Genomic DNA, 116,006 nt, shown 5'->3' on the forward strand with positions numbered 1-116,006 from the left:
ATTATAAATTATTAATGATATAAGCTATTGATCAGAAACATACGCACAGCCTTATTCTATGAAAACAATTTGTTACGACATTACAACGTCAACCAAGTGTGACATATAATAATAATATGTTTGACAGATAATAATACGTCAGTCTGTACTCTGTAGATTGAATGAGTCACCACGAGTGAAGGATGAGTCGGAAGGACCGAATATTTGGCTATAAAGACATCCCGTCTTTATACATGATCGCTATTATATTATATTGATATATTTTTGTTCTCGCAATGTGTTGTATAAAATGTTTATTTATTATCGTAGTCAGTTGTAGTATGTAGTATAAAACATGTTTTCAAAAACAATTGTTTTTTTATGGTAAAAAGACCTATGTAGAAGAACTCATTAAATATTAATATTTCCAAATAAAATATGTATTTTAACCTTAATTGGAGGAGGTTCATTACAATATAAGATTTATTAAAGTAAATAGTTAAAAAAAAATCTTGTTTTTATCGATGCTAGAGGAACTTACTATATCAATCAAATCAAGTCAAAATATACTTTATTCAAGTAGGCTTTTACAAGTACTTTTGAATCGTCATTTAAGAAACTATTTAAAGTAAAGCTACCACCGGTTCGGAATGTAGTAACTTGTAATATGACACATAATTTTAAAGAACTAGTGGTAGTAAAACCAAATACTTAGCTTATATCTAGATTTATTCTATTTTTGTAATATTCGTAAGAATTTCTTCTTGTGAGTTCTAGTACCGGTTACAAATATTATAAATTTATTCAAAATTATAATATTAGTTTTTCATTATCTTTATCTTCTTAAGTTAATATCAATAGTAATGTTTTATTTATTAATATATTTTATAACTACTTTACCCGTTGCCTGAGTTGTAGTTATATTAACAACTAGTTTTCGACTTCGACTTCACTCGCGTGTTACTGATTGTCGTAGGTTTTACCTATTAAAAGTAGTCTTTGTGTTTCCTTGGAGTTCAAGTTTGCTTCATAGCAAATTTCATAAAATTCTGTTTAGCGGTATATCAGTATTTACTTTCGCATAGACAATATTAATATAGATAAACCATTTCAGATCACTGTCTGTGCAATAGTCTGTTTTAAAAGCGATATAATTTTTCAACTTGTCACTGATATTGTAACGATTTAAACCACACAATCCTTTCATGTATTCAACGCGCATTCGATTTTAAATTCGAATCATTCACCGATGAATGTATTTACTACAATCCGTCGGTTTATGACCGAATCAGGAATTCTCAATACTATAACCCTAACTTATGTATCGGTTCACTCACATCTGAGTTTAAGAACGCCGATTATAAATTAATATATTTTTAAATCGGTAATAGATTATTTTCAATAGGGCCCTAAACCTTCGTTTATTGAGTATTAAGTAAAACAGAGATTAATTACAGTTTTAACTTAGATTAGAGTTGGGAAGTTGCTAAAGGAGACGCAGGAATCTGCGCATGAGTTGAAAAACCTCAGAGCGTGAAGGAATTCGGTAGCTTTTTTTTGTTTCGAGTTGACCGTCGACCGACAGCGAAATCGTGCTTGTTATCGTTTTGGACACTCTGACGTATTCTTGTAAACACAATTTTTTTCTGTATTTTTTTTTCTATAGGTAATCTTAAAGAAATATATTTTACTATAATGTTTTGTAATGTTATGAAAAAGCTAGTTCTAGTAATAATGTATTCGCAATTGGCATTCAAAAGTATAATTTTAGGGTTATTTTAATAAGTTTTTTCTGTGTACGTTAATTCTGAAAAATTATAAGTTATTGCCCTTTTTTCTTGTGTAATCCATAATTCTACGATAGTCAAGAATGGTAGACGTTATGGTGCTATCGGTGACAACTTAACGTTTTCTTTAAAACAATATTTGATCTCAGACATAACTGAGGTGTTAATTATGAAACGAGTATTCTAATACTCGATCATATAAATCGGTGTCTGTAACGGTGGTATCAGGTGTGGGCGTTTGTACAAATAAAACATCATTAGTTGTAACCTACTTTGAAATACCAGGTTAAATAATGCTTAATAAATCCACTTCAAAAATCTACAAGTATTTTTCATTGAACAACTGTTTTTAAATTTTATCAGTTATACGTATCTTTAGCGTCGAATTTATTATAATCGTAGAACCTATAATTAATTCACCTATGGCCTTAGACAACCTCTAATTTTTTTTTACATCAGTGCTTGATCCTAATGCAGTAACAAACAGTCAGGCAGAGTTATTTATATATTTTGGTTCTTTATTTCGAAAGGGCCTAGATCTGTCAATGATACAGAGTCTAAAAAAAGATTTTTAAAAAAAGGAATACATATTTTTTTTAACTGTAAACATTGAGGGTGACAGACAAGTTTTTGTTTTTAAATAAACCGTTAGGCACGTACCGCACTGTTGAATCATAAATGTAAAAAATGTTATAAGGTATAAATTTTATCGCGTGTCACTTCTACATATAACAATGTTATCTTCGATTAAGTACTTTCTTATATCATTTATTAACTTTTGATTGGTGAATAATAGAAATAAAGTATTTAATTGGAAAATATTACTAGATTAAAAAATAAATAAGTAAGCGGACTTTCAAATGGCCCATCTGAAGTATGATCCTTGTGCCTGTGCTCACACTGGCTCACCCTCCCTTCAAACTGGAACACACAAACACTAAGTATTGCAGATTGACTGTAGAATGTGTGTCGAGTGAGTGGGACTTTTTTTTGAAATAATCTTAATATCTATATGAATACTATAAAATACTGTAAAATTTTGTTTGTAAGTTTGTCTATAGATATATAGTTGATCTAATTTCTATTTTTTTTCACTGGTAGAAAGCTACGTTATTTCTGAGTACTATTACTATATATAATTGTTCCACTGCAAGAGCAGTTTTGGAGCTTTTTCCACTTTATCCGACAATTGCGGATTTCCTAGAGATGTTTTCTTTCACCTACCGAGCACAGTGTGAACTATAAACTCAAGCCGAGATAGCTCAGTGGCCTCTGACCACAAGTGAAAACTTCTCATTCCTAAATGTTTGTTAATAAATTACGAATAATCCCGAGAGATCTCAAATTATCCATGCTCATATTCTGTAGCTTCTTCAAGTTTTGTATAATGTTTAAAAATATTGATTGATGATAATATATTTACTTATTATATAAGAAGTATAACCGGTATTATTTTATCATTAGGTAGGTATAGTAATTATAATGAAAGATTCATTATAAAGCAAAGACTTGTAAATAACATATTAATTATTGTCTTGAGTTTCTATATCTTTGATTTAATTTTATAAACGTACTAGCTAATAACCAGCATGCTTTGTAAGACCTGTTTAATTTGTTTAGTACATCACGTCATTCGCAAAATTTTATTAAAACTACTATAGTTGGTATTTAAAGGATGTCTGGAAATAAAAACATGGCGGCAAATCACACTACTGAACACATTCAAAATACGGCGTCTTTAGACGGCGTCTGTAGATATTGGTAATTATAAAAAGATATCAACAAATATCTCAAATAAAGTGTTTGTTTAAATAAATGTTATGGCTTTGGAAGCTTTCTTACAAAAGTATACTTACGACTAATATCGACCAAGAAACTATAATAATTATCATAATATCAAACTCATAATTTGAAACTAATCGGATTGAATCCAGACATATACAAAATTCTTACTATTAAACCTCTTCATATTATTAATATGGCTAATAAAATACATTTTAATGTCTATTTGATTTTTTTACAGCTGCGCTCAATGTATTTTAGCATTGTGCTAATATAAGTTATAAATATAGATATACAACTTCTGTAACTTTTAGTCGATTTTAGTTTTTATTTTACACATATAATACAAGGCATTTATGTCAGATGGAACTGTTCTTCTTATATTGTTTTTATTAAATGTTATCCCGTGTTATATTTAAACCTAAAAATAAAATTTTAAAAACAATAATATATATTATTTTTAACATACATAGTTCAATTTTTTTTTTAATAAGCTATGTTTATTGTCACCAATTTGATGACAATGATCATGGCAACATTTTTAAGCTTTTTTCAAATTTAAAAACAGATAATACAACAGCTCATATAATTAACGAGTTAATGAAATAGACGAATAAGTTGTCCTAATAATAAAATTAACGATAGAACAAAATTTAGCGACATGACGACTCGTTACTGAGCTATTGCAATTAGCACTTTGTAACAACACGACAATAAACGTACGTCTTATATTACGACTATGACACATTAATGCGAATCATATTATTTATACTTCTTATGGTAAATATTATTTACTTCAAACGAAGGTTTATTTGTTTAGGAGTTTTGTAGTCAAAATTAAATCTTGACTAGTTGAAAAAATATTTATGTATCACACTGTTCGTCCGAGTACAGAGTGATCCATATTTCGCTGCGTTGAGAGATATAATATTTATTTATAATAATTTGAGCAGTTTATTTAAATAGTTTAGGTTTTCGTTAACGGAAAAAATATATAAAAGTAGCGTCTTCCGATAATGTTTTCTGTAGAAATGTTTCGTGTTGAATTATTTTGCGTTTTAGACCTAAGACCAAATAAGCAGACGGTCTCCCTGATAATAAGTATGTGTGTATATTCCGAACGCTCACAGATTTCAGTCTGCTTTATGATATTTCTACAAATAACTTTGAATTCTTATAAGCTTTTCTTAATAAGACGGTATAGCGAGTGTTTCACGTAAGTATTAACCTCAGTTACATACAAAGGCCACGGTATTCAAGGATAGATTAAAATGTTTGAAGAATACAGTCCTTGAGATCAACATCAAAGATGATCGTAAGTTTATGTTAATTTTTACAAAATTCAAGTACAAATGTGTACTCAGTTCGAAGGTAACTTTTTTATTCTTATCCAGATATAATACATATAATGTAGATAACGAGAGAGATCCTTTAAAGTTTTCTTTTACAATATTTTATTTATCTTCCCTGTTAGAATGTTGGAGTGAAATCTTGCAGCTGAATTTTAAACCAGTCTTTTTAACACAACTGATTAAGACGCATTGCGTACTTAATGCCAGTGACTACACATTCTAAAATAATGAATATTTTTAAAATGTTTTTAAAAATAAAAGTATGTTTTTTTTAATCAAATTAAAACTAATATTTTGACATTTAGTTTTATAAACAAACAAAATAAAATAATTTATGTAAAGTATGTAAGTAATCTCATTTAAAATATTACATTGGAAAACTTTATTACGTTGACTATATTTTCTATTTAGAGATCAAGAGTTTATTGTGGCCACAATTAGCATTTAACTATTTCCGAATAGAACAATGTTTATTGTATATTTAATTAATAAATGACTTCATAGACCGTAGGAAAATTTTATTTCACGGTATATTACTATATAGAATAACAATAATTAAATTAATATATTGACATATTAAACATAAATGATTGTATGAATAGGTTATGTATTATGTACAATAATTACAATAAAAGTTTTCGACTCAAGTCCAACATTAACCATTTTCCGCGAAACGTAATAACCCTTGGGTATTTTGTATCAATGCAAAAACTGAATCTAACTCATAATAACGGCAATGCACTTGTTTCTGGTTAAGGTCGGGTTAAAATTCGAAAAAGCACTATGTATGAATTGATATAGTAATTTTTACGTGTAATTAAAGTCTTTATCGATTATTACTTGGCAATGTATGAGAATGTTGTCAGAAAACTGTTGGTAACTGAAGTGAACAGGAGAATATAACGAAGTGCGTTCAACTATCGAAGCGTTATGGAACTGCGGTTTCGTCCAAATATATCGTCTGTCAAATATAAGCTATTATCGACGTCATGTTTCTATTCAATAATTATTTCTTATATATACGATGATACGAATATGAATACATTCCAATTACATTTCCATTTTGGTCTTTTCTACAAACGAAATCGTCAAACTGTAGGATTATTGTATCTAGGCTCACTAGACGATAATCAGGCCGAATACTACCAATTAATTACTGTATTGCTATAGCTTTAAGTTCCAAGCTTGAAGCACAAACCCCGTGTTTTGTGTAATTTAAGTATTCGTCGTCTTTGCGACTGGCGTTTAGTTTATGGTTTGATGAATTCTTATTACTTTGATTGTCATCGACTATGGTGCAATAGTATTTGTTGGGTTACATTAAACGCCCTTGAACTCGGTCACCGGTGACTTCATGCCTCCACCAGTGTTCAGGGAAGCCACCCTGGCTTACTCATTGTAGACAATGGCTTCGTCACGCGGAACGGCCCTTTGAAGGTCATGGCACATACCACCAACAATATTACACTCCGATTCTTTGTTACGATAAACATTACTGATATCGTACTTGGAAACCGGTACGGTTCGTATATTAGTTTCATAGAATATTTGAATTGTTAATGATTTCAAAATTATTAGGAAACGGAACGTATGACGAAGTTTTGAAGTAAATAAAAAAGTTCTGTTTAATCTCATGGAGTTTATTTAACAATTGCTTTGTTTTATGTATAATCAATATTGATTTGTTATATTCTTAAAATCGATTATTTTTATGTCTTTTAAAGAGGATGGTTATCAGCATTTAATGGATTTATGCTTTGAAATGACCTTAGCTAATTACAACGAAATACACTTAATTTTAAACAAATCCTAGGTGACCTCACTAAAACATTTCCTTTGAAAGCCTATGAAGGAAACCTAGCTCCTACCAAAAGGAAAAAAACCGTTTGTTTTATTTTATTTTTTTAATTTGTACCTTACTTGTCCTCAAAATGTAAGGTTTTATGGTATTGTTTTTACTAATATGATAAAGTATCTACTTTTAACCAGTGGGATTCATAAGGTTGTGGACGACCAAAAAATAAATAATAACTATGTACATTTAAGTATAAAAAAATTATGTAACTATTTGAAATATTCTTGGAAAATTTAATGGAAATTGTTTTAATTTCCAACCTAATATTGGTGATACTTAATACTGGGACCAGTTATAAGAAAACCTTGTTACTTCTCATATTTGCGTTTCTATACACGCCATTATAATTATGATACATTAACCTTTGACCTTGAATTTGCAATAGATTGTAAAATATTGTGTTTGTCTAAAATATTATTTTTTCATGTATATTTTGGTGCTAGGGCTTTGTGTAAGCTCGTATGGGTTAATACCATATATTCTACCGCCAAGCAGCAATACCTACTTAGCACGGTTCTGTTCCGGTTTGAAAGGTGAGTGAGTCAGTGTAACTACGGGTACATTTACGAAAGCATCTCACGTCTATAAATTGTGTTTATAATATAGCTTCGAGGTGACAGATACCAGCATTTGTCGGATGAAAATCTACCAAATATTTATCCACCAATTCTCATTAGAGCAGCGAACCGAGGCCGTATCTTCGCTATGGAAAATATAGAAGCTGTTTCTTTTTCATTACTTTTAAATTTAATTTGAGTAATCGAGCAGAATAAAATATCAGTACCATAAAAGTATTCCAAATAATAATTTTGAAAGATTTCATTAAATACTAAGTTACTATATGTTAGGGGTTGTAGATTTTAGAGTAAAATAAATAGTCAATATAGTATAACCACTAAAATTTCTTTTAAATCTGCTTCTATTTAGTTTAATATAAAAAGAAAATACGGAATGATATTTTCGACTATCGTGCAGCAGTGCTGTTGTAAATTTGTACTGAGTACTGTACACAGAGATGTGTTTGTCCTCAGTATAATTTGATTTATTTCTCTATCGATTTATTTAAGTTAACTTAGGCATACTTAAAATATTCTTTACATATGTTTTTATCTTAATTAAGTTTCATATGATTATGAAATACACAAGACTAATGAAATATCTATTTGAAGTGATTTTTCGTGAACTTTGTAAATTTTTAGGAAGATTTTTTAAGATTTTATTTATATTTATTTACTCGACTTGCCATTATCTATATCCGGGCTTTAAGATTAATTTCAATCCACATATTAAGGAAAATGTTACATAACAATGTCGTATTTAATTTCTTTTTTTGACAATAATCTATCTAAAAATTTTTTTTTTTCTTATTTAATGAAATTATATTATCATAATGGAGACAATGCCACTGGACTATATTTTGGACGGCGAGTGTTGTGTAATCTTATTCTTAATATTTATGTCTTTATTGAATTGCACCTTATAATTACTAAAGTTAATAATTGAAATAAAAAATATGATTTTAATAAAAATTGTTAAAGTGTTAAATTGAAAAATATAAATATTTATAATACAATTAAGACAGTGTTTGTACGCGTCTCAAGTGCCATATTTTTTCTATATCGCATGCAGATCGATGTTAATGGCGTGATATTTTTACACCTTACATTGTATTAGTAATTTAGCTCATTGTTAATAAGTTGATTTATTTATTTTTGTCATCACATATAAATTATGCACTTTGAATTTAATTTGTATCAGAATCCATGTAACAAATTATTGATTTTTTTTTTAAATATATCATAATTAATGTAACGTCCTTACAAAAACTACGATTTAATTTTTTTTTCTTTTTTTCGTTACTTTTACTAAGGAGTCAGTAAAAAGCGAAAATAATATAACCTATTATGGCGGTAATAATAACTAGGAATTCAACTTTAATAGTTTTATATTTAAAAGGCACTTAATTAGGTACTAACTCTTAATTAAATTATTTTATGTACTCAAAATAGTACTTAACAGACCTAGCCTATAGATTTTAACTTCAGTATTTTTAATGAATTTATTACCTTAACGAAATTTAATAGTAATTAAATTTATTAGTACAGTAGATTTTTTTTAATTCATAAACTTATTTCTCAAAGTTCTCACTCCTGTAAATATTTTTTAAATTGAAAAATAAAAGGTTTTTAATATATTTATCACGTCATGATTATAAAACCAATAATAATAATAATAATTTCACGAATTTTAAAGAATGTTTGAACATTGCACTAATAGAGTCCACATTTCACTCGCGAGCTTTTCTGTAAAATAAGTTCAGTTGGGCAAAGGGGCGGGCGGAGGCCTCACCGTGAGCGAGCCGTTTATAAGAGGCGAGCGGTTCGCGCGCTGCACACTCGCCCCAACTCGCGAATAGCGATAGGTCGTGCCTCACAAGGGCACAACGATCGCTCGTGCAGACGAGACACTCATTTTCTTTGAAAATTCGTGTAATTGCAAAGAAAAAAGTGAACCCGCGGGACTTTGTGACTGAAGTGCCCTGTGAATGTTGACTTCATTTTTGACGAACGTGATCGCACTAGTGAAACAAGCAACCGATGTTTCATATAGTAAGGATTGCGTGAACTCAGGATCTGACTTAAAGGCAAGTAGATAACATTCCATCCATATCATATCACTTTCAGCTGAAGTGTCCGTCCTTTAGATAGATCTGAAATATTAACACAATGTCACAAAAAAGAGGAATTTAGTTGTATTGTGATATCTACTGATTCGCATAAAAACTGTCTTTCGTCGCAGTAATAAAAACTTAATTACGACATCCATTTACTATTTTTTTGAAGTCGAGCTGTTTACATTACTTTGATTATTTTTCTGTAATAACTACAAGTTAATAACTAGATAGTTATATTGAATAGGATTACATGAGTACATGTTTAGATTTAATATGAAATTATTGTTTGAATGTGTTTGTAGTTGCTAAAGTATTCTGTATTGCCGATATTGTTAATGCTAGATGCGCTGGTCAGTCCCCTTGATGACATGTATCGAATAACTAATACGGACACGATATATTATAGTTGTCAGATGAATTATTAAAGAGTAAACATTAATAGACACGAGTCTGACCACTGTTTGCCGTCAAAGCGAACAAATTGTGACCAGCAAACCGGTTATAATGTATTTATATATGTTTAATCTTCGCTCGTATACTAATCTACGAGATATTTATTGGACAAGTTATCTGACATATTTTTTTTATAATTTAATTAATGTTTTGGATAATTTAAAAATGATGTTTAAGTGTACTGAAGTAAGAAAAGAATAGGTCTGTTTCTATATCATAAAGATAATTTGGCGGATAAGATTGTTAGCCGTTATCTTACTGATAACAGTGGATCTCATGTACTTACTGTACAACGTGTGATTTCAGTGATGTATATTTTATGATCAATAGAAACATTTTAAATCATAGATTAAAACTAAATAAGATGAGCAACTTAGTTTAAATGATAATTTGACAGGGATTTATTTCGAAATGTTCATTTTCAAAGTTCCTTAATTATATTTTTTTTACATAAACAATTTAATCATCACCGTACCTTTGTACTTCTTAAGTTCTTATTCGAGCTAAATTGACTCACTGTACAAATGTCATTGACGCAAAATTTATAGTACGTATGTAAATAACAGGAAACAAGTTATGTTTTATTTTTCTAAACGAATATCATTAAGCTGCTAAAATGTATGAATATACGATATTTCCAGGAAGCATTTTTTTATATAAGTCCATAATTATACTTATTACAAAAAGATAGATTCAGTTCTTATAACAACAGCAGGAGGACTCAAATATCTTAATAACTACTACTTTTTTACCGCCTTTGTGTTTAGATTTCCGACGATTGAATTTTATTTGAGTATCGTAATTAAATAAGTTAATGATTGCTAATATATAGGACACGATGCATTTTTATTACGACTATTCGTAAAACAAAACAAAAATAGAAAATAAAACTTTACTAAATGTCCGATTAAAAATGTATACAAATTACAAAGTAACCGTAATCGGTAAAATATAACTATATTTAACGATCAGCACATCAAGATGGTGTCATTGAAAAAACATATAAAACGTGAAGAGGCTATTTTTCTTTGAATTAATTAACCAGTTACATGTTGGCATTGCTAGATAAATGCATGAATTTTGTTCATAAGACGATTAATATGACATTAGTATTGTCGCGAATCCACGGAAGTAGGAAAGTATGTGTGAGGGTCACGAGATGTGACTCCGCATGCGAACATGCGACATGTCATCCCCGAGAGAGTCGGTCCTGCCTCATTGTTATGCTTCATAGGTCTCCTTTGTAAATACTGAGTAACGTATTCAAAATTAACGTTAAATAAATATACAAGCGGAAACATTATTCTATATGGTTTTAAATCCCATTAAATATGCACTAATGTTTTACAATATTCATGCAGTTACACACTTAGGATTGCATTAATGCAATTTTAAAAATGGCAATATTAAGTTGATATTGAGCTTGTTTTTTGTCTTTACTTTCAACAAAGTTGATGCTCATTACTTCTTTAGTTTAATATTATGAATTAATTGCAAATGAATCGAGATGTTATCAGATGTTAAACGAAAATCGTTGTTCCGAGTCTGGGCAAGCATGACTAAGTTATTACATCCTTAATTTGTGATTATAATTTATCTCTCATCATCACAATCACCTCACATCTCGGTGGTTATTTCCATTGAGAAGAAACCTACATAGTATCAATGTTTTTAGTGGAATGATTTACAAACCTTCTTAAATTAAAAACTTCCGGAAAGGACATTACACTTTACAAGCGGTTGCAAACCATTTTTGTCAACAATTTTCCTTAACAAGTATCAAATTTAGTCGACAAAATGTTTTCATAAGTATCCGATTTTCCGAATACTTCGCGTGACTGATTCCAATTATAGGATGACCTTACTGACATCAATCCATCATAATCTAGATTTCGCAGCGGCGGTGCAGATAGAATACGGCATGTCAACCAACATCTATACTGTCTGTCTGTCTGTTGCTCTTTCACGGTCAAACCACTGAACTGAATTAATTTCATGAAATTTGGTATGAAGCAAGTTTTATCTCCAAGGAAGGACATAGGGATCTTCTTTATAAGCTATTATAACCTGACGACTAATCCCTAGATCGCAAGCGTGAAATCTAGCTTGAATATCATTGGTGTTTTCAATTTGCATTGGAGAGCGAGCAGTTTGGGCTGTTGATTTTTTTTTTGAGAATAGTAATTGTTTCTTATAAAGATGCTGTAGATGACTCAGGCTTGGGTTATATTCTTTTAATATACACGCCCACGTTAAATGCAAATGTTGTGGTTACATGTTACTTTCCTATTTAATGTGTAACCAACATTATGAATCATTTACTTATTATAAAATTATTTTGAGAAATACTTTATTTAAAATATACTTACTCCTTATTTATAAATAGTATTTTACTATTAGATTACGTTTCAATTCATTGAAACATAGGAATATATAAAACACTACAATATAAATATATATAGTCAAAAATCGATATGACAATGCATTTGTAATCAATTTGAAATTTTAATTTTTTCCAGTACAATTTAAAAATGTAAATAATTATTATATTGCCATTTACCATCGGTCTACCCATGCCAAAAAATATACATACAAATATAAATTAGAGAGAAGTTTAATATTATATAAAGATAAATTGATCGATTGTAAAATAATATTACAATTACATAAGGAAATCATTTATTGAATATAATATAACTTATTATGAAAGAAATCCCACAAACCGCAATGTACAGATTTAAATCAATGAGCCTTGGATTGAATCTCAGATCAAATCTATCATAAAATAAATAAGAGAAAACATTTAAATTGAGTTATTATTTCACGCCCGTTTAAGTTCAATGCTACGTTGCTTAACATCGATCAAGTCAATACGGTCAAACAAATTAGATAGAGATTATTAAATTTCGCAAAATAATTAGGCATGAGTTTAATTTGGAGTCAAAATTTACATTGCAATTTTAAATCTACAAGAGTAAAGAAAAAAGTTTCGATAAATACGGTTAGGTAATGAATCCAATGTCGGTGAAACCTCCATCGTCACGCTCTGGTGAGCGGGAAATCGCTGGCGACACTTTATTTATTGATCTACGCTTTCATTTTTTGACACCATGTAGGATACGATGGACGAAAGTAAACTCTCCGACTTCAATATCTTTCTTATGAATCAAAATCTATACAGGCAACGACCAGACTGCCGGACAAAGTCATATGACGTTGGTAGAAAAGGCCAAACTGTATGGTAATTACATAATAAGTAATCGATTACCACAATTAACGTTTTCAATATTATAATTTATACAAAAACAAAGTTTTAAATCGCCGAGACAATTGTCCAATACAGTTTGTCTAAACTTTTAGATTTAAGACAGAGACAAAGAATTTAACGAAATTGAGAGTTAAGGTTTAAAGTGTTAAATTTTTAAAGATTACAAGTTCAAATAAATATTACGTTTTTTAAGATCAGATAAATATGTTGCGTTGGAAGCGCAAACACATTTCGAATTACGATGATAATAATATTCACTTTGGGTTTGTAATTTTATCTAAATGCATACTAGGATATTAAGCAATACGCTATTACGGGGCTATCTTTATTACTTCACACTCATAGCCCTATGAAATGGTAATCAAATGGTGGAAACGACTGGAGAGATATGAGGCAGGCACTTCTGTGCCCTACTGTTACCCTTCTGGGTAACAGTGATATCCATCGCCATGTTTTTACTGTAAATTTATTAACAGAAAATAACTTTTTTCGATTCTGGATTTTACCCATAACTACAAGCTGACCAATATATAACAACGAATATCCAATAGAATAACTAGGGTTAGGTAGTTAGTCTTCGTATACATTAACAAACATACGCGGGATATACATATATATTGATAAAATAATAATGTACTTTTAATTGTTATGAGTTTTAAATTGTACTAAAAGTTATTCTAAACCAATATCAATTTATTGACTGATTTTAAGACATTTAAGACAACTCCTCTTAACATAGACATAGTTATCTAGTGTAATAAACTAATCATAACTGCTATATATTATTACAAAACGCTTATCCCGCCTTACAAATCATATAACACAACGAGAATGTAATCAAGAAATGTGTTTATACAGCAATTGAATGAATAAATACTTCCCAATACTACGATTTGCGATTAGGTTGAAGTTATCTTGCGTTTTGATAACAATGTTTGACGAGCCCGTACCTCGTGCGTATCTAGGTCAAAAGTGTTAGGAAAAATAGTGTTGCTTACATTACTAATCTATAAAATTGCTTTGAAAAAATGCGGCTTACACGCGTTTAGCGTAAATAAAACAAACTTAGTAACTGAATGATTCATCACGGATATGACGAGTCAACTACGATTATGACCCCTGAAATTATCATCTCAGAGCGTAACTTTATTATTTATTGGACATCAACAATGACACACGAATACTAATTGCATCGTTTTTGTTTCAGATATCAGACATCACCGACTTAGCATATCGAACAAAAATACCATTTTTATAGCAATAATTTTAACTTTTACTGTTAAAATAATATTTTATATATAAGAATGACATATCGCCTATATATTATATAGAAAAAGAATATTTTTATAAATAATTTTAAGAACAAATGAGCTTATCAAGTATTAATAGAGAAAGACTACCGTCAAGAAGCATGGCGTTCCTAAGTATGAGAAGTAGTTTGAGGATATTATGGGCTGCGGCGTCAGCGCTGGTCTTCCTGACGAGGAGTAGTGCGGCACCGGCTTTTGGAGAAACTAATAAGGCAATGGTGAGTCCTCCCATTCGATTATATCAAACAGCAGTATCAGCCATTTCATACCTGCTTATATTATTTTACCATTTTATTCATATGAAACATTTTCTACGTCGATTAATAAACAAACATTTCAATAGTTAATACAAATAAAATGATTGTTACTATGATGTTAAAATTGTTACAATAAACCGTACTACAAAACCCGTATGAAACAAAATCAATTCATTCAGAACTTTATAATATTTTAAAGAAAAAATAATGGTCGTTTGTGTTATAGCTATAATCTGCACTACTCGTAATATTATACAAACGAATATAACAGTCTATCTGTTGCTTTTTCACGACCAAAATACTCAACCGAATTCGATGAAAGCTATGTAGCAAGCTGGCATCCTATGGACGGATATAGGCTACTTTTCAACACATGACAGCTAAAAAACTAGAGTAGGCTTGGGCGATAACTACATATTATATGTATATATTAAATATATATTATACATTAGTAATTATTTTTCACTGCCTGATAGTAATTTAATAGAAGGAAACTAAATTAATCCGAATGAGTAATGTTTATGTAAGTTCCGTTAAGTTAATGTGTATACTACATCATCCATAAATCGATTGAATCGAAATCGGAAATGATCTCGCTATGGGTCGACAAATCTGAGTCATGATTCTCAGAATCTTTCGCACTATACCTTCAAATTGTGTGAAGTGGAATCTGGCTTTATTTATAGTAACTCCTTGATAGTAACATTCATTCATAACGAATATTACCCTAACAAGATAAAGATCTTAAATTGTACCATATAACACACGTATGTGTTTCGTTTTGAAATCGGCTTCGTAATACCTACATGACTCATGTTTAAACATATGAATGTTTACATCGCTTGTATTGGTCATTATACTTTTTAAAAGTCTGCGTCATTAATAAGTTAAGTTTTACATTCTATTACACTTTATAATCAAAGGAACATTTAAAATTAAACAAGTCCAGTAATTTTCTTACTGTATATAAAATATTAATAAATTATTAATATGGAATATAATATTTAAAAGAAAAAACTAATTTTATTTGTCTAAACGTCAAAATAAAATATTTAAATTTACGTATATATGCTTATAATATATTATTTGACAGAAATTGACAGATATAAATATTACCAGTTTCCGAATAGGCTAGTTATCCGGAACAGATTACATAAAGTGGTTCCGCCGGTCATGGTGAGTCAGGTAGGAATGCCTAGGGTTCAGTAGGAAATCGTGCTAAACGGCTTCTGAGAAATTGTACAATATGACTCACAATAACCAGTCTCGGGACTTGTTCGACAAGTTCGAGGTCATAAGAAAGATAGAGTTAGGTTAGCGGTATGTTTATAAATATGAATTCGGTTTTTTATGATACTATGATATTAGGGTAGATTTGTTTATCGAGCAGAATCAAAATTGTGATTTAAAGGGGAAATGCTTAAATCTTTGTCACATTCAACATATGGTTGTAGATATTTAATATATTTATAAATTAACTTTCATCTTGATAAAATAGATTTTAGATTTGAATTTAGAATATCATTATTCTCTTTCGTTTGTTTATTCATTAATTTAATAACTGTTGCGTTATGACGAATATATAGATTAAATTTAAAATAAAATTCCCAATAATGCCCTTAAATTCGATTGTGTAAGTTTTAGTCGTAGTTGTAAAAAACAGTTCCGTTTATTCGATCGAGGTTAAAACAGCTATAACAATTGTTCTTTATTTGAGAAATTTTTACTCGAATCTGATAAGCTAGCGATGTCAAGGTAAGCCCGCGCTCTAATAACCTTTTTCATATTTTACAAATATTAAAATTTAATTGTAGGTAAGTACAATTTCAAAACGGATCATATTCTCTTTATAATGTATACTCGTAAAAACATCGGCAGCACCAGTATAGATATGTCGGTCATATACTGTATACATTTTTGGCCATTTTTTTAAATTTTTTTGTAAGACGGAATAAGTGATGTAAAATATCGACGATATTTTATAGTTTTTTAAATAATTTGTATATACAATGTAATTATATATAGTTTGTTAATTGAGTCGAAGTGATATTGATTCGCCTATTCTATTTTGTACGTTTAATTTGGTAATTGTTGTTCTCAATAACATCGAATGGTTCATAAGTCTTTACGTCCTTTTTATTTTTTAGTTTGATTAAATGGAAAATGGGAGGAGGCATGAGAGGCGCAGGGCGTGTAGCTTCTTATATTTGCTCGTATCTTTATTGAAAATTATCGCTGAAAACATTGGTAATTGAAAGTAAACCTATAGATAACCCAAGCACCTAATTATTATTATTGTCGTGCTTAGTGAGTAAGAAAACGACTTAAAGGAGGATTTTGTTTCGTAAGTGCCTTTAATTGTAACAAATTACAGATCGTGATGTGGAAAAACCATTATATTTTATGAATGTAGTTTTTCCTGTTCCATATACAGGTTACTATAATGTATAAAAATATTACCATGAAAATGTATAATGACAAGTTTTCTTGTAACTGATAAAATTACTATTCCGAAACAAAACACATTCGGATTACCTGTCAATCTTAAAAGTATTGAATTGCTGAAACGGTTACTAGGATACCGGCGATTGAAGAAGAGCTTTTCATATAATCGAGTCACGAAATGTGTTGACTACGAACAATGTTATGCGCGATAGGGATTTAAGGTTCAAATATAATAGGTCGTTGCACTTTAAAGTCACGTGAGTGAGTTGCTTGTTGTTTTACCGCAAGCCAGGCATTTCCTGTCATTTTCAATAGGAACTGTTATGAATAACTTACCCTTTTATAGGGGGTCATTCTCCTATCAAATACCTGATCGTAGAAACAATGGGCGTAAGATATTGCGAGGAACTAGTGTTGTTCTTTGTTTTTATCACGCTGGCACATGCACGATTAATGCGGTATAAAAATTCGACGCGTGTCCCTTCCAGCGGACATCTCTCGTAAAATTTCCTACGCCGTAGCATAGAACAATGAACTCTTGGGACATAGCACAGCGTATAAATGTCTTGCACTTACAATTTTTATGGGTGGAATGCGTAAACGTTAAAGTTTCCTCAATATATTAGATTTATCATTTGTAATATCCATTGTCTTTAGTAGTTTTTAAAGCCCAACGACGAGCTTTAGGATTGGATACGCGATGAGCATACCTAACTGTAATCTAGTTGACGGTCACCTTTTTGTTATGCGCTTGTTACACAGTCTCGGTATCTCGCGATCGCTCCGTGCCGTACCCACCGTTCCGAGAGATAAACGAGCAAAAATATACTATTTAAAATACGTTACACCGCCAAAGAAGTTAGTTAAACCCTAGTCACGACTTCGACTCCTGGGAAATTTATGCATGTCAAATTTCGCAGAAATGAAGATAGGAGCTTTGATTAAATATATTTTTAGTATTTGTATGTATTTGTATTTTTAGAATTGCAAACATCTTGAGATAGACAGTTACTTGTTTATGATTAACATAACAAACTGGCTGACTTCAGTGTTTATAGTATCTAAAACTGAAAATTAGGCGTTCTCAATATCGAGGCGCCGTTATCCAGATCAGAGGACAATAGCATCAACCGCGTACAAAAAGCGACCGGGTCACCTCGATGGTAGCAAAATTTAAACATTGTTCTTTAACAATATTTTCGTGCGTGCTTTTGTAAATGATGAGTTTGCTTTTAGCGAGACATGCCGCAGACGAAATGACTCAAGCATTTTTTTGCGGTTTAAGGCAATGCAGATTGATTAGTAGTGGCATATTAATATGAGGTTTGTGTTGGATTGTGGTGTCGCAGTGCGCATGCTCGTCACGCACGCAGGAAGCACTCGACGACCTTCAACACGCGTCCCACGGCCACCGTCCTCTGATGATCACTTCTCATTGTTCGCATCGACGCTCTGTCATTACTACAACTAGTCATTTTTATCGTAATTCCATGATGTAGTTTTCTCTACATGGTCGTTGTCAATTGTTCAAATATGATGTACTAGAAATACTTACAAAAATCAACCGTTGATATTTATAACGTTTTTTTGAAAATTGGCGCAATTTAGTTACAAATGCAACGAGTGTTATATTTGGAAATATAATACTGCGATATATATTTACGTGTTGATTGTTAGTAAAATAGTATAATTGTTTATTACACGTATAATATCAGATGATTGGTCGGTCAATTATGAAAAGTCACAGTTCGCTTATTCACGTGACAAAACATGAGTGTATCGGACAAAAGGCGACTTGAGCGGTAAAAAATATCTATACTCTACGGAAAATGCTACTTTACACGCAACGTATTCTATTTTAATGTTTTGTCAATCGTCTCATAATTGTTATTAATTGCACCATTAATTATATACCTACGTTGCATGTGTATTTCATGGGCAGACGAATTATTTAATGGTTTAGTCTCAAGTAGTCTGCGAACTACATTATCAATCAAATAAAATACTGTGCCTTTTTATACAAAACTTTGTTCAATAATATTTGATTTAATTTGTAATATTGCATAATTAGTTGGTAATAAAAGACGTTTCCGACTTCAGGAGTGCTATCCTGTAAGAGCTCACTTCGTATCTCACGCGTAAATAATACTTTTTGGAAATTCGACGTTAATATGTGCAGTGATACAATATTTTACTTGTATTCTAAAGTTATAATTATAATAATAGTCATATCAATTTATAACTTTCATGATCGTATTCTTCAGTGAGTTTCTAGTTTGTTCTTACAGAATAGCTTTACAGCTGGAAAATTATATATTCAGGAATGTAATGTGCAAATAATTAAACTTTACGTAGAACATGAATAGTTCAATTACTATACTAGTACACTGTTTATTTTCAAAATTCTAAAACAGCAAGAATCGTGAATTGAAAATATATGTGCTTACAATGGATTACCTTTAACAAAAAAATATCCTCACTGTTATTTTGCATAAACAAGCAATAAATATTAAAAAACTCGCCAGCTTCATGTCAAATAGCTTATTTCTATTGCGTACGGTATCTATATACTAGTAATTTTAAATCCCATGATATTCATCCTTTGTTTACTTAAATGTTACAAATGCTTGTAACACCTCTCATGTCTCTATAAATAACAAGCATTGTAATTATAAACAATAATAATTGGAATTTATTGATTCTATAACAATTAAATGGTATAAATTAAAAAAATATATATGAATAAATATCCTTTAAAGGTAATACATTTTAGTGCTTATGTAATGAATGAAAGATTGTTTAATATGAACTATGATATATAGCTATATATTTCCCTAAAAACGTGTTTTATCTGTGGAGGCAAAGTTATTTTATTTTATTTGACATAATATCTATATTAATTATTAATTATGGTGGAAAAAAGTACCTACTGAGTTTCATGTCCGTTCTTCTCGGTAGAATCTATTTTCCGAGCCGGTGGTAGCTTTACATTTACATTTAATTGTACATAGTATCATGACGATTCAAAAGAGGTTTTATGGACTTACTTGAATAAAAAATATCTTGATTTTAATTAGATTTTTAAACATGACCAATAAATTAAATTGTGGCTGCATAAATTATACGTACTACACATGAACGAATAACCATACAATATAATTTATCTCAATTTAAAATCAACGTGCATATTTCTAACACATTTCATTGTTTATTAGACAATTACAGAGCAAATTATCAATTAAATTACTTAAATGATCCAATTATACCACGAATATTATAGAGTCCACGAGTTTTGCGATGGCGTTGCAAAATCTCACTCATCTGTATTCTACGTAATATCGAAAGACACGTGCAGGTAATACGCGAATGCCACTTACCCCATTAACACATACGAATAACATATTTTGAACAATAATAGCAAGTAATTTATGGAATCTCATTAACATTGATTTTAATTGTTTTTCGTTATTTTATAAAACGTGGGCGTATAAATAAATATTATCCATACATAACGCACAATGTAATTTAAAGTATGTGGGAAGTTGATTTCAATCGGAATTTAAAAAAAAAATTGTAAACGGAGGGAATACTGACGTTGGCTAAGCAAATTGCTCGTCAAATATTGTACAGCAATAATTTAATTGTGTAGGCGGAATATATGATATGTACATATATTTTTATTATATATGTTGTATTTTATTATTTAGAACTATTTAAATTAATCATAAAAGGCCACATAGCAATTTAATAAAACATTGCCATTTTTATTAAAGAATTTCGATGTTTAAAACGTAACTAAAGTCAGGAGGAAGTATTTATAAGTTCTTGCACGTGTTGCACTCCGCCAAAAAGCATATCAGCATTGCCTAGAACAGATGCATACTTCCTAGAACATGAGGTGGCAGCACCTTAGTATTTTGTCATTCCTAATATAGTATCGCTGCAACAGTAGCTATCAGCTGATAACGGGGGAATTCAATTGATCATGACATAATTGTATTATTAAACTATAGCGTTACTATGGTAAATACTATGAACAAATCAAAACAGAGTACTTAAAAAATATTATTGTTCCGTATTTAAATGATAATTTTATGTTTTCTGCGTATACGTTTATCAATAGATTCACATTTTCTGTTTTTATTTAATCGGTTATACCTAGACAGTGGTCCCATGTTAAATAATTAAAAAAAAAGAACTACTAAAGGTAGATAGCTAACCTCCAAACGACGCTCTATATCAATTATTTTCCGTTAAAACATAAATTAATTAAAAATATATGAAGGTCCAATATTGTTTATTAATATAAGTTATTCTATATTTAAAATTGAGATAAATTATATTGTGTTTATTTGTTGTATAATGAACTGCGATTACTATAACATGAAAAGCCCGCATGGAGTAATTTGTACTATGTGTAATCGGCGTGTAACTATTGTATTATGTTATTTTACACGTGTTTATTGTAACACACCTTGCATAATATTTTTACAAATTATGTAAATAAGAAACTGTTTTGTATTTAAGTTATATTTTTATTTAAATAATGAGTTTATTACTGTAGAGTAAGACAAAATCTTACAGACAGCAGACACTTTTCAAAAGAAAAACTTTTTGTCATATATGAATTATCGTAAGTATTCATTTGATTACCCTTTTAAATTTAAATAACTCTTTTTTCTTCGGTGTTATATATAAGTCGTTTTTTTCTCGTATATACGCAGTCTGAGTTTCAAATGACACTTAATGAGAATATAAGATTGTCTATAGTTTAAAGCCATTGATTATTTGGTATAAATATGAAAGTCTTCTTAATTTAAGACTCCATTAGAATATAATACTAAATATTAAATATTTAACGAATTATTGTTATGTATATATTATAGACGAGTATCGGTTCCTTTGTACATTAGTTGTTATACTATTATTTTTTAAACTGGCAACAAAAATAATTGTTACGGCGGCAAAATTGATTCATTTGGGTATATTTTTCAGAGAATCGAGTAAACATTAATTATAAAATTATATAAGAATACTAAATAAATATCGTTATTTCTGAGTTAAGTTCTTTCAATAACGGCTACATTATCATTACAGAAGTGGGTGTGAAAAAATACAATGACTATATGATAAAATATGTTTGCCATAGTATCGATAGAGGCGCGTGATTAAGGTAAGCCATGATTCAACGTCTTACGCACTGTGCAAACAAAAGGGTTCAGGCGGAAGTACTTTCCGCAACTATATCCTTTTATTTTAAATATTATAATTTACAAGAAAAAGAAACACCAAGTTTATTATAGTGTTTCTTTATGGAACAAAGACCTTAGTATACTAGTTTACTAATTTACATAAATTAAACATTTATAAGATAGCCATCGCATAGTTTTGTTGTATTACGTATTAAAACGTGATTGATCAGTTATGACTAATTTTATAAATAATAATTCTCATCAGTTCAAAAGGTCATCCATAAACGGGTTTTTTAAAAATATTTCGAAAAAAATACTCGATAAAAACACAGCATCTCTTTCGGCCAACGTACTTAAAACATAAACATAATCAGCCTGTATATTTCCCACTGCTGGGCTAAGGCCTCCTCTCCCGTTGAGGAGAAGGTATGGAGCATATTCCACCACGCTGCTCCAATGCGGGTTGGTGGAATACACATGTGGTGAATTTCGTTGAAATTAGACACATGCAGGTTTCCTCACGATGTTTTCCTTCACCGCCGAGCACGAGATGAATTATAAACACAAATTAAGCACATGAAAATTCAGTGGTGCCTGCCTGGGTTTGAACCCGAAATCATCGGTTAAGATGCACGCGTTCTAACCACTGGGCCATCTCGGCTCGGCCAACGTAGGCCAACTCAAATATATTGAGTAATTATATTGTTAATGATTGATTTGTGATGAAATAAAATAAAATTATTATACTAAATTGACCCACACCTGGGCAAAGTTACTATCCTCTTGATGAGTTTGGAGTTTATTCAACCATGGTGTTTATTGACTTATTTTATATAAAATACAAATATTTATATTAAGCAATATATGTTATTCAATTTAAATATAATATATATGAATATACGACATATTTCGCAATAAATATTTCATAGTAGGTAACACAAGTTTGCAATAAATAATGTATCAATTATCCTGGAACATAAATGAATATTAATAAAATTTCAATTTGTTTTTATAAAATAAACATTTAAAGGTCGCCTGAATATATTACCATTAATTGATCTAATACACTTGAACCTCCGCTTATTTATGATCTTGTATAAGCCGGTTAGTTTTTTCGACATGTGTACCTTGAATAAAGTATTTGATCATACATAAGTTTGTTTAGATTATTATCTATCAAAAAGACTTAACAACTGGACGGATTATAATGAACGAGACGATACGTCATAGGTTTTTTAATATTTATTTAAAATAATTATAAATAAATAAAATGACAACATTTTAATTCACGCTTAACTAGGTGTCTTTTATCAACTAGTATAGGTACTAGTATAGGTACTTTTGTTTTATTAATCGAAGACCACACTAGGATATATCTACGTAAAGCGAAAAAACTTCAACGTCAAACCATTCTCATTAAAATAAATTACATAGTTTGAAGAAAGTAACGATCGATGCCGAAGCCTTTTACTTAAATACATGATCGTCAGAGGCTGCGCCTGCGACCGTTACGAGGGCATACTGACCTCGATACGCTTGTGCCAAATTTTTGCCCCACCTTGACATTATCCTCAAAGTTCGTGTTATTATGATGTCTTGTTACGGTTCTTTACTAATTACTTACGGCCTCTGCGAACAAGTGGTCATATAGAATTAATAAATAATTTGCATTTTTATAAGTTACTATAAGATATCGGGTATTCACTTCCGACTGTTGAGGAATATTCCTTGAATAACGATACTCAAATAAAGTTAAGTTGTAGGAAATGTCGTAATTTTCGTGTAGTTTTTACAACAATCAATTTACAATCAAGGCGATTTTTTATATTTGATATTGAAAATAAAGCTTTAGTGATTTTTGTTTGATCACATTAATCATTTATTGTACATCGTGCACATTATTATTAATGTGGCCTTTGGATGGCTACTTCGGTGATATAAAAATAGCTTCAGCAAAAAGTTTGATAAAATAAGTATTAGTTTAATCTGCGATGCAATAGGATGTATACCTTTAAATCTAAAGATATCTTCACATAAGAAAATGCTGAATACAAATGTGTAATGTAGGTACTGTTAAAAGTTGTCACAATTTTAACAGTTATTCAAGTGCAGTACGTGAATGTATAGAGAACAATGCATGTGTCAACGCCCCTAGTATTGTCCAAAGTACACAACGCACCTGATTCCTTAGTCGTTCTTCTTTGTCATTGACAGTTATTTTAAGATTTTTTTTTCTTTATATACACAAATAAATATACGAGGTTACAATCATAAAATAATATGTGACCTTTTTATATATTTATAATCATAGTTTTGTGTTCAATTGTAACGTTCGTTTTTCAAATTTGAATTATTTAATAATACTTCAATGTATTATTTTTTCTAGAGAAAATTTAAGTTTTGCCTCTTCATATCGGATATAATTATTATTATCTGTTCTAATGTTATTAAAGTTAATATTTTATTGTTATTAAAATCAAAACGTCATTTTTAAATACAGAAGCATATTTATGCATATTTATTGAATACAACAAAACCAGATTGTTTTGTCAGTATTTTCAAGGGTTATTTCACGCGGCTTGTAGATATGGATGAGACAAAGAACGTTGTTACCAGACTGAATGCCCCATTGACATGCTGCGCACGCACATTCAAGGACGGCACCGACTTGAACTTCCATCTCCTATAAGGAGCCGGTGTTAACGATCGGAAAATGACGCCCGTGTTTATAATTTTTATAATGTAAAGATCTCTACAAATGTATTGCTAAGGAAAAAGGCATATAAATTTTAAAATATATAGAACAATGACTGATTTTACAGATATTTATTCTTAGTTAACAATGTATTAAATTAACTAGATTTTTTATAAATAATTTTATTACTTAGATAAACAAAGCTCAAATTGGCTTATCTACTTTATTTATATTTGAAAGTAAATGTAAATGCAGTAGGCATTAAGACACCTAAAGATAAAATGACATAGGTGCGATGCATTTTTCTGGTATCTGCATTTCTAAAGAAAAATGGAAACGATTATTGAAACAAGAAATTTTAGATGAATATTTTTCATGCTTTATTATCTTTATCAAATTCTTTAATAAACAGTGGTGAGTTAACCTTGCGCTTTGTACGATAGTGTTTGGTGACTGGCGCGATAGGAGTATGCCGTAAAGTCTTATGCCAACACCTCATTTCACGTAGCTCATTCGCTTATTTGTATTAAGGTAGGTACCACCCACTCATCAGATATTCTTCCAAACAGCAGTACTCAGTATTGTTGTGTTCCGGCTTGAAGGGTGAGCGAGCCAGTGTAACTATAGGCACAAGGGATATCACATTTTAGTTCCCGATGAAAGGAATGGTTAATGTTTCTTACAGCGTCATTGTCTATGAGCAGTGGTTACTTACCATCCGATGGCCCATTTGCTCGTCCGCCAACCTATATCATAAGAAATTGGTAGTCTGTACACTCTCGTGCCTCGGAAAGTACGTAAAGGGTAAAACGTAAACGTTGGTCCTGCGGTCCTGCTATCTTCCCGGTCGGGTCAGATTTGCCATCCCATCGGAGTATGAGAGTGAAGGAATCTGTATTCCTGCAATGCACCTGTGTTTGCATACACACTTGTGTTGTAGTTGGCTGAATCCTTGAGTTCAGCTACCATGACCGGAATCGGTCGGGATGACATATTGTATTGATGTTTTTTTGTCACACATGAAAAGTTAAATATTTGCGTTGACTATTTTAGTTCGCTCAGTTGCATTGCATATTAGATATTTTGGCATCCTTGAGTTATTTGTAGGTTCAGTCTATGTGTGGACCACGTTTGCGAAAGCCATATCACTATGCAAACACGCTAAGCCAAGTGATGTGTCGCCTTAAAAATTTCATTCTTGCCTTTTTAGCAGAATAGTCGCCGTGGGTTGATTAATATTTTTTCACTTTTTTACTACCCTACTGACTGACTTACTTTTTTGATCACCTTGATTTGCAACTTGATTGATAAACTATATTGATTGATTTTCTTACTTTGATTTATTAATTTTAGTTAAAAATCTAACACAATACAGCGTTTTGTAAATATAAAACATCACAAAATACAAAATTTTGTTATATTTGAAAATGTTCGTATATAATAAAATAAAGTAGAACAAAATATTATAAGTAAACTATGTTTAGAATTCGCTTAAGATTTTATCGTCGGAAAAAGGTTAATTACTTTTTGAATAAATATGTTACGGGTTGAAATATAATTTTACTAAATTCATTGAGCTCTTGATACCGACAGTGACGGTTAGTAGGTTAATCTATGAATGTTGATAATCTCGTAGCGTGAGGCTTACTCTTTTGTCATTCTATTGTTCCCGCTGTCGGAACATTTCTTGTCTCCATCTATAACTACTTTTATTTTCAAACGATGACAAAGTGGTTGCATAATATACATACATTGAATATTATAGAGATTGCCTGCCAGGACTAGTGGTAAATTTATACGACTGCAGCTAATGAGATTCCGGGTTCAAATAATCGGTCCAATAAGTAGGTTTTTCTTTTAAGAAATTTGCAGTAGTAATGACTATGACAGGCGAATATAGAGTGCCACTCTGTGTTTGCACTCTACTCACTACTTCCTGTCTTTTTGACTACTATGGTCGAAAAATCGATCAGAAAATAATTATTAAATTATACAGGAAAATCTAATAAATAAATATACCTATATATATTTGCTTTTATGTTATATTTCCTGTTATCCTGTTATAAAATTTATAAGTCATTGACTTGATTGAAAAATTCATACTAATAATTTGTGATTTGTGATTAAAACTCCGTAGCTAGGTTAAAGTTGCGTGTTCTTACATTTACTGTTGTGTGTTTTAAATATAATTTTTAAATGCACAAGTCTTTTGTTACAATAAATACTTTATTAATGAAAACGTTATTAGATACTGTCACAGATAACGTATTACGTTTTTATTATTCTCTATAATAATTTAAAAATAAATTTAAATCAGTAAATGCATGTTCCGAATTACTTCACGACGCGGCAGTACGGTCATTCATTAAAATTACTCATATGTTGGTATTATTCATCGTTAGTCTGTTATGTGGTTATGTAGTACGGGTTCCGTAATTAAAGGAAATTCCGCCATGAATATATTATTATTATTTTCCATAGTGAGCGATTCAACAAGGCCATGAAGATTTATTAAAAAAAAACAATCAAGTACAATGTTTATCTAAACAATTGCAACTAGTAATCATCCATGGCTTACAGCTAGACAGTTTTACTGCAATTTACTTTATTATATCATGGTTTTATGGTAGTTTTCTAATATAAGTGGTAGAGTGTTTGGTTAGGTACGACCCAGATGGCAAACTGCAATACATTATATTGTTGGGCCGGTTTGAAGGGTGAGCAATCCACAATGCCAATTTATATGGGCGGTGTTGTCCACTTAATATCAAGTGGACCATTTTTCGGCCTGCCTTAGTTTTTCAATAAATAAAAAATATAAATATGATTTTCTAGCAATGACCTAAAATCACCTAATATTTCGCTTATTTGCACCATCACTAATACCCATCATCATGACAAAGGTCCATATCCAATATTGGATGCGGCAGTCTGATTATGACATGAACTTTCAGATGTATTTGGCGCAATATGGTTACCTCAGTCCGTCTGTACGGAATCCCTCCAGCGGTCACATCATGGACGAGAGTTCATGGAGACGAGCTATATCGGAGTTCCAAAGCTTTGCTGGATTGAACAATACTGGTATGTATAAAGTTTTTACATTTTATTATACATGTAAGCTGTTTGGATTTATCAGGATTTAACAGTTCTCATTTGATAAATTATTTTTATGTTAAACAGCACATTTATTGAGAAAGGTAATAGTAGCCCGTTATGATCTACGGGGGCGGAACAGTAACACTTATCGAAAGTTAAACACCGCGAAGTGGCTTTAATTTATAAATTTTAACGTTGTCAAATTGCGATAAATGTTGACATTCAAGAGGAAAATGCACGATTTGTATGCGTGACAGTGCATTTGTTGAATTGCTGGTTGACGTAATTAACCCAATGGTAACCCATATCTGAGCACCATGGCCTTGTCGCTTCGTGAACTTCCTCGACAGAAATTGTATTGTGGTTAAATAATATAACGTCATTGAAATAACAGGCTTAATCTATTGAGCAGACCCGTAAGGACAAAATTGTTTCTTATATAAAAGAACGCGTACAATTTAGTACATTTGACAGATCTGCTTTGATGGTCTTGTGGCTAATTAATAAGTCCGTGAACCTCGATATCCAGATTTTGTTCGGTTGCGCCACGGAAAGTTATTGGGTTTTCCTGTAGAGAAATTCTCAATAGCATCTGGAGCTAGCAAGTTGATTAGTCCTGCTCATTTGTCTACGACAACGACATTGGCGTCGATTTTGTCGTCGTTTTATTCTAATGTTAATGCAGGGAGACATTATTATTCAATATTTAAGTTTTGACGACACATGTTAAAAGTTATATTATTTTTTTACGTATCAGAAAAATATAAATGGATGTGCACATTTATGTATAGTGTGTCATTTTAATTCGCGCTGTCACGAGTTACAAACGACATTGCCAATGCAATTACAGTCTGCAAAATCACTGTTGGCATCCAACTATTCAAATACCATACCATTACGTGGGCTGAACTTGAATCTTCATTATAGCGTACGTGATTTGACACGAAAAGTAGTTTATTGGTCCCTCTACACGGGGCAGTTATTATGTAACCAAATAACGAAGTACACACACATAAATTATTCATTTAGGATACTCGCGCCAGTTCCTAAACATTGGTAAAGTATAAAATATTCGCGGTATTACAGTTATACATAATAACTGGAAAACGAATATTAGTTTGGCGCACAAATATATTGTATTAATTTACTTTGAATAATGGCATACATTTATTGCAATCTATATTAAATGTTATGACTTTTCGAATTAAACGACATAATAAAAGAAAATATTTTTGATGAAATTATTCCCTTTGTCAAATTAAATGTAGTCGAATATTTTTATCGTTATTCAAATGCTATTCACCGTATTTGTCCTCTCAACGAAATAATAATTTTATTAAATAGTTATTCTAGTTTTTCGGATAATGTCAACAATATAAATAAAACTTTAGTCGATCTGTTATATAGATGAATTTGAATTATTATTATACTATAGAACACTTTTAAACCATTGTTTCTGATTGTTCACGTTTTCCTCTTGAAGTTTTTGTTGCTATGATTGTTTAATTACTTCCTTGACATCTGTTAAGTATATAAATGTATTTAACTCATAAAAAATAGATTTTATTTAATTATAAGACAATTTTGAAACACATACATTGATCTTTTCAAGGAATTCAGTTGTAATTGAGAACGAATCTACATGTTTCAAATTACCTTTCGAAAAAACTGAAAGTCGTTTTTGTTTTCTAATAGTAAATTTACTAATATATTTAGTACCAATAAGAGATGTCATATCATGATGGATGGCACGTCGGTCATAATCGATTAGCCTAGGCTTAAATCCGTGGAAACAACATTGTGTTTTCATCGGGATATGTCGAATGATATTCTGCCACATCTCACACCAAAAACCTGTACTGAGGCAGCGTGGTGGAAAAAGCTATTAATCTTCTCCCACATAATGTTCAGACTGCTGTTACTTTATTATTAAATATGTTTTCATTTTCAGGTGAACTCGACGAAGAAACGAAAAAGTTAATGTCGTTGCCACGATGTGGGGTTAAAGATAAAGTGGGCTTTGGGGAAAGTCGTGCCAAGAGATACGCGTTGCAAGGTGAATACCTACTTCGTATAAAACATAAACTATATCATTAACATAATAGTATTCAGTGATTTATTGATAAATAGAAAAAAAAAGATAATAAGATTTACATTACGCGCTTAACGTTCACGGAAAATATTGTGAGGAAATCGAGTTTTCTAAGAAGAAATAATTAGATCGTGTTCACATGCCAACTTATGTATATATGTATAAGTTCTTATGGCAGTTATCGTACTTTGAATAAAAAATGTATAAATTCTTCAACGCGTTAGTCACAGCCTATCAATTCCTTACATTTAGACCAAGGATTCTTGTTCAGGAGATTAATCGAATCTTAACCGTTTGAATAAATTTAAACAATATCTTATTTGATTCATATAACACTCCATTAACTTAATACATACGTTTATTATTAAAAAATCTAAGCTATGAAACATACCGACCGAGGTAAATAGAATGGAAACATTGTGGACACAATTGCGACTTTTACTATGTTTTTACGCTATTATTTATATTCTATAATTTATGATATAATTCGTGATAAGGTTCGAGGTGGCGTGTAAAGAACCTGACGTACAAGATCTCGAAATATCCATCTCGTCTGAACCGCGCTGAAGTCGACACTGAACTCGCGAAAGCCTTCTCCGTATGGTCCGACTACACAGACCTTACCTTTACACAGAAACGCTCCGGACAAGTTCATATTGAAATCAGGTAATTAGAAATTTATTATATAAATATTTATTTACATTGAGGACTTTAATAAGAATGTACAGATCAAAATTAAATAGCTACAGCATTTTCCTATTGAATTGCAATTTTCTATTCTCATGGGGAAAAGTTATCCACTCTAGTCACCAGGGTAATAAACTAGGGTGTTAATGTATTTTAGAGAAGTTTTTGTACTTTTAATTGGCAAAGATGTAAAAAAAGTTATCCGGATTTTCGACAAATCAATCTTCATACTGTTTAATATTCACACTTAATAATACAGTTCGGATGTAAAAAAGAAAGTTGTAAATTATTATAATTGCAAAATCATATTTTATAAAGTCGAAGTCGAAAATCTTTTAAGAGTTTACTGTATGATTAGTTAAACCGTACAATATACTTAATTAAGATCGTATTATTTTTAGTGCGATTGAGGCTGCTATTAACTTCAATTTAAAGCAACGAAGACCATAATTTAACTTTAATGTTTAAATTTAATAAGATTAAATATTTAAATTTTGTTACTGTATTTTTCATTGAATACTATATAATTTTTTTCGAAATTATAATACACTTTCAAATTTCCTACATGTTATAATAAAATTCAAACGGGATGTTACCAATATGTCTAACGTAAATGACCATTTTAAACGTACCATTTGTTAAATATCTGACATGGCTGATAACAATGACAACCTTTAAAATGCCCAATCCTGTTGAATCCAATGTCCGATTTCGTCACACAATGGTAATCTGCCTTGCGTAACTATCGTTGCTCACTGCTTTAATAGTTTTTATAAAATCTTTTAATGCTGGTACCACACATTTGTCGGTTATTCTATCGCTGAACAGCAATTCTTTAAACTGTTTTTGTTTTATGGAGTGAGATGTAAATTTTTATATTGAAAATTTGTTATTAAATGCTAAAATATCTTAAAAGTATTATCTTACAAGGGCTTTGGACAGCTCGGTAGCCTATTATGGTAAGCAGGTAACCTGCCTTCCTTTTTGAATACCAAAGAATATAATAAAATAATGTAAAGTTAATAATAATCTGATCAGTCTCTGAGATTAATTTAGGATTCCCTTATTGTAATTCATAATATTCCCAGACAATATTTTTGAAATTATCAAACAAATCATAGTTTTTTCTTAAGCTTTAATTTCTATGTATGTATTAAAGAATATATTTGTTCACAAAGATTCGAAAAAGGCGAGCACGGTGACGGCGACCCCTTCGACGGTCCCGGTGGTACCCTCGCCCACGCCTATTTTCCGGTAAGTTGCTACAGATATACACTTAAATAACTAATGTTACATTTGTGCCGTGATCCTACAATAGACTTTTCATCACACAATTGAAGTAAAAGGAATTCAATCGTTTAGATTTTTTAGCTTTTATGACAGAATTTTAATGATTAATCGTGTATTAGTTAGTAAAAACAAATAATAAATAAAGCATGATATGATCTCGCGCGATAATAATTCATTCATTATTGCATTCGTTTTATCTTAGCGTCGTTTAATGTCATTCTGATTCGACATTTATAACAATAATTACCACAACGTGTGGTAAAAAGGAATAAATTATTTATTTCCATAGCAGCGCAACGCAAACATTACAATAGAGCGTGAAGACGATTTGATGGACAATGGAACATTTACGTTAAATAAAGTCGGATGTGACATTGTTCAGGAGAAAGTAAATTACGATACAAATGTTATTATAATAAAGTAGAACAAATTTTTAATCTTACATAATATGCTGTTAATGGGAAAGCTTGTATGTTTGAATGTATCTTACCAAATCGCGCTCGAACGAAGAAGTCTTGAAACGGGACGTCTTGAAACGGATAATAATACACATGATTAATTAATTAATTTTTTTTTTTTTATTTCCCTCTCGTCAACAATTTTTGTTATAAAGATAGACTTTTAATAAACAAAGTCTCTCTCTTTTATATTTTAAACAATATTTTATATATTTTTGCACAGAAACATAAAATTATATTTGATTAATTAAAAATTTAATCATTTTATAACATTTATATTTGTTTTCTCACAACAGGTCTATGGTGGAGATGCTCACTTTGACGACGCTGAAGTGTGGTCAATTAATTCCAGAAGGGGAACCAATCTTTTCCAAGTAAGGGTCGAGTGCATTTAGAAGAGTCATTTTTGGCTTAAAACCACCAAATATCATACCAATATTCTCCTTTTTTACAATATACGTAATCGTAGAAAGTTATATATTTCACATAACTGTTTGACCAATTTTTTTATTTCTCCTATAAGGTTAAGTTGGGTTGTATGCAATCTTCGCCATTCATCGAATTGAGTTGAACAGATGCTACTGAAATAATACATGAAGTTTTCTATCGTTATTCTGGAGCTATATCGGACAAATACTGTTTATTTTAACAGCATTTAAGTAATATTAATAGCTTTCATTTATTTGCAGGTAGCAGCTCACGAGTTCGGTCATTCCCTTGGTCTATCTCACAGTGACGTACGCTCAGCTTTAATGGCACCCTTCTACCGTGGATTTGACCCCTCTTTCCAGCTTGACCAGGATGACATACAAGGAATACAGGTAAAGATAAATAATAATACAGATAAAAAAAACGTAGATCATCATATCAATAAATGAATTCATGTCTATAGCTGGTGATGAAGCCGAGATGGCCCAGTGGTTAGAACGCGTGCATCTTAACCGATGATTTCGGGTTCAAACCCAGGCAGGCACCACTGAATTTTCATGTGCTTAATTTGTGTTTATAATTCATCTCGTGCTCGGCGGTGAAGGAAAACATCGTGAGGAAACCTGCATGTGTCTAATTTCAACGAAATTCTGCCACATGTGTATTCCACCAACCCGCATTGGAGCAGCGTGGTGGAATACGCTCCATACCTTCTCCTCAAACGGAGAGGAGGCCTTAGCCCAGCAGTGGGAAATTTACAGGCTGTTTATGTATGTTATGTTTATGTTATGTAGCTGGTGATGATTAATTATCAGTTAACTCACTTCCAAGTCTGCTTTCCTTATTTAACCAATACCAATATATTAAAAAATCTGAAAATTGACTTAAGAACAAGTGGTTGACTTTGATTTATTTTCGTATAATATTACATATATTTTACCTTAACACTATTTTTTTCAGGCACTTTACGGACACAAGACACAAATCGATATTGGTGGTGCTGCTGCACCGAACCCATCGATTCCTCGAATCACAACTCCACAGCCATCCTCAGAAGACCCCGCTCTGTGCGCTGATCCTAATATCGACACCATATTTAACTCTGCCGATGGTTCTACATTTATTTTCAAAGGTAAGAAAGAAGCAGTTACTGAAATGTTTTAATATTTTAAAGATGCAATGAAATTGTAATTGCAAACTTATAATTTATCTTTTCTTATTACTATTTTTTTCTACCAAACGATAAAATGAATATTATGGAATACAGCGCCAATGGCTATGGGTATTGGTGACCACTTACCCTCAGGTGGCCTATTTGCCCGTCCGCCTACCTACATAAGAAAGGTTTTTAGAATAGAATAATTCTGGTCCAGGTGACTATTACTGGCGGCTGACGGAGAGCGGCGTGGCCGCGGGCTACCCGCGCGCCATCAGCCGCGCGTGGCCCGGCCTGCCCGGCAACATCGACGCTGCGTTCACTTACAAGAACGGGAAAACCTACTTCTTCAAGGGATCCAAATACTGGAGGTACAACGGCCAGAAGATGGACGGGGAGTACCCAAAAGATATAAGCGAAGGTAAGAATTTCAAGTGCGTTCATGGACTTTTACGGTTTAAACGGATCCTATACAAATGATAGAAGAACTCAAACTTTTTGACAAATCAATTAATAAAGAAGTAATTATGTAAAAAAAATTAACGTAATCCTTCCTGTAAATATCCCACTGCTGGGCTAAGATCTCCACTCAATTTGAGGAGAAGATGCTGCTCCAATACGGGTTGGTGGATACAGATGTGTCAGAATTTCCTTGAAATTAGAAACATGCAGGTTTTCTTACGATGTTTTCATTCATTACCGAGCAAGAAATGAATTTATAACACAAATTAAGCTCATGAAAATTCAGTAGTGCCTGGGTTTTGAACTCGCAATCATATGTTAAGTTGCACACGTTCTTGCCTCTGGGCCATCTCGGTTTTATAGTCATTATTAAGCTCGGCTCTTAAGTACATTAATTAGTATTATTTTTAATTAGAGTCTGTTGCTGTTTTTAGGATTTACTGGTATTCCTGATAACTTGGATGCAGCTCTTGTGTGGTCAGGCAATGGCAAAATTTACTTCTATAAGGGTTCCAAGTTCTGGAGGTTCGACCCAGCTCAACGTCCTCCTGTCAAGTCAACCTACCCCAAGCCTTTATCGAACTGGGAGGGTATCCCTGATAACATAGATGCAGCACTACAGTACACTAATGGCTACACATACTTCTTCAAGGGTGGATCCTATTGGCGATTCAATGACAGAACTTTCAGTGTAAGTGCGACCAATAATATGTAATAAGTCCGCTAAGAAGATAAGTTTGATGAAAGAAAAATATGACTTAATATCCAAAAAGTTTAGATTGAATTGATCACATTCGATTGTTTTTAATAATTTCCATATAATTGAATTATAATTATCTCAATAGTTTTTTATAGTTTAATTGGGTTAAGTTTAATTTTTTCTTATGCATTGTATAAAATTATTCAAGTTTATGGTAGTGGAATTTGAAATATTATTTATGTATTTTTGAAAGTTCTTGTAAAATTGAAATAAAATAGACCAATATTATGAATCAGGTGGACACAGACAACCCCTCGTTCCCGCGTTCCACTGCGTACTGGTGGCTCGGCTGCAGCAGCGCGCCGCGAGGGACCGTCGGAGGTAACGCGCGCCTCTCCGCACCTTCGCCTTCTGAGGAGGACGATGTCGGCGACATACAATTCGACGCAGGTAGGTTCGGGCACCCAGCCGGGGGACTTCGAGATCCAAGGGGATATTGGTGGCTCTTGATCTGACACGAGAAGACTGCAATACTGAATTGGCTGAAGATATTATTGGACTTAGACTGAAACAATATGGAAGTTGATAAACGACTGTTGACGATGAGATTTGAGACTGAATCGAGACTGAAAAGTTTTTTGTAGACGAATTTAGGAGGTAATGGAGATACTTAATCGTGATGTATGTATAAATTAAAATGATTATTATTGAATACTTGGTAGTAGGGCTTTGTGCAAGCCCGTCTGGGTAGGTTTACATCTCATTACATATTCTACCGCCACACAGCAATACTGAAGGATGAATGAGTCAGTATCCTACAAGCATAGGAGATAATATATCTGAGTTCCCAACGTTGGTGGAACATTGGCGATTTAAGTTTTCACTTACAGTCAGAACCATTTGCCAGATAACCTACCTACTGTTGATATTGAATTTGATAAATGAGTTTTTAAATATTACATAACATGAATTGTAGATTTTTTTATATGACTGAAAGATTGTTTAAAGTTGTATATATATTTTACAATATTAGTACATAAAGTGGTCGACTCGTAAGAATTATTTTTTGTTGTTTTTTTTCGTAGTTTGACTGTATGACACTACTTGATTTGGACTATTTCAAAAGCTACCTTTTCAATTCAATTATAAAAAAAATATAAGTTCTAAATTCAGATTTACATCAGTGACTACAATTTTACCGTCTTCCACTGTATAATTTTGTGTATGTTAGCTTTGTGTTTGTTGTATGTGTATGTTTTAAAATTCCATTCTTGAATCTTCTTTCTCGAAATGTATGTTAAAATACTGTATTAGAATAGTTTCTACGTTTTAATCTTTCTCTTTGTTTTTTTTTAAGATCTTTCTATGTTGAACTTTCAATTCTACTTTTCTTGATTTTTTAGATACTTGTGTACATTATTTGCTTGATCCTTCGTTTAACTATACCATACTATCTAAGACAATCTCATAACTATTATCTGGATGTACTAAACTTCATATTACTAACATTAAAAATACTAACAATTTACTTTCGTCGCTGATCTAAAATAACATACGTCACTAATATGCTTAATTTAATATTTTTAACCAATAAATAAAGTGATGCTTTGAATTAAGCTAACGAAAAAAAGCTTGAAGCTTTGCTGTACGCAGTGGTCGACGGTGGATGGTCACGATTGTCATGGTTGAGAAGACAACGGCTTCTGGGCGCCTGAACCTACTTATATTGATGTATTGAAATTTAATGGCGATGAATCTTCTAAAGGATTGGTTTCATATCTTAATATTCAAATTAAAATCAATCATAAAATGCCATTTTATGTTCAATACATTAAGACAAAACACACATTCTTTTATTTATAACAAAAAATCTTTAAAAAAAAGTATTTTTAAAAGATTACACAGCAAATTATTTGCACTTATTACACCCAGCAATTATAGTTTTGTGTTGCATCGAAACAAGTATTTATGTTAAACACTTTAAGTGACGTTTTGGTGGAAGGTGCGTACAATGCTGAATTTAATTTATCAATTTTAATATACGAAAGTGTTTTTATTTCGGTTAATTCTTGTTTGGATACGTATTTGTTTACATGTTGAAAGTATTTATTGAATAGCACATTATTATTGTATTTGTTTTATGTCTCAGTCACCGTCAAAACTTAACACTAAGTGTTAAACCGTGGTGGTCGGGATGTTCGCATTACGACGTGTGTGTTTGTCTTTGTCTTCTAGGTGTAAAATCATCCGCTCCCAGATCATTCTTCTGGTTCAGGAAATAGCCTCGGTGGAGAGTTCCTGAACATTTGTACATAGACAAATAATATAAAGAACAAAGACTAAATTAGTAAAATAGGGGATTATATGAATACCAGTGAGATTATAGAAATAAGCGGTGATTTTAATACCGGCGAGTTTCTCACGCGATGCCTGTACGTTTTACTTTATATCACATATGCATGATTTGATAGTTTTAATTTGCAATGCTTGCTAGTTGGTGTTTGATGGCGCTTTTGTACTGCATGCGGCTTTAATTTCATCATTTATCAGTCATTTGCTACTCTGATTTCTGATTGGTTGATGGTATTTCACTATCTTTAATTTATTGAAATTTGTATCTGTTTCAGCGTCTTTTGATCTTACATTTTTTATAAATACATACACTTTTGTTATATTCGTATGTAATAGACGCAGTGAAACAGTATACAATAGAAATAAAATTATATTGTTCTATGCGACAAGCTACAAAAATAATTGATTTATTTAATTTTGTTTGAATGCAATATAATTTTAATCTAGTTGTTTTATATGATTGTTCATTATATTGACGAGTACTAACTTAGATAAATCTTAGATCTTTAATAATAGTAACGTAGAAGAGTTTGGTTGCAAAGGTTTTGGTAAAGGCACTAGCTACATTTAAGTAACAAAGAAAAGTTTCAATTTTAGTTTACGAAAGAGTAGACACGAATGAATATGGCTTGAATACATCTTTAATGGTTGTGTTCACATACTTACCACAGGCAACCCTTCCTTGTTAGTAAAAACAGACGCAAGCTATCCCATGCAGCGAAAAGAGTCTGAAATCCTATTCCTATTAAACGCGGACATTAACCTACCTAAGGACGCGCGTTTCGCATATATTAGGAGAAAAGTCCTAGACCTTTCGTTGGTCCCAATGAGTCCTACCTGGTGAAGCTGTCGATACCACTAAACAGGTGTGTGTATCTGACACAATAAAAAAATCTTTTCTTCATATTTCCTTTAATATTTATGAAAACATATTTTATATGGTAAAGTAAAGTAGGGCAATACATTATGTTATTGAATTAACACGAGTAAAAAGCAAAATTTAGTTTTTTCATTGTTTAGAGTGTGACTAACATCCCCCTAGGTGTATGATGGACTCACAGGTACCGTTGTTTTAGTCTACCGTGGTTTGAGAGCCATAATAATAACAATTTAGTCATCGTAGATCTTAAATTATAACCTACGTAGTTTTTATAGTATGATGCATGGATGTTTAGAGAGTGTATATACATAAATATATTCAGTAGTGTAGTTGCACACCCGGGTATCGGTAACTTAAAAGAAAATATTTCTTGCTAAACGCAAGTTCATTTTTCAGTGATCAGCGTTCAGTCAGGCGGAGCTAGACTGTAGTAATGACTCGGGGCTCCGATATATTAGGAGGGCACGAAACGTCCTCCGCCGCGTCATCACTCACCCGCATCGTAGGTTACAGTTCATTTCTTTTGCTTTGCTGCGAAATTCGTACTCGCTATGAGATGACGGATTTCGCGGTCTGTTTCGATTGCATCTTTTTCCACCGTCATCACTCCATTTGTGTTTATCGAGTTCGTGGCATGTTATAGAGTAAAGCACTAAACTCTCGCTTGCACTCTGGAATAGCCGCTGAGTCGTTAATGTAGCTCTTGGCGCTGGCGTTGTACAGATTCGGGGGAGCCGACGGGTGGCAGCGGCGCGGCGCACTCGTGGCGCTCCTCTGGCGTGCTACTGGCGGCGGTGCTGACTCTGCTGAATCTGATCCACGCGCGCATTTAGCGCCTCCACCGCGTCTCCACTGTGATCGTGCGTTGTATGCCTGTTCGCGTTCGGTATATTGTGTATAGCGAACGCCCTGCTGTGATTAAAGCGTCCTTTTATACTGTTGCGAGAACGATAATTTAATTCGAAGTCATAGTTTTTATACTTAATATAAATAGATGATGTAAGTTCGAGTGTGATATTGACGTAAGCGATGATTTTTGTAATAAAATATTTAATGATATAACGACTTTTATTCAAATCTCCGTGTAAAGTCGGGGGAAATGAGAGACATGGTTGTATTTTAATTGGTTTATTTAACGTTTTCTGTTTCTCCAATAATTCTTCTTAAGTTAGTAATTACAAGTTTATATGACAATATTTTTTGTTTTTATTTCATTTTCATAAACGTATTTTTTTAATAAACATCTCCACAATTCATCATAACACGGTCGTGCGACCTACTGTCTCAATCGTTCTAACTCTTAGGAAAATGCAAATAATATTAAACTTCAAAATCTGTCTACGATTATTCGAACAATATTAATCTTAGTTCGAGTGCTGAACGACGTCTACACGAGCGTAGCAGGCGCAGGGCGGGCGCGGTGCGTGTAGGCCGAGAACGGCAGGTCGCGCGCCGCCGCCGCCCGCGGCCGCCCCACGCCCACCCGTTCCCTCCGCGCGCTTATATCACTTAGAAGGCGAAACATAAGAGTTTACGTAACATTAGTACACGATCACTACTCGAGAAATATCTACGACACATCCTAGATCATATCAATATATAGCCTTCGTATTGTGGCAGTGTTCGCCGGCGCCGCTCGCCGAGTTTGCTTAATGGTGTAATTTAAAGTTTATATCTACACTACCTCTCTCACTATATCCCGGCAATTTCAAGGATAACATTACGAAGATTAAAGTTAAGTAATTTTCGCCCTGTGGACATTTTTATATAATATATGAAACCATCACAAAACTAAACGATAGACTGAAATTTTAGAAATAATGCTTTTTCAAACATAGATAGTTACATATATTTATATGATCTAGAACTTATTAGTAACAACTGATAAATAATATGACTGTTCATAATGGAACGTACGAACGAACTCAGGACACATAAATGAGTATATATATATATATATTGATATATTTAAAACAAAATATAACAAAGAATAGAAATAACGCGAAACATATAAATGAAATGTATTAAAATACTTCTAAATTATAATTTAAAACAAAAAAATCTAATGAACTGTATACAAAATGACTCATATATAATCACATGCTGGTACGAACATCTACACTTTGAATAACGCTCGACTGGGGCTTAGAAATAGTGCACTGCACTTATTAAAATGTCTCTTGTTGTAAATTCGTTAGTGTGTTTTAATTTCGCGAGACAGCAGCACATATTTTGTTTATTCTCGTTAGTGTTGTTCAAAGTATTGCAAAATGTCATTAAACGAACCGAAGTTTGACGCAGTACCCTCGAAAATATCTAAAACGGTTAAGAGGTTGTTTACCAGCTAAAGCACATCAAACAGATAAGCTTAACATAAGTGTTGTTTGCGCATTTATTTATATACCAATACGTAATTTACATTTTCGCCTGTCCCTTTAATTTAAAATTTATTTCGATTTTGTTTCGACATTCAAAACCGATATGACACCTCTTTTTTTTAAACCTTTTTTTAACCTTTTTCCGGCCTTCGAAATTGCAAATTATACCAAGGCGTCAAATAAGACAGTTGTGATTTATAACAATCATTCAGGGCTTACAAATTCTCATAATAACTAATTATCCATATAACTGTATCTGTCGCGTACAAATGATTATGAAAAATAAGTAAAATTCTTATTTTATGACTATTCATCATAAGATTTTAACGTTGTTATATAATACTATCACCTTCATATAAATATTGTTCCATTAGAATGCTAAGCTATTGTATTATTAACAAGTACACTTAGACCACGGTTTGTTCAAATAGGGACTATTATTGAAATATATAGGAGACAAGAATCTACATAAAATAACTTATAACTTATAGTTATTCACTGAAATGTCCTCTTGCCTAATAAGTTTTTTTTTGTCATATAGTTGGAAATTATGTAAGTTGATTCGATCGAGATTTTTTTATTGTTCATAATAGACAAAATATAAAAGCCACATAAAATAATATCGACAGATTTATGTTGTAATATTATTGATATCTACTAAATTAATAGATAAAATAAAATTATAATTAAAATACATGAAACGCAAGACTATCAACTTTTAGCAAGCGTTTACAACTAACGTAAAGTAACCCGCTAGCTATTGTTAACTGTTACGGTTTTTTTGCTTTTTCATATTTATTAAAGTTTTCGATCTCACTAAGGTGAAAATACGCTTTAAATGTGTGCATAGTCTCTGACTCTAGGCGGCCTTTTGTAATACCACACCACAAGGTGAAGTGGTTAGCACTTGCAGTGGTTAGGCAGTGATTATATATATTAGCTACTTAGAGAAACCAATCTTCTAGAATCGTTAGTCAACCGCTAAGTTTACGCATAAATACAACGAAAAATACAGTTTTCCTCTAAGTTCGCACCAGGGCGAAAGTAAGCCTGTAACAATCGGTGGCTGACTTTACGTTAGGTATGAAGGCTCGATTAACATTCAATAATTCATGGAGGTGGTACAATAATATCAAAATTATACAAAATATTAAATGAATGGCAATGAAATCAAGAAAAAAGTTAGTTTTCTTTTGTTTTATTCTCATTACTTTATAGTTGCATTCCTCGCAGGTTACACACGTTTACAACACATAACATTCGGCACGCTGCCGTGGCCTAAACACACTTTTAACTTTTTTCGATTGCATTAAAATAATAATGACTTTGTATAAAATATTTGCTCATCAACATGACCGATCACGACTATTTGTACTCATATCTATATATATATTTTATGTAAAAGGCTACAATTTGGTGTTTTCCTTACATTAATTATAACAGAACGGGCACTGTATCTAACGCTGTCTGAAGTAACCTATATTATACCGATGCATTGACGGTGAGCCCCGAAAGAACATGACTGGATGTTTGTGCGCGTGTGTAACAGTCAACATTGTTGATGCGTTAACCTAACGTGAACTTTACTTATAATAAACCTAATTAATTCCATCCAGATTGGATTCAATAATTTACATCGAGGTGGGTTTCGTGACTACGTGCTGCCAAAACGAACGCGATTCACATTGCCTCTACCAAACTTCGATTCACTCATCTGTGAAATAAGAAACGATAAAATGATACAGCTTGGCAGCAGACGCACGAAAAAACCTATATCCGTATTCCTAATCATAAACGTTGAGTTATAGTTTACAGCTAAATACATAATAATTTTCGTAAAATGCTTTATCTTTGTATTTGTGCGTTAAACATTTACACTTTATTTATGTACATCAAAACATACGTATATTATTCAAAAACATAATGTACACGCTATCATCCAACGCTCAACATAACATCAAACCGTTAGACTAATCCTACGTAGAAGAGCACGTGTCGCACTCGCACACCGCGTCCCGCCCTAAGAACTGTTATGTCACTCGAATGACTCGTGGCGTTGAAGTCTACATGATTAATCCGTAACCACTACGAATTATTGCTAAATTTGTGTCCCTACAAATCAATTAGAATTGGAATAGCTGGTCTCGTAATAAAATCTATAATAGCCTATTTAAAATCCTATTTCTAGTTTGGTTAATATTCATGTTTTAGTATAAAATTTACGTTGACGTGACGCTGCGTTAAAGATCTACTGGCTGATGAAAGGCCGACATAAAACGAGACGCGTTTTTAGTATTAACAACATTCGAACCGATCTCCTCTCTTTTGGTCTTTATTTATCTACTCTAAATAGAATAGTGGCCAAGTGAAGATTAATTAGAGTGAGAGTAGAAATATCCAAAAAGAAGGAATATACGGTCAATGTGTGAGTTTAACGAGTGCTCGAAATTGTTTCAATTAATTATGTTCTAGTAATTCATTGTCTAATTCTAAATTTTGATAATTTATACATAGATACAAGTAGATATCCTGAAAGAGACCAAGACTCCAAGACAAGGAGGTAAAGAGGGTACCTAATTAGTTATTCGGGATATTACTAAGTATAGTTATTAGTCTAAGCTGAAATGCTTTTAATTAGTAAAATTAAAACATTACGATTGTTTCTGTTTGTGAGTCTAGCATAATGATACTTAAGTTATCTCCTTGAAAACATGTTATATTGTGTCGAGCAAATATAAAATATATTGTGTGCTTAAACATTTTAAATTTATATCTGATTATTAAAAACAAACATCATTTCAAAACAAAAATCGTCTTACAATAATAGCATTTGGTTTAATTGATTTAAAGGAATTAATTTAAACATTGTTGTTGTATGATTTTTTAAGTATTGTAATTTGATTCGAGGTCTATATAATTTTCAATAATTTATATATATAGATAGACATATTTGGTTACATCTAGATTTCTCTCTATATACGATTTCTGCTTGGCAAAACTCATACCGTTTCTCATAATGTTACTAACATTGTTTTTGTACTCTGAACTTTACAAATATAGAATCAATATCTGTTGGTATATTATTGTTAATAGTCGCGGGTACGCCGGTTTTTCTTCAAGACTAAGCAAATATTCTCAAAATTTCATTCACACAAAAGTTTACCGGCTCGATCATCGTCACTAAATAATAACTATTTTAATCTTACATCTATAAAACGAATTTGAAGTATTTTCTATCACCATTACAGATATTCATCGGCAAGCTTAAAAAAATATGTCCATATTCAAATTAATTCATTGCTTTCTCGGATGGAATAGTGCCAGACAATTTCTTAATTGGTAAGAGGACACATCATTAGCGTTCACTTGGTGAAGGCACTAGGCATCACTTGCGAATTAGATACTCGATTGAAACAATACGACCCACTGTCTTGTCACAAACTTCCTCAGACCGGATAAAATTTATGAATGCTTTAGAGTTGATTGTATCGATCAAAATGTTAAGAAAATAATCGTATCTGACGTGCTTAGTGTATAGAACTTGAAGTGATATGGCTTAGACATTCAGAGAGGCTCTGTGCGCCCCGAGTGGGTACGGGATTGCTTCAAATTCTTCTGTCCAATTTATATCTGTAACATCCATCCTCACGCAGACCGACAAACAGAACGTTATTAGTTTGAAGTCGAGAGAAATAAAACAAATCTCTAAGAAGCGTTAATAGACATTTAGCACCTTTGGTGGCGTTCATTTAAGTATGGGAGTGGAAACAACAAACCGTTTTTGATATATTTACACAATAAAAACGTAAAAAATAACTTATTTAATATTATTATCTTTCGAATACAACAACTACATCCCCGATCGAGGACAATATTCTCAACAAATGTTCATTCAATAAAGTCTTAATAACCATTAATTTTAATCAATTACCCGATCACAAAATCTTCAACGACACCACTATTAATTTAATACTTTTAAAAAAATAAAACAAATCAATAACAAATAGTGTTACCTATTTAAATATGACAACGACTGTACCCGTTTTAAGGGCTCGTCGTTATCATTAAACACGATAATGTATACAATAATATATATATTAATTAGTCAATTCATATAAAAACATTTTTAACCATGTTTAGTTATAGTGGTAATTCATCATTCAATGGTATATCAAATTATTTCATAAGACGGATATACTATTACATATAAATTTCATTATATGTTTATCTCATATTTTCTTACAAAACAACAACTACTTTTAATTAATTAATCCTAATACAAGTTTCAGCAATATGTATACAATATCGTCAAAACTCAGGCATACAAAGACGGTCAAGCAGCAAAACAACGTGTCTGGTATTTACACCAATAATTATAATTATAACAATACAATTTAGGTAGAATAATAACAGCTTCAATATAAGAAATTAAATAATTTAAAAATCGAATTCGGTTAAAAAATGAAATAATTCCAATATTTCTGATATATTTTCGAATGTATAAAATATATAAATAAAAATATTTTTTATTCGGTTCAAATAGTGTTTTAGTTACCAAGTACGTTGTCTCAATGCCTCCGTCTCTTTACCAATGTTCCTAAAAATTAACACTACGTATTCAATATACTATTGTTGCCAAAGTGATTTTAATATAAGGGAAACATCGATTGCAATTCGTGCCAATTTTTAAGACTGTTCTCTTGTATGACGATTATTGTGCCAACTGAATTGACTTGGGTCACCGACGGGCCAGCTTCTGCACGTGCATCACATTGAACTGCGTTTGGGTGATAAATCTTTAAAATTGCGACGTATTTAGTATTAGAGCAACTATCACCACGTTTGTAGCCTTTAAAGGAATGTGATAATTTGTTCATTAGTTGTAGTCATACACGACACGAGCTACAAACAGTTTCACACTGAGCGACTTTATATAAACTATTTTAGCAAAAATAAGTGAAATAATTGTAATATGGGTTTTAAATTCACACGAACATCAAACTGTAGTTCTATTTAAAATCTACATCTCACTTAACGCAAATATATTTAGTCGTTTACAATTCGTGTCAAAAACATTATTATACTGGCCGGAACGGCGGCTATATATATTCGTGAAAACGACGCATAAGTAACGTTTAAAAAACATTATTTTGGTGTTTCTGTGACAGACGTGTATCAAACAAACGGACACAGACATGAACTTATAGTCTATAGAGACGACATAGACGCCTCTCGCTCGCGGCGACGACTCGGCGTTCCGGCGCCGCGACTCGTAGGCGTCGCTGAACGCATTATCGCCATTTATTATCATAAGTACGCCACTAATAGAAGGTTCGATCATAGTCCGGCGATCGCGGGACGTGGGAGTGCGACGCACGTTAACGTAAAACTATAACCTCGAATCGCGCACATTCACTAGAGGTATGGTTGGTGTCCAGTGAGTCCGAATCAGCGTGGCGATAGTGTTGACGAGAGAGGCTAGAAGGAGCACGGGGTGCGGTGGTGCTGTGGCAGCGGCGGCGGGCGCCTGGTAGGGCACCGAGCAGGTGGCTGTGCGCTCCTCGACAGGCGAGCAGCGCTCCGCCTCGGGCCGAGGCGGCTCGCTCAGCCGTGCCTCGCAGCGATAACAGAGCCGTCCCTCGCAATACCAGTAACAGCACTCGTCGGCTCCGTAATTGGATTTATTCGACTGTGCACCTGTTTCTGGTATGCGCGGGTCTGAAATTAATTACATTTTTTTTAACTCTGATAAAATATTATGAAAGTACTTAAATAATATACAGATAAATAGACATCTTGCGGACATGCAGACAGACGTGCATCTTAACCGATGATTTCAAGTTCAAACCCAGGCAAGCACCACTGAATTTTCATGTGCTTAATTTGTGTTTATAATTCAACTTGTGCTCGGCGGTGAAGGAAAACATCTTGAGGAAATCTGCATGTGTCTAATTTCAACGGAATTCTGCCACATGTGTATTCCACCAACCCGCTTTGGAGCAGTGTGGTGGAATATGCTCCAAACCTTCTCCTCAAAGGGAGAGGAGACTTTAGCCCAGCAGTGGGAAATTTACAGGCTGCTAATGTAATGTAAATAGAGATGAAATATAATTATTGATATCACTAATATTGATTAGTAGATAAAGTAATCTAACAGAAAATTGTGGGTGGAAGAGAAAAAATAATTGAGAGTGGAAGCAAGAAGCAACAATTGGTCAAAGTGATATGAAAGGGAAACAATGGCGCGTGCAGCTCGCAGAAGGTGCCATTTGTTTCGAGCTCTCTCGTTTTGAACGGAGGCCAAGCGGCGGAGGCTAATCGAGCTAATACTCCGCCTTCCGTCGCTGTCGGCTACATACACGCACACATTTGCCAAGAATTACGCTAATACTTCGCACTTTATATCATGCTTCTAAACACATTTAGTGTAATAAAACACATTTATTGTTCTGTAATGTCTGTTTCTAAGATAAATAATATGTGCTGGGAAACTGCATGTTTAAACTCTTGTGATTATAATTTAACAGATACTACGTTTAAATAAATCTTATAAATATAAAAATGTTAACTGGATATTAGTTATGAAAAATGCATTACCAAGGCATAGGAAGGTGGGTTCGCCGGCGTATTGAGTGGGATATGCAGGTGCTCGGTCCGCAGGCAGGAAATAGGGGCAGTGTTGCTCCACGAGCTGGCAAACGGAGAGGCATGGCTTGAGACGAACGATAGGCCGCCCGGGACCCGCGGCGGCGGCCCGCACCCAGCGGCCTACAACTCCTCCGCCGCGCCGCCGGTCCAAGTGACCCACGCGCTCAAGATGTCGTGCACGCCACCGTGCCGCATGCTCAGCGGGCGCACGTCGCGATCGCCCGCCCTCTTCGCCGTCCTCAGATCCCTCTTCCACCCAAAGTGGCACCATTGTGCTACACGCCCACCGTCGGTACGTCTCCTGTAACAGAACATTAGTCATTTAAATTTTCTCCCGTTGAAAAACATTACATATGAAGAATTTAAGTTCTGGAGGAACAGTTACGGTTTTACCAAAATGGTGTTTTGGGGATATATTCTTCTTTTGAATGTCATCAGTCATTAGACAATGGTGACAATCAGAGAGAAATCAGTGTTTAATTAAACACCCTCAAAACAACGTTTATAAGGCTGTAAGTATTTATGTGGGTAATATCTATTTAAGCCGTTGTAAAAACAGTTATATATACTTAATATTATATTTGATTTATTTTGCAGAAGTCGTAGTCGAATTTAATAACTATTATCTTAAATATGGATCAGTACGTAACAATCGGACACTGCTTAAATATGCTAACTTCTAACTGTTAAAACAAAAGATTCAGAGATCAAATGGGTTGATGTTAAAATTTCTTCCGGAACATACATTTTTGTTCACAGTGTTTTGTTTCAAGGCGGAGCACGAGATAAATTATGAACACAGATTTATTTGTAAAGCTACAAAACAATAACTCTTGCAAAATTGCTTTCTTCTTACAATTGTCTGATTAAATATAAAATATTGACAGAATGTATGGGAATTAATCATAGTTCTACTAAAACCTTCCATTGAGCGAGACACATATTTACTCTGTTCATATCACAAGATAGCCTTTGTGTTACAAGATTTACGAGTTGTACCGACATTACAGGGCTTGAGAGGCTCGCGGTGACAGCTGGCGAGTGGGCCCTTCCCACATTTATCGTTATTCAGCATTTATCCATCCCGCAGGAAATCACGTCGCTTACCGAGTCGGTGATTAATTAGGTATCAAGCGACCGCGAGCGCCATGCACACGTCGCCTTTATGATGTAATAAATGGACATCGGGTGTTCTACGTGTGCAAACATGGCCTATTATGACGTTAATCGCAGGTAAACAAGAGTTGACTCAATTTAATTAAAAAATATCCGTTTAATATCCAGCAGCTCTTAACTTAAAATAAGTCGATAAAAGCCACTACGGAACTATATATGTAGGATTCGGGTGATACTCTTGATCTGATACGGGTTGTTTAGGTTTGTTTGGTTAAGTTATCATTGTGCGTTTTTGAATTACGATATGCATATGAAATCTGTGTTTATATAAGTATGAAGATTTGGGAAAAGTATTAAAAAATCATATACAAACGAAATATGTTCGACTTATTGAAATATGTTATTTGTGAATCCATAAGGTAAAGTTGGATTCTTTAACCTAAACTTGTTACATTTTAGAGAGTGATTTGTACAAAATTATTTCTAGTAAATCTTAGCATTTGAAAGAGATATGAAATATGTTAAACAGGGTCAAAAGCTTAACCTGCTTCCAAAATGTTAGGAAGGCCAATGCTAATATAAATACTACTATGAGAATCAAAAGAATTTAAAATTTGTTACTCACTCATCAAACACTGGAGTGAACGATCATTACACAAAAAATAAATATCGATACATCTATGGAAATATATTAAAATTAGAAGTGAACAATTAATTGCTAATTCATTAAACAAACGGTGTTACGAATAAAGTAATAACGTCCCTAAAATGAAGTCATACGAGTATACCGAAACGAGGAGTGCACACAAGATATTTCAATTAATGTCCTCTATTACCGTAATAGCTAATACAATGTCCCTTTTATGACCATTCCTTTATCTTATGACCCATTGACACGTGCTCCTAGTAATTATGTCTGCAATTATCTTGTAGGAACTAACCGCAATGATGATATTATTATTTATTTAAATTTAACATTTGATTTTTAACGAATAACTATAAATAGTTGCACTGGAATAAGTGATACAATATATAAGTTTATTGTGGTACTTTTGTATTGTAGTGGTGAAAATAAATCTTCGATAAATATACGGCTCGCTTAATAGGACTTTTAATATAGGAGTCCATCTGGTTAGGTATCACTCATCGGATACTTAAATATGAAAACTTTTTACATGCTTTTAATTCGAGTCGTTCTGTCACTCCGTTACTTTGTTTATTTCTCAGTTAGAGAAGATTTAATTCCGAAATTAATCCTTTTATACCTTACATTGTGTTTCATATTTCTTGTTATTAGTTATTGTTTTCTAAAATACTTATTCATAACCTCAAAGCGAAAATTTCATTGTTTCAGTTAGTATTCATTAATATTTAAAAATATAAAAGAATTTAATCATAATGGTCTACGGAGTTATACTCATGAGCATAAACGGGGCGAATAAAAAATCTAGAAGAATCTCATGTAGGTTCAAGAAGAATGGGTTTTCTTTAAGAAAAATTTATATGAAAACAAAATACAAAACGTTGCTTGCCCGAAGCATTTAATTTCTCTCATGGTAAGGTCAAGTCGCTGGAGATCGAGACTATTGTTCTTTAAAGTTGTGGAATAAAAGAGTAGTTATTTTAGATTACTTCTGTGAATTTTTTATTGCTTATATTAATAAGAAAAACTTAGTACATTAAGAGTAACACAATTGTGATATATGTGTAATTTTTGTCAGTATTGACATTGATAAAAACTTTAGTTAGCAGTATTTGTTTTTTAATAAATTGTAATGCTTGTATTTTTTTTTTTAATTTATTATACTGCTTTGCATTAATTACAGGGTATTATAATAAATGATGTTCTTCACAAGTATACTGGTGTGGTTGGGTACCTCCTTTCCAGTAACTATTTATTTTTATTACTATGAAAACTATATACTATAATTTCTGAGACTAATTTTTGTAATTATACTAACTAACTTATAGTTCGAACCATGATATACGTGGTAAAATAAAAGGCGAGAGGGAAATGACTGTGAGACTAATTGGGTCCCAGACTTTTTCCGACTACCGCTTCTGGGACGCGAATGGCTTAGCATTGATCGAATTTTTATAATTAATTACGTAATTTACATCTTAAAACTGTGTCACGTATAAAACGTAGCGTATACCAAACAAATTAAAAGGAAAAGTAAGATATTCAGTTCTAAGGATATTCTTTTCTTTTATTAAAATGAAAATTCCTTACAATCTCGTATAAATAATGTGCAGAGCAATAAAAGGTACTAGTATTATACCTATGTATATCATAATGATATAAATACTTGGTGGTAGGACTTTGTGCAAGCCCGTATCCCTATCATCAGATATTCTACCGGCAAACAGCAATACTTAGTATTTTTGTTTTCCGATTTGAAGGGTCAGGTAGTCAGTCTAACAGCAGGCACAAGGAATATATAGTTAATATCTTAGTTCCCAAGGTTAATGGCGATGCAAGGATTTGTTAATATATCCTACAACGGCAATTACCACGAGCTGTGGAGACTACTTAGCACCAGGTGGCCCGTTCGCTGTGCTCTTTAGCAAGATGAATAAATACGAAGTGAGATATTGGAATAAAATTATAAAAAAATAAAGTAAACGTAACGGAGAAATCCAAACTAAATAACCTTGTACTCATTAGTGTGCAGCGGGGTTTAAAAAATCAGAACAAATGAGCACTATGTCAGACATTGTCTCACAGTTCGCGAGTGGAGTGGGACACCAATCAATCATAGCATGATTTGCTCGATATATTCGCCTATCTGCTGTCTGTGATATGACGTGTATATAGCTATCTATCGCAGTGTGCGTTAACCTCTATCTACGTGTGAGTAAACGTAAGTAACCGCCACACAACCAATATCTACCTAATAGTTTCTGATAATGGAATACCCATTACTAAGGTTTTCTTTACCCCACCTTCATCGTCGGGTTTAGGTTTGGAATTCATATAAAATAGTTTATTTGATATATGAAAGTGTTTCCGTGAACTATTCCTAGCCAGAAATATACGAATAGATAAAATCCTTTATTTTGTTTCTTCGAGAGAGAATGAACGTTAATTGTTAGATCCGTCCTTGGAGGTTTGTTGTACTAACGTTCAATCGAATGGAAACTATATAATACGTTTCTTTAAAGTATTCAAATTCAAATAAAAACAATTATACTAGTAATATTTGACAAAACTTTTTATATTATTTCCAGAGTGATATTTATATTTTTCTATAAACGGCGTAGTTGCTTCTGAACAATTGATGAATCTATCGGTGAATCTAGAAATGGTTCTAAATTTACCCGAGTTCACAATAGTATTTTAATAATATTTAAGTATGTAAAAATGTTTTGATAGATTATAATCGTATCCACCTCATTGAAATAGTGTAGATCCTGATTGCCCAGACTCAAAGAAATGGATTGGACGATTTAAAGTTTCTGGTATGTGTTGTTAAGGATGTCTTATCATCAGCTTGAAGTAAGGAATTTATCAGTAATAGAATCCTTTGCTTCTGAAAACATTTGGCTCTACGCCTCATAATTTTGATAAAGCCCCCACCTAACTCGATGACTAAAAAGGCCATTGTTTTGTCTACTAAAGTACAATAATCAGCCAATAACTATCGAACTGTTAGGATATGGCCTCTCGATTTGAGGAGAAGGTATAGAAATACCACCGTACTGCTCGAATGAATTTTGGTGGATACACATGTGTGAAGGTTACCTCACGACGTTTTCCTTCACCAACGAGTACGAGATGAATTATAAACACATATTGAACACATGAAAAATCAGTGACTTTCCCGGGTTTAAATCCGCAATCATTTGGTAAGATTGACGTATTTTAACCACGAATGAAAGACTCAATTAATTTCCGAATATTTGACTTAAGATATAACTATTATTCTATCAATATGCAAAATCTCTCACTATATATATTATATTTATGTATATGTCGACGGATACACAATTAATATTATTATTTTTAGTCTAATAGTTCTATAGCCGTCTTCTATTGAAGATTGATAACCATTAAGGTAAACTGTATTTTGATCAATGCTGCATGTAGTTTTAATTCTATATAACTAAGTCTTTTAAGATTCCCTTTTTTGTGTTACAGGTAGGTGGACGAGCAAATGAGCTGCCTGATGGTAAGTATGCCCACCGCCCGTAGACATTGTCCCTATAAGAAATATTAACCATTCCATACATCGCCAATGCCACCCAACTATCTATCACCGATCTAAGATGTTATGTTCCTTGTGCTTTTAATTATACTGGCTCAATCCTCCTTGCAACCGGAACACAGCAATACTAAGTATTATTGTTTTCTGAATATCTGATGAGTGGGTGGTACCTACATATGCTTAGATTGATGATACTTTCCTTAAAGGATGAACACATGTTTTAAACATAAATAATACAGTTATTAATAGACAAGAACATAAAATTATCACATCAATAAATGATGACGATTTCATTCGTCTAAATTTAAAGTAGGAAAGTACAAAGCTTTATATAATACTTTATACTAACAAACCCGGCCACGCGTTGCTGTGGCTACTTTATACGGTGAATTGTATGATAATGTTCAGCTAAAAACCTCTGAAACATACTGAATATATGGCATAATATTTTATTTCAAAATATTCAGTGGTTTTTCCATGACGTGCGATGAAAAAGAAGATTATATTTATATTAAAACCTTCTTCGAAACGTCGTCTTCTTTTATACCTAAGATTTATTTATATTGTTTTGTAATTTTTTAGTTAGGCATTACAACGTCTTGCTTATCCAATTAAACTTAAACAATCCAATTAATATAATTATTTAATAATTTTTAAACAAAGTTAGATGTAAGATTGTATGTTTAATTTAAAAGTATAACCAGTAAGGAAATCGAGGTAGGTTAAGTATAATGAAATATTTCCAGCATTATGACCGCGCTCGTTGCTACAAATATGTTAACTATCTCTTAATACGCCCACAATTTGAAGTCGAATAATCTTTTTAGTCCTACACTTTCTTAATTTATTTTAATATCTCTTCCTAGCCATTTTGCTTGGGTACTTTTTTATAATTTCCACATCTGCGTTTAGCATATTTCATTTTCTAGCACTAAAAATACCTGCTCTTTTATCAAAAGCATTTTTTAAGTTCATGGTTATTTTGTATTTTTTATTTTATTGAAAGGAATTTTAAACGAACATGATCCTTCTTTAATAAGTTTAAATATATATTTAGTAATATAGTAAATAGTAGGGAAACCAGTTATTAGAGTAATAAATAGAAATAAATAAAATGTTTTCCTTTATTTGTTTTTTAAATTAAATTTGTAATTACATGCTATAAATACGCTTTTTATTTATTACTCTAAGAGATTATATTTAATATATATATGAATGATTTTCTTTGGGTGTTTAAATTGTATTACATTTTTTTTTATTTATAGATTATATTAAAAAATATAAAAAAAATGTTTAAGACATTCAAAGAATGTTTTTTTCGCCTAGCAACAAATTCATTTTAAGCTATTATTCATTAAAACTAAAATTTATATTGGTTCACAGGAACGGTCTAATACTTGGGTTATTGTCCCGCTGACCTCGTGAGCCAGATTAATAGCTACATCGGACAGCTAATGCAGATCTGAGTCATTTTGACGCTAGTCAGAATGACTCATTTTTATTGGGCGATAAATTTTAATACTTTAGTCTGTCAATGCCATATGTAGCTCACATAAGCGTAAAACCAGGAAGTAAATTTATTAATCCTGTATACGTACAGATGAATATTGAATATATCTGTGAAAGGATTCAATAAATGTCATAATAAAGTTAATAGTATGACGGTAAAATTATTTATCAACGTTTAGTTTTTTTTTTTAAATATACTTTGCCACAGGCGTAGTCAGTTCTTCCTATTACATTATTTTCGTCCATCATTTAAAAAATAAATAAATGACTGTATAAAATAAAGTAACTTCCCGTAAATGTTAAAGTTTTAACAATAGTTACGGAAAAGCATCGACCGGATTAATCATTCTTCAAAGAATATCAAGCCCAATTGATGTGTTCCTTTACCCTATTTTAGAGATTGTAATTATAATAGATAATAAATAAAAGAGTTTTTTTAATTCTCGATCTTATAGGTACGGAACCCAAGTGGAACCCTATCAGAACCCTATCAATTAAATGGGACATAATAGAAGAATGACTTACACATAAAAACGATATCCATTTGATATCTTTGATGGATGAGGGACGGTCAGAGAGGGAAATGCGACGTCACGCTGAATGAATCATGCCAGAAGCTACTCTAATATCATTGCTTTATTATAAAAACAACAGTAAATTATGAATAAACAAAAATATAATATATTACGCGTACATTGAAAATTCACGTATATTCCCTGAATAGGTATAAAGTGGAAATGAATTAAACAGTACAATAAAACATACGAAATTAATCGAATTTCAAACAAAAATCAATTTCGAATATATAAACATGTATATAATTGAAGTTCCTTAGTAGTACCTAAGTTTTTTTGGTACTAGGCTATTCCTTTATCGTCTATTAATATATAAATTATAAACATAAACTAAGCAAACTAAAATGTACTTAGTAGTAGTTCTTTAAGTTTTCACTTGAAAACTAAATACGAATAAAACCAACCATGAAATATCAACTCGTCAAAAGGAAAAACTAGAATAAGCGACGAATATTAAATTGTCAAGTCAACCTAAACCTGCGGTCATATATTAGATGGTTAAGAACACATATAGTAAGATATAGTGTTTGGCATTTACAAGGGGTCGAATACTCAGACCGGCCTGTGCTCCATGTGCGCTATCCACTGAGCCGGCTCAGTTCTTGTCTATGATCAAAACATAAAAGACATCGTCGTTAAGTTCTACTTAGAATTAGGAGTGTGAATTAATGACATTTCATAACATATAACATAACATACATAATCAGCCTGTAAATTTCCCACTGCTGGGCTAAGGCCTCCTCTCCCGTTGAGGAGAAGGTATGGAGCATATTCCACCACGCTGCTCCAATCCGGGTTGGTGGAATACACATGTGGCAGAATTTCGTTGAAATTAGACACATGCAGGTTTCCTCACGATGTTTTCCTTCACCGCCGAGCACGAGATGAATTATAAACACAAATTAAGCACATGAAAATTCAGTGGTGCCTGCCTGGGTTTGAACCCGAAATCATCGGTTAAGATGCACGCGTTCTAACCACTGGGCCATCTCGGGTCTATATATGACATTTCATCTATAAATAATAAGTGAAATATCAAAAGATAAAGAAGCGCCTAATAAACGAAAGTCTATGTTTAAAACATTGAGAATAAAAACGAACGACGAGTCCTTAGCAGCGGGTAACGAAATTAACAAAATAAACAGAGGCTTACAGGGCGCGTTAGGCTGATAATCCTCTTATCTGGATACCCGCGCTCTGATCAGGCGTTCTACTGCCAGCCACGCCCGGAACTGATAAGGCATTTGAAATTTATATCTGGTCGCTACTTTATATTCCAGCTGTTCTTATTGATGCTTAATTTTTTTTAAACCTTCCGATTTAATTTCCATTTAATCGCTTAATTATTTATTGATAGGTATTAACAAAAAAAGGTTTTACGTTTTTTAATTATTATGATCTGAAATATGATAGTTCCGTTTTGTAGGATGAGTTAGCAAGTGAAATTACAGGTATAAGGGACGTTCTTAATTCCGAAGGTTGGTGGCGCCTGGCGATGTATGGAATAACATATATAGGTTTTCCCATTAGTCCCATAAATTAAGATTAATCTCATAATTTTTATTATAAAATCCTACATACATAAATATAACGTAGTTATTTTGATCGAAATGTAAGCATTACAAGAATATTGTTTTCAACAATTTCTACTGGATATTATATTTCTTATAATTTAAAATAATTAAGCAACATGTATTTATAACTGTCATAGTTCCTACAATTTACAAAATAAAGTATTAATCAGTCGTTTAAAGAAGTCAAGATGAAAAATAAAACAATATAGAAACGAAACAAAAGGTTTTGACATATTTTAATTTAAAAAACATTTCCTTTTAAGATGCAGAACACGATTCACTGCAGTCGTCAAAACACCGTAATGACGCGATACAATTATGAACTACATTTTTTATTTCGGTAGAATGACCTTAAAAACCTTAAAATTCTCAGTAATTCTACGGGAAAAGAGATTGAATTATGAACTCTGTTTAGTTTGATAAAATATTTATTGTTTTAATTAATTAATTACATTTATTTTAATAATTATTATAAAAAGTTTTGAATATGTGCATATTCATATAATTTTCGCTAAAATGTTAATTATATTATATTGACAAATATTATGTATAATTTTTACAAAAAAATGTGGCATAAAGGTAATATTAAATGTTTGTCTCTATTTTTTAAATTGATTAAAAATTATTTCAAAATTTGAGTAGGAATTTCTTATTAAAAAATCATTTAAATAAATATTACGCAAGTTGTAGAAAATTAAGTGTTTATTTTAACCGAGAGTACGAATACTAAGGAGTTTTATAGTAAAAAATTAAGTCTAATCTACATTTATGGGATTAATGGTATATGCTCATATATGCTATTCCATACATCGCCAAGTGCCACTAACTTTCGGAACTAAGAAGTTACGTCCTCTATGCCTGTAATTTGCTAACTGGCTAACTCTAGCCAACCCGTACTATTTAGCAGTTGAATAAATGATGCGTAGATAGGTACCAGACCTATCTAGAGAGATTTATCGCTTCCATCACGTAAAACATCACCAGAGTTGGTTTATAAAATGTATATTTTTAAAGAATTGTATCGATAATTTGTTTTCATATCAAATCAAAATATACTTTATTCAAGTAGGCTTTTACAAGCACTTTTGAATCGCCATTTAACAAACTATTTAAAGTAAAGCTACCACCTTATGCAATTCATTGTGTATCTTCTGCCATTTTCTTCTTTTTATCTTAACCTGTTAGTATCTGTGGGTCCAATGTCGTGAAAGCTAGATTAGTTCCGTTCTAGAATTTGAGCCTAGAAGAGCGTCTAAATTATTGAATATGTTAATTTGTTCATTAGTAAATATTTTGCACCAATAGAATTGAATATTTCCCAATTATTATCGTCAATGCAATTTATATTTTTAAAAAAATGCAATTTCAGTCAATGATAGCAATCTTAAACGATACGACTCTATGATCGCCGCCTTCTAAATAATATCCATTTAGATAATAAGTCCATTTCATTAGTTATGAGACTATAAACTTTATTATAATCAACATTTTTTAAGAAATAGGGCAAATGGGCCACCTAATGGTAAGTGGTTACCACTGCCTAAGAAATTGCGCTGTAAGAACTTTTACTCATACATCCAATGCGCCACCAACCTTGGGGACTAAGTTATTATGTGCCTTGTGCCTCTACTTACACTGGCTCACCCACCCTTGAAATTGGAACACAACAATACAAGTTATTGCTGCTTGGCGGTAGAATATATGATGAGTGGGTGGTACCTGCACATTCTTGCACAAAGCCATTCCATGAAGTAAACTTTTAACTATTGTAACTCTTACGGATTAAACGTGCTTCTATGGCCTTCTTTTATATATTATAGCCAGCAATACTCAGCTGGCTTAATTCAGTTTACCAAACAACCTTAGACGTGAAATTTAAATTGTCATTGCTTGTTTAGTGTTTCTAATTAATTAAAAAAATAGAATTTAAATTGTACGTTAAAAAAAGTGGTAATATTAATTTTCCATATTTTTAAATGTCTATTTATTCGAAAATCGAAGAACTAATTAAAGAATTGAAAAGTTATTGTTTACAACTCGATTTTCAAAAATTGAGTTCTCATCGGATCTTCACGTTTTGAAGTTAGCTTCCTTGGAAGTCATTCTGAATACATTTTTGTCGTTATCTCTAGAACGAATCACACAAATGAGATCCGTGTTCGTTAGAGTTCACCGAGACTTAAATCTGATTAGATTTTGGAGTCAATCGCTTGAACTGTTTCTAGGATATAAAAAAATTATAAATGTAAATAATATGGATTGTCAAACACATGTTTACAATTAATAAAACTTGGCAAGAAAAATTATATTATCTAAACACAGCGCATTTAATAGTAATATTGATCGTCAGAATGGGGGTAAGAATGACAGTTTAATGTGAACAAATTGTTACAAATAGCAGCACGGCCTTCGACAGGTAGATCCGGTGTACAATGAGTGCGGCGCTCTATTCAGCTCCCCAACGCTACGGAAATTTCCTCTTCGTTGCATTTTTCTTATTTTAAAAGCATTCAAAACTCAAGCTTATTTTAATGAGTGGTGTTTAGATTGAAATTCATAGTGATATATATTAAAAAGTTTTTGAATACATATTTTGTGTGAGGTGATGTCATTACAGTTCATTATCATTTTGCATTAATTTTACAAAAAATATATTAATTTAGATGTCGTCAAATAAATTACAAAATAGTATTTGTAAATCTAAGCTTTATATGTTATTTATGAAGCTTAGTTTACGGTTTTATAAAATTCGATCGACTTGATTTGAAAACTAGAGATTCTTTACTAACGGTTAATATAGATTAACCGAAGTTATTAACCCCAAGTGCGATTTCTTTTAAATATATGCATTTTTTAATTTAATCCTACGATCATAATAATATATTATAATATGATTATTATATTTATAATATATAATAAACTATAACAGTAATAATTAATAAAACTATTGTTATTACTAATGTTCTTTTAACTTTGATTATTATTATCGACGTCGGCTAATTCACTTATTTTTTATCGTAATTTTTTGTCATCTCTTCTACACGTGACATTGGCAGAATATTTTGTGCTCAACTAGCGTAGATATGTTCTGGAAAAGGTAAAAAAGAAACTAAAATACGCAACAAGTGTTTCCAAATTTAATCAACTGTCTCATTTGAATTATTTTGAATGGGTGAATAACTATAATCCGTCAAAACGAATTTACGTTTAATATGATTACGTAAAATTAACCGCAAATTTTTATTACATATGTTTTGAACTTTACTCCAAACACTGGTTCGACTGTGTGTAACATATATGTACATATAATAAGTAATATATAAACTTGAAAGTTTGTGTGCTAGAACTTAGATTAGAAAGAATATATTAGCTCGATTTTAATATTTCTTTTTGTTGTTAGATATACATTTTATTAAGAAAGGCTATACGATTACAACATATGGGGCTAAGCTGTAACGTTTATAGCCTGTGAATTCTGCGGAGCACGTCGCCTAGATTACGAGTTAGGCGTTTACATAATACCTCGGTGAAAATCTCATAAGTGCAAGAAAGTAGTCTTAAGGTAGTTATAAAGTTTTGAGTAATGATTAATTAAAATTCCATATCTTAAATTTAAGTAAATGTATATATACACAGGAACAACAGTACTCATTTAAAATTAAATAATTTAAAAAAGCTAACCTCAAACTAAAGGTTGCTGTGTGTGTATGTTTAAAGTTATATAAATATAAATATTTTTTTATAATAAACGGCATAGCCACATAATTACGTTTCAATAATCATAGCCTATCTCAGCTTACACTCAAGCACAACGATAAAAAATTGGGTCAAGTCCTCGAGAGTGAATGGAGCCACCCTCCGCCATACAGCCACCCATCCATTGAAGGTAATGGCGAAATTCAAAGGTAATTTTAGTCTAATAGAAATTCGACTTTCACAAATTTTAAATAGAAGTGGTTGCAATAATTTTATATATGTTTTAATTAATTAAATATTTTAATTAATAAAATTGACTAACTGCTTAGTATAAAGACCTACTACTACTACTACTACAACTACTATATTACTACCTAGTATGGGTTCATATAAGGACAAGCAACACTGACAATTTTTCTCGTGTTTAATTTCGTGATCTTTGCTCTAATTAATTTGCATAAATTGCACCGACTAATGTAACCTTAGCTTTACAACAAAAAGGCTACGAGACCTCTCACACCGTTAAGTAAGCAACAAGGGAACTGTAATACTGTAGTAATGTTGTTTGCTTAGTGGATAACGTATTGGACACATGTCGCACCAATAAAAACTTAGATCTTTCTGTTAAGGAACACTCAGTAACAGTCGAGAGTTATGAAATTGACAGCGTTACTCTACCGTGTCTCGAAAATGATGTAGACTTGCGTCTGAACCTGTACCTGAACTTTTTCCGTTCGTCTCGTATTTCGTCCCCTCCCAAGAGTGGTCGTGAGAGTCAGGGAATATAATGTGCACGTTGCGTCCTACGTTTCTACTATATAATGTGTCATGTGATCTCGACTTTAGTAATAGTATTTTATGATGCCGTGTTTAAAATTTTGCGAGAAAGATATTATTTTATAATATTGTTATTTCAATAAGTAATAATATGCTGAATACATTTCACGACCACTTTTTAGGGTAGACCAGAATATGGTACTTGATAATTTAGGTAGAATAGGATTTTGATGCCATTTTTTAATCAAAGCACGAAAGCAACTGGAGAAAATGTCTATACCGAAAAAAAACAATATCAAAATATAAATCCTCCTGTAATATATACATTGAATAAATACTTTATACAAAGAGGCTCTTACGAGAACTTTTGAGTCTTCATTTTACAAGATTAAATTGAATTAAAAGTTGCCATCGTTTCGGAATGTAGATTCTACCGAGAAAATACGACAAGATACTACAAGATAAGACAAGATAATACAAAGTAATACATTTCTTCGGCTATAAAAAATCAAATATATATTGTTATTATATTAAATTAAATTTTAAATTATACGACATTAAATCAACGTAGAGTAAAATTGCACTCATATTTTATCCTATAAAAATCTCTTGTCCACATGATTATAACCTTAAATTTAGCTTTGTCCCATTAAAAGTCATCCCAACCGTATGTTTGTCGTTATAACCCTTGTATGTGTAATTGTTGTGTTCTAGTGTGTACACTGCTATTACAAAATATTGCCGTTTTAAGGCAGAATAGCTGATGACATGGTGACATATACCTAAATGTACAAAGCTTTACTGCTCGAATTTACTATGTTCGAAAATATAAAAAAAAAAAAACCTTTTTTATTTTAATTACCGATTACTTACATTTTTACTATAATTTTATGTTGCTTTAAATTGAGATACATTGATGAATAAATCTTTCAAAATAAAGATTATAACATCATTGTTTGATACTTATTAGACAGCACTTCTTTGTCAGTACAATAAAAAAAATATATTTGAAGAGGAAGATTTTTTCATTACATACTTTGATTATAATAGATTGTTTCAACAGAAACTCGTTTTATTACATTTAAAAGCAACATTAATCACCATGGAAAAAAATAAATAATAATAATAAAAACCATAGACACCTAGAATATTGATATTTTTTTCCACTCATAAATAAATTACTCCACACAAACGTTCCTCGATTCTCGTAATAGGATTACAGTTAATATTTAGAACCGGCTGAAATTCACCACTTTGCACCATCCATAAGTTACGAATCCGTTGAATAGATTATGAACTGTGAACGTAGCATCTACAGCCGTGTGCATGTGTGCTCCAAACTTGTATATTGCCTACAATACAACTCGGAGCTATATTAAAATTGCTCAACGATGTATAACACCAACGCAATTTAATAATGCACGCCGTAAAAATACTTCTACCCACTTACATGCAATGTCAATAGAAATGAAAATGACATTAGCTCGTAGATACGGTTTTTTTATATCTTTGGAACGTACTTCATTACCTTTGTTTTACATACGCATGTCATTATTAAATGCTTGATTTCTAACTTGTAACTTGAATTATTTGCATCATCTCGTTTCAACCCCCAGTAGCGCAATGCTTAATTGTCTTTATAATATTATCATTCGTTTATTACTAAAAGTTCGACACCATTTTAATGTTTAAGCTTTTAAAGACGCGAATGCAAATATATTGATACAATTTAATATGAAAGCCTGTATTAGTGAGATTAGTCTTCTAGGCTGTTCAAATGCAAGTTGGTGGATACACACGTGGCAGATAGTTTCGTAAGAAATCGTTTGTAAGAACAAATTAAACACGCGGTGATTGAGTTGTGTTAAGGTTTTCCTGTCCTAACCACTAAGCCACACCAAACATCTAATTATCTTGATACAATGATTAATATATTAATATTTTTTCCAAGGAATATCCAAAAACACGCCCGATTTTTTTCTAGACATATAATTCACGTCTCAAAAAAACACCCGCATAAACATTTTGTATAGCCTATTTTATTTTAATACAAAGCAGGAAGGTTTCAGTGGTATATGACTGTCACCGCCCACCACCACCATTTTATTCCATAAACAATGCAGTAAAAATAATCAAATCAACCCTCATCGTCAATTTGCTGACATATCTGAGAGAAGGAATAGGTACTAACTATTTTACGATTCCTAATACCTGGCACATCCACTCACTAACTCTTTAACCGGATCAAACTAGTACAAAGTATCGATATTTGATTGTAAAATAACTAACGAGTTAGTGGTGTATCGCCGACGAGCTTGCACAAAGTTCCTGTGTGGAGTTTTATTTTCATTAGATTGCCCAGTAGTTTTTCATGCAAGCAAAAGCAAACAAATAATCCTCGATTTCAAATTATTTTTCAAACTCATTCTCCTATTTATTTTAAATGTTAGACGATTCTGACAATTAATAGACGACATAAAATCATAGACAAAAACCTACTTAAATAAAAATCTTTAGGTCGAATTCGTTGCAGATATCTTCACGAGATTCAAAATAATTCAATAAAAGTCACTTATATTAAGGGTCCCTGTTTTACTTATCATCACGTAAGTTTGTAGGCGTAAACAATGTTACAGTTTCTCACAATCCATCAAGCCGAGCAATTGTGATGCGGACGGCGTCCCTGCCGTCGGCTGCGACATCTCATAATAACGCGAACTTCTCGCAAACCTCACTCATCCACTCCCATTGCCTGACTTTTTATACAGACCCTTCAAATAGCTTTTGCAAAATATTAAATCAGTGCCACTATACAAGATTACAAGGGTAACCGGCGAACATACAATATACTCGTATAAAACATATACTTTAAATTGCTTTCATTAATTATGTTTAATAATAATTGATTATTACTTTAAGAGATTACGTTAAACTCCTTTCAACCCAATCCAATAAAATTAATGCAACTGCTATCGTGTCATTGACATGCGTTTTAGGTTTACAGTGTCGCCAAGTGGTCAATATCAGACCATTCATTATTATACTCTATCTCTCAATATTTTAATTGATAACACTGAAGCTCGTCTATAGCTACTAAACAAAAATAAACCGAAAATCAAAACAAAAGAGAATAAGATTCGTTTTGTCCCTGTCTACTTATATATAAATTATCTCGGTAATAAATTTAAGTAATCAAACCTATCTATGAAATATATATCTAAATATCTAATCCTCCTTAAATAACTAGCAACATATCGTGTCGTATCTAATGATCTATGCAAATGAAGCAGAGGTAACAAATTAAGATATTGCACCCTCCGGAGTCCGCTGAAACAACTATCCTCAGACAATAGAAGCGCTTCATCAACTCGGTATAGTTCCGATTTAAACGGTAACGTTGATCGACATCTTATTCGATAAACAACTCCAACTGTTATTCACCATAATTGAACACATGTAACCCTACGGTGAAAACCTTGACTTAAAATAAAATGTAATAAAATAATGCAATGTTTTACATTCCGCTAAAATATTTGTTTAAATATGTATTTAATTTGGAAAAAAAAATAGAAAAACTAAGTTTTTGTCCTGGATAACTAGATATTAGTAGATACATATATTTGATTTGATTTGATGGAAAAGTATACCTAGTATTTTCTTTTCTTGTTGGCATCTACATTCCGAACCAACGTTAACCTTAAAATCTCGTCCTATATCGACGACTCAAATAGCTTGTAAGTATTTGTGTTTGCTGGAATAAAGTATATTTCGATATTTTTTGCCCTCAATTAGCACTAAAACAATATGAGATATCAAACTGTTGTTAACTTATTTTACCAACTCTTGAAATATTTTGGCTCTGAAATAAATCCTAAGGCGTATTTACTATTTGTACACATCACCTATAAAGCCGTGAGAGAACGGAGCTTAACTCACGCCTGGGGCTCGTTTACGTAAGCGTCAAGTAATTGTCGATGCGCGCTCACATCAAATATGCAGTACTTCTCGCCTTGAGCGAAACTGCCTTCTCGAACAACTAAAATGGAACTTAGAAGTCGCATTTCGAACCTGCCCGAAACAAACAAACATATACATGACAGCAAGTTGTATCAGATTCTATTTGTAGTTCTGAACGAATTGGAGCAACATATAAATTCTCCAAATCGGTTAGGTATCAGAATATATAAAATTTAGGGCGTAGTATTTAGTATAGATCCTCCTTTATTTGATATAAAAGCTAAACTTACTTACTTATTGATTGTCAAATTACCGATTGGGAAAAATGCTCTTAAATAGCCAAAATAACTCAGCGGGTAAATATGTCTAATTTTGTGATTGCTTATAACTTTCAATTAAACGAAGCAATAGAGGAATCTCATAATATTTATGGCAAGAAAAATAAACTGCGGTTTGGCGACAACATCCGAAAATATATATTACTTTCAACTAATTTATTCTAACTAAATCCAAAATAAGTAACATACACAATTATCCTATAAGACCGTCAGTCGTCACCATACAAGGATATTACTTCAGAAAAATTCACGCAAGTGCCAAAAACAAATGTACCATAAAATTTCAACTCAATCTAATAAACGATGCATGAATTCATAGAATAAGAACAAACCCAAACATTAATTTTTATATGCACTTTTCTTTCCTATGCTACTATCAATATTTTTAAATGAAAATATATTTTCAAGTAGTCTCCTTTACAAGTCTATCATATCAATTAAGCGGCTACCAGTCCGAAACGACGAGGAGTACCGGCGAGGTACTCAGCAGTTACTCTTTCGTAGTAATTTCTGTGCATATATTTTATTACACACAATTAAATTTGAAGCATCCTCGACCAAATTCATTAAATAGCGTTTCCATGTTTTATCGTTTAGTTAGTTTTGTATGAACTATTAAAACTTGTCGATGCCATAGTTTAATCTTACTTTTAATCGCTAAGTCGTAATTCATTATTATTATTGTAAATTTGAGGAAAACCTCTTTCCAACATTTTTTTTCTACTATAACTTAATATATAAAAAAAATGTCGTCAGACAAACAGAAGAGAAAAAGGTACTGCACCTCAGTATCTTTTTCTGTATCTTTTGCCTTTTTATATATAATAATTGAAACAATTAAGGCAAAATTAAATTTTGTATGTTTTTACTTAAAGGTATTATTTACCGGGTTTAAATACATCCCCATTAAGAAGTCAGGCCTCGAAGTCTAATGATTTACCTCTCTCGATTGACACTTCTTAGGAAATATTTTGCCTAATGAAGTTTAACATCTCCAACTTGTTTATTCGAGGGAAAACTTTGCCACAATAAGGTTTCTGTAATCGAATCACTGAGATGTACCGAGAACACTTTACAAAATAAGTATTTTCTATGATATTAAATTTTATTATTATTTTTGTTTTATCATCGTCTAAGCTCCGTTGCCTACTGCTACTCTGCAGTAGTCTACATGCAGTAGTCCCGCAACCTTCTTGAGATAATTTTTACCCGGCTACGGATTTACCTGGCTGGAGCTTGACCAATCCTTGGACTACGATCTGACTCAACAGCTGTTATATATAGTGCTTCGGTCCTTTGTCATACATGGACCTGTCCACTGCCACTTCAGTGTTTTTTTATTCATATTTAATTTAATAAGTAGGTATAGTTTTGATACAAATATTGTAATATTTAATTTGAAGATTATTGTTAAAGGTATATTTGACAGATCACGTTTTGAGATCTACGCTGTTCAGATCCACTTTTTTTATAGAACGGATATCGACGTATGTATTTTTGTATGTGTATATGTTTGTTAGTTGTTAAGCAAATATTTTGAAAGTAAATTATGATACACATAGATACGAAATCGAGTTACGACCTGGTTATTTTTTTGAACGTATGTGTTCAGCCATTTGTTGTTCAAAAATTGTTTGATAAATATTTGACTATAACATCACGCAAGTAGTAAAAATACAACTTAAGTGTGCCCTTAAACCTCATGAAGACGAATTGAAAAAATAGTGAATCGTTTACTCCTTTTTATCGTCTTTTAAGTTGCAACAAGCGATCGATCGGGTCTGTGGCCCGTGCGCCGCGTGACACACGTGCGTCGCGTGACCCTCGGCATTGTGTCTCACCACGGTAATCCGGACGCTTAGACTTCACAAATAATGTATTTCGAATGTAAACAATAACAAATATTATTTATATTATAAATTAATTTCTTACGAAATAGACTGAAATGTCCGCACTACAGATATCGAACCTATAAATTATTGCTTACTTCGTAAATGTCATTACCATAACTGAAGTATCCTGCTCTTGGCTACATTTAAAAGATAAGAAGAATAAGAAAACCTTAAATATATATACAGTTCGAAATTAAAAACAGCTACAGTACTGATGAGTGGGTAGGTACCATACCTACCCAGACGGGCTTACACAAAGCCCTACTACCAATTAAAGCAAGTTCTAAACAGTTCTTTAATGTACTGGAAAGCAAAGATTTCCTCTTCCGTCAAATAGAAGAATTTTGAGGTTATTTGATCCATTGGCGCAGGTTTTCATTATTTTGTTAAATTATTTCGAAAATTATAATTAACAATATCAAAAAAAAGTTAATATAGAAAAATTACTAAGACAAATATCACTATGAATAAATCTATCAAAATCGTTTCCATGTTAAACATATATTATACTTTTTTAGCGCAAAAAATTAACACGCCGCGGCGCTATTAAAGGCCAATTAAAATTTTAATTAATCTTCGTACGCCCAATTTCCAATAATTAATTAATCTTTACCACTTCGCTTTGGCTTTAAATCCGTTTGTATATAATATGTACTCACGGCTTTAAGCTTATTACTCTATACTGATAACGTTTAACTGTGACCATTTCAAACGAATAATCCGAAAAGACTTACGATCATATTTAAAGATTCATTCTATATTCAAATTTAAATTAAATGAAGTTTTACTTTTAGATGAGTGGTTTTGTATGAACAGGACACTCTCAGAATCCAATGTGACGGCAAATTCAGACGCAGCTCCAACGCCTTTGCGTACTTTCCGAGGCACAGGAGTCTAAGCACTGCCAATATCCAGATTCCGGGCTGTTACTGATATTTATCGGCGGTAATATTATCCATAGAATAAATAAATACATGTATATATTTATCTGTTTGGCATCTTTTATTGACGAGCCTTTGTGTTTGTTATCAATAAAAATTGGAAATAAGAACAGATGAAAATATGCATATTCGAAACATGCTTCCAACATATGTTTTTTCAATATTGTCAAATCTTCAATATTGATTATGGTCGAATTTCGATCACTATCAAAACTACTATTTAAATGGATTAATTTGTGATTTTATAAATTTTGAGGATGCTATTAAGTAAATATGTTAATTTTTACAAACTTGGCTTAAGCAATCCCTCCATGCATACTCATTCTGTCATAGAAACACGTAATATAAGTTACAATTAATTAAATACTGTATCATAAGGTATTAAAGTAGAATTTTCAACCCCTCGTTGAAATGTTTGAAAATAGAAATATGGAACACAAATTGTAAGTTCCACTCGAAACTCAAACAAGCTGTTCTCAAACAAACCGTCCACCGTCAAAGATGAACGCACATTTTCTCTCTCTTAAAACCTATCACTTGATCAAATTATTTATATTTTACAAGTAAATCTTTGTCTATATTCAAGAAAATTGCATGATATTAAAGACTAATAAGCTTGGGCTAGTTGCCAAGAACTTTTGTTACGAGAGCTACAGCGACGAAACCCAATGCGGTAAAATCCTATATTGCGACTCATCATAATTTCCAATGCAAATAAAGTAATGAAATAATAAAAAAACTACTTGAATAATCATCTATCTAATAACGTACATACATACTTATATAGAAATTCTATCGATATATTTGTCCGGATATATCAAGGTACATTAAATTTTAATAATTTTATTCTTTTGTAAATTTTTTTGTGTAAGTACCTATTACGCTAATAGGTTTAGAGACGGCTTTAACGGAACATGTCATAGTTAATAGTTATCGCAACTGATAATCAATTAATCTAGCATAGACGTTATTGTTCAATATGTCCCACATATCGAGTTAATTAATCTACTCCCAGTTGTTACTGATTCACACAAATTAGTTGATAAACGATGCAACCAAAAGCATTGTATATTTTTATATTAGATATACAATTTAAAATAAAACAGACCAAAAATATACCTAATTAATCTTTTTAAACGCGATGTTTACACGTGTCTTGTGTGAAATTATTCCATGTTTTATGTATGTTATTTTCCTTAAAACATTTATCTTGTGGCGGAAGGAGTTACGTGACAAGGAGGCTGTATAAGCTTGGACACAAAAGAAAAAACTAATTAATTATAACAATTTCCGCAATCATTTCACGCCGTCTACGCGATCAATATAATATTTTATTTCATAATTTTAAATAGAATATTAAATAAGAAATCGTTATTTTTAATTGTAGGAATTCATTTTTTTTATTTTAAGGAGAGCTTCACTTTTTTTAATTTAACATAATATTAGTCTTTTACAAATAAATAAGTATATTATCGACTACCTCGTTAGTCTAATGGCTAGATATAAAGTCGAGGTATTGCGTTCACACCTCAGGTCGGACCGATAAAAACTGATTTGGTTTTTTCTGTCGAATGCTCAGTAGCATCCCTGAGTCTAGAAGTTGAAAGTATATACACTCATTTGCCTTGGAAAAGCACGTAAATCCGATTCTAGGCTTTCTTGGTTTTTCCGGTCGTGTCGGATTTGCATTCCCATCGGATTATAATTAAAAAACAATTGAAATAAAATATTAATATTAAACACATCATACAAGGATAATTCTGTATAAAAAAAAAACCTAAATATTTTATTTATCAAAAATAATAAAAGATAATTAAAAGTATTGAAGTAACATTCTGAATTCAAAGAAAATAATGAACCATATTGATTGTACTGCATATGTAACCTACATTACTTGCTATTGTCAAGCTAGGAGAATATAATTCGCACTCACTACACTTCGCGACTGAATCCCAGATGGAGAACGAATTTTTCCAATAAGCTTCCGCATTAAAATGTGGAAATTTCGACTTAAACCAATTGTTGTTATGGTTGATAATCGCATAGCGGAATGTGGTCAGAGAAATGTGTGGGGAGGGAGGTCAACGTCCCTGCCCCCGCTTCGAGTTTGCAGCCTTCAGAGCGAGGACGGCGCGTCGTATGTCAATATAAAATCAGATATTTATTGAAAATCTCTACTTTATACTGAAAAAGTACATTAATTATTTTAAAAGGGAAAAAAATAAAACGTGACAATCAATATCATGAGATTATTTTAGACATGTTCGTTAGAATAATGACTGTAAGTCTGTGGCGCAGGTTTACATGTTTTTTTATGACATAATTAAAATATAGGTATTGAAAACATTATTATCTGTTAGAAGTTTATATGAAACAAAGTAAGTATACGTAACATTCACTGAATCGAGATAATATGTACTTAGGCAAAAAATTTAAAAGAGAACCGATTCTTAAGACCAGAGCCACTTATAAAGGATCTCAATACTAACGACCGATAAAGTATAACATTCTAAAAATTGAGGTCATTACAAGTACTTACACTTGTCGATCGTCTCAATGGCAATTTTTGATGAATATGACGATAACATCCTCGTCGTAGTACATGTAGCGTACAAAACCCTAAAACCATTTTAAATAACATCATTTTATTTTTTTCTTGCAAACATCCACTAAACCCTCGGCCGAATCAATAACATTGGATTTGAATAATTTTCATTTCTCAACTTAAATGATATTAGATACGAACTTCTGCGCTGACATTATGCGCAGTTACTTTTTGTTGATTCCCAAATTAGCTTTTACATTTTCAAATTCATCTTTATTATGGTAGTAATATCTATTATCACCGTATTATGCTTCGAGTGGTTTTTAAGGAAATAAACGGCTTTTTTTTTAATTTAGAATAAGTAAAGTAATTGGTCATTGATATAATGGAGCTGTCAGAAATGTACATATTCTTTTAACCTCCAACCAAAACCGGACCTAAGCTGTTATGCCGAATGTCTTTGTTGGTTGACTTTGACTTCGCATGGCTTTATTGTATATGTACGTATTTTAAATGGTCATATTTTAAACATACTTAATTACACGAATGTCTTCAAAACAAAAAGCTGAACCTCGAGCTTCTGTTAGTATAAAGAAAACAGTTTCTTCGGTAAAAAAATGTCTACGTATTTTTGACAGTGATATTTGATTGTAATCATAAATACTTGTGTATTTGCGCTTGTTTTCGTTAGAACAAAAACTATAAGCCATTAAAAATGTGCTCGAAATTAAAAAAAAAATGTTCTCCTCCCTTCTTTTCTCGGTTTTCAACCAATTTTTTTTTTAATTTGTAGCTAGTGACGAGCTTTAATTTTTCACTAAAAATGAAAATTCATAAATGAAATATATTTTTACATTAAATGTTCATTCATTATTATGGTCTAATTTCGACCACTGGACGAAAACTAATAATATTACAATTACAATATGTACTTATAGTATTAAAGTTAATATATTTAATTAAACAAATAAAATGAATAATTAGTGTTACTAGCGAGACAGAGGCAGAGGCCGGAAGGCGCGTGCTATCGTCATGATCGGCCTCTTCAGTTTTTGGGTCAAGCGGCAGTCTGGCCTTACAGCGCTCACACTCAGGAATTTATTGAGAGCATAAATTTCACAAGCCTTATTGTATCGGGGATGGAAGATGCTCTGATTACACTGTTGTTGTACAGTTTTTATGATAGTCTAATTTGTTTATGATACTTATAAGCAATTAACTGGTCGGGTATTATTAAGTCACTATCAGTTGCCTTTTTTTTATGTTTAAAGGTCTACAAAATAAAATGACAATCACAAAAATACACATGATTACATTTTTCATGATAGTAGACACGGCATGCGTCTAATATTAAGTACCAATTAGCGTCTAGTCCATGAGAGCAGCAGATACTAAGCATACATTTTTTTTTTTGTTTAATTTGAGTTATTTAATCTATTGAAATTTTTTTTTTAAAACAATTTTTAATGAGGCTATAGAACGGTCGGCAAAAATATCGTAATAATAACTAATACTATTGTAAGAGGAACACATACGGTATAAAGGCGAGTGGCTACGAACATTTGTTCTAGAGGTAGGAAGACAAAAGGTCCTTGAGTTGGGCAGGCGACTGTTTGAACGAGGGATGGAAAATTTTATGCATTGCAGGATATCGGACGAGTCAGTAAACCTATGAATTAGCTTGTAAAGAAAGATAATATCGTTCATTTTTCTTTTAGTATGAAGTGAGCTTGCTCTGTAAAAATTGAGCCTCTGTATGTACGATTTAAGTTCGTGACATTTATTATCAGTGTAAGTGAGGTGATATAAAAGTCTCTATTGAACACGTTCAAGTCTATTAATGTGAACCTGATAGCAAGGGCTCCATACTACACTACAATATTCCAGGATATTTCGAACTAAGGTATTGAATAAAAAAATAGCTACACTCGGCTGCTTAAATATTTTTAACTGTCTAGTAATAAATCCAGATAGTTTAGATGCGTTTTTTATTATATGATCAACATGTAGCCTATAACTTAATGAACTATCAAGTATAACGCCAAGACCACGTATGCTCTTTACTTCTTGTATAGTTGAACTGCCATTAATATAATAATAAAAAAAATTATCTCATTAATTGTTATATATCAGGGGCGAACGGTGAAGCATTGATTAAATGGCTTTTGCATGACTTTATCAAAGAGAAAACAGGTATTTTTGTTAACGAATTCAAACTTATTTAACAATTATTTAATTGTATAGCAAAATGTAATGTAATGTATGCTGTATGTTTTTTATGTTTACCTAGGCGGTTAGTTCAAACGAACTTTTTGCAACAACAACGAAATGCCACCTTTATTTTTGGGAAGTGAGCTTGGTCAATACGGTTTGATGGATGTACTTCGAGTAGATTGTAGTAGATTTATCCGACACATACAATTTTCGTCGCAATTTTTTTGACAGCTTGAGGTGAATTGGAAGTGCTTGACTGAGCTTGAATCCAAAATCATCAGTTAAGATCCACATGTTCTAATAGCCGAGAAAAAAAAAATCAAGTTTATAAATGAAAATATTTTAAAGGGGTGAAAACATAATTTATAAAACGCAGATCATGTAGTGGCACTCGGTCTCTTAAGCGATGTAACAAAAAAAGTGAATACTATGGATTTTGAGTTTTCGAGTTGTTTGAGTAATCCGCACAGGCCGCATTGTGAGCGCTCTCGAGGGAGCTTCACGGTTATTACGTGACGGAGATTCCCCTACTTACACTACGTTTTAGGAAAGTAGGCGTTGGTTAGAACTGACAAATACACGAGAGTACAAATGTGAGCCCCAAATTTATTCTATGATTCTATTCAGCTCAACGAATTGCCAATTCTTTTTACTATATGAGATTAACATATTTGTAACTTTATATAGACGATTAGAAATTTCATAGCTAGGGTTTAAACTTAAAATTCATTGCTGTCAATACAGAGAATGAATGAATATCTAATAGAGTTCAATTCAAATTGAAATAATCGTGAATGGAACGAACTATCATTATTAGAACGAAAAACTCAAAATTTAAGGCATGTTTTTTCCAACTTAATAAATAACAGTTAAAATACGTAAAATAATACCAATTACAACTATATATGGTTAACTTATCGTTAGTTAGTGGATGGTTAAACTAAACTTAACTTAACCTAGTTAAAACTGTGCTGTACAGCCAATTAAAAATGTGTTTCATAATTTATCCGTAAGATTGTTAAGTTGTAATAATATTATTCAAATTATATCTCTTGAATGCTATATTTAAATTTTTGACCAATCTTTAAATCTAGAAATAGCTAAAGTTCATTTCTGTACTTATTACCTATTGTGCTATGAATGTGTTTGTATTGATATATCTGTACGTGTACAGATATTTAATATGGATGTTATATGAGCGAAATACCTCTGACTGTCTCTTTACAAGATCTCCGAAGCCATAAGTGAGATTGACTTGAAATTCAGCGCAGTTACTACTTTCGTGACGTAGAAGTTCACTAAGAAAGGATTTTTGGAAATTTAAACTTCAAGGGGGAAGTGGGGTTGAATACCTTTGCATGAGGTTTACCTGTACTAAGTAGAGACGGAATTAACTAGTTATCTATGTATGCAAGTAGCAAGAAGATTCGTCTGTCATTTCGCATACCGTAAGGATAATTATTACTAATAATAGTAAATTATAACCAATATAATGGGCAAACAAATAATACATAGCACCCAGACCAATACTTATGTAATAATTTACTAGAAAAATTATTGCAAAGTATTGATTTTTTGTGGGTCCGTTGCTTCCCTTCCTGGCTAAATCTTCAAATTCGTCAGATTCACTTACGTGACATTCTTTCCAGCTTGCCAAGATAAATATTGTCATATTTACTTAATATAACGCAAACGTAAAGTGCATATAACACAAACAATGTAAATTTTTATAACAAAATTTTCTTAAATTCTTGCTTTCAAAGCTCGAAGGGGAAAACCCCCAGATGGCAAAATTACAAGACACAAAATTTTGGGGTCACGTAATATCTATTTAGCATGGACACAACTGCTCAGGCATCTTATATTTTGTATCATATATTCTATCTTTTAATGTTTTTCATCAAAATCTAATAAAACGTTTTAACTGAGCTTTTATCGTCACTATTTAGCTTAATTTTATATCTTTAAAACTCACACAAACTTCAAACCAAAACACACCAATGAAAACTATTATTGTTTGTCTATAACCGATGAATGAGTGGTACTTATACCTTCCTAAACGAGCCTACACAAAGCTTTGCCACCTAATGTGACCACTTACCTAAGCTTGACCTATTTTCCTCCACCTCCAAGTTACCCACAAAAATATTATTATTTAATACCTCGAAAATAGCTTAGGTAAAATTTCAAAGAGATTGGAACAAAAGAAATACTAGACATAATAAGACAATTTAAAAAGGTCTCATCAGCGAATAGATCTTACATTTAATAATACTTAATGACAAGGCACTACTCATCATTTTGAAGATTGATGTCAAGTCCTTAGTGACATAGTTTTATGAATATTTTGTTTACCCCTTTCGTTTAGTGAGTAACTTAAAGGCTACAGATCCCGAAGTCCTAGGTTCGAACCCCATGTCGAGTGTATAAAAAGTAATTGGGCTTTTTGTCGAAAAATTCTCAGCAGCTGCCAGAAATCCGGAAGTTATCAGTTTTCACTCCATAGGCCTCGAAAATCCACCGTAGGTAACTCATCAAGAAGATATAATCATCAACTATATGCTTATAAGATTGCCCTGGTTAGAACGCATGCATTTTAACCGATAATTGTACGTTCAAAATACGGTGAACACCATTTCCAAGTACTTAAATTGTATTTATAATTCATCTCGTGCTCGGCGGTGAAAGAAAACATCGTGAAGAAACTTGCATGTGTCCAATTTCAATGAATTTCTGTCACAATTATCTCTTATAGTTATGCAATTTGTATTCTTTTACAAAAACTAAACAAAAATTGTAAGAAAAATATTCTTATATCTATAAATATAGAAACAATACATTTTCTACTAAATGTTTTAATAGCCAACTTCGTCTATTGTAATGTAATATATTTTGGAAATAATTTCAAGCATAAAATATTTTTTATTCGAGTATGTTTACAAGCACCTTTGATTCGTCATTTTATGGTATGTAGGTCGGTTTGGAATGAAGATTTCAATAACCGTCAAGACGTACTTATGGTTTACCAACATTTCTATTACAAAAGCTATGTCAATCGAATACATTTCTACATGTATGTATATGCTGACTGAAAATCGATGAGTAAAATTCCACGCTTTTTTAAAGAAAATAGTATGTGGAAATACGATGTTATGTGCCGTATCAGTGTATAATCAAATTTTTATCATGTGAAGCTGAGAGGCAGAACTAGTTGGGACGGGCGGACAGTAGCCATCATAGCTTAGAGGCATTGGCACTGTATGAAACTATTAACCATTCTTTACATGGCCAAAGCACAGCCAACCTTAGAAACTAAGATATATCCTTTATGCCTGTAGTATACTGGTTCACTCACCTTCTAAAGGCGAACTTTAAGCTAAACGTTTAAAAAACATTATCCCAACTTACACTTGATAAAATCTGATATTTCCATCTAAAACGAATATAGTATTGGACAAAATCACGTGTCACTTCCGAGTGCACTCTTCAGCTCTGTAATAAATATTTCGCCTGGCAACGAGACGCTTTCTCTGCTGTATAATGAAATCTCTTCTCTGTAATTAAACGGCGAACATCGAGTTGGTAAACAATAGCGCAATATGCAATAATAATTTAAACAAAAAACTATTACTGAATTATCTTACAAAAACAGATATTTCGTATCAATTTCATTAAACAGGAGCATAGTTGTTTAGCTATCATTTTATTAATACGCTTTTTTTAAACGATGTAATATCAAGTATACAATTATTTGTGCAGAATATTTATAATTTTATTAAATCTCATACCAATTTAAAGACTGTTTAGGGTCAATTATTGATCCGATTAATTATCATAGTACAATCTACGTCGGCGGAGCAGATTTTTTATTTCGAAGATGAATCTGTTAATATCATGTCGTATAATATATATTATATGACATGATATTAACAAAATTACATTTACAGAATAAAAATAAGCAATTTTGAGAATTATTTCAGTACGACATCATTTCAGACAAGCGCTGAATACTAAATCTAACTTATCAAGCGTGTGTACCAGCGCCCCAGAGTCGAGTCCGCTCACCGCGATTTTATCCGCATTGGCATATTTTCAATACAGATTATAGATTTTCCATTATATTTTATACTATCTCTATTCATGTACACATTTGAAAACTCTTGGCGAATTAAAGCACGGTTTTATTGTTTCGTAATGTTTATGTAGAGTCAATTGCAATCACTCTCGCATTATCCGTTTAACCAAGGACGACCTTGTAGCCTGGCGCAAACCCCGGGCCTGTGATTTGAGAGAACACATGTCGAATTCTGAGGACTTTTTATTTTTAAAGTCTACGAATTATTTCTTTAAAGGACAAACAATTTATACAGTTGCTCTATCAATGCCGATATATTGGAATTTCCTTAAATCGTAAAGAGAGCCATAAGAGCCTTTACATCCGACCTTATTTAAAACACGACATGATAATAATAAATAATATTATTATAACATTTATTGAAACTATTCATTATCTATTTTGGAAACTGACATTGTCAACATATTCATTGATATTTCTCATTTATATATCCCGAAATATTACTTTACGTAGTAAACATAAATATTTCAATATCGACATTCAAATAATTTCTGCATAATCCTTTATAAAAAATTATGAAAGTTTCATTTTAATTGATGAATTACCATCGATTGGTTAACCGTATCATATTTAATTGCTTACATGCCGATGACTGAACTTCAATAAAACGGAGAATTACTTTATAACATTTCATGTGATTTTCTTTACAACAGTGTATGTAATAGATTTTACCTATATAATATATTGAGCCATATTATATATATTAAATTAACTATAAATATTTGTTATTTACATCCAATTGTAATTAACTACTATGAAGTCACCTAATCTATACACGCGCCACCAACTAAGATTTTTAAGTCGCTTTTGCCTGTTATTACACTGTTTCATTCACTCTTCAATCCAAAAGCCAACGATATGTACTATTTATATGTTACTGTTTGGCGGTAGATTCTATCGAGTCGATGTTAATTATTTAAAATTATTTCTCAATCATATTTAAAATAATGGATACTACTTTATTTGCGTTAAAACGAGTAATAAATAATAGTGTTGCTTAACTTAAACCTCCTACTTTAATTAACAAAGTCATTTAAATAGAAACCTGACGCGACCTCATGTTTTCCGCCCTTATATTTCCCTATCCACTTAAACTAATACGACTCGCAGCAATTATAACTCTTCTCGAAAACACATTAAAAACTACTAGACGTAGACACTTCAACCTGATTCTCGAGAAAACATTCATTTAAAAACTCGTAAGTGATAAGAGCAAATGGTAACGGTGTTTTAAAGTTTTTCATTCTTCAGTTAACGTGTTTTCCAGTGCGTGATATTATTTTACCTTTGAAAATTTTTTGTAAATACCAGTTAACTTGAAAAGTTTATTTTATCATAAGACCGTTTTGTTTTTAAGTTAAAAAAGGAGTGATTGAATGAGACGATTGTTTATAAATACATCACCATTTCATATATATTCGAATAAAATTTATTACTTACACTAGATAGTGTTGTTAACCAATACATAATACATAAGCAAAATTTCAGCTCAATCATTTGAATCCAACTGGATTAACATTCAGTTTAAAGATTTAACCCACATGTACATTTACTAACATGTCAAGTTAAATAAAACCTCTTTGTGTTGTCACATAGAGCTTTACAATAAAATTAAATAGTTAACGAAATGCATTTTACAAAATCTAATTAAGTATAAATAAAATCATTTTGATGTTATAAAAAATATAAAATTCATATACCATAAATTATGATTATTTATTCTTCAATATTCATCTAAAAAGTGCATGGAAAATTGGTCACTCATATACATACGATTATATATTTACAATATACATGCTTATAAATAAGTGGAGTGTATTGATGGAGGTTAAAAAATAAGTGTATTTGCTATGTATATAGATGATATATGTGTATAAAAGTAACATATAAAATCAAAATGAATGCGTTAACACCGTAGGCCACAGCTCGTGTAATTAAGAAAGTAGGTTCATAAAAATAATAATATTTAAAATCATGTGGCGTAATAAAATTTTAGTACACTTATCATATCGATATTTAAGCTGTAATTTCGACGTTTCTAAATATCATTTGGCAAGGTTGTTTCTGAAAATCAATTATGTAAGACCGATTGTAAACACGAAATGAAAAAAAAATAAAATTAATTAATAAATTATTTAGCTAATTAGAGTTAACTGAGCACTAATGAGCTAATAATGTATTTTTTACTTTAAACTTCTAACCAACATCGATTACAATAGTCATTTGAAATGTATATATATATAATATAAGCGTAAATATATCAACGAATACTTGAACATAAATGAGCACCGTTAGTTTATACTAAATTTATCGAGATTGATATTGACTCAAAATTGTACACGGAGCGAGCACTCAAATTACAATGGAATGTATATGTATGAAGTGATATTGTATACATATAAATAAATAAATAAGTATTTTTTGAGCCTATGCTTAATCTAATTATGTGTTAAACGATTATTAATATTTCAGTTCGCTAAAGTTTTTTTAATTGATAAATTAACATAGCAGACAAAAATGCATTCAAACCGATAATAAAATCAAACTTGTCGAAGTAAGTAATTCATACATTAGTTTACATTATGAAATTAAATTAATCAAATTCGTATGTATAGTATAATAAATATAGACCATTTTTACTTCTTTATTTTTATAATTCAATATTCTACTAGGTAATCTAACTACGCAGACTCGTGAAAATTCCTAGCACCCAATTAAGTGAATTTCTAATGAGGTTTCACATGCAACGTAAGGCCATTTTAAAAAAATATGTGAAAAGATTGCTATTCAAAAAATTAAAAATTTTACCCTTATTACAACTAGGCCACCGGTTATAATTAAAGACATTTTACACGTGTGGGATTTAGAGCAAATGAAACTGAACACATGGAAGACACTAGCTTGGAAATAATACGGGACTTACGTTTGCTACAGATGTGTTCTACTTCATGTAATTCAGTTTTTATCATAATGTTTTATCTTAGCCATGATACCTTATGAATAACTGAAGTATATATTTGCCAACAATTAAATTTACCCTTAGCTTCATTTTTTTATTTATTTAATAATTTTATTGGCAAATTATAATGTTTGGTACCAGAGGCGGAATTCATGTTGGAAGGCATTCTGTGCAATTCAACTGTTAGGCTAATCAGGTTATGCTAACAGTTGAATTACAACGAAACAATAAAATACAAATAAAATAAATTGCAAATATAAATACCTACTACACGAAATATGGAAACAGAAATGATTACAATAAATAACAAATAAACGATTAATTAGAAGTGAGCTTCAATTAAGCCTTTCTGGTATAAATGGACGCATTCTCGTACGATTTTTATTTATACTATGATAATAACAAATGCGTGACTTTGCCTGATCACGGCGGGTGCTCTAATCTACGCAGAATATATTAGCCAGAAGTGTGTACGCAAACACAGATGCACTCTGTATTCCCTCACTCTCGTAATCAGATAGTACGATAATTTGACAATACCTGATTGGGTTCATGGAGAAAAGTGAAAAACTAATGCTTAAAACTTTGGGAAGGGGACGTAAAGTCTGGATTTCAGGCTTCTATTAATAAGTTTTTGGTGAAAACCCTAATAATTATTTAGCATGACAAATAATTTAATTTTAAAACCTTGGAAATTATACAGCCCTATAATATAGTAAATAGAAGTAAACAATCGATACGGTCAAGTGATCTTTCCGTAACTGTCTTCCCCGGCGCTAACAAATTTCACCGCACGCTCCACGCCCTTTTTTTGTAATGCGTTCATTTTAACGTCATTAAATATCCCAGATTTCAATACTGATAATAATTTAATTATATTTGAATAACATGCTTATATAATTTAACTATCGTATGTAGCTACTGCTGGTTTCTTGTCGGTTCTTCTTGGTATAATTTGTATGATGAACCAATGGTAACATTAAATTCGATTTGATCTTATAAGAAGTTGACTTAAAGTAACTTGTAAGAGTTTAATAAAGTATCATTCATGTTTAACAGTTTTCATGTTTATATCGCAATCAAAGAAATATTCTAGCTCCCTACTTCGAAATAGAAACCTTTTTAACATATGTGTCTGGCCCTTTTCTAATACTTATCTAAAGCTCCTCCATTCTTTTAATACTTTTAAACTTACAATCTAAATCCTAAAACTAAATAAGCCTTTATATTAAATACACCAAAGACTTAATGCCAATATTAATTCCGGGTCATATAATCACCCACAATGAAAATTGATACAACTCGTAAAATATCGGTAACCGCCTTCATGCGGTTTCTTTTATGATATAATTCATTTGTGTCGGTTTTTTTTCATATTTTATTAACAGTTAATTCATTACAACTTGATTGATTGGTCAATTGAATTAATAAGCATATACAATCCTTTTATAAAATCTTAAATGGTTTATTACAAAAAATTGCAACATACAAAGTTTTCTGCTTTTAAACGGGATTAGGTGTTTTTGGATTCTATAAAGGTACTAAATAGTTTTATGATACTAAAACGATTCTAAAACGGACAAAATCAAAACCAATACATATCGCTAAACCTTGTACAGAATGTTATCAATTTATAACTTCATATTTGAATATAAAAATACAATTTTAAGTTTTAAAGCAAAGGCAAATTACTTATGATGTCTTCTGCAAGTTTTTATTTAGATAATTGTATAAGTTTATTATTTGATGCGAAATTAATCGTAATGATATGAAAAGACTTAACGGAATGATCAACTAACTGAAATTTCCTCCGGGAAAAGGAATATTCCCAAATAGGGACGAGCCCTTTTGTGGAACGCCACACGTGTTGACATATTGGTCCCATCTCATGTCAGAGGAAAATAAAAATGGGAAAGCGGGCTAATGGCCCAAAAATTTGTTATTTCAATGATTCTTTTCAATTATAAACAAATGAATAATTAGAAATATTCTCACAGATATACTTTTCCAGACAGATGATCTTTTCAGAAACATTTCGAACTCGTTGAAATCATAAAATGTTCTAAAATTGTTGTCAACATTATTTTGTCGCTGTGTATATATATTGTACGAAACTCATAATTACCAAAATTAATTGGTTGTGACAAAGTTTTAGCTTTTGCGCTGACTGCCTCGTATCAGTTTGAATAGAAAAATACTTAAGCTGCATCGCGCTGTAAGGCCCTCCACACAATGGCATCGAGTGTAGAATCGATCTTGTGATGAAGTAGGCATTGGCTATCAGGTCATCTAAAAATACTTATATTTTAAATTATTAAATGTTCTGCCTGTTTCACGAACGATATATAAATACACGTCTTTTAGATATACATATATACTTCGTAATTATCATCACATAGTATAAAACAAAGTCGCTTTCCACTGTATGTCCCTATGTATGCTTAGATCTTTAAAATTTCGCAACGGATTTGATGCGGGTTTTTTAATGGATAGATTGATTCAAAAGGAAGGTTTATATGTATAATACACGCACAATATAGTGAAGAAACATTGTTAATTTTATATTCTTTAGGTTTCTAAAGTGGTGTCGGAAATGAACACATTTTTTGCGATTACATTGCAAACGCTGGCTAAACCCTACGAGATGAATCAAAATAATGCACTTCAGTATAGTACACCTTAAAAAGGTCTTCATAAAAATTCGCGATAGTATATGTCTATCTCTTAGGGATAACCCACAATAACTACTTTTATCCTTTACTTTTTACGAGAAATAATGACTTATTTTCGAAGCAATTTTAAACAATAGAGCATTCATCCTTATCCAATTAAGTACCTTAAATACATTGAGCATTTTTAATAGATCAATATGACTCTTTACAGCATGTAATTTAAATGAATATTTTCGAAGTTATTACAAATTTAAAATGCAGGGATATAGCGATTTGTATTGTCTAATGACTAAAAAGCTGTCAACGTTGTAAGACATTCTGTAGTATATTTATTTTCAGCATTGCACCCGTGCGAAGCCGGGGCGGGTCGCTAGTATATTATAAACTCGAAAGTAAGTCCGTCTGTTACCTTTTCACGCTTAAACCGATAAACAGATTTAAATGAAATTTGGTATGCATATGAGTCCTAGGGAATTACATTGGCTACTCTTTTAATTTACCCCTCGAGGGGGTAAAATCCTGGTAGAACCTTTGAGGGGGTGACGATTTTTTTCCTATAGGTAAAGTTTTATAAATTTCGCGTGGGTAAAGCCGCAGAATTAGCTAATTCTTATAAAACTAAATTATATAAACAATAAAGCGGCTTGTTATCGCAGTAATATTAATTACCATCAAAAATTAATTTACATTGTTTTTAATAGGTACTTGTAAAAAGGATAACATAATGTTTGTTTATTTGGTTAATTATGTGATTTACATCCATCGTTTTTGGTTGTAGATCGACTTCCAAAAATTTCCAATACCAAAAATTAATGACATAAAACTATACCGAATTAAAATTAATATTTTTTAATATTATATAAAATAAATTTAAAAAAATGCTAGCGAAGTCGTCCACGCTAGCTTGTTTACTTTTTAATAAAATTTTGATGAAATTATAGTCATGGAAATGATTTACGATTAGGCACTTTTTTAATAAATTTAAAAATAAACTGAATATTTGCACCTCGATATGATATCGGATACGGTCCGCGGGGAAATAAATAACAACAGTAGATATCTGACATTATATTACTGATATAAACAAATAAAAATAACATATTCTCATATGTGCATAAAGTCACGTTTTAACCGGACCGACAACTGAGGGTGGTTACAATTTGTCAAGCTAGGCACCACTTTTCCTGAACACTCCGCTGTACGTCCCCTTCCCTCCTTCCATTTACCATTTTGAATATGTTTTAGACGGGCTCTACAGAAACAATAACAACGGTCGTAAATTGCGCCCTCCCCATATATACAGTAATATTGTTTGGAGTTTTCGTTGAAAAATTGTGATGTCGCTGCAGTTTTCAACTATATCAATATGAATATACAAATTGTTCCCAAGTTATTATTCGTTCGCTTGATTTCAACATTTTTTTAACCAATAAACAAAACTATAGCCGAACTCTCCTCTCATTTGTGTAGCGTAATAAGTACCTATTTTAAATAGTTTAGCTTTTTTATTTATTTATACCGGATTCTAACAAAAAACTCCTAAACCGATTTATATTTAATTTATGATAAGTAATATTTATATGTGATATATATTTTGAATTGTAGCTTGCCAGTTTTCGCCCGCGTGTCGATATGCTGTCGTAGATTTTTGGTATAAAAAATAGCCTATATCCTTTCTTGGAGCTAAAAAAGTAAACAAGCAGACAGAGTTCCTTTCGCATTTACAATATTAATATAGATTATGTTAACGTAATTGAACAGAGAAAAATTGTCGGACCGGACCTTTTTTTAAAGGAATGCTGCCAAAACTGTATAATAGTTTCATTTAAATTTTATATTTGTAGATCTCTAAGAAGTTTATTATTATATATTTTTTTATGTTAAAGGCGGACGAGTCAATGTGCCACTAACCTTCGAAACTATGATGTTATGTCCCTTGTGCTTGTAGTGTACTGGCTCACTCAACCTTCAAACCGAAACACAACAATATTGGGTACTGTTGTTTGACGGTAAAATGAGTGGGTGGTACCTACCCAGACGGGCTTGCACAAATCTACCACCAAGTAGTAAGTTTATTACAAAGTCGCTTCTGGTAAACGTACGTATCTATCTTCCTATTTACGCTTCCTATTTTGAGAGATATTTGTATAAACGCTTGAGAAAAGACTTAGGGCGTTAGTAGTTGTAAGATGTGATGTGATGTCATATGCGTGTGGATAGATCACTAGAGTACAGTCGATATAAGTCATTAAAATATTTGTGAAGAAGTATAGTGTATTTATATACAGTGAAATTTTAATGCATATTAAAATAATGTTTTTAAATGAATAAACGTAAGTAAAATTTTAAATGTAAAATAAGAATCAAGAATAATTATACTAATAGAGTACCCTGATTCAACGAAATCGATCACAAACACAGTCGCTGAACATCGCATGACAAAAATTCGTAAGGAAGCGTTAAGTTTGCGGCGGGTGGCGTAGAGCGAAACGGGGCGCGGGGTGCAGAGGTCACGGATCAGCTGGGCGGCGGCCATATTGATTCCCGGCCTGTTTGATCGGCGCCCGCCCGCGCGCCGCGCCACCATGGATTAATAGATGAGAACAACTTTTATGATTTCAACTCAAACGGAACGATCCTGTATAGACATACAATTATTTTATATATATTGAAGTAGTTACTAACTCAGTTAATTGATTTAAAAATATATTTCCAACCGTATTTAAACATTTTAATGTTTATTAAACATTCTGAGTTGAGCTTTCGACATTCAATATATTAAAAAAAAATACTTGACTTTTTTAGTAATCTAATTGTACTGTTTTTTTCTGATATATTTTTAATGAACTTAAATTATATTAAACTATTGACTGTAGGTGCGGTCAATTTAAATAATAAAAAATACACCTTACCTATTCCCGTTGTAGGCAGCGCATTAACAAAATCAAATGTCTAATGTACTTGTATTTTGTGTATTTTCTTCAAAATACAAGTACGTATGTACTCATTTCTAAAATCAATGACACGAAGTCAACAATTGAGCCTATAAATAAGGAAGATTTTTTTTAATGTGTTATATTTTTTTATTCGTACGTAGAACGGGACACGTAGGCACTTGAACGTATAGATCGTTTATCGGCCTATTCAGTTTAAATTGTTGAAGCGTAAGTGGCTATCTGGTATAAAAACAATGGGCCCCAATGCTACAGCTAGCACACACAACTTCAGTTGCAGTATCAATGTTTCATTTCAAGTAAAACAATGCACTATATTTAAGACTATAGATTTTCTAGCGGTACATAATCGCAACAAGAGCTCGTAGTTTAGAAATGTTGAAACATCAAATAGAAACAACTGGTACATTTAAGTTTCATACATGAAAACCTTATTGAAACAATGCAACAATGCGGTGGACTTAAAAATGACTTTAGCATTATACCGCAACATCGACTCCATAAGCATTGTTGTCATATTTAACATTCATTTAAAACTGTAACTAAACTGAATACCAAATTGTTCTTTACACAATGATACCTTGGCCCCAGAACTAATAGAACAATCCTATCCTATATGAGCGAGACCGGCAAAAGCAACTTGGAGTAATATTTATTTTCAAATATACTTTAATAGAATACAAAATAATCGGTCACATAATTGACGTAACGATTATTATCAGTCAATCAAATTATACTTTATTTACATAGGCTATTTGCAAATGCTTTTGAATCTTCATTTTACAGAATTGTATCAAATGTAAAGGAATGTAGATTCTACCAAGAAGAATCGGCAAGAAGCTTTGTATTTAATCTTTTTCAACATTTGAAATACAAAGTCATGTGAAAATATATTATTTATATTATAGGATAAGAATGAGATTGTATGAAACGTAACAATTACTTTTTTGTACAATCTTGTAATATTAAAGTTTTTTCAGATACATTAATATTTTTAATTTAGCAAGAGCATTATAATTGATTTTTTACAAATTTATTATATCACGGTATAACATTTCATCGCGTGTAAACATAATCCGTATGGCTAAATTTCAAAGCTAAATGAAATCTTGGATCTTGGAATTTTTCGCGGATTCTAAACAGTTCAGTCAATTTTACATTTTTATATTTGCTACTAAATAATTTAAAAACTGATATTAATGTACGGACAAAGCTTATATACGTAATTATATAGAAAGTAAAATCAGAAGATATCCTCTTTAAGAGATTTGAAGATTATAATTACCCCACTGTTGTAGTGTGTTCTGATACACGCGTCCTTTTCTTCTCTGTTTTCCTTCATCTTAACACGAATACTATTCTCTTATCTTCGGTTAACGCTTCGAAATATTTTTATTTCTATGTATCAAAATATAAAAGAACCACAGCATCTTAATACGTGGGTATCATTAAGAACCAACTAAGGGAACTTTTTAGCACATTAATCTATAGAACACTTGTACGCCTCGAGCATTAGTTATAGTGGCGGGAAACGAAACCAGAAACTAAAACGGAGTCAATACTTGAAAATACCGTTTACAAAGCACAACCCCTAATTACTACTTACTACGATATTTACTTCTGGGTAGAATCCAATACTGTGATAATTTTATAAAACAATTTATTAAATTATACTCCGATTTTGATTTCTATTTTATGATTGCTAATTCAATTAGATAATGGAATAGATTTGTCTATGACAACTAAACAATTACATTGAAACAATGTAACAAACCCGCTTTAAAGTTGGTTAAAATAGGATTAAGCAACCGCTGCGAACGCCTAAAGTGGTCGTGTAGAGATTTCATGTAGGAACATCGGCTTTACCGAATATGAAGGCTTAATCCCATTTTCAACATGAAGTAAGTAGTATGCTTCATGCGTTATAAGCAAAAAACTGTTTATTAAATAACTGTTTACAGTTTTATAAGTAACGCATTTTATTTTAGTTTTTTTTTATTTAGATAACTTAAATCCTCATCCACTTAAGCATTTGTAAAATGAAGGGTATTAGATTACGTGTTATATAAATATTGCATTATGTAACATAGATATGACATGACATAATATGATATACATATATTTTCCATTACTAATTTTGCTAAAATATGTTAACGGCTATTTCTAATTTTGTTTTTTTTTAATGGAAGAGCGGAGTATTTTGACTCAAGGATAGTCCTCTTATGTTGAGGGTAAAACTTGATACATATGTTTTGTTAAGATACTGAAATAAAATATTTATATTTTATTTATTCTATTTTCAAAATTTGGATACAGGTCAGTAGATAGATTTTTTGACGAAGATTGTTGGTACAAATCCGCACACTAAGTTTTCGTGCAATTAACTAATGTTTATAATTCATCTCGTGGTCCTCTAAGGAAAACATTCTGAAGAAACCTCCCTTGTGTCGAATAATATGCCAAATGTTGCCTCTTGAACAGAATATCGGAATAAGTAAGCGTCTCCTTAAAAGACACTTGGTGGTAGGGGGTTGTGCAAACCCGTCTGAGTAGGTATCATTCATTATTTATTCTACCGCCAAACAGCAATGCTTAATATCGTTATGTTCCATTTTGAAGGTCGAATAAGTCAGTGTAACTACACGCCAAAGGGACATGACATCTTTGTTCCCAAGGTAGTAATAATTCTTGCAAAAAAAGAGAAGAGGTGTTCTTGGCCAAACAGTGGGATATTTATGGTCTGTTACTTTACTATACCTATAATTATTTATTTCTTTTTCTAAAATGTGATCGTTGGAGTTGTTATAAAATCTGTATCAAGATTTTTCTTGTTTCGATTTTTGCAACTGCTTTATTTTATTCTGTTACTAAAATGAACTTGTGAAATAAAACTGTAATTTTACATTAATACTTGAAAATTGTAAATGTAATATTACTAGCCTCTTAAAAATACATTATAACATATACAATTGAATAACATAGTTATCATTCATAGAAAATTCCTTTTTTATTTTTTATAGCACAAAAAAACGACAAGCCAACACCCACAGACTGACGTGGTAAATGTCTTTTCTGTTTTTAATCAATGTAATGACTCAACTTTATTCCAGAACAAAGTTGATGTTAGCAAAGATAAAAATTCCGAGTAAAAAGAAAATATATACTACTGAACTACTTCCGGTCCTGCCAGATTTATGTCCTATAGGACTACAATAGAAAGTGCATCTGTATTTACGGAGACATTTGTCCACAATAATATCTTAGAAGATATTATCCTGCACAGGTGCAGAAATGGTCTTTGCCGAGAGTGGGCACCAAGGTCGAAATCAGGACAAGACATATCAGGACTACGTCATAATCTGGAATAATTTGATTTGGAATCACTTACCATCGTCAGGAAATCGATACGCCCATATGCATGTTCCAGAAAACTTTTGAACTAATTTTGATAGACTTGTAAAGTTTGGAATAGAAAATACAATGTGTGATAGTCGAGATATGAAACGAATAAAAGTTGTCCGCGCGAATGAGGTCGTCCATATATAAAGCTCGCGTACAAAGTTGTGCCACATAATGGTAGCCTTGTTAAAAATATAAATGAAAAAATATATTATATTTTATAAGATATTCGTTGGAGTTGGTAAGTTCTTCGTACGTAAGAAATAACTAGTGCTCGTAGAAAATACATTTTTAGTAATGCTAATATAATATGTTCATTAATTAATCATTTACAAAATGAGGCTTCATTTGTCAACACATATATAATACAAATTGATCTTATCCGTAGGCTATGAAAAACAAGCATACAATACAAAAGATAAAAAGGCACAGTAGCTTTGACTTCTGTCTAAATTTTTTGGATGTGAAAACGTCCAAAAAATATTTATAAAAATACTTCTAATCAAATCGTTTGTTCTAATTAACTATCAACGCACAGACAAAATTACAATTCTAGAAAGCTGAAATTTTGAACTTAATTCCATTTTTGGAAATTTAATGTAGGATGTTAAATAGTAGTAGCAAAGATAATTTTGTATATTTTTTTTCGTTCGAAATTGGGACGAGCAGCAGTTATAAAAGTACATCAGCAAAAATCACAGTATTTCTGTGTTGCTAAATTTTTATTCATATTTATTTAATGCTTAAAAAGGATAATTCGTTTATAATGGAAGAAATTCTGAAATCTATTTATTTACAATAGAGAAAATTAAATTCTTCATAACAAAAGCAGCGACCTTTATCAAACCGTGGGACAAAAAATAACTAGCATTACAAAACATTGAACAAATATCCAAGCATAACATATCGTATTTTTTCATAGGTAACAAAAATAGCAAACTGCATCAAAACTATTAACGAATGTCAATTTCAATCCATATATGACATTGCAGATTTATATTCAGATTCCAATCTCTATACAGATTGCGGATGAATTCAACCTCCATTATGTCGAACAAAAAAAAAATAATGAATCGTAGAACTCTGTACCTCTTCCACTATTAATTAAAAACTATTCCAACAAAGGCGCTGTCTACTGAAATACAAATTACGATTTGATGTTAATTCTTAAAACGGCACACTTAATGGTGAAACAATTTTACATATGATCAAAGAAATAATCTTCAATGCTTTAACAGACAACATCAAAAATCATACCAAAATATTTTTAATAGTCAATTTAAAAAGAATTCCATTTATTCTTCCCTACAAATTAGTCTTTCTACATATTTTTATACTAAAGTTATATTTACTTATTATAAGCGATTTGTATTTTGTAATAGGTACAATATGCCTTGATCTAAGTACAATAATTTAAAAAAAAGGTTTTATATTTAATTTAAGGCACACTGTCGAGCAAATGGGCCAACCAATAGATAGTGGTGACCTTCGTCCGTAAACACTGTAAGAAGTATAAACTGTAATTCTCCATCATTGCTCCGGAGACTAAGGGATCTAAGATTTTATGTCCCTTGTTCCTGTAATTACACTGATTCACTCACCATTCAAACCGGATTACAGCAACACAAAGCATTGTTATTTAGTAGAAAAAATAGTAAGTACGTATATCAAAGTATAAGTCAGGCATACACAAAGTCGAGCAGCGGTAAATGATACGACAGTAATATAAGGACAAACATATACTCAAGACGTTTAGTAGACCCTAGACTCATTCTTCAACTATCTCTTGAATAAATGATCACCGTAATTCATAAACAATTGACAGTGTAAGCCTAGCCAAGCGCGATGCCAACCAACAGAGGTAATTTTGCAATGTCTCTTGTACACTAATACTGGCTTATGTACACTTTATACTAGAACAATGTAAAGCATAGCAATGCTCAGTCAATCAATCAATTGTAGTGTGTTTCCAATAGAAGGCGCGAGCTGTATTCTTTAGGTATCCAGTATGGTCACAAGACATTTTCACTACTATTAATTATTACATATTATTAGTGAAGCATGCTCGTTACTTGAGTTATAAGCTCCGATTATTTATTTAAGGTTCAAATTTCATTAAAATTCAAACCTATAGACGTCTGAATGAGTATTTAAGTTGAATAAAAGAAAGAAATATCACCTAGCAATTTTTACAAAACCAATTATCAAAATCGTTGAAACGAAGTCACGAACCTTTTATATTGTTAATAAATTCGATTGTCGAATGATGGCTTATTATCGATATCTCTATACAGTTCATGACCGGCCGGACTCTATACTGTCGCCGCCCCCCCCCCTCCAGGCCCGCGCTCTCTTCCCCTCCCTGCGCCATGCCGCGTGCACTTGGCGCTTCGCCAGCACAAACACTAATCCGTTGACGTCGTTACATAATTGCTTCGTTTTTGCATGACCATGGAACCTAAGTGCATTTGAAATCCTTACAGCTACCACACTGTCCTGTGAAAATTTGCTCGTAAATAGAAAAAATTGGTAAAATTTGTATATTGGCCATTTGTGACTCTCGGAACTAAAAATACATTCAAATATTAAATCAGTGAATAAAATAAATAATAATTTAATTACTCTTTTGAAATTTGACGTGCCATTTTATTTTGTAAAGACGGTACTTATCCCTTGTAGCACACGCATAATCTGTTTTTGTAGAACGATAAAACATATCGATTACTCAAATCAGAAATGATCAAAAATAATATTAATTAATTTGGAAAATAATTTTGGAACTTAATTGCAATTACCGACTTCATTAAACACCACAATAATATTAAAAACGTCTCACTACCGGCCACATAAGTTTATCCGTAGCTCCCGGCCACCGCAGAAAGAGAATATTAATTTCCCGAGCTGCTGACCTTTAATTATGATGAACAACTTTCGGACGCCCAGCTCACGTTACATACTGCTAGCCAGTGCGCCCAGTTTAAACTTCTCTTAAGCGATTGCTAACGCTTTGAATAAAGCTAAAAGTATGTGGCGGTCGCACTCCAGAAGTTTCAGCCGCTACTTAATACTTTTAAAAAGGGACAATTACGCGACAAATGTCCCTGGCAACTTTATCCATTAGGTTAATAACGAACATGAATGAAAAAAATGGTTTTTTGTATTATTATTTTTTATGGTGTTTACTAATATTAAAGAGACGGTTCCGCTACAGATTTTGAAATACATGTGGCAGAATTTCATCCGACTCATGCTCCTTCAGGTTTCAGTGTGGGTTGGTACCTTCACCACGGGATAAATTATAAACAAAAATTAAACACACGAAAACCTAGTGATTTGAATCCGTCATCTTTAAACGATTGTAAATTTTTCCCGCCTGTGGGATATCCCAATGCTGGGATGACTTCATCTTAAACTGAAAAAATCCACAACAGTGCTCCAATTTAGTAGATGAATATCTAAGAGATAGATTTGAAGAGATATTCCACACATTTATCAACAGAGAGCGGTCACCTCCATCCATAGAAATCAGGAGCTGTCGCAGCTGGAGATTTTAGGGGGTTATGTTTAAATATGTTTAATTATGTTTGGGGGAGTGAGACTCATGACAAATATTTACAATTCCCTAGATCGCCGAAGCGCCACCAAGCTTGGTAACTAAAATGTTATGTTCCTTGTGCCGGGAATTTACACTGTCTCGCTCATATTTCAAACCCGAACACAACAATAGTAAATATTGTTGTTTGGTGGTAGAACATCTGATAAGTAGTTGGTATCGACGCAGGCTAGCTAGCACAAAGTATATAAGTACACTCCGTCAAGTACTATCCGTTGGGTCGTCTTGGCGAATACATAATATACATATATAGTCTATGTATTTTGTAAAAGATTTTTTTTTTAATTTAGAATTAATATTTTGTATCATATAATGTTTTCATCAATTAGATTGAAGGTACTTTCAATAATTTTCATCTACATGTATCCACAAAGTTATTTGGTATATATATTATTTTATATAATATAAGGAAAGACTAAAAATACCGGTTGCCCATACAGTTTTAGACTTTTCCAAATAACTAAATTTTACATACTAAATGTATTTTAGTATGAAAAAGCAATAAAATTTGTAGCGACAGGGTGCAGGGCTTCAATCAAATTAGAATATTTAGAAAGAACTAATTAGCCTGCGTGTGAAGCCTTTTAAATCTGTATGAGCAATTGCAATGAAGCCGTTTAATTCGTGTCAATATGGAAACCATCCAAAGCATTCTACTAAGTAAGGCTAGGTGATTTCCTCGGGGCTAAAATGCTGCTGCACAGCATAATTTATGCAGCACATTAATAAACATGAGTAGATAGAGGCATTGACGCAGCCCCGGCGATCCGTCCTTGTGGTCTACGTCAGTCCTACCGCAGCCATTAGAGTTTTTAGCGCTTCGGCTAGATTTAAAATTAAGAGCTGCGACACCTGATTCATATAAAATCCTAAAAATAATTTTAAAATTTTTGGTGAATTTTAATTCAACAATAAATTGACCGACTTACTGATCGGGCACACAAACTCATTAGTATTATTATTGCTTCTATCACAAGCTTTACGTATGACTTCGATGGAAAAATATAAACAAAAATATTTTTGGAGTTGTCATAAGTATAACGATGATGAAATATTGTCGCAAGAGCATCCATAGTTTTTATAGATAAATGAAATAAATATTAACTTGAAATTAATATACATAGTAGGCGTAGTCCAAGAAACGGTACGATTTATAGCGTCACCTATAAAGTCCATTGGCTCTCACGTCCTTCTTCACGACATCCAGTCATCGCTTCCTTGGACGCCCGGAAGGCCTAGTTCAAGGAAAAAACATGTTAAGGCACTTTCTTCCATCATAGTCATTAGGTCGACACGCGACATGGCCATACCAACACAGTCGACGCTCTTAGAGTTTATTCGTTACCTCTCGGACCCCTCGACTACCTCGGATGAACGAGTTGCGGTCAGCTGTTACACTGCACATCCACCTCAGCAGCTCCGTAACATGAAGCTCCTAAATGTGCCGAGATAGTACTGACCAGCACTCGCCTCCGGATAAAAGGACCAGTCGGATGATTATACATTTATCTGCTGGTTGAGCTTGGGCATTATTTTGCGCCGCTCGCCATTTGGCCCAAGCACTACTTTTACGGGCTTGAACGTCATGAGAGATGCTTCCGGACTCATGAGGGCGGATCCAAGGTATCTAAACTTCTCCGACTTAACGGCTGGTTCAAGCCCTATTTACATAGCGCTAGAATTTAGTCTCCCGGAAGCCATATACGAGTACACGCCGTCCGCCACATTCAGTTGCAGACCGCCGTTCTTCACCTTCAACCATGGAGGTTGGTCCTAGGTGCATGCCGAGACAACATCTAGTACTACGTTGAATAAGAACGGACTAAGAGCCGAGCCCTTTTGGACCCCTACACTTAATGATCGGGAGAAGCACAGTATCGCCTACAACGAACCACGGAAGCGAAACTGTGATTAATGTCTCTGATAATATAAATATAGGCCTCAGACACGCCTTTGAATCAAATAAATATAAAAAGCCAAATATAAGAACTCTCCTTTTGTCCATATCCTTGTTTTACTTCTTATATTGCCAATACCTATGCTAAAGGTGAGCCCTTTTCGTATTTCGTAGTATTGTAGTCGTGGAATTTCGAAAACCAACTTATGGTAATACTTTATTTTGAAGGTTGTAGAAAATAAATGTAGTAATTTTATTATTATTAGTGTCCACTAAATGGATAATATTTGATCATAATTGTGATTGAAACTATAAATTTCTTGGACAAATTCTTCAATATTTACAAGCATTATTGCATATCCCATTATACCTTATCCCTTAATCTTATTAATAAAACTGACATTAGCACCGATAGCCGCTCTGCATAGATCACGGGTCGCTATCACACTTTGCCGTCAGTCATATTTGATGAAGGTACACTTTACTATCAGCGTTAGAATACAAATTGATATTTTCTCGACTCATCTGATAATAATATATGAAACGAATCAAGGACGACCTAATTTAGTTTATCATGCTTGAAATTTGTTACAAGTAATGTTAAATATATTTAGCTACAAACTAAAGAATAAGCTAAATAAAGGTATTACAAAAAGATAATTCACTTGGTGATAGTTTACATAAATTCAGTATTGTGGTATTACAAACTATGGATCAAAGCCTAATCACAGCCAGAAACAGTGACAAATGTTATTCCTGGGAGATTTTACCTGTGGGGCCGTATAAAATACTCAGATATTTTTTATACAATCCATATATAACCATAAATCTTTTTTACAGATAACTTTATTGTATAAAGTTTACAGTTTAGTTTTTTTAAGTTTTTATTGGTTTTAATGTTTATTATCTGTTTTATAGTAATGGTATTTCATATTTCATATATTTAATCGTTTACAGTTTAAGTTATTAATATTTAAGCAATGTACTATTTCAGTGAGAGATTTTGTTTTAATAATATTTTGTTTGTTACCTAAAACGTAAAGAGAGTCTTTTATCCAAACGAGGAACAGAAAAGGACCAGAAAGACATCCCTGTGAGACCCCTTTATTTATACATTATTGAATTGTTCTGTGGCGAAAACAAAAGTTTTAGCGCATCTGACCACTATATCAATGCCTAAGATAATACACTAAATAACCCTTAAGCATATATCATCCTAGGTTTTAAAAGACAAGGTAACTCAAAATCAAGTTCAGTTGTCAAGCGACCCCTTTTTAGTACGAATGATTAATTAACTTGTAACTTTTGTGAAATATACAAGATTATTTTTAAAACTTTTCAGTATTTAGACAGCAACAATAACACAATATGATATATGAGTATAAAAACAAAGTGCTGAGCTTTGTGCATGCCGTTCTGGTTGCAAGCACACACTCATCAGACATTCTTCCGCCAAACAGCAATACTTCAATACTTAGTATTGTTGTGTTATAGTTTGAAGGGTGAGTGCTTATAGGTGTAATGGACGTAATATCTTAGTTTCCATGGTTGGTGACGAACTGGTAAAGCAAGGAATGGTTAGTGTTTCTTACAGCGCTAGTGTCTAGATGGTTTGACCACTTACCATCAATTGGGCCACTTGCCAGTCCGCCAAGCTATATCATAAGAAAACACAATTACAAAAGCAATTTAAGCGACTTTACATAACAAACGACTAGTTTCATAAATTGTCTAATTAAACAATGTTCGAGTAATTTAATAACTAGTTGCACCGAAAGAGATAGAACGTGTCTATGAATTCGAAACACTGATGCATTTTCGTTTCACAGGCTTCGAGTACGCGACATACATAGAAGACACATGAAGCTAAATACAGTAGAATAGCTTATGCAATTTCGTAGTGAACGCTTACAGAACTATCGAGTTTTTTTTCTTTATCGATTCGCATAACATAATCCTCTTGAAATATATATCGTAGTAAATTAAAAATAATACATATATATATATATATATATATATATATATACATAGATATTAGAATATTTTATATATATATATATAAATTAACTTTACTATTTCTGTATGATTTTTTTAGGTATCTGTCAGAAATTGCTTAAGTATACGATCACTGAATGATAACCTGTCCTTCATTCTGCTTAATGTGCTTAAAGTGTAATGCTAATAAGGAACGGGCGTTAGAGAGGGTCAAACATTCCAACTTTCAACTTTGTCCAATTCGAAATGAGCTTTGTTAATGTTATAAAGCCTTTATGCACACAAAATTACAAAAGTAATTTCCAAAAATAAATTTTATTCAATAAACGATTAATGACATTCTTGTTGGAAATATTGAAAATAGACTAAATTTTCAGAATGAATAATCAAAATCTAAACATTATTTATTTTTCAATGTAGCACGGGTTCGGAATTTAGATACTACCAAAAAGAACCAACAAGAAACTGAGTAGTTACTTTTTTATATTAATAAAATAATATACCACGATAATACAATTTAATTTAAAATCCTACCTGGAAATCATCAAATACTAACGTATCCGTAACGTAACGTTATTTAATCACCTCCACTATTTCGTGATGACGTCATAAATGCACGTGTAAGAAATCGATTTGTTAATGAGAATGATAATAATAGATAAATCTTAGGCGGAAATAGTATATTTCAATATTAAAGTTATTTTAGTTATCTTTGATGTAAATGTAAAAGTTTATTTCATTTTTTGTTATGAAGTCATTTACTAGAAAACTAATTTATTTTGGTATTGATAATAATTGATTTGGAATATCTATAATATTGATTCTTCACTTATTTTATCTTGGTTAAATAAGTATTAAAAAAAGATAACTTTTAAAAATGGAACTTGTAATTTGAAATTTTATAGTATAATTATATTTTAATCTTAGGGGGCGTTCAAGTATTACGTAACGCAATTTGGGGGGGAGGGGGTGTCTCGTATAACGTTACGATGCGTTACAGGGGCGGGAGGGGTCTTTCTTACAACACGTTACGTAACATTGTTTTTTTTTTAATATAAAATTAGGGAATCAACACTCCCAAATTGGCAATTGCATTGAAATCTGTGTTTGCGGATACTTTCATGCCGCCAACTTGCCCAATACTTCAAACACCAAGCAAGCTCGTAGTACCCAATTTGCTAGACAAAGGAACATCCAAGTCTTCGCCACTTCTTGTAAGGGTGTTCGTTGATCTATCACCTCCTCTAGAAGGGTTTGTCCATCTGTACAATCCGACCTAAAGATAAAAGTATGTCCAGCCTGTGGGATCTATTTCTACTATCTCAGACCTCAGATCTCAGACGAAAACGATTATGTGTAAAGCCAAAAATTAAAAAAAAATAAACAAAATATCTTGTTTTATTTAGTATTATTACCGCAAAGTTAATTAAAACTATACCAAAGATAATAACTATAACATAACTTTTTGCGACTTTAGGGTAAAAATGGTTAAAAATCTTCAAAAATTGCGTTACGTAATATTTGAACGCTCCCTTACCAGCGTTGAAACCAATGGGTGGCCAGCATAGCGTAGTTAGTAAAGAGAGCTGTTTCAGTTGGAGCGTATGACATAAATATTTTAGTTTCAACTATTCCGCCTCTGCCTCGAGAGCCTCTTGAGCTCGCAAACAAGCCAAAAGAGTCTTTTACCCCAGACGAGATACCTCTTCGCTAACTCCATTTTACCTTACAATGCTAATTTATGAACAGTTAATCTTTATTATACACCTACAGTTTATACAGTGTAAGGCTTTAAGCAATCCTACTAAATGGGGTTTATACATTTTTATATATTTACTCTAGCTACCCGAGAATTCGGCGGTGTGCTACAATATAAAATCGAATATATGAGTAAAAATATTGACAGCTCCGTTGGTCTAATACAAAGACGTATACAAAGTCGTTTTAAGCTTATTTTAAAGATAATCTAAAATATAATTACAGTGCAAGCTATCACCATTAAATACAAAATAATATATAAGAACCGAAATGACGCAGAAAATTGGACGCGTGGATCGTATCTGAATGTTGCGGGAACAAAACCGGGAAAGTAATGCTGTGATTTATAATACATTTTACACTCGATCATTAGAGAATATGTCATAAAACAATTTCAACCTTTACATAGCGATTTAAATTCTGCCACAAAGATACACATACATGGAAGAAGTATGGTGAAAAGTTCCAATCCTTCTCCTTAAAAGGACAGGAGGCCATTGACGTCAATGTGGAAAATTTACGAGCGGTATAAATTTGTAACTAGATTTTTGGACAAATTATTGTCTGCTAGAGTTTTCTATATGTATTATTAGCCTATTTACACTGATAATATATACAATACCTTAGCTACATTAATAAGATAATATTATAAAAAGAAAATATTGATAAAAAGCTAAAAGTAAACTTTATCCCAAACCAATATAATAAAAAACCTTGGTGTACCTCAAGAGCTTAGAAAAACTTACAGCGCCGAGACTGTAGCGATGTAAAAATACGATGAGCAAACTCAATTGTAATATAAAAGCAAGTCGTCAGATATAAATACGACGCAAGCGAGAATAATAAAATGGTATGCAAGAAATATTACGACTCATAGTATAAATAAATTTTATATATTAACCACTTATTGTGAAATCTCCGGAAAAATCAAACAATTATTAAACATCTAGAGTACCTACATACGTATGACTGGAACGTTGACTTATGATCGATGACGATGATATGACTCGTTGGTTCCATTGTCTCGCTCATATGACTGATTCCGAAACCCAGGGTACAAATCCCAGATCGGACCAACATTATACGGCAATGAACATATCCGGAAAAGTCAAACAGTTATGTAAGATATTTTCGTGATTAGATTCAGGAGCGGAGTCAGTAGGCCGATAGGTATATAGGTATGTAATATATATAACACAAATATCTTTATTACTAATTTTCGCGAGCATTTAGCGACTAGAGTCGATATTACAAAAGCTTATCTATTTACTAATTATCCTTATTGAAATATTTCACAAATACAAATTTGAATCGCGACAGAATTTAAAATGACAGCTAGAGGATACGATCGTACCTACTCATAGTCTTCTCACTTTTCGTTTCGGAAAGGAAACGTCTATAACATGCTATTACAAAGAGCCAAGATGTCCCAATGGTTAAAACGAGTGAATCTTAATCGATTATTGTTAATTCAAAACCCGCAAGCACTAATAAATTTTCGTGTACTTGATTTGCTATGATTCGTCTTGATCGACGGTGAAGGAAAGCATATGTCGGATGAAAATCTGCAACATGAGTATCGAACGACTTATTGGAGAAAATTGGAATAAGCTCTACAGCAGACAGCCTTGGCCCAATGGTGGTACATTTTGAGTGTGTCATCTTATGTTACGTTCTGTTATTACTTGTTCTCAATAAAAGCTGAAACACAGATATATAGATTTATCTAGATTATCTATATCTAGACTATATCTAGATTAATACCATTCGAATACTGATTTCTTTTTAATCAAACAAACTTTGAAGATATCGACTTTAAAAGAAATTATTTAATTATTACTATCAATGAAACTCCATGTGTTTTTCTTTATTTCAACTGTATTATAATTTTGTTAAATTAATAAAACCTTATCGATTCTATATTTAAATTATTATTTTTTATTTATTCTAAGAGTTTACATATGTAGCAGACAAATGTAGGTCACTATGTGAACTCAACTGCGAAAACGGTATAGAATCGTTTTCAACTTACAGAAAAATCAAATTGTTATTCACCCGTTCAGACTCTTTTTACACTGAATATATTTTTCTGTTATATGTTAATGTCCATAAATGTTATTTATATATCGATAGTACTGTCACTCGTATATTTTGACGGTTAACTCATTTATATTTTGTCTAAAAATTAGGCAAATAGTGGCTTTAATTATTTACTCTGTACATCAATAATGATTCTCTGGTCTATTCTAATCAAATCTATATTAATATCTATCTTTATATTTCTTCTTCATGTGTTATATATGTACGTAAAAAACAACTAAAACATTATAACAGTTTACAGGACACACGGCAAAGGCGATTCCATTGGGGTTTCCTTATTAATAAAATCAATTAACAAGTTATACCGATAATAATTGTATTAGAAATATATTAATGTGGGTCGCATAGGTAACTAGGTCAACTATAAGATTAACCACTGGCGGCGACACGGGGACGGTGGTTGTAGGAAACGATCGTTTCTCAGCAGGAAACTTTCCTCCGTGTCGCGCTGTCACTCCTTCCGGCAAGGGAACGTCAGCGCGCCATAAGCAATTTGCCTATCTAACACTTACACCGGACGAATTGAATTTTATTGGCCCCTGGTAAGGATATTGAAATAATACTACGTATAAAATCTTTATCGATGATACGATAAGAGGTTAGAATTTTCTTTGAATACTTTTCTACCGTTTAATATATCTAACATTTGCGGAACAAATACTTCGTCTTCTATTGGGTTCTTCGTACTGGATGTGGAGTCTACTCGCCTGAGCCTTTCTTTCATACTTTTCTTAACTAGTACGAAAATATTTTTAAAGACTATTTTAGCACTATGGAAACTGTTTGTTTTTTTCGGGATTGGACTCATGATCTATAGATCTACGAGCGCTTTTCCTTATGACTATCTTCGCTTGTTTCGCTAGTACGTTTAGATACGGGTATGTACGGGTATTTGGTTATCGATATTTTAGTAAACCGTAAATTCGTTATATTGGCAAACAAGTGAGGTTTGTTTATCATCGCGTGAGCCAAGATGGCTTGAGATGAGGATAGAAACTTTGGACACTCACCAAAGGTCGTGAGTATAAACCTCGCAAGTATCTTCGAGTATTCAAGAATATATTTTAAAAATTATATTTTTATTTCGTTGTTTTAACATTCAAGGGTTCAAAATGTTTTTTTAAGTAATAATTACACCCCCTCTCTTTTACGTATTTAATTTTGGCTCGAATATTTGCTGTCTTAATTTTATTTAACATTAACAGCTTGCAAATTTCCCACTGCTGGGCTAAGACCTCCTCTCCCTTTGAGGAGAAGGTTTGGAGCATATTCTACCACGCTGCTCCAATGCGGGTTGGTGGACACATTTAGCAGAATTTCGTTGAAATTAGACACATGTAAGTTTCCTTACGATGTTTTCCTTTAACGCCGAACACGAGATGAATTATAAACACAAATTAAGCATATGATAATTCAGTGGTGCTTGCCTGGGCTTGCAACCGCGATCAGCGGTTAAGATGCACGCGTTCTAACCACTCGGCAATCTCGGTTAAATTTCCTTGGTACCCACTAATCATATATTCTACCAGCAATAATAACTGTTGCTGTGTTCTGGTTTGATGGATGAACCTGGTTAACTACAGGCACAATGTACATAACATCTTAGTCCTCAAGGTTGGTGCGCATAATTAAAGGCATATTAATAATTTCTCATATCACCATATGATAAGTTATGGGCAGTGGTCACCACCACCAATAGGCCCGTTTGTTGGTCCGACTACCGATATATAATGATGACGATATTTGACATACTTAGAAACGATCTTTAGGAGTTGTTCAATTATCTCAATCCTGATCTCTCTGTCATTCATCACAGTTTTGACATAAACCGCACTTTATATGTAATCCTTTATAAGTAACCCTCGACAACATTTATAGGTAAGGCCGTTTAAGATTTTGTACATCGCTGGTAAATGTTACGAAAAATACCAACCAACATGTTCCATTCGCAGATCTAGTAATTTCGATAACTGTATAATTATCATATTATTAGTATTAACACAATAAACTGATTATTACTATAGAGATTCCGTCATAGACCTTTCTCTAACATAGCTTTCTGGCGTACTGTCAAATATTATATATACTGAGACAATGAGATTTAGATATAGACAATTTTACTACTTTTTACTAATGTGCAATATTTTTAACGATAACCTGCGACTTCACATCGTGGAGTATTAAACTGGAAAACATTTAGCTCAAAACAAGGTCTTTCTCAGAAACTGGAACACTCACGAGTACGGTTTGTGCTTTACTTACTTTGCTGACTTACTCCGCTTTGAATTGTGAAAAGGTGCCTTACGAAAATGTTTGTTTTCTCTTAAATTATTTATATATACAAACGAGCCGACTTCATTACCTTGGTGTGCGTGACAGTTACGCTTGAAACTCGCCAAACGTCATACTACATTACTAATGTCCGTGTAATTATTGACCAACCGTTGGCCACTATTTTTATCGACGCATTCTCAGCTTACACAGTCTGTCTAGACATATAAATAATGAAAAGTTTTACTTATTTGAAGATTTTAAAATTTTAGCTTATGTTTTTAATAATAATAATATAAAAATATTATAACATAAAAATGAAGAATCTTTATATGAATCATCACCATAAATACTGAAATAGTGAAAATGAAAGTTCAACAATTTACTATGTATGGAATTCAACTAATACTATAACAGTTTTCATTTTAAGCATTTATCTTACTTTCAATGATTAAATGTCTCAAATTGTTATCATAACAGAAATATACAGTGCCATACTTAAGACAGCTAATGACGTAGTGCAGATTTAATGAAGATTTCATGAGAGTTCTTCGGCTGAAAGGTTTGAAACCGTAACTCCACTTCTTTTGTTCCTTTGTTTCGCAGTACCCTAACTTGAAATCTCAACGTGGGCAATATTTACCCATCTTTATGACATTCTATTTTCCTTTTTAATTTTAGCATTTAAGATCGAACAGAAATGTTGTGACGTAAATTTATTTCAGTTATGTATAATTCCGGCTCTAACGTTCGAGGCGTGAATTTTGTTAAACACTGATGCCTCTCTTTCTGTCATCACTCATTAGACATTCGAAAGAAGACGACACAGCATAGTTTAACTAATAGCCAATGGTAGATGATATTTAATGATTTGACATTCATAAGTATAACTATTAAAGTATTAAACTAAAAAAGTCTCCATTTATCACAGCATATTCATATATGTTTTACAAGTTTTGTCATCAAATGGAATTAAATAATTAGCGAAAAATTCGATAAACAAGGGAATTTAAGTAAAGGGAATTTGAGTAGTATACGTTGATTTTCAGAAAGATAAAAATTTAATTGTATTTATTTAGTGTTATTTGACTCGTGAAAAAGAGAAAATGCTAAAATCCTTCTTGGTAATTCTCGACAAAACCTACACTACGAAATGCTGATGGGTTTACATTATAACATTTTAAGAATTAATTTTAGAAAAAACCTTATTAAGAAATACATGAAAGTACGCTTAAACTACAAACTTCAACGGAACCAAATTTAGACTAAAATTAATTAAATAGAAAACTATTTTTAAAACCGTTACAACACTGCCCGCTTATAAATATGGCGGATATAAAAATTAATAATAATATTATTATTTTATTAATAATAATAGTTAAACGTAAAAAATATTAACATTAAGGTCTTAATTATGTACAAATAAAATAAAAATTAAAAATAACTACTGTACAAATCATGACCGCGTGGAATGGTGGCAAGAATGCTAGCAACAATTTCCCGTTGAATCGCAATTCCGATCCTCTGGGCAAAAAATGAACCAGCCATTGTGTCACCAGTGGAGGCAATAAGGTGAGGTGTTATACATATAATGAAGGTTTTTGCACTACTATTATAATATATATTTATAAGGTAACCTTTAAAATCGGCGAATATACCTAGAAAATAGTAATATACACAGAATAAAACTACATAACATTTCTACCACTATTACTAGTTTGTTTAGAGATAATTTTTTGTCAAAAAAAAGAAGACTTCAATTTAATAGTCGATAATATCGATGAATACACCCCAAAAATAAGTCCTATTTGAATTGCTTCGTTTGTAAGTCGGCTAAGAATTACGATCCAAAAATACCTTGACAGGCCTATATAAAACATATTAATTCGAATGCTCAAATCAAATTAAATTAAGAATATAGACAAAAATAATAGTAGTAGAATTACAAATATTTACCATGAACAAGAAAATTAAAGTGATATTTAACAATTTCTTTAGCAAAATACCTACGTCTTGCAGACATTGTAGCGACAAATTAAAGTTGACAAAATTCTAACTCCAAAATACTGAGGAAGGTGAAATCATTGCGACGCACTGGGGCAGGGCGCATGTGTAAAAGACACGCATGCGCACGACTACTTAACCTCAATCCAAGCCGTGTTTTTGAATGAAAGTTCCAACACTGCCAGATCATCCAGAGAGATGGATTTGACATTCACGCAAAATAAGACATAGACATATATTATTATTTATAAGAGTAATGAAATACCTACTTACTCCACTTACTAAACATGAATTACACGGTGCGATGTGATATTTTTAAATAAATAAATCATAATATATTTTGAAACTATTATCTTAAACATTAAAAATTGTCAATAACCAGAATGAAAAACATGATTTAAACAAAAACGATTTAGAATAAACTGTTATATAATTTAAAATGAAAAAGGTTGTAAGGTATACGATTAGTTGATATGTTCTTTTCGAAATTCAATTCAGGTACTGGCAACACTAAACTTCATTGAATACCGACGACCGTACTTTGCTTTCAGAACTCAACGACTTATCCACTGTTATTCAATCTCTGCGAAGCTCATTGATTGGTTCTCGCTAAACATATTTTTGTATATATAACTAAATTTTATAGGGACTGTATTATTTGATTAAAAACATCATATATATAAATACAACTTTAAACATATACTTCAATTAAATAAAATAAATAGACCGGTGAAACCGGCGAGTTCATGTAATTTTCCCCATTATACATAATATTCCTCTCTATACATAAAACCTTTCATAGATAACGTCGTTGAATGGGATATATAACTATATTTTAGTTATTATTAAAAATAATTTACTACAATAGAAATAAAAGTTGTAAATTGTTTTGAAATATTTAAATCTATGTATGTAGTGCTATGTGAAAGCCTGTCTCGATAGGTAACACCCACACATCGGTTATTTCGCCAAACATCAATACTTTGCTTACAATTGTTGTATTTAGACCGTTAAGTAGTGAGCCAATGGAATGGTTTATATTTCATCAATGACCAATCACAACATCATGTGGCTTGTGTACTTGTCTTCTGTTTCAAATAAAGATTTTAGAGCCTTTAATAAGAATTATAATCTGTACAAAACATCATAATTGTGTTAGACTTCGCCCTTAGACTGGGAACGGAAAATAGTGCGACTCTTGACTTTTAAATTCTTTTAGAGAGCCTGGATTTGCCCATTTATTACAAGACGAGTGCTATAACTGATAATAAAGATATAAAAACCGGACAAGCATCACTGAATTAATGTGCTTAATTAGTGATATTATAGTGTATATTAGTGATACCAAGCCGAATTAGAACAGCGTGGTGGAGTAAGCTCAGAAACCCTCTTTTCAAAAGGAAGAGTAGGCCCAGCAGTGGCAGGGCGGCACTAACAGGCTGTTACATTACTTTCTTTTATTGGCTTATGATCTTAAAACCTTGCCGATCATAAACAAATGACCATGTTTAATAGTCCTTAAATTTGATTTATTTACAAGATAACAAGACAAATGAAGTCCGTAATCGTCGGCAATTCATATATTTTAGTAACTTGACTAACTCGGCTCAACTTACAAAAATAATTAAAAGCATATTTCTTAAAACATCTGAGCTAATGGGCCGGCAAACGGTTGAAAGCTTTCTGACGTCTGAAACGCAGCCTGCAGGTGATCAGTTTGAATAGGAAATGGTTATTGACACGCAGACGAGCTGTAAACGGGTAGGGTCAACGGCCTATTCTATATTATCTTTAAAAGAATATTGCATTATGTATTCAAGTATTCTTCTATCCTTTTTAGGAAAAATATTAGAAAAAGATTGATAAGCAATATGAACAGCCTAATATTAACTGTTGTAATATTTATGATAGTTTGAAGATTTATTTAGATATAACATGATTATTAACTGGAATACCAAAAAATGTATGTACATACAAATTTAAAACACTCACGATGTTTGAGACTTTATTCATAATATTCGGGTTAAGGACCTGCATCTTAAACTTTATTAAGACATTAAATAAAAAATGAACAATAATTTATACATTAAATAAAAAAAAATGAAACATATGAGCCATTTCGGGTTATGTTTTCTAAATATAGATAAAACAATTATAACTGCAATAACTTACTTAACTAATTGTAAGAGTACTTGGTGATAGGGCTTTTATGCAAGCCCAGTAGTATGTTCAGTATTGTTGTGTACCGGTTTAAAGGGTGAGTGAGCCAGTGTGGTGACGCATTGGCGATGGCGATGTAAGGAATGGTTAATATTTTTTACACCGCCATTTTCAATGTGCGGTGGTGACCACAAAAAAAGAACGGAATTGCAGCATTAGCATTAAAAATATATTAATGTGTAATTGAGACACGAGAACGGAAGTTTGCTTTATATTATTCGTATACCTACAAAATCTATTCTGCGTGGCCTCTCACGTTCAGTCTTGCTTAAAATTTTAATCATTGTTAACTCACTATAACAATTGAATACCTTTTTTTTTATCATCAAGCAACTATTCGACTATTATGAATATTACTATTCCAAAGTACCCACCCATTCAAAAGTACATTAAGAAAATTCTAAGCTATACCATTTTAATAGTTCATTCATAAGAAATTATAATTTTTCAGCAAGTTTATTTTTAAATTATAAAAAATATTATTATTTGTTAATACAGACTATTGATGTGATAGAGAAAACAAAAACCGACCAACGAAAACTTTGGATTTTTGTTACCCATTTTTTTTTTCGTCAGAATAATAATCATGTAATTGGTGAGTCATTATAAACAAGTCACTTTTAATAACTATTGCCTTATTTTCTCTCATTCCAGAACATAATAGTGAAGTCATTCGAGTTTCGTTCAGATCTCACTATGGTTGTATCAGATAGCTATTTTATTGGATTAAGTCAATAAGGAATTCACTTGTGTAGTTATAGTTGGCTAGTCTCCACATAACATTTGATAATATTATTACTTTGTATGTATATGTTACTTTAATAATTATGTTAATTTATCTTTTGTACTTTAAGTTAATATGACTTAAACATCATCAAACAAACACTACCAAACATTTGCAAAGGGATAGTTCTCAAAAAGAGTTTCGAAAGAACAAGCTTTGGTTAATTCCTTAAAGTATTAAATAATTATAACACACTACCGTCACAGCTATAGGAAGTTTTTGAGGTTTGAAAATTATTGCTCGAAGTTGAAAAAAATATGAATGATTAAGACATGCACGTATTGGAAAACTATGATTGATATATTTATTTTGACGCTACTGAAACCGTTGAGTAGTCAGCGACAGAACTAAGCAATTGTAAAACAGTAAAAGTAATGTAAAATTTAAATTAATAAGTTAGCTTTATAAAAAATCAAAATAAACGTAGTGTTATTTTTTCAACTACTTTTTTGTATGTTCGGTAAATCGTAAGTACGCTATGCTCCGATAGGCGGTGGCCCTCTTGTCAATTATATATTATCATTCTTTAAATTAAAAATATAAATAAACTAATTCAAAATCACAATACATTATGTAAAGAAATTTGATCGAAATGCAAAAAATTTTGACTTTAGATAATTTACATTTTAAATACATAACTGACTTATATTTAAAACATTTAAAACAATTTTGAAAAACTGAAACACACAAATAGAAATGCAACGTTTCTACAAATCTATTTTTTCGAAGAAGTTAAAAAATACTTAAATAAAAAAAAAATAATAATGACACTATAATAATCAGTAAAATATTCAATATTTTATTAGTGTAATTTTCTTAATAAAATATTCAAAGCTTCGATAAAGTTTCAAATGACATCCAAAGTGTGCGATTGAAAAACGTAATAGGTTGTTTTGACATTATTCTTCCCAAAATTGTAGTTGTATTTTCATTCGTTTCAAATCTGTTTTCATTCATTGCATTTTTTACTATCTGTCAAAATTTCACTTCTCTAGAACAAATGGGTTTAGTAGAGAGTTGATGAATGATCTGAACTTTTTAGCTTAAAAAAGATAAAATGTTTTTTCGGGGATATTTTGTTAATGTGAAGTTTTTAGTGTGACATTTTCTTGGATATACTTCCTTTTTTAATACAACAATAAGTAAATAAAATATTAAAATTTTATTTATACTGTTATTATACCATACTGTAAGTTAATCATGTTGTAAGTTATTTTAAATTACAATTCCAATAATGTTATACATTTTTTTTATAGATAGATTGTTTTCAAAACAATCCAACTATTTACTTATTTAATCTTGTTTCAAATACTTGATGAAATAGAAAAATATATAAATATAAAGGTGTTAAGCAAGGTGTCTAGCACTGTTCCAATTATTAACAGAGAATTTAAATCAAATCATAGTGTATCGTTTATAGCATTTATAAAATAAAATAATACCAAACAAAACTGAAGCTAAGTGAGTCGCAACTTTTAGTTTGTAGTTATCAATTGGCACTGGAACGACGCTTCGCTTTCGAAGAGTGCAATATACTAAGGAAAATTATAATTTTCATAATATTCTCATTTTCAATACATGATCGTTAACATGGTCACATTATTGTATTCAGGTATTTGTCAATCTCTTTACACCCATACTATAATCTGTTATTCTGTTTATATTCTATTGTTTTATACATTTTTAGTTGACGACAAATGATAGCTCTGATACTAATATTATTTCCAGTCACCTTTCTGACTAACTAGATTTTTTAAAAGTGTTTCAAATATTACCATCTATTATTATATAAGAAATACAATAAATATAATAATTTTGTAGATTATTCGTCATATAAAAGAACTATTTGAAGTTCGACCACATCTCAACAGTGGCAATAATTGGGTCTGCCACCCTATACCTTTCGATGAAAAAAGGCGCGGCTACCAAATCATATGTAACAATAGGAACTGAGACCAAATCTTTGAATGTCGTATGTTGCATGCGGTGACGAAACTTGACTGGATAATATTTATTAGACATCAAAATTAAAAAAAAAAACCTAACCTAACATGATTAAAAACTCATAGATTATCTGTATTTTGTTAGTGTCAAAATACAGATAATCCCACATATTAAAATTCATGTAACCTTAAATATATTTCAGTTATTGTATTGCGTATTTTATTTAAATAAATTACAATGTTTGACCACCTAGATTTATTTTGTTAACATTTTGTTGTGCTTACACTAATATAAGTATGTAACGCGTGTCATTGAAAATAATATGTACACTTATTATAATTTATTGATATCTTGGGATCGAAAAGTTTTCATTAAATAAATAAAATGAGGTCTGCGGAAACTGCTCTCACATTCCTTACACCTTCCACAGTACCTGACGATTATGTAACTCATAAGTAGAACATTTTCAGCTTGTATAAAATGTATTTTTAGTAAAATGGGATAGCGGTGTTTCAATACCTATAGGTACTATTTATATCGAATCTTGGTAGTTCCGATGGATTATTAGAATAATCGTTTACGTATATTCATTTTTTTTTATTCAGCTAGCGATTTGATTAAGTTGTGTTTAAACAAATATAAGTTTTATACATGTTGTTAGAGCTATTTAATTCAATATAATAGACATGTTTTTGGTCAGTATTCCATATTATTTTTGAAGGTTTATATCACGAATATTGACATGTAACATATTTTACGATATGTTTAAGTTAAGATGTTTGGAAAGCAAATCATAAAAACAATACCAGTGAAAAAATAATTTGTATGTACATGAGGATTTTTATGCGTAGTTTGGTTTAGTTCGATACAAACATCATCATTACCGTGTAAGGTTAAGAAGCGTGACTTGCCCAAATGGATCGATACACGCATATCTATAATCGTCAAAGCATTGAGGCGAATCCCGCGTATATCTCATCTTGTCTGTCTTTTCTAATCCCTTCAAAGAGTATTTATTAACTTCCATGTCTCACTCTACTGGTTGACTGAAATGGTTAAATATAACAATGATGCCGATGTTGTTTGATCACTTCACTCATGAGGATAGAAATTCTTCAACTAGTCCCAAAGAAGTTCATGTTATGACCACTCACCTGGCACTCATTACACGTGTGTACGGAATAGGACTGGTCGCAGTCATAGCGTTGGAGGATGGTGGCGAAATCGCAGTGCACGCGCGCGACCATCGCATCGAGGGCGAGGAGGTCGCGCAGCGTGCGCTCGCAGCGCTCCCCGCCGGCGAGCACGTCGGCGCGCGCGCTGCGGTCGAGCGCGGAGGCGGGCGAGCGCTCGCAGCAGGCGCGCAGCCGCAGCTCGGCCAGGCGTCGCGCTCTCGCTCCGGCCCCCAGCGTGCACAGCGGCTGCACGTCGCGCCCCGCCAGCGTCTCGGCGCCGCCGCCGCCGCACGCCGCGTGCCCGTCGCCGCACTCGGCGCTCGCGCCCTCCTCCTCCAGATCGCACGCGCTCAGCCAGGGGTTGAGGCGCGCGAGCGGACTCACGGCCAGGCCCGCGGCCGCCATCAGCAGCAGCAGCAGCAGCGGCGGCGCTCGCATGGCGGGGGCGGCGCCGCTAGCGGGGGCCGGCCCGCCGGGCGCGGCGCTGCCTCATACCGCATCGCGCATGGCGACCTACTCGCGCGGCCCGGGCCGCGGGGCCGCCGCGCGGGGTGGGCGCGCCGCCATGTCGCTCGCTCGCCGCTCGACTGACTCCCCCCGGGCGCGCATCGATTGCCCCGCGCCCCGCGCCCGCTGCGCGCGCCCCTACAGCCTCCGTATTCGTTATGTAACATGCGCGCGCAACACCGACCCCGTCCGCCCTCCGCCCCTGACTCAGATGATACTGCCCTCTCGTGGCATATCACTCTGATTTTGTTGATATCGCCGCCCGCCCTACCGTGATATTTACCTTATGAAGGATCAACGCATGTCGAAGCGGATTTGTTTTCAACGTGAAATTACAGATGGCGCTCTTATACTTATTCTAATACTTTACATTCGACCTTATGTTGAAAATTTAATACATAGTTTTTTTTTTATTTTTAGAAGCTTTTATTTAACTTGCAACTTGTTTATTTTTGCAGGTCAAATCTTGCAAGCAGAGTAGAAATTTTACATGTTGATTCAAGAAGGATTTCTAACAATCAATTTATGTTTCCTATTATTACCTACAGCATGATATTGTAAAGAAAAATATAATTAAAAAATATCAATTAGTCACATTAGTAGGTGGATATAATTTAAATTCTTACTTATTTTATTTTATTTTAGGAGATATGACCTTTAATATTGTAATACAAATCATAGGCGGCGTAGGACGTAGGCGACGTGGGCCATCGCCCACGGTCTCGCGATTAAAGGGGCCACTGGCCCTCCCTCTAAAGAGCCTCCAAAGTTAAGGGTAGACAGATGTTTCTTTTATATTTAAAGTGGATATACATATAAAATAACAGTTCATCCAGGATTTCTAGAGGCCCAGAATGTGCTAAGACCCTGATCGTGTTCACATAAAATTTTCGGTCTTGCCCCGCTGCTGGATACAATATACAAATTATATATTACTAGCTGTTACCCGCGGCTTTGCCCGCGTAGAATATGAATATATTTACAAATTAACGTAAAATGCTACGTTAATGTAAGACCTCTTTGTTTACCACATTGGTGTGTATTTCAGCCTTTAGGGTAGAATATCCAGAAACGCTTAAATGCGCATCAACTCATTTTTAATCGGTAGCCCAAAAATAAAATTTCATGCTTCTAACTTCAATATGACGGACTTCCATTCTAACCTATATACGAAATGTCAAACTCAATTTCTCCCCTTAGGCGTAAAATATCCAGACACACTTAAATACGTATCTACTCATTTTTAATCAGTGGCACAAAAATAAAATTTCATACTTCTAACTTCAAAAATGACGGTCTTCCAAGCTATTCTATATACGAAATGTCAAACTCTATTTTGGCGTGAAGGCGTGAAAGCGAGATAGACAGACAGACAGCCAGAGTTACTTTCGCATTTATAATATTAGTATGGAAGTATGGATTGTTATTTCCCTCGCTAGAGAGCTCCGATAATAACCGCGTCCGATCGCTGCTAAATTCAAAGTGCTACATGGAGAACCGCGGCCTCCGACGCGTCTATAGCACGCTCCCGCCGTCCCGGCCGGCCGGTACCACCGCAAACGCTACGTTCCGCAATTTTTAAATCTGTAATATCTTCGAAAATATTCATTTAAATCATATACTGTAAAGGGCCATATATATCAATATTAAATCAACAATTTATTTAAGGTACCTAATTGGATAAGGATTAATGCTATATTGCTTAAAATCGTTTCGAAAATAAGCCATTATTTCTCGTAAAAAGTAAACGATAAAAAAATGTTTATTGTGGTTTATTTTTAAGAGATAGACATATACCATCGCGGACTTTTTTGTAGACATTTTTGAGATGTATAATTCTGTACTACATTATTTTGATCTATCTAGTATGGTTCAGTCAGCGTTTACAATGTAAGCGCAAAAAATGTATAAATTTACGACATCACATTAGAAACTTTTAAAATTATCAGTGTTACTTAACTATATTGTCTATGTATTATATACAAAAACCTTCGGAATCACTCTATCTATTAAAAAAAACCGTATCAAAATCCGCTACGTAGTTTTAAAGATTTAAGCATACAAAGGGACATAGGGACAGAGAATGCGACTTTGTTTTATACTATGTAAAGATAATAATATTAATGATGTTACAAGATATTTTAATAAACATAATTATGAGAAGATAACACGTACGCATTCACTCAAGGGGTATTGGCTACATCTGCATATATTGTAGATATTATAGAGCGCAGGCATATGCGAAAATACAGGTGCACTCTCATAGTATGATTGGAGGGACATGCGACACGACCGGACTGAGATCAAACGCAAAATAAACAGCTTAACATGCTTTCCAAGCGATAGGAGTGCAATACAGTCAGCTCGTAAGACGGCGCAACTACTGAAAATTCATGAACAAAAACGTAACGTTCAACATCTCGAAGGCATTCGGAAGGAGGTGCGTTTTCACTGTTGATTCGACTGTTACCGATATCGTGCGATATCCCTACTCATGCTGGCATCCAATATCTCCAGCAAATTTTGGATCAATAATCCTTGAAACCACGACTAGGGACATCAAGTAGAGAATCATCGCAAACATTTCATTACCGAAGTAATTTACTTAATAGTTGAAGGCCTAGGACCTTAAATTCTAACGCCTATAGCTCTTCGTATCGTGATTCATACGTGACAAAGGTAGCCGATCAAAAAAAAAGTTAGGTTGTGGTCTGTACTCTACCTAACACTAGAATAGATCTAAAACAATTTTATATCAATCTATCAGCTGTCACTGACGGATAAATATTCCCATACAAAAGCCCGTATTTATATTGAACAAACAGTCATCGGTTATTTTCATATTTAAACTAATCAAGAACATTTAGATTTTCTCATAGACAATTCACTTGCAGGACATAGTCATCCGATTACGAATAGGACTCTAAATATGAACGTAATCATAGATTAGTGTGGTCAAGCAGGGGATATTCTTAAGATGACCAGTGCATAACTTTAGTATCGACGTCAAATAAAAACAAGGCTTCACATAACATTATTTATTTACAAGATTAACAATCAATCGAGAGTTACGATCTTTGTCATCCGTTACTAATAACACAAATAATATAAAAATATTAGGTAATGTTTCGATTATATCTATCGCTTGTTATCGTCTACCTAAAATAATGGAGAATAAAAAATGCCTTAAAGAAAATTACGTTACCTTATAGGTCATAGTTGAAATTAATTTATATTAAACGAGGTGGATTATACTTTTTGCAGGATATGTAATGTAAAATTACCTTCCTGTTGGAGCCTTTATCGTGTTTAGAATAGTCCAGTCTTCTTTTGTTTAGATATAATTTTGTAAGAAATTCTTTAAAAGACGTTAAACACTTTTTTTGTCAAACACATTGTATGATTATTACAACGTTTTTTAAATGATTTCTTATGCTGGATCACATTCTGACCCTTAAATTTCATTAAGGAGGTCTTGTTGACGTGCAACAGCCATTATCAAATTAACTTGAGAATTGCATAAATTAGTTTTACATTTAAATACAACTGTTGTTTGCGATACGAATGCGATGACTAATTTTATATTTTATTTAAGTACTTTCTGTTTTTTTCTTCAGGTCAAATGAAAGTCCTCCAAGATCGCCGTACTGCCTGAAATAAAAATGATTTAAATAGTAGCCTTTGTTGGACTGTTTCTATTAAATAATTAATTAATTAGTTTCTATAAAATTAATAAATATTCGAGTAGGATATGAAAATGTAGATTTTACCGAGAAACCAATTAAATTACAGAATATGTTAATTGAGTACAACTAAATTTATATGAAAACCAACAAAACCTGTAATATTAAAATAACCACTTTTAACTAAATGCATATGTATGTAAAATAGCATATTTTTTACAATTTTTGTCTGTTTGCCTGTTTGTTCCGGCTAACCTCTTGAAGAGCTAGACCAATTTTGACGCGACCTTAACTGACAGATAGCTGATGTAATAAGCAGTAACTTAGACTACTTTTATTTTAGAATTATATACAAAGTCACGCTGCAATGTCCAAATACTTATTTATAAAGTCACATTGCAATGGCCAAATACTATCCAGTACCGCGCGCAGCCCTCGCGCATGCCACCTCTCCGCCGTCACATCGGGTGCCTCCAACTAACGACTTAATATCACAAAAGCTGCCTAATACAGAATTAATAAGATAGTAAAATCTACGAAATTAATGATAACTTTTTTGTTAAATTCAAACGCGCACGAAGTTGCGGGCAAAGCTAGTTCATTATAAAAATGCATCGACGACAATCGAACGTCTTTCAATATAGCAAAAAACCTAAAATAAAGAGACTAAATAGATCACAAGAATCTGAAGAAGACTATGATGTTAGAGTTGATGCATCCACAGAGCGTCAGGCTGAATTGCACACCGCAGAAACCTAGGCTCAGCGTGAATTGCGACTGAATTAACTGCGTTTTCGAATGAGAATACATGAGAATACTCAACAACGCCAGGCACGCTTATCCGCGGAAAGTAACGCCATATTTTAACTGTAAGAATGTATTGTAAATTTCACAGAAAGACCTGAAGAACGCTA

At 32.2% G+C, this 116,006-nt stretch overlaps 2 protein-coding genes across 15 annotated transcripts; one reads left to right on the top strand and one right to left on the bottom strand.

Moving 5' to 3' along the window:
- The first annotated feature begins 9,134 nt into the window (after positions 1-9,134).
- Positions 9,135-39,716, top strand: LOC113392357 (matrix metalloproteinase-14). 14 transcript variants are annotated; one of them, XR_010309145.1, is made up of 15 exons: positions 9,136-9,399; positions 14,358-14,678; positions 27,980-28,133; positions 30,100-30,204; positions 30,738-30,906; positions 32,106-32,181; positions 32,972-33,049; positions 33,365-33,496; positions 34,065-34,236; positions 34,478-34,681; positions 35,157-35,413; positions 35,719-35,872; positions 37,658-37,854; positions 39,051-39,156; positions 39,378-39,716. XR_010309145.1 is itself a non-coding variant. In XM_026628746.2 (13 exons), the coding sequence occupies exons 2-13, from the start codon at positions 14,517-14,519 to the stop codon at positions 39,083-39,085; spliced, it is 1,698 nt and encodes a 565-aa protein (XP_026484531.1). In that variant the 5' UTR covers positions 9,135-9,399; positions 14,358-14,516; the 3' UTR covers positions 39,086-39,716. The 14 variants fall into 14 exon arrangements, 4 of the variants coding, with proteins under 4 accessions (XP_026484531.1, XP_026484527.1, XP_026484530.1 ...); XR_010309146.1 differs by lacking the exon at positions 39,051-39,156 and having other exon boundaries at positions 9,135-9,399; XR_010309144.1 differs by having other exon boundaries at positions 39,051-39,716.
- A 6,112-nt stretch (positions 39,717-45,828) lies between these two features.
- On the bottom strand, positions 45,829-111,462 carry Mid1. Its single transcript, XM_026629084.2, has 3 exons — positions 110,882-111,462; positions 47,630-47,981; positions 45,829-46,750 (listed from the first exon to the last, which is right to left on the bottom strand). The coding sequence occupies exons 1-3, from the start codon at positions 111,338-111,340 to the stop codon at positions 46,422-46,424; spliced, it is 1,140 nt and encodes a 379-aa protein (XP_026484869.2). The 5' UTR covers positions 111,341-111,462; the 3' UTR covers positions 45,829-46,421.
- Between the last annotated feature and the right edge of the window lie 4,544 nt (positions 111,463-116,006).

Source organism: Vanessa tameamea, chromosome 5 (assembly GCF_037043105.1).
Source record: "Vanessa tameamea isolate UH-Manoa-2023 chromosome 5, ilVanTame1 primary haplotype, whole genome shotgun sequence".
Classification (NCBI taxonomy): Eukaryota; Metazoa; Arthropoda; class Insecta; order Lepidoptera; family Nymphalidae; genus Vanessa; species Vanessa tameamea.

Bases quoted from the DNA above. Each gene is read 5' to 3' on its own strand.
- LOC113392357 (XM_026628742.2), top strand. From the start codon at position 14,517: ATGAGCTTATCAAGTATTAATAGAGAAAGACTACCGTCAAGAAGCATG. The intron at 28,134-30,099 runs GTATGTATAAAG...TTTCATTTTCAG, and splicing joins TGCTGGATTGAACAATACTG to GTGAACTCGACGAAGAAACG. The intron at 33,050-33,364 runs GTAAGGGTCGAG...ATTTATTTGCAG, and splicing joins GGGGAACCAATCTTTTCCAA to GTAGCAGCTCACGAGTTCGG.
- Mid1 (XM_026629084.2), bottom strand. From the start codon at position 111,340: ATGCGAGCGCCGCCGCTGCTGCTGCTGCTGCTGATGGCGGCCGCGGGC. The intron at 47,982-110,881 runs GTGAGTGGTCAT...GTTCTGTTACAG, and splicing joins ACACGTGTAATGAGTGCCAG to GAGACGTACCGACGGTGGGC. The intron at 46,751-47,629 runs GTAATGCATTTT...AATTAATTTCAG, and splicing joins ACCCACCTTCCTATGCCTTG to ACCCGCGCATACCAGAAACA.